This window comes from Neodiprion lecontei, chromosome 1 (assembly GCF_021901455.1).
Source record: "Neodiprion lecontei isolate iyNeoLeco1 chromosome 1, iyNeoLeco1.1, whole genome shotgun sequence".
In the NCBI taxonomy this organism is placed as follows: Eukaryota; Metazoa; Arthropoda; class Insecta; order Hymenoptera; family Diprionidae; genus Neodiprion; species Neodiprion lecontei.
The window spans coordinates 36,506,651-36,650,829 of record NC_060260.1 but is presented as its reverse complement, the minus strand read 5'-3'; the positions used below and the strand labels follow the sequence as shown (position 1 = coordinate 36,650,829).

Here is a 144,179-nt window from a genome sequence, read left to right as displayed (position 1 = left end):
TTATCTATGTTTTCTGTAACTGATATTGAAATAAATAAAACATCAAATTCTTCCATATTACCTTTGTATTCATTCAGCTGTTGATCGTTTGTTGTTCGAAGTCTCTTTTTCGCACTTCTGTGCGTTGAATCAGTCGACAAACGGTCGTACAACTCGATTCTGAGATAACAAATCTTTTGCGGAAAAAAGTATTCGAACTCTTGGTGCAATTTTCTACATTTACGAAAAATGCTGAAATCATGTCTTCGATGTACTCTGTCGACGTAATTTTAGACGAGAACCAAAAATTACATTCGAAAAATGAAAGATTTCCTTTGTCACTCCTCTGCCGTTGGTCCTACGCTGTTTTTGATGTGTTTTTGTGATTTTTGAGGGTCCAATTAGTGGAAAAATAGTTCTACGAAACGATTCTGAGACAAAAAGTTTCCGAGCTCTGAATATCACAAAAAAGCAAGGCAAATCCTTCCCGTTTTCTCCGAAAGATTTCAGTCGATTTCGAAAAACACTTGAACCAATTCGTTCGGTCGCTATAGTAAAATCTACTATTATATCAAATGTGCGAATGAAATCTAAACCTATTATACAATCAAAGCTAAGGGAAGGTATAACGCGAACTTGAATATCGCAGATAGTCCCTTCTAATTCTATTGGTACGATTACTTCACCCGTGAACCTGTTTTAAACATTACCCTAATATATACGTGAAATTGTTTCTGAACCGGATGTGTTTAACAATAGTAGAAATACATCCCGCAAAAAATCTATGTCACTGTACATACATACAATTACCGCATACAATGGTTCAAGATTCGTTGCAAATATTTTACAGGGCCGATCCTTGTTAAAACTCTGATGAAGATTTGCTTGCCAATTTTTTCTGTTTTTAATTCTCAACAAATAAGGATTTCATACTAAAATTTGCTTCATTTCATTGGTCAGTTACGCCTAGTTCTGAATGATGCTACCAAATTTTTTTTTTTTACATTAGACGAATTACCTGAAAGTTACTCATTTGGTAGAAATCGTTATAAAACTACATACCGTGACTTCTCGTAGATGGTATACGCTACGGATACGCTAGTGAGTTTTGGGTTGGTTTCCGCATCGTATACGACCTACGAAAAGTCAGGGTATGTGTTACTGCTGTACATCAAAGTCCGGCACGATCAATCATGCGCCCAACTGAAAATTGTTACGAAAAACCATAAAAAATCATTCGAAGACGTTACAATTTTCTACGAATTCACTCCAATCCTATAAGATTTCACAGAAATTTGGAACTCTCGAAGGAATCAACTTCTTCGGATTCCAAGTACTATTCCTTCTTTTTTGAAATTCAATACCACTCGTTTATATTATAATCCTCCCTCTATTTTATTGAATGTTAAACAATAACAGTTTTCCGTGAATTTCTATCAAATGAGGAACTTTCATGAAGCAATTTTTCTAATGACGAAATAACTTATGTAACATCTATGATGTCTGGCGAAATTGCCAAACAATACACAAATAAAACATTTATCAATAAGTAAAATTGATTCCCTCAACCATCGCACGAGAGATTTTGTCATAAATATATGACTTTTTACGTGTGTATCAATAAGTGCTATGAATGAAAAATTCCTAATATTTTAAACATTATTACCTGCATTTCTTCTCTGCCAGATATTTATTCTCCATCAGATTGACGCGGACGGGTAAAGTACAATATGAAAAAAACATTTGCGTTTTATTGTATCGGTATAGGGAATACGTGTTACGAGTGCTGACTTCAACCCTGATTTTCTAGTAAATGCATGAAACAATTGCGTTAAAAATTTGTAAAGATATTAATCGTTATCCAAATGAAAAGTTTTAAAAAAATCGAGCTCGATTACACTCCACAGAGCTTACCGTAGTAATACCTTAATTTTATTTCGCAGTAAACAGATAATTCGGGCATGAATCCAAACTAATTCAAATCAGCTTCACTTCATTTTCCAGAATTCATTTATTTTTCAGTTAATTCTCATTATTTCAGTTAGAACTTTTAGTAGTTCAGTTAATGCTTATTAATTCAGTTATTTCGTATTAATTCAATTAATTTTCATTAATTCAGGTGCATTATAATGAATTCACAAACCTATCGACACGACAATTCACCGAGTTATTTCCCTCTCGGGCTGCACGGTAGGGTTTTCTTCAACGTGATTCGTAAATAGGAGGATTATGGGAAGTTGTGGGATGAATAGTACTGACCAGATCAAGGAGAGTATTTTGAAAAATTATATTTTATTACAAAAAAAAATATTTAATAGAAATGAAATGTAGGTTGGTTCCCCCCCCCCCCCCTCCCCCTCTCCGGCCCCTGCGGTTTCCCCGACCACCTCCTCGACGGCTGCGGTGTCGGTTTCGACGGCTGCCTTCCCCTCGAGGAACGGGACCGCCGGTGGCCATAGCGGCTGCCACCGTCACCCGGACGGCCTCCGTGATCCGTTCCTATCAACAACCAAATAATTGTGATCCAATGTCACGAGCATATTTGACCGATGAGCAGCTATTCTATATGAAATTATAAAATACGAAGCCAGTGAAAAGTAAAACTGTTTCGCCACGGCAATGACAGTATACAGCGGTTCACACGCGGCGAGGGTATAACATCCCAACTCCTTGGTCAATAAAAATGTGTCAGAAAAATATGGTATGCTTCGCGAAGATATCTACTGACGGACATCGTTACATTATACCGGCTAGTGCATAGTTTTTGAAAATTACACAATTAAACCACTTTTTAATTCTTAGACAGACTCTTTCAATAACTGCAAAAAAAAAAAAAATTTGAAACAATCAAACATGTAGCTGGGGACGTACCTCTAGCGTCGGGCTAGCCGCGCGATCAGGCCTCGCCGCCGAGGAGGCAGCAGGTGAGGGGGGCGGAACCACCATCGTCGGGGACTGGAGTGGCGGCGGTGACGGCGGTGGCGGCTGTACAGGGGCCGCCATCAACAGCCCCTGTCACTCGCCGTACAGTTCCGGAATCTAGGCAAAGAAAATGCATAAGCACACGCGTAATTCTGTACGAAAACACAAGATTACTTACCGGCGTTAGGGGCTGTTGAGGCGCCTGCCGCCATCCATACCACTGGGGCGGCGCGTAGCCCCAGTAGTATTCCGGAGGTGGGGGATTCCGGGTGACCCCCCACGCCACCCCCGGCTGTCGTAGCGGGACCGGGGGCCTCAGCCGCACATTCACACGTCCGGGCCATTGAGGTTGCGCCTCAACGACCGGAGGTGCTGGCTGGTTGGGATCCACCCGAATCCCCGCTGGATTTACAATCCCTTCTTGATTGTTATTTGCTAAAAAATAAAGTTCGCAAAATTAGTCCCATGCCAAATCAACGATTTATCAAAATCAACGCGAGCGACCTTCCCTACATCTGCTTTGCTAGTGCGGCAGTTGCCAGGTGTTTAGGTATACATACGGTACTTGGAAATACAGAAAAATATATCGCTCACGAATAATATAATTCATTCAAAATCTTGGTTCCGAATTCACAGTCTATATACCGGATCGCGATGCCCACTCAGCTAAAAATAATCGATGCATCGGTTAATCGAGTAGAAAAAAATGATGGAATAAGACTCGATTGAATCGGTAATAATTTATCGATTCATCGATCATTTGATATTTTATTGAAATTGTGCATTCGAATCCCTAATTTGGTGCGGTTTATAAATATTCTGGAGCTGCTGAAGCTGAATAGAGGGTGGCTCAAAAAAACAAACAGAAAAATTAACGCCCCAATTCAAAACCTGAATAAACTAAGATCGCGTTTCTCTATTCGCAAGATCTTTTTGAAGCGAAGCTTTCCAAATCAAAGCTCTTACGCACGTTTGTAATGGGGATCTAACTCAAGAAAAGTGAAACGTCAGAAAGGGAAGTTGCAACGCGTATTGCTGCTGTGAGTAAGGCGAACCAGAGTACTAGAGAAGGCAACTGCGAAAGTTTCAGTGTAATCGGGTTATAAATATTATAACTATGAATGATTTTATAAAAAAACGCTCGGTGCGCGAGCGGCTTGTACAGCGTTCGTGCGCTGCGGTAACGGAATATTACGCGTTATTCGCAAATTTTGTTAACACTGCGATGGTACATTGCAAAGTTTATTGTCATTTAATTATTTACAATGTTTATGTGTATCGTTGATCGTACCCACGTACCATTCGTCTCGCCGTTAATTATTTTCAGACATGTGTGAAAATCAACATTTGTCATATGTTAATAAATATTTAACAACAGAGAGCGTAGAATAGGTATGCGAAAAAAATGATTAACGAGTACAAAATTTTTGATTTCGATAATTTCGCCGTGGATTTCGACGTAAAAAATGTTGAATTTCACAATGAAAACAGTGGGACGTATTTTCATAATAAAAAACATAGTTAACAATTCCCGGAGTTTCCGAAAAAAAATCCACGACATTTCCATGACTATTCCAGAATTTCCGAATTCACAGGCCTTTACAGGTTTTCCAGAATTCCCTGACCAGTAGCCACCCTGTTATTTATAGCTCAAATGATGTACATACATTACATAAAAAAAAACAACTAAAAAGATGTAGGATCAACATTTTTTACGTATTATGTGAGGATTAACATAATTTTGATTATTACGGAATTTGGCTTTTTGCGAATGGTATTGGATTGGACCTACTACCTTAAAATATTTTGTACGCTACAGATGTTTTTCGATAACACCAATAATGCGAAAGAATGCATTTTCTGCGTGCAAAAAAGTATTTACGCGCCAAATATTATGATTGGTAACAAATTACTTACGGCACATCGTTGCCGGTGGTTCGTCAACGACTGACTCTCTTCGGTGTGCTTTGGCGGCGACGCTTGCGCTTCACACACGCCACTGTGTGATAAAAAAATAATTAACCTCAACGTCATATAATAAATTCCAATAATCCGTAAGCAATGGATACCTTTTAAAACTAAAAACAGAACGAATAAACTTTCGAGAGACGACAGTTTTTTTGCTCGATTACGAATAATTAAGAATTTAATAATCACACGAGTTTTATATTCTTATAAATTTCTAAACTTCGGATTATTACTATTTACTTTCAGGAACAAATAAAAGAAGAAAGGAATTCGGATGTATTCCGTTTAAATTAAATGAAGAAGAAATAATAGAATTTAATTACCGTAAGAATCAATAACAACGAAGCGAAAAAAAAAAATGATAATTCAAATTGTTTAGAACAAAATCCTCTATAAAAAAAGGATGGATGCATTTTTATTGTCAGATTTCAAATTAATTAATAATCTTGCCTCAAAGTTTTCTATTCCCTAATTTTTCATCGTTTTTGGTTTATAATTTTTTTATTATTAACATTAGTGCAAAAAGTTATGGGAAAAAGTTATGGGTAATTGTATCAACTACAAAAAAGGTCTCGAGAACATTTTTGTCAGCCTCACGGTTACGGAGGTAAATAACAAAAACCAATCACACCCTTGATTTCAAGATGGCGGCCGTTCGCTAACCCTTTCGGACCCGGAAACTGAGTTTCACACTCATGGCCGACCCCCCAGAGAATTAAAAAAAAAATAGCGTTCAACCCAAAATTCTCAGCGAAATCACGCTTTGCCTGGACTAATAAAGATGACCGCGACACGCGCTCGTAGAAAAATTAACAATGCTCCAGAACAATAAGAGGTAGGAAGCCGAAAACTTTCACAAAACTTCTTCGAAGCATTGTTAAAATGTTGGTGTGATTGAAAAATGAAAACTTCAAATTTCGTCGTACAACTTTTTCATTGTATAGTACAATAAGGAATCCTGCATGAAATCTTTGGAAAAAATCGCAATTTTGTTTATTTTCTATATTCAGGATTGTAATTGGGCTTCAAAGTCGCGGGATACATTCAGGTTTGTCGTGTTAAATTTTCAAAAATAAATATCAATACTGAATAAAGTTGCGCCGATTTGAAGTGAAAGAAAAAATATCTTTTGCTTTCACAAAAATGACCTCTTGTATTTCAGAAAGTATAAAAATTATCAGTAAGGTGTATTTGGGATAAAGATGCGTAATGAAACCAAAACAAGTTGTCATAGCGTTAGACAACTGCATGGTGATCGAGTTGTAACACAGTTAGAAAAGTATGGTGACGCGACATACAATAATTAAAATGTTCCAACATGTTGTTTACAACAATTTGCTTATTTGCTTATTAAGAGACCGCCAACTCTTCGGCTACGATAGCTGCTGCTACGCACGCCGAGACCCCGCCTGCGCAGGCAGGTGAACCACTCGAGGTCGTATCGAACCTCGACGAACCGAGCACGTCTAGAGGTACTCGCCGACGCATGTCGACTCCCGAAGTGTTACGCATCTTGCAATCAGAAGATGATGATAGCGACGCAGAAGAACTTGGGGACCACGATAACGTTCGCGACAACGATTGCGACATAGAGAGAGCCGCTGCAGTATCCGACTTTGAATGGCCTGTCCGATTACGAGTTGGTTGTATCTGACTCTGAACCCGACTCGTACCGTTTAGAAGAAGCGCACATCGATGGCCGCCGTATTGTAAACTTGGAGCATCTTTTCACTGATTTCATCCGGAAATTCGGGAATCACGCACCGGCCCTAAATTGTCCGATGCGTTCCCTGGTAATCGTGGATTCGCGCCGGCAAGGCTTGAAGACACAAGTATTTTTTCAATGCCAAATGTGCCTTTACAAAGACAGCGGCTGGACTGAACCGGAAAATCTCCAATCCATGGACATACATCATAGCGCGGTGGCCGGATGCATAACGAGCGGAATAGGGTATTCACTATTGGAACAACTCCTTGCAGCGGTTGATATCCCAAACATCTCGCAGCGGACCTATCTGAGGTACGAGAACGACATAACGGTCCAGTTCATGAATGCCGCCCACGATGAAATGCGAGCTGCTGGAGAACTTGAGAAGGAATTAGCTCTCAAGCGAGGTGACGTCGTTGATGGCATCCCTCATATTCCCGTCGTAGCGGATGGTAGCTGGATGAAACGATCTTACCGAACCGGAAAGTACGACTCTCTGTCTGGAGTTGGAGCGATCGTCGGGTATCATACGCAGAAGGTCCTCTTCATCGGAGTGCGTAATAAAGTGACGTTATCGTCGACGGATTCACGTCCAGCATTGATACGCATGGACTTATCTACTCCACTTTGATCGTCGATGGAGACAGTAGCGTGTACAAGAAGATCTTGGACAGCAACCCGTACCCGAATATGATTGTCAAGAAGGTCGAATGCATCAATCATTTGTTGCGTAATCTGGCAACGAAAATAAAAGACACGCTGAAAAATAAAGGTCGCATAGGGAAATTGCGCCAAGTTGTGGAAGGTAGCGTACTCAGGCTGCGAACTGCCGTATCGAAGGCTACAAAGTTCAGATCGACGGAAGACGGTCCCACAAGCCTGAAGGCCCGGAAGCTTTCTGGAGATATTTTGAATATCCCGAGCCACGTGTTTGGTGAGCATAAGAAGTGCGCTGAACTGGGCTACTTTTGAGATGGATCGTTGAAAGAAGGCGAAGAAAACCACGTTCCAGCTCTAAAGGCTTTCGGACTGTACGACAAGATACAGGAAGCCTTTTCTAGTCTGAGTTTCTACTCTGACAGCATAATATTAGGCGTAAACAGCAATAGCGTGGAGAGGTACAATTCCATAATTTGCAAATACATCGGTGGTAAACGAATAAATTACGGGGCCAGAGGTTCGTATACCGGAAGATGTGCCGCGGCTGTCATACAGTTCAATACGAATAAATCTTTGAGCGTATTGAGTGAAGCTGTCAATGAGGAACCAACAGCGACGTTGAGGCACATGGAAGAGCGGCACATTCGGAGGAACGAGAATAAAGCAGCAAGCAGAGACAGGTGTCGGCGGAAGAAAACGCAATAAAAACGCAGCATCACTACGATCAGCTGCTCGAATGGTGAGCGAACCGCGATGAAATTGAACGGACAACAAGGCAGCAAGGACAAAGCGAGCGTTGGCTGTCAATACGGAAAAAGATATCGACTGCATCGAATTTTGGACGCGTGTGTCGCGTGCGAAGTGATACATCGTGTAAAAACACCGTCAAATCGCTGCTGTTTCCGACACCGTTGCGGCTTCCTGCTATTGAATATGGCCGGGAATGCGAAGAACAGGCGCGAACACAATTGGCCACCGAGCGCAATATCAACATCACGGAGTGTGGGTTGTTCATCGATGAGGAGCTACCGTACATCGGCGCGGCGCCAGACGGTGTAATCGGCGACGATGGGATTGTGGAAATCAGGTGCCCGTTTTCCATAAAGAACTTCGCCCCGGAAGAAGCGATCGCACAAAAAAAAGGAAATGTGCATCGTATTTTTGACAGCCGAGGCGAGAACATGAACGAGAGTCACGAGTACTTCTACCAAGTGCAAGGTCAGCTGCACGTCACCCGTAGAAAGTACCGCATCTTTGCTGTTTGGACACCACGAGGTATGAAAAGTATAGTCGTTGAGAGCAACGCCGACTTCTGGTCTAAAAAAATGCAACCCTTCTTGACGAGATTCTATAAATGTTGTATGGTGCCTGAGATCATTGACAGCCGCCTGCTAAGAAATATGGAGATCAGAGAACCACAGTACATTTTAGACGCTCGTCAGGAAAAAGAAAACAGGGCTGCAAGTAAGGCAAAGGACCAAGCCAAATAAATAATATTACAGTTTTGTTTCCTTGTACCACGTTTCTCATGAATGTACAAATCACGGTTACTCACAGTTGTCCCTAATTTCAATCGAGAGATAGGGTTATATCGTTCTAGCGGGCAGTCGTGTGACGGATAAAAATTCTTCGCGACGAATCTCCTGTGACGTAATTTGTGTTGTACATTTATCGTGGTGCAGGTAATCGTTAGAATACAAAATTCCATACTAATATAATTTTGAGTTTTTCATACAATCAAGCTTTCGAATATATCTATCATATGTATTTAGTTGTGAGGTATTTAAAATATTTCAGCCGCCTATGTTGCTGAATTTGTAGTACTGTGCGTGATATTCGTTTGTGAAATATTGGAGATGATCAGAATATTATTTAAATTAGAACCATTTTATGTTATTTAAGTACGTAGCCATTACACATTCCTGTGAGCATGCCGCGACGCGTTACAAGAATTCCAGGAAATGATTACATGAATAATGGCATAAAGACATTAGAATCTCTAAACATCCTGATGGGTAATATGTTTATCGAGCCTGTCATACGACTGTCAGCTAGAACGACACCCGCTCTCGATTGAAATTACGACCTACGGAGATTCAGATCGATTACTGGCGCATTAGCGCTTTGCCGGTAATCTATTATGAATGTTCAAATGATTTGTTATACATTTTTCAAAATATTCAGTAACCAAATTGTATACGTGTTGCAAATTTTTTTTTCTCTGTTTTCTTGATATATAATCATTTTGATTTTTCGTTAGAAGTGTGCAGAACAAAAATTTTATCGGAGCCTAGATTCGAATGCTCGGAGGGTTCAATTATTATAATCGTACGGTAATTTTTTTTATCCGATAATTGGTGAAATTTACACGTGTTGACATATACCCTAAGTACGATGCAAATATGCGAGAAATTTCAAAACTTGAGGAAAATAAATAATACGACTGTTATTATTTCATCATATAAACCATAAAACGTCAGTTGGGACGAAATTTAGGTTCTTGAGTCAGAAATATCATCCTAACAAAAAATGACCGCGTATTTTCCAAAACAATGAAAGCTTTTTCGAAGTGATATATGAGCATAAAAAGTCAAAACCTATTTCTACGATTTTTTTTCCGGAAGCGCCGAGTCATTTAATTTTGTTGCAAAATGAGCGCGCAGTAAACTTGAAGAATCAATATCTCATCTCCGGTTCTATTTGACGTAGAAAAATGATTCACAGCACATTCGCGAGCAGAGAGGATAAGCTTTCGTAGAAAACTTTGGTTTATCCGGAAACATTGAACATTGTAATTGTTATTAACGAACGAATTGTTTAATGGTACCATTTTTTGGCGAGGCTTCTACCATTTTATACATTCTGTAAAAAATCTTTCCGATTACAAATAATCCGTCGGGTTTGACGAGGAATTTCCCATTCATATTCATTCCGAATGACCATATGTTAGATATCTGCTACCGGTAGTAAAATTCCATTTCACACGGTGAAATTTAGAGTGATTCGTAAAAAATGAATATCTTAATTTCAAAGGATTATCTCAACTTTTCGGATTATTCAAGACGATGAAAATTTTTAATCACATTATTCCATTTCATCAGATTCGACCATTCGCTTTCAACATTTTTGGGTATAGTGAGATGGCGCCGACACATGGCTGTAAGAGAACAGAAGAGGACCCATGTATTTGAATGTGTCCTTATATGATAAGGAGGGGAGGGCACGAATTCTCTGCCAAAGTATATTTTTATCGACAAGTACTAATCATGTTATGGATTCTGCATTGAAAAAGCGAAACAATCAAATGAACACGCTTATATTTTACAGGATAATCCGTCGTAACCGTTGGACGGACGCAATGTCACATGCCGCGAGGATATCTTCGTGGAGTGGTGAACTATGTTCAAATTACATTACTTCGCAAAGGATGTTAGAAACTCCCATCAACCGGGAGAAGGAACTGTTTCGCACAACCCGCAGCTTCATAGTTACCTCGAATCTCAGATACTATTTCCTTGCATTTAATATCTCAGAAGGTATAATCCTCAACGTCGATGTCAACAATTGTTTCATATATCCATAGTAACATGAATAAAGTGTTCCAATATTATATATAATCATTTTTCGAAACCCTTTTCACTAGTAAAATAGCTTCGAACATAAAATTATTTCATTATTGTCAGTATAGTTGTGTGTAACAAGCGATGTACAATTTCAGAATGATTCCGAAACAGTAATACCCCGAAGTTACGCTATGGGTCGTTCCGGCATTGACGGCGTAAGTCGAAAAAAACGTAAGTCGGGGTGCACGTTTTATACGACTGTATAATGTATCGTATCTACGTCATCGTATTCTACGTCAAATTTTTTATCCATAACATATTTTGAATTGATGGAGAATACGATGGTCGTGCTGAGAACTCGCTACGAAGTGAAGGCAATTGCTAAAAATCGATTTAAACATATTAATTATTTATAACAATATAAATTTCGGAATAATCGTAAATGAAACAATTGTTGCATTAAAATTTAATTTATTAGCTTTGGATTGAAAAAACGAACTTTTCAGCTCAAACAGAGCCGGCGTTATGAATTTTTGAAAATGAGTTCTCCGTGCCAGAAAACACCAAATTATCAAATTTTCGATCCCCTCTATGTTACGAAATATGTAAAATAAAAAAATCTGAGAGGACTTTACTGCAATCGGTAGAAAACAACGTAACGATAATTCGGTAGGTAATACGACGAATTTACCATAGATTATAACCAGTACGAGAGATTGACATTCATTAACAATTTACAAAGTCGGCAAACGATCGACTAGATAGCATTCGGTAGAATTATTCATAAACGATAGAATCAATAATTTATAATTATTACGGACCTGAGGAATTAAACAATGAATTCCTAAACACAACTTTTGAGATAATACAAAATACAAAATTATGAGAGAGTGAGAATTTCGGAGAGTTTACAAGATAAAGAAATACACTAAATACACCGCAGTACCAAAGAATAATTTGCAGAACTTAATTTAACAAGGTACAGGGAAATGAATAACATGCAAAAATAATATAAAATTGCCAATAGCAATAAAAAAGGTGCGGTAATATCTAGGGGCTGATTCTACGCTCGGTTGTACTCCAAGGAACTCGATATATGATACAATAAGCACAAAAATAAATAAAAATATAATAAGCAATGACAAAAATAAAATATAAAGCACACTACTATTACAAAAGAGTATGGAATGAAACGTAAAGCCGATAGGGCTCAAAATACGATAGAAAGTACAGAAGCAGGCTAATAGTAATTCACAAATAATCAGAAAAATCATAAATACAAAATAAATAATTATTCGGCAGTTACGAGGTCGCTCAGACACAAAAATAATTAATTACTGAAATCATGCAATCGCACGGCGGCTTACCGCAACTCTAAGCCGTGGACCATGATTCACACAAAGTCGATGAATACCATAGGAAAGAATAGAAATTATGAGCAACTTCGTAACGATACAGTACAGAGGCAGAAGCCTTACCTTAGTCGGTGACTTCAGGCACACGAACTGACTCTATTTTTAATTATAGTTAATATTAGCAAAACTGAGAAGGAAGGGAAAAAGGATGAAACGATTTTATAGGATAAATTTTACGGTAGAACAAACGATAGAACGGTAGCGGGACGATCAACGGTAGAAAAACGATAGCGGTAGAAGGAAAGGTATCGATAGCTTGGATCGGGAGGATGGAGGAATAAATACTATGCTGTCACCCAGCAGGTCAAGCGTAGCATAGAAGGAGGTCGGAGTTCGGCTCGCCGATCTCACGGTTGTCGTGAGGTGATTCTTCTTCCCTTTGAATGGTTGGTTGACCCTCACCGCAAATAGGCCATCCCCCTGTGGCGAATATTGGTTACGGCGTGGTCATGCGTTTTCCAAAATTACCACTAGATGTGGCGTAATGTGCGGCTCGCGATTTCGTCATTGACACCAACTCGTACGATTTTGTAGCTGCTTCGATTTACGGTCCAGGTTGCCTATCATCGGGGACTTCTTTGACAGAGGCATACACAGGGTGCCTCTCGGCCAAAGTTACCGAGTGGAGAGTGACGCCTCATTGTTCACTTCCACCGGCTTTTGTACAGGCAGTAGCTGGCTGCCTGTACTCGAGGTCGTGCAGTTACACGGCTAGCTAAACCGTCGACCACGACCCACACAATTAGTCCTTGCTGACAGGAAGGCTGCGTCGATCCTCGGAACGATGGCTTTATCAACCTGGACGTAGTGGTTTGGGGTCGGTCCGGCACCAGGCCGGTAAGTCGGAAGATGGCAGGCTACGGTCTGGCTTTCACGCCATCCTTACGGCATCCGATAGAGCGGGCGGCTGGTTCCTCTTCGAGGAACGGTGCCCTCGGCCGCCGGGAGGATTTTTATCTCCCTGTTCACCGGCAGTCGAGGCGATACGGAAGGTTCCGGTGGATGCTACCCCAGGTGTATATAAAGGTGCTTCAAGGTAGCCAGTATAGTCTGATTAGACCGTCGGTAGGCGAAGTCGTCGAGAGCTGCAAACGGTAGCTAGTGGTCCCTCGTTGGTCGGGATCGTTGTCGTCCAAGTACCTTATTAGCTTGCGCCGAAGCGCGAAATAAAGAATTTACAAAGAAAGAATTAGTTAAGAGTAGTTATTGCCTATTTTGTATCGAGTTCGGTTGGAGTACCCTGCTGAGGACGCGTAAACTAGAAATAATAACGGTTGTGTGCCCTTGTGACGGGCGTTTTTGAAAAGCCACGTTACAATATATACATATAGGCATATATATATATATATATATATATATATATATATATATATATATATATATATATATATATATATGTATATTCTTATTAAGAATTATAGGTGTACGTGCAGAATGTAATGGGTAAAAAATATGTGAGAATTACTATGAAGATATGAAGCTCTTATTGTTTAATCATGTGCTCAACAAATCTGACAAGACTTGAGAATGCTTTTTACATTCGAGCGTATTCCTTACTGTTAGTTGTGATTGGCTGGCGTTGTTGGTTCGTCTGACTTCAGTAATAGATCACGTGTTGAACGTTGAATTGATGTAAAAATTAATAAAAAAGTGAATTTGGACGTCCCGGAAGTCACCGCATCTTATTGTGTAACTCCCTCCAAGAATTGCAATTTCGAATTCAACCGAATCTTATTTGCGTCAATGTGGGAAAAGTGTTTGATCCTGAATGTGTATCGTAAAACGCAGTATCTGTAATGAACTAGATATTCGTATATCAATCTTACCTGATAGATCACGATCGTCGGTTTACAATCGACGTGTTGATTTGAACTACTCGTCGTACTGAATGGTAAATAAATTATCGTCTGAGAAAACGATTTCCAAAAACTGGGTGGCTGTCTCGAGCGGAAGCTCGCCGATGGTGATGGATACTGAGCTGCGAGTCCTACTCCATCCCTCATTTATACGAGATTCTCAGAGGATGGAAGAGTTATGTTTCAGCGTTGTTAAAGCCCGTTCTACGTAATATACGTATCTCGTGGAAATGACTGTCTCATATTTTGACGCACTTGCAAATTTCTAGAAATACCATCTGATACGGTATTGAATTCGTATTTGCATAATCCAGGCTCGCCCAGACCGAGGCTGCGGCTAACAAAAGGAATTATCGCTCGTAATGCTGGAACTCGATGGTTTGAATGTATTTGAATGGCCCTTTCTAGCAATAATAGTTCCTTGGCATCCAGTGGGTGTCGAATTTAAAGGCTACTGGCACTGAGAATCATGATGGAAAATAATTTAATTCGCATTCAGGAAAAATGAAAAAAAAAAAAAATTGCTTGCGACGAGTCCGATCAATTTTTTACGATGGGAATGGTTGAAGAAATGGAGCCCAAATATTTTGTAATCTGGCTGGCGTTTTGAATCAGCTGAATCGATTTAGGTCTTAAGGTGCACGCAGAAACTTTTCGTATCAAAAATTCACGCACCGACTACAGGTAATTTTTGGGCACCTTGTATATTACGATAATATTTCTTGGTACGAAGAATAGAAAAATCTGATGTTCTTATAGTAAATAATATTATTAAAAGACTATCTTTTTATATTCTTCGTACTGAGAAATATCGCCAAGATGTACAAATTGTCTACGAATCACCAGTCAGTAAGGAAATTCTTCTTGCGAAAGGTTTCTCTGTGAATTATTGAACCCTTGATAACCAGTTTATTGGAAAACGGATGCTAGAAATCGATTCAAAAACGCAGAGTGATTGAACCCATGAAATACGAAAACAGTAAAGCAATCCCGTTAAATCTTTGGGCTTAATATGACGATTAGTTAGAATGCTGAAAAAATGTAGGTACACGCTATGCTGACGTAAATGAGGGCCGCGCGATCCTTCTGATAAAATGAAATTACGTAATTTTCAACGGGAGAAGCTCGGATATCCGTCGCTTTATCTGTTTCTTGGTGAGTGCGAATGAAAGGGATATATTACTTTCAATAAAATACCATAGATTAATGGAACATGGGTAGAATATCAACGAGATATTGCTGATTCGACCATTGCATAACAAGCAATTATGAGTGAACGTTGGAACTAATGGCTTTTACGAAAGCTTATCGACAATTGTACTCGATCCGAAGGAAAGCTCTGTTATATATTCGAAGAATAAAAACAAGGGCGTCCGCTGATGACGATCAATAACAGAGTTCAGAAGGATTTTAAGAACTATGACGCGGTTGAGAGGGTAAGCGTGAGTTTATAGTGGTCCAATGAGTCATGAAAGGGTCATACAAATCGGATCTAAGACCTAAAATTTTTTGGCCGAAAAAAAGGTAAGGCTAACCCCTTTGTATTTTTGGCGAAAATTTTCGCGATGCTGAAAAGTGCTTGAACAAAATCTTTCGTGTACTATTCCTACGTAATTTTGCGAGAGAAATCGATTGGGCGTAGTCCGAATGCGGTGCGAGCAGCGAATCAAAAGTTACAGCCAAAAAACCAAAACGTGTGTTTTTGACATTTTTCGGCTGGTGCTCTTTTCTTCGTAATTTCTCTCCTGTTGATCTCACCCTCTTTTCGCTGCGTCTTCTGAGTTCCTGGTGGTCCAATTGGTCATGAAAGGGTCGTACAAATCGAATCAGAGACCTAAAATTTTTTGGCCGAAAAAAAGGTAAGGCTAACCCCTTTGTATTTTTGGCGAAAATTTTCGCGATTTTGGAAAAAGCTGGAATAAATTCTTTGATGCACTATTTCGACGTAATTTGCGAGAGAAAACGATTGGGCACAGTCCCGATATGCTGCGAGCAACGTATGAAGAGTTGGAGCCAAAAAACCAAAACGTGTGTTTTTGACATTTTTCGGCTGGTGCTCTTTTCTTCGTAATCTCTCTCCTGTTGATCTCACGCTCTTTTCGCTGCGTTTTCTGAGTTCCTGGTGGTCCAATTGGTCATGAAAGGGTCGTACAAATCGGATCTGAGACCTTAAATTTTTTGGCCGAAAAAAAGGTAACCCCTTTGTATTTTTGACGAAAATTTTCGCGATTTTGAAAAAAGCTGGAATAACTTCTTTGATGCACTATTCCGACGTAATTTTGCGAGAGAAAACGATTGGGCACAGTCCCAATATTCTGCGAGCATCGTATGAAGAGTTGGAGCCAAAAAACCAAAACATGCGTTTTTGACATTTTTCGGCTGGTGCGTTTTCCTTCGTAATTTCTCTGCTGTTGATCTCACGCTCTTTTCGCTGCGTTTTCTGAGTTCCTGGTGGTCCAATTGGTCATGAAAGGGTCGTACAAATCGAATCTGAGACCTAAAATTTTTTGGCCGAAAAAAAGGTAAGGCTAACCCCTTTGTATTTTTGGCGAAAATTTTCGCGATTTTGAAAAAAGCTGGAATAAATTCTTTGATGCACTATTCCGACGTAATTTTGCGAGAGAAAACGATTGGGCACAGTCCCAATATGCTGCGAGCAACGTATGAAGAGTTGGAGCCAAAAAACCAAAAAGAGTGTTTTTGACATTTTTCGGCTGGTGCTCTTTTCTTCGTAATCTCTCTCCTGTTGATCTCACGCTCTTTTCGCTGCGTTTTTTGAGTTCCTGGTGGTCCAATTGGTCATGAAAGGGTCGTACAAATCGAATCTGAGACCTAAAATTTTTTGGCCGAAAAAAAGGTAAGGCTAACCCCTTTGTATTTTTGACGAAAATTTTCGCGATTTTGAAAACAGCTGGAATAAATTCTTTGATGCACTATTCCGACGTAATTTTGCGAGAGAAAACGATTGGGCACAGTCCCAATATTCTGCGAGCATCGTATGAAGAGTTGGAGCCAAAAAACCAAAACATGCGTTTTTGACATTTTTCGGCTGGTGCGTTTTCCTTCGTAATTTCTCTGCTGTTGATCTCACGCTCTTTTCGCTGCGTTTTCTGAGTTCCTGGTGGTCCAATTGGTCATGAAAGGGTCGTACAAATCGAATCTGAGACCTAAAATTTTTTGGCCGAAAAAAAGGTAAGGCTAACCCCTTTGTATTTTTGGCGAAAATTTTCGCGATTTTGAAAAAAGCTGGAATAAATTCTTTGATGCACTATTCCGACGTAATTTTGCGAGAGAAAACGATTGGGCACAGTCCCAATATGCTGCGAGCAACGTATGAAGAGTTGGAGCCAAAAAACCAAAAAGAGCGTTTTTGACATTTTTCGGCTGGTGCTCTTTTCTTCGTAATCTCTCTCCTGTTGATCTCACGCTCTTTTCGCTGCGTTTTTTGAGTTCCTGGTGGTCCAATTGGTCATGAAAGGGTCGTACAAATCGAATCTGAGACCTAAAATTTTTTGGCCGAAAAAAAGGTAAGGCTAACCCCTTTGTATTTTTGGCGAAAATTTTCGCGATTTTGAAAAAAGCTGGAATAAATTCTTTGATGCACTATTCCGACGTAATTTTGCGAGAGAAATCGATTGGGCGTAGTCCGAATGCGGTGCGAGCAGCGAATCAAAAGTTACAGCCAAAAAACCAAAACGTGTGTTTTTGACATTTTTCGGCTGGTTCGTTTTCCTTCGTAATTTCTCTCCTGTTGATCTCACGCTCTTTTCGCTGCGTTTTCTGAGTTCCTGGTGGTCCAATTGGTCATGAAAGGGTCGTACAAATCGAATCTGAGACCTAAAATTTTTTGGCCGAAAAAAAGGTAAGGCTAACCCCTTTGTATTTTTGGCGAAAATTTTCGCGATTTTGAAAAAAGCTGGAATAAATTCTTTGATGCACTATTTCGACGTAATTTTGAGAGAGAAAACGATTGGGCACAGTTCCAATATGCTGCGAGCAACGTATGAAGAGTTGGAGCCAAAAAACCAAAAAGAGCGTTTTTGACATTTTTCGGCTGGTGCTCTTTTCTTCGTAATCTCTCTCCTGTTGATCTCACGCTCTTTTCGCTGCGTTTTCTGAGTTCCTGGTGGTCCAATTGGTCATGAAAGGGTCGTACAAATCGGATCTGAGACCTTAAATTTTTTGGCCGAAAAAAAGGTAACCCCTTTGTATTTTTGACGAAAATTTTCGCGATTTTGAAAAAAGCTGGAATAACTTCTTTGATGCACTATTCCGACGTAATTTTGCGAGAGAAAACGATTGGGTACAGTCCCAATATTCTGCGAGCATCGTATGAAGAGTTGGAGCCAAAAAACCAAAACATGCGTTTTTGACATTTTTCGGCTGGTGCGTTTTCCTTCGTAATTTCTCTGCTGTTGATCTCACGCTCTTTTCGCTGCGTTTTCTGAGTTCCTGGTGGTCCAATTGGTCATGAAAGGGTCGTACAAATCGAATCTGAGACCTAAAATTTTTTGGCCGAAAAAAAGGTAAGGCTAACCCCTTTGTATTTTTGACGAAAATTTTCGCGATTTTGAAAACAGCTGGAATAAATTCTTTGATGCACTATTCCGACGTAATTTTGCGAGAGAAAACGATTGGGCACAGTCCCAATATGCTGCGAGCAGCGAATCAAAAGTTACAGCCAAAAAACCAAAACGTGTGTTTTTGACATTTTTCGGCTGGTTCGTTTTCCTTCGTAATTTCTCTCCTGTTGATCTCACGCTCTTTTCGCTGCGTTTCCTGAGTTCCTGGTGGTCCAATTGGTCATGAAAGGGTCGTACAAATCGAATCTGAGACCTAAAATTTTTTGGCCGAAAAAAAGGTAAGGCTAACCCCTTTGTATTTTTGACGAAAATTTTCGCGATTTTGAAAACAGCTGGAATAAATTCTTTGATGCACTATTCCGACGTAATTTTGCGAGAGAAAACGATTGGGCACAGTCCCAATATGCTGCGAGCAGCGAATCAAAAGTTACAGCCAAAAAACCAAAACGTGTGTTTTTGACATTTTTCGGCTGGTTCGTTTTCCTTCGTAATTTCTCTCCTGTTGATCTCTCGCTCTTTTCGCTGCGTTTTCTGAGTTCCTGGTGGTCCAATTGGTCGTGAAAGGGTCGTACAAATCGAATCTGAGACCTAAAATTTTTTGGCCGAAAAAAAGGTAAGGCTAACCCCTTTGTATTTTTGGCGAAAATTTTCGCGATTTTTAAAAGCGCTTAAATAAATTCTTTCAAGTACTATTCCGACGTAATTTTGCGAGAGAAATCGATTGGGCGCAGTACGAATACGCTCCGCTCAACCGATTAAGAGTTATAGCCATAACACGAGCAACTTCTAAATCTTTTCAGCCCTTGGTTCTCCGTTATTTCACGTATTCATGTTGCATTTTTCAGGGTCTGATCAGTCTCGAAAAATTGCAAATGCAGCTGGGCTTACCCTATGAACAATGAACGAAAACTTGCATGCGGAAAAAATTAAATTTGCGACTGGGTCTCGAAAAGGTGGAAAATAAAAATGACAAATTCCTAGCTCAGAGTTTCAGTTTATTCGATATGCCTTAATACTAGTACAAGTGTTCAGGTGTCAGTGTGTCGTAATATAGCAAGTTGACAAGTATACTTAAAGTGAAATACAAAGATGAATACCAAAATATGATTAAAAAGTAGATGAGATATCTGAGTATTTTCACATGGAAGTTGGTACGCAGCTTACATTGTCTCAAGCAGAATATGAAAAATACCATATTAGCTACTTATTGTCATAGTTTCAACATACAGCTCAAGTTGTGACCTTTGTACTGGTACAACTCACTTCTGCAGGATACGATGTGTGATGTATGATGTTGTATTATCTATGTTTTCTGTAACTGATATTGAAATAAAGCAAACATCAAATTCTTCTATATTACCTTTGTATTTATTCAGCTGCTGATCGTTTGTTGTTCGAAGTCTCTTTTTCGCACTTCTGTGCGTTGATCCAGTCGAGAAACGGTCATACAACTCGATTCTGAGATAACAAATATTTTGCGGAAAAAAAGTATTCGGATTCTTGGTGCAATTTTCTACATTTACGAAAAATGCTGAAATCATGTCTTCGATGTACTCTATCGACGTAATTTTAGACGAGAGGAATCGATTGCATGCAGTCTGAACACGCTATGAGCAACGGACCAAAAATCACATTCGAACAATGACAGATTTCCTTTGTCACTCCTCTGCCGTCGGTCCTACGCTGTTTTTGATGTGTTTTTGTGATTTTTGAGGGTCCAATTACTGGAAAAATAGTTCTACGAAACGATTCTGAGACAAAAAGTTTCCGAGCTCTGAATATCACAAAAAAGCAAGGCTAATCCTTCCCGTTTTCTCCGAAAGATTTCAGTCGATTTCGAAAAACACTTGAACCAATTCGTTCGGTCGCTATAGCAACGTAAACTTTCGAAAGAAAACGTACACGCACAGTCTAAATTGGCTGCGATCAGAGGATCAAAAGTTACGGACAAACGACCGAATATTTCGACATACCTATGTCCTCTATATTTCTGAGCTGTTGACGCCACGATGCTCGGAATGTGTTTTCTCTCGATTCCCGAGCGCCCAGTTCGTCGGCAGTAACTTCTCTACATTTTATCTCGCCCTAAATATTTCCAGCTCGGCAAAAACCTCAAAAATATGACGAACGTTGCAAAACGCGAGGATTGATTGTTTCAAACACAACATTGACCTACAATTTCGTCACAGGAATCGATTGCAATTACAGTTTTGAATGGCCGCCATTAATAGCTAGACGGGATAGGTACTAGCCTATGAAAGTAGACATATAATTTTTTTTCTAATTATTCTAGTAGTTTTTGTGTTTCTGGGGCTCATTAAGTGGCAAATAAATTTGTTCAGAACACTTGTTTATTCATCCCAAAAAAAAAGGAATATGTATATGTACATATCTATATATATGTATATATATATACGGTTTACTACATTGTAACTGACGACTCTAAATCATCCCACGGTTTAGCGGCGTCCAGGCTGGTTCTAGCCCTGCTGGTATCCAGGAAGGTTATAGAAGTTGGGTTGCCTGCCGAAGGGGTTCGGGCTGGGGTAGACGGTGGAGGAAGGGTAGAAAGGTCTGGCTGTGGTCGACGGCTGGTAGATGGTCTGCGGGGGCCTGTATTCCGGTACTTCCTTGCGTTCGTTAGCCCTGTTGAACTCAATGGAGCGGAGGATAGCCTCGGGTACTGGTGGGCCGACCGGAAGATGGGCTCCCTCGGGAACGAAGCCGTTGGGACCGGCGACGTACCTGACGGAGATTAACTGGCCGTCGGGAGCCGTGTACTGGTATCCACCCTCTTCCTGGATTACGAGTTCACCGTTGGGCCCCGAGCCGACAGGACCGCCTTTCGCAGCAGCGGAAATTCCGTTTTCAGTTTCGTATGTAAAATCGTAGGTTCCATCAGGGTTCACTTCCTGATCCTGGCGCAAGATCTTGGCGTAGTTCTGATTGAGGGGTTCCTTGTACTGGGCGGAGGCGACCACCGCCAGGCTGAGAGATACGATCTGAAAATGTGTACGAAAGCAGAGACGGTGATTAGGGTATTCGGATTTTGGGTCAGGGCGAAGAGGCCCCGGCTCCGTCGGGAGGAGAACACACTGAGGATGATAACGATGACGGTGAGGATGGCGTGAGAGAGGTAACAATAATTCATTGTTGGAACGACAACGCGGCAAATTCGCGACGATAATCAAGGCGCGGATTCCTCGTGCCGTTTTATACGAAGTTTGACGCGTCAAGTTGTCGTATTTTACGAGGACAATGGAAGCCGCGCTCACTGAACGATCACAATTGAGAATTATTATCCTTGCTGCAAGTTGATCCATTACGAGATTATAACGATTTCACTGTGATCCATGATGTCGTGAGTTTCGTGAGAATTCAATGCAATGCGTACGGCAGATCGTGGGACGCGATATCTTACCAAAAACTTCATGTTGATCCAAGTCGAGATTGGTTCACAATGTACCTACTGCAGCTCATCTGCCGCTATTTATACAAAAACTTTCTACACGTGATTACGTCTATGATGTGTAAAATGACCGAGGATATAGTAAAGACGCTGCAGTGGTAATGAACATCTGAATGGGTGCCTGTGTATCATGAAATCGTTTTCGTGCACGACATCGTTCCCCGATGACATTAAAGAAGTTCGCAGATTGCGTGAAACCAACCCGCGAGCCAATACCGGTTTCTTGCGATTAAGTATTCCTAGCGTCGTTTTTTTTCGGCTCCTCTGCCTCTTTTTTTTTTGTTTTGTTTGTTTCACGTTGTTTTTTTTTTCTTCTCTTCCTTTGCTCCTCTCTTATTTTATGGTCCCGGGTGTGTCTCGGCCCGGGAGTTAACAAATCAAGAGACCTCGAGATCCTCTCATAAATCGGCTGTGTCTTTCCTTTTCGGTGTCACGAGGACCGGCCTTTGAGGACATCGAGAATCCCCGCCGTAATACGCACGATGGGCGGTATTACGCTGACCATGCGTTCGCCACGTTCGCCGGCATGGGTTATACAATCGATCGAATTAGTCGGCGAGAAAGGTCAAAGACGACAAATAATTTCGGCAGCAGAAGATCCTCAGCTCCGTAATAGCCGGTGGATCGACCGGCCCAAATCGTCAGATGCAGAGCGTCGGAGTAGGGGAGTTTCACTTTTACTGTATAAATATGCGGATCGTTCGTTGATCAGTCAATCACAGTTCGATCTTCCTCCTGCGCATCTACCAAGAACAGCAATCCAAAATGAAATTCTTCGTAAGTTTACTCTATCGTTACGAATATTTCTAATTGTGAGACGAGAATTCATCTCTGAATCCGATCTTCAAAGACTTCATTCGGTCTTGCCAAATTACCCTCCAAGTCGATCGCACTCTATTTCGCTACACGTCTTATTGCGATTCGTAATCTTGCAGTAAATCGGTCAACCGCACACTATCGCCAATCTATCGTAACTAATCGACACCCTTTTACCAATTATCAACAGATCTGTGCTCTCGCCCTCGTGGCTTCCGCATACGCAGCGCCTCAGGCTTACACCAACCAGGCCCAGTACGTCTCCAAGGAAGGATCGGCGAGGATCGTGAGCCTGGACTCCGAGCAGAACCCGGACGGTTCCTACAGCTATAAATACGAAACCGAAAACGGAATCGCGGCCGCTGAGACCAGCGTCCCCAAGCCCGCAGGACCCAACGGTGAGCCCGCACCAAGCGTACAGGGTGTATACCGGTACACGGCTCCGGATGGAACACCGGTAGAGATCACATACGTCGCCGACGAAAACGGATACAACGCACGAGGTAACGCCATCCCTGTCGCCCCGGAAATCCCAGAAGCAATCCTCAAGAGTTTGGCCTGGAACGAGGCTCACCCCGCAGAGGACGAAACCTACAAACCAAACCCGGTTTACGGACGTCAGTGAGCAGCTTCGAGCATCGCTGCAGTCTCCGTCCGGTTGATACGTGACTATCATCGACGCGCACACGGACGACGAGCATCACGACTGAAAATTATAACAACGCTGCAACCACGATCGTATATAGGAAAACAAAAAAAAGGAAAAAAAAAAACCATAAAAAATTATTATTCAATACGTGAATGAATACAATCAAAAGAAAAGCTGAGACCACGCTGGAGAACTTTTGTACGGTACGGATTAAATCCACGCCACGTGCACGTAACGTGCCGGTGCGGAATGGATGGCTGTTCGTGCAAATGACATTTCAATCCGTAATACAACCACTCTGTTTATTCTTCTTATTTTTCTGATTGTATTTAAATATCTCAAAGTTAGCCGATAAAAATGTAAAAAAAAAACAGAAATAAAAATTTTGTACAACATAAGGTAAAACTTTTTATTGTAGTATTCGAAATACCCTATTTCGTATCAATTTGGTACATCCACCTCTCTTCGATAGGTGCCAGTGTTGTTTTCATACGAGATAAAATTGAATGAAAGCGTTTTTCATCCGTTGCAACTCGTAATGGGATTTGTATTTTTATAACAGGATATGCCGGTAGTGCCCGCAGCGTGTCGTGTTCCATACGATTACGAGTGGGTTGAAAGGTGGATGATAAATGGATGCTGCGGTGAATAAACGTGAATTAGACACGTTAAATGGCCAGTTTGCAAAATTTGTTTCCCAATTCATTGCGGTGGATTGCAGAAAGATCCACCTTCAGGATATACAAACACATTTTAATTTACTCGTGTACATATATATGCACGAGTCAAGTATATAATTTTTATTGCGCAGTCTGACGACGAATAATTAGCTTAGCAGGTTGGCCGTCGTGTAGAAATGTTAATTTATCAGTTAAACACGAAATCTCTCGGCGGATGAACCGACCACTGTTTAAAAGCCAAGAAGGTCGCGGATATGTAAGATGTTCTAAAACGGTTCCCTGCTGTCAGAGGCGGGCTGAATATTTATGAGGAAAAGACAGCCAAGGAGGTTTGGTACTCCGTTAGTTACGATTCGAGAAAATACTAGATAAGCGATAGTTGTTTCAAGAATTCCATCGCTGGCCATCCTCGTTCTTTTTTTGCTGGTGTGGGAAGATTTATAAAGCTGCTAATTTGGACATCGCCGCGTGAAGATCTCGTTGATACTTAGACACGGATACAGGGTGTTTAATTTTTGAGTGCCTTCACCGGCTGAAAATCACGGCGATTTTATCGCCGGTTTGGAAGAATTTATTACACCTATAATTTCGTACAAGCGGAATTTATTTCACTTTCATTTTTATTCCCGGAGAATGCTGTTCCTGATATGTTATACACCGAAGAAAAAATTCAGCACAGATGTTTTACCGAATTTGTTAAGTTTAAGAAAACAAAATGGGATTTTCGAAAAATAAAAATAGGGAGGAAAAGAACTTTCGAAGGTGTTACAGGCGTGAAATAGCAGCCGCTATTCGTAACCGAAAGTGCGGCGTGACTCGTACCTACAGTAGAGCGTCGCCAAAAATATGGTAATTTCGACATTTTGCAAACATCCGTTGAAAAATTTATGCCAAGACAACCCACGCGCGGCGTGTCGAACGAAATTTATCGAACTGATTGCCAAATTCAATATTTCAGCTTTTTAAAATCATAACATAGGTTTTGCTAAGTAGTCTGACATTTCCTTAACTTAAACAAAAAGAATAAGTCAACAAGTTGGATGATGTCTACACATGGAAAAGATTTTTTGAATCAAACTAAATATGTATGCTGTTAAAAAAAATCGTTTACCTTGTCAGGAGTTTCTCAGGTTTATCAAGTAAATGGTGTTCAACTTGACAGCGCAAATCGTTCAACTGATGATAGTCGTTTTTTTCTCTCTGTTTTGGCTTCTAATGATATTTTCTTATGTGACTCGTTTTCTAATTATATTTGACTGCCGTATTTGACTTTGTCAAATAAATATCACTTGCCGAAATCTCTCTCTCTCTCTCTCTCTCTCTCTCTCTCTCTCTGTATATTGTATATTTTCTGAACTCTCTACTAACAACGGCATCGGTTCCTTTGTTGTGGAAATCCTCAATTGTCGTGCCTATAGCGAAGGTCCCCGATCCCACTGGCCCGTCAGATTTTAGGCCAATATCTCTTCTCTGCTCGCTGTCTAAAGTGCTTGAACGGATAGTATACGATCAACTCACGGTGCATCTTGCTCGTGGTAATTATCTCGATCCACGTCAGACTGGATTTCGTGAGGGTATGGGAACGCAATCAGCCGTCTTGCGTTTGGTGGATGACTGTAGGATTGCGATTGATGATCGCATGGTTACTTTGGTGGTGTTTTTAGACTTCTCCAAAGCATTTGACATGGTAAACCATGCGCTGCTTCTGTCGAAGCTGCGAACTTTCGGACTATCTGACAATGTACTTGAGTGGTTCAACTCATACCTATCTGACCGTATGCAAGTGGTTCGCGATTCTAGTGGTACGACCTCGCGGGTACGTCCTCTCCTGACAGGTGTACCGCAAGGCAGTGTTCTCGGACCGTTACTATTTTCACTTTTCATAAACGATCTCCCCCATTGCCTCTCGCGATGTCGCCATCTACTTTACGCAGATGATCTTGTGATATATCTTAGTTGCTTGCCGTCTAAAATGAGCGAAACATTAGCCTTGGTTAATGCTGATATTGAGAGTATCTGGTTATGGAGTGTAGAGAACCGTCTTAGACTGAATGTAGATAAAACTAAAGCCATGGTTATTGGCAGCTCTAAATATGTAAACGTGGTCTGTGCAACGCAGCTTCCTTCTCTCAGTCTGGGGGGTCATCCTATCGATTTTGTAACCAGTTTTAGGTATCTTGGGGTTATAATAGATAGAACGCTGTCATGGACGGAACACATTACTGAAGTGTGTAAACGTAGCGCGTCTACTCTGTATCGGTTGAGGATGACAACCTACGACGTGGATGTTGCGCTTAAGAGGCGCCTGGTCGCGTCTCTTGTCCTACCGATAAGTGACTACTGTGCAGGAGTGTTCACTAACCTTTCCGAAGGCTTAGATAGAAAAATTTCTGTTGCGCTCAACAATTGTGTGCGCTATGTTTTTCGTCAAACGCGGTTTGTGCACATATCTGACTTTCGACGAAGGCTCGGCTGGCTCACCATGCGCGATCGCCGATTGTACATCATTGGTTGCATTTTCTATAAGGCCATACATGAAGGGCTTCCTGGCCTATTCGACTGTTTTCAGCCAAGTCAGTATGCATCACGTCGTCGTGACCCGTCGCGAACTGACACTCTTGTCCTACCATCGGCTCGTACGGTGACGTATCAAAAGTCTTTTGCGTATGTTGGCGTTAACCTTTGGAACTCTTTGCCTCCGTCAATCACATCAGCGTCCACTTTGCCGGTGTTTCGTATTGGCCTGCTAGAATATCTGCGAGCGGAAGAGGCTGAGCGTGTGCAGCGAGGGTGACGCGTGTGAAATTATTGAAATCGACAGATGTATTGTATGATGTATGCTGTATGATGTATGATGAATGCTGTACGATGTGTTATGCGCGCAGAATGTGGCTGCCCTCTCTGTATGTACGCTTTTTCATTCGGCTTGTGTCTATTTCTATTTCTATTTTTATTTATTTATTTTTTTTTTTTTTTTTTTTTTTTCTTTTTTATTTTATTTTATTTTATTTTTGTATTATTTTATATTATATTATTTCGGTACTGTTCACCAACCGCCATATTATGTATATTATATATAATGTATATTATGCCTATGGTTGCTAGGGGGTATTACCCCGCGATCAAATAAATACTCTCTCTCTCTCTCTCTCTCTCTCTCTCTCTCCGTCTCTCCGTCTGTCTTTCGGGCTGTATACATAAATTGATCAAGTGTTTGACTATGGGTCTTATATTTTATCATCATATCGATTTTCAACCAATTTCAAACAAGTCCAACTCCTCGTCAATGACCAAACTTTTTTGGTATCGAATATACAAATAAAAATACGAAAAACTAGTCATATTTTGTGATGTTTCAGCTGGAGCGACCCAACATCGAGCGTTCATTATAATTCGTAAAAGTTTGCTGGCACTTTAATTGTGTTCGACTGTACGAACTTATTTGTTAAATATATAAATGTTTGAAGAATAATTGGCAGGGATAGAAAATTAAAATTCAATATTATAAGAAAAATCGTCAGTTTCATCAGGCGGGAAGTTTAACATTTAAGCAAGTTATATTCCTAGCCATGTTATTTCATCGTTACGTGTCGAAAGCCAGTTATTTAAGAGCGATGCATACCAACGATCTCGATGATCACGATTTATTTTTCGTCTCGAGGAAATTCAAGAAACTGTTGCATGTTGGCACTATAAATTGAAAAGATGCAGACAACGCGCATCTCTGCTAATGAGAAATTATGAAAAATCACTTTTTCTCTCTACTCTCTACGTATCGCGTGCAAAGATATTTCCAAATTCATTCAACCTTTACTATGAAAATTGCACAAATTTTCCGGGGTTTTCGAGAAGTATTGAATGACAAAGCAAACGAATGCCACCGTACGAACATGTGATTTTATTTCGTATTCACCTGTTGAGTATCGCATTTTTATACACACTGTGTGTATCCAACCTGGGCTGATTCGTTGCGTAATAAGATGAATATATGAACCGAGCACGTGCCGGCAGAAATCCAGCGAGTGACCGGGAGGAGCATCGTTCATGCAAGATGCCTGTCCGCTTTTCACATGCAAAAATATCCGGCGTTAATTTATATCTTAGAAGGGTATAAACTTTTGCCGAGTGTGCTCATCCTCGGCTCATCTAGGCTAATCAAAGTGTAACAGTGTACGTATTCACACCTGCGTTTAATTCTTACGTCTATGTAGGTCGGAATTACCCGATCATTTTTCACGTTGTGGTAGTTTGTAATGGTATCTGAATATCTAAATGTCGGGTATACCCAGGAATTATTGATGTTATTGCAATAATCGCATCCTACGCGGCTTGGGAGGTGATTAAAAAAATTTTAGCAAGAGATGCATCCGCGTTATAATCTATATCACCTATAACCCAGCGCTAGCCTGTCTCTATAGATGTAACAGTAATTTCAAGTCAATTTTTCAAAATGCAAGGCAAACTTCTTCGCAATATAATCATAGTGTAGTTACGCAGCAAGGATACATAGGTATAATAATGACCCGTGGTCTAAACTGCGCCAAAATTAATTGATCGAAACGAAACGATGGGAGATTATTTTTTGCCGTGTTTGTTCGTTGCTTCTTTTTTCTTCTTTTTTTTTTTATTAATTACACTCAGTGCCAATCGGGTCCAGACATCGCGTTGAAAAACGTTTAGTGTGCGTTTTGGCCCGGATTCATTATTCAAATGACGATGGTAATAACGATGCGAATAAAGAAGGAACATAGGAATGACAAAAAAAAAAGTATTCGTCCTTCGTATCTTCTCGAGAGTTTATTAGCTGTGTGAGAAATTAAGCATATAAGTATAGTTCTAAAGGTATGCTAAATACGTACTTTAATAAACGTAATTAAAACACTCGACGGATTCGGTTTATTTGTTTTAATATCCAAAGTATCGACTTGCGGATATATCGGACGCGATGGGCATGCGTTCATAAGTAAAAATTTTCTAATTTCGCAAATCAGCTGCGCATAGTGTACGACTTGTAACGACGCAAATTCGCACTTCTTGGAAACCACGCAACGCGGCATATTAAGATACAGGAATGGACGAACGTAACGCAATTGACTTTTGCAGTTACGTCGAACTGGTCAGGAGAATATAGTTTAGTTGACAGCTGATGCCAATTTATGTATAACTGTACAGCAAAGCTAGAAATAAGTGGAAACACTTCTGCCTTGTAAGGCTCAGGCGTAAAGTTTACGCATTTCCACACATGCAGATCCACGTTGGTTTCCTCGCTAGGGCTGCAAGCTATCTAATTATCACACATTATCGTAAATGCATCACGCTGTATGCCTAATTATATCCCAATTAACGTACAGGCAACAGCATCGCTCGACCATCTTCGACGAATTTGACGAGCGAGATAATCGCCACTACCCTCGGGCATTTGGATCTTTGACTGCGTCGGCTCTTCTTTTGCAAAATTAAAAAGTCTCATAATACAGGCATAATATGAACCTCGAGTCACGACAAGGACTACGAAATTGCAAGGATTCTCGCACACGCCCGTTCCACGTATTTTCAAAGTCTGCAATTTATCCCCGACGTTAAGGTCATGTGGTAAGTCTCAAATTAAATTGGCGCTTACATTAATGCTGCCGAATCGAGTTTTGGTATTTCTATTGCGGATCAGGAGGCTCTAAAAAGAACGTTATTTGTATGCCGCATTCAATTAGTTTGAGAAATGATGCGTCCTTGGTATCTATTTTTTTTTTTTACCTGATTTTGGAGAGTACATTTTTTAGTGTGTGCATAAGCTGATTTCTCGAAAGAATGAATAGTTCAAAGCAACATACGTATGCATATTCATGCTGTCATTTTTTTTCTGTTGCCGAACGTTTGGTTGTCACATTCGTTATTATCTGACTCCGACTTTTAAAATCGTTCTCGAAACACTCGATAAAGTTATACATATAGCTATAGATGTCAAGCATTAGGAATCGGTGAGGACGAGGTGATTTGGTTTGAAATGGTCGTTGATTTTTACGATTAAATTATACCGTACTTGTAAGTTAATTCTTACGAAATAAGCTAATTTGAATAATCCGTGGTTTCCTGTCGATTTCAAATTTAGCGACAAATATGTAATAGAATTAGATTTTACTTCATATTACATTTTTTTCAAAATTCTTCACTCCACGATAATACTAGTCAAGTCAACAAGTCAAATAAGTTCGTGAAAATTACATCCACTTCGTCAATAAAGAGATTATACGGCAATTTCTTTTTTTATTTCTTCACCTTTCCCGTCGCATTAAATAGATCGAACAGAGTGATTCTTCGTGCAACCTTTAAGCATCCGTGGAAGATGAACAAAATCACATGCGTCCAAATTATTTATAATCAGCATCGTTGTGCTGTAGGCAATGAAAAAAACCACTGACCTTTGAACCAGAATAAGAACGCTGCCTTGAATATTCACAAAGGCGTTTCATCAAGCTCAGTGAACTCTCTTATGGCCACGTAGATATGATGTATTGTCCTTACCGCCCGTATGCATGCGTGTAATGTCTGTTCAGAATATAACCACTCATGAATAGCGGCAATTCCTACGTTACGTTATTACAAGCGAGTACAACAACGGATTTACCCCACGAATATACGTGCTTGCACACACTTTGCAGGTGTGCGATACTTTTCAGTTTTGGTCTTGGATGTTATTGATGGACGCTTCAAGGATGCAATAAAAATTCATAACGTTTCATAATTTGTTGTAACGTTATTACAAGTTTTTTTCATAATGTAATTTCGAATCTTCATCACATGATACGAGCCGATTAAACAGCGGCATTAAGCTGTTCTTACTATACATACAGATATGTTAATTCAGAATATTTTATACTGTAATTGTTCAAACTTCACGAGATATATTTGCAAGGACACGAGAAAAATCATTATGTACATGTACGGTAAACTCTTTGATCGTCAGATCTCGCGTGTACAATGACGATTCCGATCGATTAAAAATTCTTTTCAAACGTATTATCGCGTTAGTTTTTAAACGTGAAATACACGAATTGGCGTTACGTACACAGAAATCGTGGTCACCAATCAAGGTGTCCTTGAAGTATTGTGAATCAATTTTTAAAAGTAGACTTTGATATAAAGCGTACAAAATTAGGATCGTACAGGCAGAATTGTAATATGAGAAGATCGCGTATGAATACACAGACATAAATCACAGATGTTACTGCCGCAAGATTTTTTATTCCGCATTCGTTGTATTTTATATCATCTCTGTTTAGTCGGAATAATGAGACCTCGATGTGTTTTTTTTTTTTTTTGTTTTTTTCTTTGTGCGTAATTACATAATGTAAATGATTTCCTGTAAGTCAAGACCGAAGTCTTACGAATAATGCCTAAGGTATCTAGGCCCGTTAGAACGAAAGAGACACTAGGATACATACCTAACATAACGCACTCATCTCGGTAAAATTGGCGGGGGCGAAGCTTCTCGGTGCCGCAAACAGTTACAATGCACAATCATATTTCCTTGCGAAACTTGAGCCGATTGTCAGCTGAAGGTTTCACGCTTATTATCATAGGTGTTAAAAGTCGGTGAGGATGTGTAAGAGTTTTACGAAACGTAACTATGTCACGCGCGGAATAGATGGAATTTTCAAATGCAAACAGCTGCTAAGTGCAGTAATAAGTTATATGATTAATAGATATCAATATATTACACGAAGAAGTGGAATGCCGGGCTGGACGTAAAGTGCGAATAATAGATAATACTAGAAATGTCGACAACTTCCTACACTCGAGAAGATCATTCGCTCAGGCTGCATCATAACTCGCATGACATGATCCATCCCGGACCCATCCCAGCATATTCTTCGCGTAAATGTATATGCCGCATGGCACGCCAGAGAATGCGGTGTTCGCTCAAAAGCCATGCCCTTATTTCAGTGACATTTTTCTTCAACCGCACCTGTAATTTAAAATGACGTTTCCGCGGTGCTCTGCAAGCCTGCGAAGAAGAAACCTTGACATTTTCACGGTAAATTTAGCTTGCGGCACTTATGATCAATAATATCGATGTTACATGTCAGCACGATCAAATGTCTAGTTACTACCTGTCGCGTTACAAGAGGATCTAATCACACTTATTCATTTCGGTGAAAGGGCGACACATTAACGATGGGGCGATCAGTATGTTTTCGTAGATATACTGCTCAAATAATGTGATCATAAATAGGCCGAATCAGTTCTTAGTCCACAATAGGGCGTTCAAGAGTTTATATTTTTTTATTTTTCTTATACATATTCTGACCGTATAAATTTCTTGTAAATCTTTGCGGCACTCTATGTAATGTGATTTTAAAGAATTCCAGATTTTTTTTTCCACGAATTTAGTTATTTATTCTTCACCGAAGCTGAATTTGTGTAGTTTTTTTTTTGCCGAATAATAATGCTGGCATTACTTAAACATATTTGAATCCTAAGCTACGAAAATTGAATAAGAACAAACCATGAATAAGATTTTACTACAGATTTTGTAGAGGAAAATTCCTGCCCATTGAAAATATTTATATTCATCCGGACAATATGGTTTACCCGATGAAAAGTTTGTGTAATTAAAAGTTTTTCAATGGAAAGAAATAATCGTTATCGCTGGTAATATCAGAACAGTGCTGGTTTCTGCAAGAAAGAGTTTTAATAATCATAAATAAACTCCATGCGTGTTAATAATGTCTAACAATAAAATCTTGCGTTTGGGACAAGATAAAAACAAGCAGGTTACTCCATGCGCTAGTCTTACGGCGATACTTACATGAATTTTTGTTGCATATAGCGCAGGCGTTTGCTGTACACATCACAGTTACCGTTGACCGAAAAATATATCCTCAGTCAACGCAGTTACCATCAAAAGAATCAGCAGTGTTTTTTCGCATTCGTACCCTTCCAGACGGTATAAAAAGTTGCCATTTGATGCCACCAGACGATGGAATTCCTCGGAATGACTATAATTATAGTTAGACACTGGGATTTAAAAAAAATCGCGGACCGCGCAGCTTGTCGGACGCGCAAAAACAGCTGTCAATTGCTGCAGAGCGGAGTCCCTTTCACGCCTTCGCAATCATGAGTTTATGACTGCCACAAGCCTGAATTTCTGGTGGGGAAGAAGTCGAAAGTTAAAAACATAACCATAAAGAAATAAAATAAATAAATACGCAAAAAGTCTGATGCGTACCTTTGCCGGATATCAGGCATCGAAAATGCCTCCAACGTATAATGTCAACTAATTAATTACTGAAAACGCCGTTATGCTCGGTAGCTGCAGCAATTAAGGTGGCATGGCATCTAAATATAGCATTTATTTATAGGTTGGAGCCTTCGGCAGTTTGAATCGGGCTTTTCTTCGAGATCCCGGGGCTGTTATCAGGTTTGATTAATTTATAGATTATCTATCCGACAACGAGATGTCCCCAAGTCTTTTCGATGTGTCTCTAATCGCACTTGATTTCGATAAAAACTTATGCAGCTGCTCCCCGTTTCTACACCGTATAAACCGACATAACCCTCAAGTAATTTTAGCTGATATCTCCAAATCGTCGATTCGTAATTCAAGTAAAAGGTACGGACACCGAAATTGCTTGCAATATTCTGATGCCCACATACTTTCAATGCGAACTAAGTATAGTTTTCGCACCCACCGCTGTCATGCAAAGTTCCCGAACCCCAATCTGACAAAATTAATCAAAACTTTTCTTACACCTTCACAAAATGTTCACGAATTATGGGTACTCATATATATCAACATAAGTTGGCCTGAGAATCTGAAAGACTTGTCTTTTTTTTTATCGATAAAGTATGTGGAACATGTTACAGAATCCTTTTGTCAGGTGTGTCATATTTGATAAACATGATCGTAATCATCGAGCAGTATGAAACAGTGTGCGAAGCCTTGAGTATGAGAATATTGCAATAAGGCTTATGGATTTGTTGTATAATAATAACCATCTAATTAATTTGTTACAGCATATAAAAATGGCTGAAGATTTGACTCGAAGATGTCGAGATCGGTTGCAGGATATCAGCATCAAGCTTGAACAAAGCCATCTTGTTTACCTGCAAACAGACGATAGCCCCTTAAAGTTGCAGCAGCGGCAAAAGCTTGAAGGTATAGCAGACAGTTCAATGCTGAATTCAACTAAACGGGAATAGTTTAATATAGGGAGTACATACTTGTTACAAACCAAGAGAGCTGGGAAAATCTAGGGAATTTGATTTACAACCTGGAATTCAGATGGACTATTTACAGAATCATGCATCATCTCTCATCCATTCTGCAAACTAGATTTTTTTTCATTTAAAATCTATGAAATAGCCGTTTTTCATCTGTAACACTCAGAATATTCCCCGATTATTTCAAAACTTTTCAAACAAATGTCAACCCATTATAACGCTATTCTTTTACCAGGTTTCATCAAAGAATTTTTATGCCTTGTACCGAACGACAACAAATACGAATTTCAAGAGACAGCTGATATATTAAACAGATCTGCTGCAACCGTGCAAGATTTTAGTGGGTACAGGGCCTGCAATGCTTGGAATGCGATTGCCTTGTATGCTGCTAACTTGCTTGCTCAACCTTGGAGAAAGGAGTATAAGAATTTAAAGGTCAGTTTCAAACTGCAGGAGCGAAATTTGAAGTCTGAGTCTGAATTAACTTGCACAGCGTTTTTGTGCACTTTTAATGGAAAGTAGAAATTTATTTTCTCAGACTTACAGTGGATATTACAAACACGAGGTTGATGTTAATCTGATTGGAGCGGAACTCATGTTCGAGTTGATGGGTTATAGACACACAGCTCTGGGGGAATTGATTCTGGAAGGTCCAATTGATCCAGACAAAGTCTCCAATGTTAGTCGAGACGCAATTGTGGCCTTTGTTGAGTGCCAGGTAATACCAATTGTCAATTGTACAAAAGTGAAATGGAATAATGAAGACGATTTATCTTGACCTTGGATATTTGTTGATTAATGTTATTCTTGGATATGAAGGTCACAACTCAAAACACTTTTTTATCGTGTTAACGTTTCGGCCCTGGTGGGGGCCCTCCTCAGAACATTTTATTTAAATATCTGTCTGGAATAATAATTCAATTTCTTATCAATGTGTTGACATTTCAGTTTACCTAAATATAAATCAATTACTTTTATTTGCAGATACTAAAACAGATCTGGGAGAGTGTATCTCAAAATTTTACCATTTCATGGCTCGAAGTGTTGGAATTTAGAGAAAACCATGTCGGGACACCTGAGCAAGCAATACGTGCATTGAATTACAGGTTTCTTGAGAAAATGCACCACAATCGTGTAAAGACTGCAAATTACAGGGACTACAGGCAGATACCGTCAAATACCATCGATTTGATAGCTGCCACTCCTTACAATTTTCCTGTAAATAATTACAATACTTATACAGCTCCTTATCAGACTGGATACAAATATTTGGAGGATAATAATGTGCCGCAGATGAACTTACAGTATTTTCAACCGATCGATTATAACTCTGGTAACAGATTCAATATTTACGGGCATCATAAAGCTGACAGCAAGTATTTCGGCGGTATTAACGCGAACGAATATTGCTCGCCTATACCCAACCATCCTGCCGGGGTACCGACAGGCCAATTGATAGAGCTGGATCCACCGACGCCAGTTATCAATTACCAGAAGAAGGATAACAGAAAAATAGCAAACACGATTCCACATTATACGCCTGATTTCGATGAGGCAGATTCAGGCCAAGGGCAAATTGGGGATGGGAATAATTACGAATATGCTAAAGTCGAGAAGAAAACATTGAAATCACCCGTCGGAGGTACTGAAAAAGATTCGTTCAGTAGCTGGGATTTTGTCTATAGAAATTTAGAAAGTCTTGGCTATTCGAAGGATCTGGGAGACAGGGAAGATGTTTTGCATAAGCGAGAATCAGATTTATATAGGATTCGGCAGAAGCCGTTCAAAGACTCGTCGAATTATCAGGAGGAGAAATATGCTCTGAATCATTTGGATAAACGAAAGGTTCGCTCGAATTTTGAGGGACTCGACAGATTGACTACTAACGGCAGAGCCGGAAATGAAGAAGTATCATTTCTACCTAAAAAAAAATCCTCGTTTGACGACTTGAACAAGGAGCTCAGAGACCGAACATATCAAGAACGATACAACTCTACTGACAGGGATAAAATGTATAGCCAAACATTGCCCAATCAGCACAAAAAACGGTCCACCGAAATCGATTGCGTTGTGAAGGTAAGCGATTCTATGCGAAACCTTGACATAAACCAGCAGGATATTGAAAATCAGAAAGAGACCAAGTGGCAGTGTTCTACGTGCACTTATTTGAACACCTTTGGCAAGGACATTTGTGAGATGTGCGGAAAGTCAAAGCGAAAGGGTAACGAAGATAAGCCACTTGCCAGTGGAGGCAAAGAATGCCCGCAATGTACTCTAGTAAATGAGAAAAATGTTTCTAACTGTGATGCGTGTGGAGCTAGTTTAAAAGATTCTCCAACATATATATAAGAGAATATAAGATTATTATATAGCATCCTCCGAGAGGACAAATTTATAGATAATATATAGGCTAGTCGATGTTTGCAGGATCACTTTGGGCCAAGTATCAATTGCAACATAATTAGTTGTGTACAAGTTGTAGTCAAAAATCAGAAATCTGAAATAATTTCTTAGACTCGCTACAATCTTCGATATAGATACCGGGACAAAGTGCAAAACGATAAGATTAAGGACTTGTTTGTTTTTTTCTGGAATTTTTTTACGGGTGCCAAAATAGTCCGAAAGTAAGCAATGTATTTCCTCGTTTAATTTTCAACTGTCATGTTTGGGCGATCTGGTAAAAACAAAAAAAAAAAATTCTATCGTAAGAGAAGGTTTATCAAATCTTATTTAACAAGATCATTATTTTTTACCTGTTTACTTGAAAATTATTTCCGTAGGCTTTTATTAACTATTCGTATTAACGTATGATTATAGTTTAAATCAGTTTTTAGGATTAAGTTGATGAGACCTTTCAATTCCATTTCAATCGAATATGTATTTTCATTATATTTGTATGTAATCACCATATGCACACTGCATTATTTATTATATTTATTAACTAATAATCATATTTTTGGCGCATATATGTTGTATTTATAAACTTCATTTCAAAACATAGTCATATAATTCATAAGAAAATTTAACCAAATGTGGATATTAAGCAATCCAAAGCAAGATTTTTGAAAAATAAAACTGAAAACGACACTAGAGTCTGCGATTTCAAAATATTGTATAGGCAAATAGATTGCTTGACGAATTTAAATTTAATCCTTTCGACTAAAAGTAGTCCACTAAGCACAAAATTATTTAAAAATGTACGGATCTTAATAGTAGATTGAAGTCAATGAGAATGGAACTAACTGATCTGTTGCAAAGGTTTCAAATTTTATGTGACGATACGTATGTATACTTTAGCTAAGGCTATACGTTCAATGTTAACAAAAAAATATTTAAAATTTATCACAAGATTTATATCGATTATGAATTCGTTAAATCTTTTTAGGCGATTTTCTGCATTTGCATTAAATAGTGTAACGAATATTTGTGAGTTATGAAACATATGTTGTAATAATAGGACTTGTACAATAATAAAATATGTATTTTTACTAACCAAGTCTTCAAAACTTATTGGAATTTTAATAATATCAGATATTCAGTAAGCACACTGTTTTTATTTTTATTTGTTTAATTATTTTTAATAAGTGTGATCACCTATATAGTATAAGTTCTTACAACCCTTTGGAACAAATGATATCATTAATGAATTTCTTTAATATCTGTTAAACTCGTGATTAAAATCATGAGAAGTACCTTGACATTAAGCATTGGTGGGATGTCCTCAAGTAAGCTCGTAGGGAATATTAAATACAACGCCCATTATTTTTCCTTAGCTATCTCAATAGTTTTGAGCGTTTTACAGTAGCTATTTGAAAATTAGGTTCCAGCTTGAAGCTTCATTTTCCTCTGCAAAGACTTAACTGCGGCCTGGTGTATTTTGCTATCCAATTTGTCTGTGGGCAATATTACAAGTAAAAAACAATAGGGTGATTGGAAGTTCTTTGCGACAATTGTCCCGAGTCCAAAAACTAAATGATTCAGTCTTAGATGACATAAATATAAAATAAGCAATAAGGAATCGTTGTAGAATAGAATGAGGGGCAAATGTAATGCAAGCATTGCTAGGTTTTTTTTCAAAGACACTATAATACTTACATATTTTGTGTTTGCCTTGCATGGGAAATCTTATTGGCAATTCGTGACAGTCTTCACATATGAATATATACGGACTCTCGCTATCACCGTCGGGATATTGTTTACGGTAATCCTCTTCAGAGAGAACATCGACTACTGTGACACAGCCTAGTAAGCATCCAGTTGGATAATTTGTGGGAAACTTGATGTTTTCTGAAACAAATAATTCAAACATTGTAGTTCGAACTATCGTGTAATTGCAAAGATTGATTTTAGATAAAACTGAACAGTAACCGACCATTTTTTAAAACGCGATATCTATTCTCTAGCGTTGTAATTTCTTCTGTCGACGGGACTTTCGAAGCTGCTGCTATCCACAATCTGCCTCTATGTGCTGAATACCATGTTCTGCCTTCGTGACTGAAACCCAAATATATTATAACACAGTGGAATTTTATTTTTTCCTTATAATACCCAAAGAAAATAAACACACGTCTTGATTCCAGAGACAAGAAGAGACGCGTAAGGTTGATGCATGCTCAGACATAAGCCTTCGTCGACCATTTCCAAAAACTCCTTGTCCTGAATTCGATTGTGGCCAAATGAAGTAGAATTTAGGTTCTTTGATCTCTTTGAATCCAATATTCCAACATCTACATACTGGAACATGAGAAAAATACTTCAGAAATTTGAGGCGATAAATTATGATACGTTCCAATCATTTTTATATTCTTTAAAATAAACCTGGAATCTTTGAAGCTAAGAATCACGCTTACCGATGGTTGATTGAATTCTATGGTTGGACATGCGTTACTAGACATAGTAGTACTACCAGGCCTAAATTCAGTGATACTGCGCAAGACTTGATCATTCGCTTCATCTATAAAGGCAGCATCATCGATTACTTCTCTACCAGCAAAGTCAAGAGTGACTTTTCTATTCAAACGTGACCCATACTTTTTAGCCCTTACATCACTTTCGTATTTCTCCAATTTTTCTCGTTCAGAATTTGAAAGCCACACACTATTTGTCTGGTAGTAGTCACATTCATCGTCAATGACTTCTGTTCTCCGCGCACTGTAGAGGTGAGAATAATTGAATTTATTAAAAATATGTGAACACGGTTCTTTTTTGTAATATCTTCTCACACAATTGGACGTACCCACCTGTTACGATCATATTCAAGTAGTTTGTTTCTGTGTTTAAGGGATTCCTCAACATCCTTGGGTGGTTTCCGATCCATCAGTTTGTTGTAAAGATTATCAGCCTGTCTGCTATTACTTGAAATAAGTGCTTGCTGTTCAGGCGAGCAGACAAGATCTCCACAACAGAAACAGGGTCCCGCCCCTTCTTGGATGCAGACTATTCTTCCGCAACTGATGCAGTTATTTATTAAGCTGTGTTTTTTAGCCTCGCAATTACACTTGTGTCTACCTGTCGTGAAAAAGAATATCTCAATCACTAAAAAAATTAGTTTTGCTTTTTACGTTGTCATTCAGTTGAGTTACGACGATTACCTTTTAACATTATCGTTTCTCTATCTCGACCTTCTTGTGAATAGAGATTGACGAATTTTGTTTTTTTCTTCTCAACCCTTTCTGGCTTGATATTCTCCTGCATCTAAACAATGTCGTCATGCATAATTGTAGGAGGAATTTTATTATAGTATATTTAATGGATGAGAGGGTTTTTGCTTCTGACAAGCAAAATTATTGCATGTTTCAGTGAGATAAGTTCATCAGTTGAATCGCTTGAGCTAAGAATAGATTTTCAAGTTTGAAAACAAACCTGTGTCTGTTGATTCGACCCTTTTGATTTTCCTTTCTTCTTCTCATTTTGCTTTTGATTGATTGAAGTTTCTAATATGCTCGATTTCTTATATCCCATAAGATCGTTATTCGCAGCTAGAGGAAAATATTATCATCTTTATTATTACTATTAAACAAAAATCAATACATCTATACTGCAGCAGCAGTAATTACAAAAATTTATAAACGCTTTAAGTTAATGGATTTTCATATTTTGTGGAACCTACCTTGACGTTTTTTCAATTCCGAAACAAACTGCCTGTGCCTTGGGTTATCGTAGTTGAGCAAAGTTTTGAGGTACTCGTCCAAGTCTCTTGCATTTTGCATTTGTAAGATATACCTGAAAGTTAGATAATTTAACAAGTTGTAATTATCCAGCAGGTTTACCGATATCCAGTGACGATATAAATGTTGTTTATCAAAACACTTAATCTAAGTAATGAGGCTACGAGTAGCCGTGTAAGTTGCCGGAACATGTCAAAGTTTCAAAAAAATTATTTCACCATATGAAAAATTTAAGTCATAACCTAAAAACTGATGAAAAATACTGGAATAAACTTGTATTTTATTACTAACGATGTTAAATCAGTTGGGACTGGAAAGTCTAGTAATCCAGATAAATTTTCTTGCAGCCAACTTTCCATTTTCACTCCTAGATACTTCTTTATTGCTGATTATTGTCAAAAGCCCACGCTCAGGTGTGACGTCGGGCGATCAGAATCGTGAATCTCGCAATTTTATGCTGTGAAGATGGTGGAAAAAAAACGGTAAATCGCCTAAGACTAGAGCAACTTAAACTACACGAATGTACGTCAAATCACCGGTTTGCAGGCCAGAATTCACGTTTTTCACCGCGCGAATGCAGAGCTTATTTTTCAAATGGTGAGAGGCTAAGTCTTTTCAATTAAGCTCTCCAAGAAAAAAAACCCATACTTGTAGAACGCAAAGTTTAATTGACGAATGCGAAATAAATATTTCAATTATATCAAATCACCAGAACAAAGACGAAACAATGATATTAATTTCAATTTTAGGAATATTGCGTACACTGTGAAATGGATTTTTATATAAAAAAGCTTCGTAATTTTTCTATAATTATCGAAGATATTAACGCAGAAAGGATGATATCTTGAAAATTTGTAACCATCTACTTTTACTTGATATTACAATGAAGGGCCAAATGATTTTATAAAAATTTGAATTAATAGATGTTGATTGTGAACAAATGAAGAATTGTAGCTGGAGAGTAAGCGAGACCGTAGACATCGTTCACCTAAAACATAGTGTTTATGACATATGATATTATGATATATGATTATTCTAGGAATATAGTAGAATCACATAATAATATTAGCATAACTGTTATCCCCTAATTACCTTAAAGAAAATGGATTTAATGTTGCTCGTACCAACATCTAAGGAGCAGTTAAACTCGGATGCAAATCAGGTGGGTGAACAAATTTTTGGTTATAACTTGAGCTCCAAATCGCAGAGGTGCATGTTTGAATATCTATTCCAACGATTTACGTGTGGATCATCAGTCATTTCCAGCTACCAGACACAAATGTAAAATGCCCCCTGAATGGGACGAGCTAAGGAATGTGATAGTAGGTAACGGACCTTGTGCTGAAATTCGGCGATGGTTTCGTCGTAAGTGTTTAGTATCGCAAAAGCATCCACAAACGCAGTTCTGCTTGCGAAGTAAAGCTGCAATCTCATACGAACATACTAGACACTTGAATTTATATGCCTACATGATACATCCATTCAGCGAATTCAGGTATGTATGCTAGAAACAAACTGCAATCCAAATTTTTTGCAAATTTAAGCGATTAAACGCCAAAATGAACCAAAATCTCACACGAATAAATTTTAATAAGTTTATAAACGTTTTCTTCGTGCATAAGTCGAAAAACAATAGTTTATTGAACTTAAAGCGTCGTATTTATTGCGCAGGATATTCTGGGAATCATCAATGATTTTAGTGGTGATCGCGTCCATACTGTTCCAACCGTTCCACGTTACTTTTCACCGTGATTCAGAAATCGGAGAATGGTTCTTCATCGCGGTGTTCTTAAACAGTATTTTATTGATCGATATTGTGCTGTGGTTTATGACCGGACACCACGACTTCCAGACAAACGTTGTTGTGTTGGAACCAAAAATTGTTGCACGGTACTAATTTACCCACAAATTGAGCTACAAATTTATCACAAGATTATCATACAAGCCATTAAAAAAAATTAATTCATCGGTAAGAAGCACAATAAGTTGATTACATCATGATCATATGCTTCCAGTAAATATATCATGGGCTGGTTCTGGATCGACGCATTGCCAGCCTTACCAATCGAACTGTATTTTATCTTGTCGGGAATGGATCTACATTCCCACCAAGTGTACTTCCACTTTCAAATGCTCAAGCTTTTGAAATTGCGAACTCTCATAGTATACGCACGTCGCATGCGTCGGGTGAGTGCTGTCAATGATAATGACGCAATTGTACCGATGAATAATAAAATTTCACCAAACTTGACGGTGAAAATTTGGAAAACATTTTCATCGCGGTAATTTTTGTCTTTGTGTTATCGAATTTCACTCTAATATTAAAGTTTGTTACAATTTTCAGGTTTATAACGTGTCGTTCCAGATGTACAAATCCTTAGCAATATCAATCTCGATTGTATTAATTCTTCATTGGGCAGCTTGCGCCGAATATTATGTTTCTGCGACTGTCCGGCAATGGTATCTTGAGTCTGGCGTGGATCACGAGTGAGTGCTGCTGTAATTGTAATCTATCGACAAGCTTCACATAATATCTGTGCGAGTTTTAAATTACCAATAGTGGCTTGAAAGAACGATGAAAGTGATGCGCCTGAAATGAATATTTATTTCCCCAAAGTAACTGGACCACTCTCCCACACGTGGCACAAGGCAATACTGGGTACAAGTACAATATGGCTTTGTACAGGGCAGTTGCAGCCATGGTCAGTGCTTTGAAATATGATAGTTTGTCTTCGGTAGAAGATGTTACGTTCGATGTAATCTTCTCCATATGCGGACGAATAGCAAACATCTACTTAATAGGCAGGTGTTTAATAGTTTTTACCTGTTGTTCAATAGTTTTTATTCCAATAAGTTGATCATTTAGATTTATGGTGATACCGCAGACTGACAATACCTTATATGGTTCAACAGCGCAGTGGCTTGAGCTGACAAACGCTTGTCAAGGTACAAATAACAACTATTTACGACTTGTGCCGCAATTGCAGGAATATATGAGACACAAGGAACTGCCTTCTGAAATTCAATACCGTCTCACAACCTACTACGAATATTGTACACAGAGATCTATTGATTTGGAAAAAAGTATCATGAGTGAATTATCAGCGCATTTAAAAGAGGTATACGAGATTTTTTTTTGAGGACAAATTTTTTAAATGACTGCTGCTTCCGTATTTCTCCATTCTTATTGAAGAAAAAATGATCAAAATTGATGTTTCAAACGACAATCACTCAAAAGATGCTGATTTTATCTTTGTAGGAGCTAACGCTGCATAATTCTCGGAAGTTGGTTGAAAAAGTAACATTATTTAAGTGCTTACCAGAAGCCCTCGTATCGCGTATTGCAATGTCTCTGCATACTGAAGTCTTCCTTACAAATGACATAATATTCAAGGCAGGGACAACCGGGGACACGATGTATTTTATCGCTTCCGGAACGGTTGCCATATACACAAGTTTAGGAAAAGAGGTGAGTAATTTTTACATCTGTAGAAAATTTTTAATTCACTTCAACTGTTACTTGTTAGGTCTGCCACCTGAGGGATGGAGCGCACTTTGGTGAAATAGCCTTGATAATGGAGAACGATCAGCGGCTGGCGAGCGTTGTGGCGGTCGAGATATGCGAGCTTTACGTTTTATCCCGCGAAGATTTTCAGCAAGTCATCGAACCGTTTCCAAACCTTATGAATATCCTGCAGAAATTAGTTCTGGAAAGATTGGAGAAGACTGTATTTTTAGGCGACCTGTATCGTCTCGAGGGAAACATACCCGCGGATGTTTTTAATAACGATAATCAGCGTTCTAACTCTGTGCGGATAGAGAATGATAAAACATGATACTACCTCTCCTCTCGAGTGCATTCTTCCTCTCCTTTTTCCGATCTGTCAAAATTTTTTACCGTCCTATCACATTTATTCAAATTGGTACGCCTTTTCGTAGTGCCAAGATTTAGGAGCAGCATACCTGGAGTTTTCAGTGAAATTCGCTGATCAACGCCAGCAGATAGGCAACCGAAGGACGCTATATTTTGAAGATGCAGTAACACAAACGCCAGCAGATAGGCAACTAAGGGTACTTTTTGTATCCCTACATGTTAAAAATGTAGCTTTAGTTGCCTATTGTCTGGCGTTAAGCGGTAAGTTTTAAAAGCACTGATTTTTACGATATCATGATATTCGTTTCTTGGCATCGTTGTCTGTTGAAAAAGGTGAATTATTTTAATTACCTCTGCATCCCATCGCTTTCCTCGATTACATATGGAATATATACTTACGATATTTCTTGGTACGTTACAAACCGAGATTCTGATTTACTATACCCTATTCTGCCAGTATTATAACGAATCGTCATCGACTATGACGAGTACGAAAAAACAGAAACCTGATACGAGCAACGATGCCGCATTATCTTTTCATCCGACATGGAAGGGTGGTTTTGTGATTTCGAGGTAGCCTGTAAGATTGCTGATAGACGGTGGTGAGGCGCCAATGTTCGGGATAATCGGTGTCTCGACATCCCTTGACGACGCTGAAGGGTGGAGTGAGAGTGTCAATGCAAAAGGACCTCCTGGCGAAGGGGGTTCTAGGTCTAGGCACGTTGAGGCTCGTAGGAAGGCCGTTCCTCTGGGGATCATCACCGGGCCCCATCCTGGGTCCAGCAAGCTGCAGAGCCTGTAGTCGCTGTTGTCGCCTGTGCAGCTCCTTCTCTTCGTCTTTGGTCCTTTGTTCGCAAGCGGAGCAGTTCCGGAGGTAACCGGCGTGCTTCCGTTTGTCACGTCTCGGAGCTTGAGGCGAGCTGGTGTAGCGTTTCGCGAGGTCAAGTTCGGCCTCGGACAGTCGGATGTCACCGAACCCCTTGCAGAGGTGGCACTTGCTCGATCCCTCCAGAAGTTTCCTGGCACGTCCCTCGTCGTCCTCTTCTTCGGCTTCCGTTTTGTATCTCGTGAGGACGCTGATCCTGCTCCTGGCGACGGAGTCGTCGTCGACGCACGGCGAGTGTCGTGGAGAGCCACATCGCGATCCTTGATCCTTGGAGATCGCGGTTCTGCACCGTTTTTCCGGATGATGAGGCGGCGCTTTGACGAGGCGTTCAAATTTCCCAGGATCAGCGGACGCCGCCCTGGGCCGCGAGAAATCTGGGGAGTAGATTTCCGGGTTAAAATTTTCGGCCGGGTGCTGGACCAGCGTGAAGATCCCAGGAGCCGGACCGCCGTCGGATCCGTCGATGTGAACCGGCCTTCTAGGCTCGTAGATCGGATCGATCGGCGCGTCCCAGCAAATCGCAAGGTCCATTCTAGTTTCGGGTACCTTGCAGCCGAGGAGAGGACCGGGCAACTGGTTGAGACCCTGGTTTCGCGGTCGCCGTTGGAACACCTTGGGGGTCACTTCCTGGTACTTTTTGTGAGCCTTGTAGGAGTTCAACGAGCCGCAGGATCTCGCTCGGCCGAAATTCATGTTGGCAAAGACTCGGTCGTCGACCCGATCCGGGAGCGGTTGGTGCTCCAAATTTTCGGTGTGGAATTTTTTCGCTATCGCGAAGTTGTCCCGGCACGTTGGCATTTCCATTGGACGATGAGTGTGCTGAATTTTTGGTGGACGCAAGACTCGAGGTCCTGACGTGCTTCTCTGCAGCGACGAGCGCACCTTTAAATTACCCGCCACGTACTTGGGGATGTTAAAACCTTCCGGAGGACGAAATTCCGGCTTTGTGTAACTTCCCGGACAGTACAAGCCGCACTCCCTTCGGTCCTCCTCAATCATTTCTAATCTGGTATCGTTTTAATTTTTTTCATTGCCACTATGCCTCTTGGCACAATTCATCTTGTTCTGAAATTATAATAATTGACAATTTTTAGACGTTATAATCATTATTCATGGTCTTTATCGATAATGAGAAAGCGTAATGCCAATGAATTTTTATTCCCTCATCCATTTGCGCGATTTTCTTGTCATCGTGCATTGAGAAGGATTGTAAAAAACATTCTATACCAAACAGCTGAGTCATTAATTAAGCTTTTATTACAGCGTTACTAGATTGAATAATCAATTAAAGTAATTAATAATCGAACAATCTACAATACACGATTTACTCACCACGATCATTGGAATAAATTTATTTTATAAATCCACTCATTTCCAGATTACGAATAGTTAGGCGAAATCCCCATCAAAATTGATTATCATATATTTCTGTGAATTCATAGATTCACATAAACACTTGGACTTCGTTCCGACCAGATGTAAGGTGGCTTTATAAGCGTGACTAAATTGTATCATCATCTTTCGGACGGTTTTGTGGTACTGCGGTATCGGTTCAACGCAAAGAGAAACCGTCCGGTTGAATGTTATACCTCGAGAATCGAGTTACGTACACTGAAGCGTGTTGGACAAGGTCTTTCCAGCGAGTCTGTCGAGGAACGCCGAGTTACGGAATGTTTACTTGCTTGACAACGGAATAGTTCAATAAGCGGATATACATCTGCAGGTATACCGCGTACTTTCAGATACCACTGCTAAAAATAATTTCGGGGCTGGAGATGGCGTGATAAACATAACATGCAGAGCTGGATGGCACATTATACTCTTTGCTTCGTGAAAGCTAAGTTCATACCATGTAATTTGTCATATCAAGTTGGAGTCATTCCGTTTTACACCAAAAAAAAAAAAAAAACACCCTCTTCAAAAGCATCTTCCGCATGTAACGTAAATCCGCACAGGCTGCAGCCAAATACAAATAAAACGATCACGTTTAAAGTAATGCTGTTTCTCAAAGGTATATGATTGGATGATTGATCGACAATTGCTCATTTTCTTGGAGGGTAAATCTTTAGTATTCCGACTGTTGTCAGTTAACGGGATTTTCATCAATTGGTGGGCTGCAGGTGCAACGTGCATAAAAAATTCTTGCACAATATCATCGCACTTGGACTAAGGTTGGCAGGCAGGCTAATCTTTCTAAAGTATACGTGAATACGATTTGGAGTGGTAAGTTGCAAATAGCATTTGGATGTGTCGTTGACTGGATTACATCATGCGCAGGATTGGGTTATGATGCAATTTTGTGAAGTGATTCACGAACCTGGAGGACGTTCGTTTCCTTTTCAGTCGAATTCAAATAAGAAATTACAAAGGCAATGTGGAATAAAAATTTTATCGGATAGGCAAAGTGGGTTAATGATCGCATTCGGATGCGTGCTGCATCGCTTGTATTAGGGCACCTATTGATTTCCTGTGCCTTCCAAGAATAAATTACAACAGTTTCAAATATAGGTCGTATTATTCAGTGGCTGGTGGCATTAAATTAAACACGAGTGGCTACCTGTTTAGAATCGCTCATCGCGAGAGAAGACGAAGCATCTATCAACAGAATCTTATCACCACAGCTCTTGTTCATCATGAGGATTTCTGATAAGAGTTAATTGTGATTTCTTGGATTTCATCGTTGTGGATGAAAATTCGGAAGAATTCAACAAGATTTAACACGTTGCAGCTCTAATGCCAGTAAGGTGCATCTCGTTTATTTCATCAGGTTTGGAATTGGAAGACTTTATTGGGTAATTCATCTCATCGTTAGTTGAAAAGCTTTTTAACGCTTCGCTTTGCACTTCACATTTTGTGCGTTCTATTGTTATAATTTTTTTTACAATCCGTAAGTGTTGCACGCTGCTTGCCCGAACTACTGCAATATTTGCAAATTGCAAATTTTTATACATCGTACGGATATTTTATCCATAGAAATGAAGAATCGATTTTTGCCACGAATGAGCGTGTACAAGCTGAAAGTATGATTACACTACTCAAAATGCCAAAGCAATCGATGTGGACTGTTAAATTTTAACTTTCATGAAATCTGATATTTACTCGAAAATTGTTTTCATACAAATAACAATACTACATCGTTTATCTTTTTCTTGTTTTATGTGAGAATTATTTAAGTAACGTCAGATACCCATCTTAACAGTGAACGCCTTCACCTGATTATAGGGCAAAAATTGGTATTTGAATTTCGCGCAGGTTCGACCAACAATGTCGAACAATGAACTTCAAATCACTGGCACCGCCCCTCGACGTGGAAAAAGTAAATAAAAAGAAGCTGGTAACTAGTCATTATGAACTCAGTAGATTTGAGAACACCGGAATCGAAACGATGAAATGTCCGGAGGAGAAAATAGGAGATACCAACACAACAGATTAGATATTAAGTACAGAGAACGCAAAGGTGTCCGAGATCCAGTCAATAACGCGTTGGATGACCGTTACAATCACGTAAAGTTTCGGTATTTAAAAATTGTGCGTGCCGCAGTACACGAAATTAGCAAAACCGTTTTGCGGTCCGTGTAGTCATAGTTTATTCGGCGCCAGTGCATACGCCCCGCTTATATGTGTTTATCTTGTAGTAATTGGGTTTCCAGCATTTTTAACAGCCTGCACTTGACGCAGGGTGCATTAGAATACTATTTTCCTATATACATGCTTTTTTGGCTAAGTGCATAATTTCTATTTAAATCCGCAGTTGTGTCTTTCACAGGCGTGTCGCGATACGCCGTATTTCTGGGAAAAAACTACGCGGCTCTTAGTCGTCGCGGTTATCATGATTGAACTGAGGATGCCAGCTGCAATTATCGCTGTTGTGTAAGTTGCTCTTCTCGTCTACTCCTCTCCCAATATTACTCCCAGCAATTTCAGCTGTGATCTTCACCTGAAAAGATGCTGGAATTGAACGATTCTTCGGTCGATTGACGGCACTTCAAAAAGTTAGGTTAGGTTAGGTTAGGTTAGGCTGCTTGTAACATTTCTTACAGGTTTGTGGTGTAACGCGATATAAAAAAAATTCAGGGTCGGGGTATAAATATTTCCCCTACCTTTTTATTTCTATACGCTATACAAGTCCTCAAACATTTATAATTCGATTGTAAGAAGATGCGATTCTTTTATCCTCGAAAAAACTCAGGAATAATATACTCGTTTTTCAGCATGTGAAATATTCCTTCCAATGGCTAATAAGATGCGGTAAACTCGTCTGTGCTTCGCGCTCCTTAAATAAAAACTTTTGCGGAGCCACCCAAGAGTAGCATTGCTGGAATCAAAAAGGTGAGAATCAGCGTTTGATGCAATCTGAAGAATTCAATTGCTTTGGAATATATTAAAATGATGTGCGGATAACTTTTCTGCAATTATATGCTGCTGGTCATTAAATCACCGTATTATTATTTGCAGATTTACGACTATCTCCCCATGACATGGTACTGTGAGTGAACTTATACCGAATGATCTTGATACTACAGAGACAGAGTTTGCTTTTGAATTTATCACCTGCTGAAATCACCAGCCATTATGTTTCTGTTCGACTACTTCAAGAAGCTCTTCGGTTATGCTGATGAAATTAGCCGGAAAAGAAAGATACCCGATTCGCCAAGTTCGAGCGAAATATTTATTCCAGTTAAAAAGCAGTGTCGTGATCTCGAAATGGGTAATCTTAAAACTAAACTCAGAGACTATCGATATAGTATCGAGGATGACGACAGTATAAAAATATCAACAAAATCACTTTATCAAGCAAAATATACCAAAAACTTATCAAACGGAATCAACAGCGAAAATTGCGAAGGCTTCAGTTCTGCAAAATTGGGGAGCACCATGAAGCCATCCAAGAAAGGTACTCACACTCCCCGTTCCTCAAAATGTGATGGTTCTGGGTTTGACTGGCCTGCAAAGAATAGCAATCTAAATGCTAACAAATCTACAGACAGTGGGATGTCTACTTTGGCAAAGACATCTTTGTTACGAGAGAAAATGCAGTATGGGGAAATACTGCAGAATTATATTCCAGCTAGGATACAGGAAATCAATGCAATTAAATTTACCAAGGCAAAAGGATGTGCAAAAGGTCCTACAGAATTAATCCATTCAGAGAAATACAAGCCTTGCCAAAGGCAGCCTTTAGGCAAATCAACCAATATTCTTTTTCCTACCTCAAGTTCTTCGTGGTATCGGCACAATGATTTCACGGATAGAAATACCGTCCCAGAGATAAAGATTGGCGAACATGATCCAAATCGTAGAAAATCCACACCAGTGGGTGATGTCACCAGACATGAAACTTCTCTTCCTCTTCGTAATTCAAATGTTGCGCGACAGTCCTTTGGTCATAAAAACACCACTGCGAACTCGCTGCGAGACCTACTTGCGTCGAAAGCAGTTCTTAAAAACGATTATATCTCAGAAGTTTCTAAACGCTATGATGCACGCATTGAAGAATGTCAGAAGCAGGCCGAAGAGCTGAAGAGAGAGAAAGACCTTCTTGCCAAACATAACCGACTGACCAGAGAAGCCGTACTTGAAGAACAGTTTCACCGTTCATTGAGGCTATGCGAACCAGTTCTAGACGATACAGAAGAACCGGAGGATGAACCACTTCCAAGTCTTACGAATGAAATGCTCCAAGAAATCAAGCATGCTCTCATTCCTCACCCGCCAAATCAGGTTCTGGTCGAAGGCTTTGGACTTCAGATTACGAGGAAAGACATTCACACTTTATCTGGCTTGAACTGGCTGAACGACGAAGTAATTAACTTTTACATGAATTTATTGATCGTTCGGGGAAACAGTGGCGGGAATTTTCCAAAAGTTCACGCGTTGAATACATTTTTCTACCCAAAACTACTTTCCGGCGGTCACTCGTCGCTGAAACGTTGGACGAGGAAGGTCGACATATTTTCAAAAGAAATGCTCGTCGTCCCCATACATCTCGGAATGCATTGGTGCATGTCAATCGTCGATTTTAGGGACAAAACTATTCGTTACTTTGACAGTATGGGCGGAAGTAATCCTAAGTGCCTCAATGCTTTGAAACAGTATCTCCAAGACGAGAGTTTGGACAAAAAGAAGCAGCCTTACGACATGACGGGCTGGAAATTAGAAAATGTCAAAGATATACCCCAGCAGATGAACGGTAGCGATTGTGGAGTATTTTCATGCATGTTTGCCGAGTACTTGTGTGCCAACAAGAGACTGACTTTCAGTCAGGAGGATATGCCGTATTTCCGCAACAAAATGGTATACGAAATACTTAAATCTAAACTTTTATAACTAAAGTATCTATTTTGAGGAACTGCTGTGAACTGAAAAAACTCCCGAATCTGCGATACTAAGGTGAATAAATGAAGGATGAATTGTTTCCGCGTGTTTTTATCCACAAACTTTTACTGTAATGGAGACTGGGTAAACGTATTACGTGGCAAGATATTCTCAATCACCTCAACATGCTGGATACAGTTTATTCTGAAAATTTACGGACAGTGAAGCTTAGATTAGGGATCTGTTAATTGACAATGTTAATCATTGCGTAACAATGTGATGAATGTGAGAACTTCAACACTGTCTGGTACTCTACCGACTACGAAAACCTGGTGATTAATAAAGTTGCTTTCAATTGTAATGCTAAGCATTCAACTTTGTTATCTATGCAAACAATAACTTTCAAGTGAATCATCAATACATTTAAAGACAAACGTTCAACAAATTTTTTCCCCAGCGCGCTAAAGAAAGAGAGAAAAAAAAGGAAAGCAGACTTTTACACTGACGACTGAAGTGAAAATTCATTTAGATTTGCTACGAATCTTTATTATTATTATTTAATCCGCGAATCAGCTGCGAGGAAAGATCCTACCCCTCGTAAATCGAATAACATTTAATGTTTTGTAATCATCTTACGAGATTTAAAACGTCATTAATTTTGTAATAAACTTTGAATCCAACCAAGCAATGTTTCTTTATTATTGTCAATATTTATCAAGTTATAATTTACTCTGCTTTTACCACAGAATTTTAATCTTCTGTTTATTGCATTGGTGGTTACTAGTCATTTGTTTTTCAATTGTAATTTAAACACTCAATAATTAATTGTTGGTTGTTTGGGTCTTCTAAGAATTCATTCATATTCATAGAGTTGGTCGCGTCATCCATCTGCGACAAGTCATCATTTTCTAAACACTATTTAGTTATCGTTGCTAACATACCTTCATTTGTACAAATAGTTTAACTCTTGAATCATTATTGCCCCCTCCTACAAGCAGCTCTCAACTTCAGTTTTAACAAATGGTATGGCATTTACGTATGATGACAGTTTGATCCAACGTGCAGACAATCCTGTTATGGTGCATTGAAAAATGTTCATCCTGTTGAAGAACGAAACGAGTATCCCAACGAAAAAGTAATAAAAGAGTAACTTGATCGTTTTATTATACTTTTCTTCACGTACCAGTGTAACGATTCATCTGGTTCATTCTGAACTGTGTGCATTTATGCATTCGTTTATCGTTTACTGGTGAATCAAGCTGGTACGTGAAAGTTGCAAATATAATCGTATAATTTTTTTATTGTTGGTACTTACAGTTCACACGTATGCATACCTATAGAATTGGAGAATTCCGCGTACGCGTTTGATTTTAGTTGTGTAAAATATACGGTGTACTCAGTGTCGGCACCGATGCTATGTTTCGACGCGATATCTGTTTAATACTAATGCAGGTACATACATTTCAGATTTAGGCTTTAACATAATTACACATTATCATGTCATTAAAAACGGTTACACTCTCTGCACGGTTTGATAGAATTGCAATTCTAGCAATAAATGTCATAGGTGATAACCGGACAGTATTACAATAAGGTTAATAACGATGGAAAACGAATTGTGAATAAAAAAATTTCAGTACAAAACAAGTCGGCATTTTTTCTCTTGCACGAATTACATGAAGTTCAATTTGAGATAAAAATATTCAAGATACGACTAGAAAAAAACTAGCATTTATTAAGGACAAATTGTAGGCAACATGTGACCACGCACGTATGAGTAAATTTCACGAGTTGAAATCTCAATTGTTAGGCTATCCTTAAAGTTAAAATTACAACTAAACTATCTTTGCCGTCATTTTCTTTCGCCTTGAATATTTCTCCGTTACCGTTGACTGCTGAAATCGATCGTACACTCGGAATAAAATCGCAAGTGTGTAAACGGCGGCCATGTTGTTTTTTGTACCGCCGTTAGTACTCGACTAAAATACGAAATACATCGACTGATAATGTTTTCCACAACTTGAGTAGAGATTGCAACCGATACGCAGAATCGATCACTCGTACGTGCGTGTTCCTGCGTTCGTGACAAAATTTCCCGCATGAGTTTGATTTTTGGCAATGATGAAAAGGTCTAGAAGATTCTCTTCTCGTGCGAGAAGAGACCGTGAACATTTCCCTCAAGCTGTGCCGACTGGGTTCTCCTTTCGAACCTGATCTCCCCGTTGTACACCATCGATCTCAAAGCGGAAACGGACCTAGCACCAATATCCTGGCAGCCGTGTTTGATTCCGCATTGCAGGTAGGGCAAAAACTTAAGGATAGAACCCTTGTCGACGATGGACCCACTGACACCCTGCGCGACCTTCAGCTTGTCCATCTCGTTGTGGTAGTACCTGTCCATCGCAGAACCCTTGGTGTCCCGGCGTTCCATGGCTTCCAGCGAGCCCATTCCGCGGTACTTCTTCAGCCTGACTCCATCGCTGAAGAAGTATTCCCCAGGTGCCTCGGAGGTTCCGGCAAGCAGGGATCCCATCATCACTGTGCTCGCGCCGAGACAAAGGCCCTTGATGATGTGCCCGATGGACTGGATCCCTCCGTCGGCGATAACCGGGACCCCGAACCTCTTCGCGTACTCCGAAACCTTGTAAACGGCGGTCGCCTGCGGCCTGCCGACGGCCATCACCTCCTGGGTGATGCAGATCGAACCCGAGCCCATCCCTACTCTCAGTCCGTCGGCTCCAGCCTCGATCAGGTTCTTCGCCTGGGCGCAGGTGACGACGTTCCCAGCGATGACCTCGAGCTCGGGATACGCGGACTTTACGTACCTCAGCATTTCGATTTGGAATTTCGAGTTCCCCTGGGAAGAGTCAAGGACGATAACGTCCACCCCTGCCGAGGCGAGGCACTTGAGTCTCTCTTTGTCTTCGTCTCTCGATCCGATCGCGGCGCCGACAAGCAGCTGCTTGTTCTCGTCCTTACTGGCGTTCGGGTGACTCCTGTTCTTTTTGAGGTCAGTCCGTGCCATCAGGGACACGAGCTCGCCGCTCTCGTTTACTATCGGGAGTTTCCCCTTCTTCGACATCTCCAGGATGGAATTGGCCTCCTGAAGAGCGACTCCGGCGGGCGCGGTGATCAGGTCCTTCAGCCTGGTCATCACGCCCTCCAGTCTCTCGCCCTGCTGGGTCGCAACGTTCTCGATAAAGTCGATATCCTTAGAGGTGACGATGCCGACCAGCCGGCTCCCGAGCTTACCACTCTCCGTAATCGGCACCCCGGAAAACCCGTGCATCGCTTTGACCCTCAGCACGTCGGCCATCGTGTGATCGGGCGACAACACTACCGGATCCCATATGAAGCCGTGCTTGTACTTCTTCACCTTCTGCACCTCGGTCGCTTGGTACTCGGGCGAACAGTTGTGGTGTATGATCCCGATGCCGCCCGATAGCGCCATGGCTATGGCCATGTCCGACTCCGTCACCGTGTCCATGGGCGTTGATACCAACGGAGCCTTAAGGGTGATCCTCCTGGTCAGCGGGGAAGAGAGGTCGACCTGGTCCGCTGTGAAGTCGATGTACCCGGGGAGGATGATAAAGTCGTTGTAGGTGAGGCCGTCACCGGCGGCGAAGAGTTGGTCGGCGGTCAGTCCATCTTCGGGGACGTCGTCCCGGGTGGCGTCGAACACATAGTCGGCCATTTCTCTCGCGTTTTATCCAGATCAGAGGTCGCGACTGGAAAACGGCTGGAAAGCGGAATTTTTACGGACCGTTCCCGTATTGATTAACCGCACACTCGACGGACAAATCGCCCCGTAGAAGCGACTGCTGTCGATGATACTCGCGACACTTCTAGAGCTTCTCCTCAATCCTCACCCGGCATAACTCGACCCTCGAATGCCGCCTCGCCGGCTTTCTCCCGCTCCGAATGTTCGCCGCTTTGCCCACGCTATTTTACCCTCCGCCAATCACCGGCCAATGGCCAGCTACCGTTGGCTCGGAAAATTCCTCCCCCAACTTTCGACCGGACCTAGGCAACGCTCGACGCTTCTTCGCTCTTGGTTATCATGTAACGATTATCGAAGCCCGCAATTACCGCTCGTTTGTGCATCTGCACCTCCTCGTTTTTTTCTCTTTTCGGCTTTTGAATAAAGTAGCCCACAGTTGTTCTTATTCTGATGGAATCAGCTCGCGCGACAAAATTTCCACTGACAGGGTGTCTAAGACCTGAAAAAAACTTGAAAATTCTTACATGTCACGAAATTTTACTAATGAAACTGAAAATTTTACTCTTTGGTTAATTACTAACTCAGATTCCAGCAATATACGGAATATTGATACTCGTTTATATTTTTTTTTTTTTAATTTCGAGTCTCTTGTATTGACAGATCGATCAAAAGAAAATGTCATTCCTTCTCTTTCTATGCATGGAACATATTTTTATACTTATTGCGCGTATTGATAAGGTTTGTAACGCATAGCTGTGGATCGTCAATAAGGTAATGAAGAAATCCTTATTTTGTTTCTAAAAAAACCTTAAAAGCTATGATTTCCTGGACCCCGAAAAAAGTAGACACCCTGACTGACGTTTTAAACCAAAAAAAAATCTCATGATGTTTATTATGTGATACGGTTATCTTTTTTTCTCATTTCTTTCGTTTTGCGTTTAACCAGCTCCAATCCGGATTTTCACTGCGACCATTTCCAACTCAAACACTGTATGGTAATGCGCTCTAAATCAAATATTTGACATTTCTGCTGCGCTATTTAATTTCACCGTTTTATTTATGCATTCACTGCACACACCGTCGACTACGAACGAATGTTTCCGTTGTTAAAACCATTCTGGACGTTATTTCGCAATTTTGGAACTGTTTGAAATTCGGTAAACCGTAATGAAACGAAATATATTCATATTTTGCAATCCTAGTGCCGTCAAAATCGTTGTAAAAATGAGAAAATAGTGATTTTTTTCTCAACGTTTCGCTACGATAACGTTACTCACTTCAACCTCGTGTTTAAATACTATTATGCAGTAGGCACCTACGATATTCTCGGCTCTCATCGATTTCCAATCGAAGAAGGAACTTTGAATAAATAAGATTTACTTAACTTACATGGTAAGAATTTCGACGTTCCGTAAAGCGGTTTGCTGCGAAAATTTAGCTCCGCGAACACTAATTTGTCCATTTAAATTCTATGCCGCGGTCAGATATCTGGTAAAACGCCCCGATTCCAGTTGCTTGACTGTTGTGAATATGTAAGAGGGTCCATTATGAAAATCATTCTCCCTTACGTGACCACCGATTACGAAGGCAGGTTACTTCACTCACTTACAGTCATCCATTATAGCCTCACTGTCTTTAAATAACTGTTACCTAAGTCGAGAAAAATTCGCTTTTTCAAACCGGAAGGTTATTCAATCGTAACCTGTCTCCTTCCGGAGTTGTCCGCCACCAACGTCCGGCAATTTTATAGATCTATAAATTACCAGCAGGATACCGGCTGACATTTAAATTCTCATTTCAGCCAGGCGTGGTTAACTAATGCTTACGAAATGGGGATAAACTGCTGACTTTAATTAATTCTCACTGATACGGGCTGCGGGTTAAACCGTATTGAAGGTACCGTTGTTTACAGCTTTGCAGTCCTCGTTAAATATCCAACGAACATCGGTCTGATTGGGCATTTACATGACAAGGGACCATGTCCGACAATGAATTAGCAATGGCAGGAATCCCAAGTCGCGGATAATTTCCAGCATTGGTTGTAGGTAATTGAGTGACAGGCTGAATGTGTAATGCAAATGCGTCGTAGGACGGAATCCTTAGGAAGGTTTTGCGGATCAATGTAATCCGACGTGACGCCTGTCCGTATCGTATTATATACACCTACTTCTCAGATTAACCCAGATTTCTCATTCCGAGATTGGGGCGTTGGAATTTCGTCCGGTATTTCCCGCACATGAATATCCAAGAACCTAATTCAAACTTCGTTGGAAGGACTCGACTCCGGTTTGCTTTCCATATACCGAGTCAAATTGACACAGGCAAACTCCTCGCTGCCGTCGAGTTTCTCTGTCGCCTTCTATGCGGCCGAGATTTGACTTGTGCCAAATTGTGTCGGCGAGTGGAAATCCGAAAGTACACACGGCTATCAATGTGCCGGCTCGTGAGTGAGTTTGAATGCAAAGGCTCCCGAAACAACTCTGATTTGGTATTTGATATTAAACAAGAAATCGTGCGAATACGCCTAGCTTTGGCGTAATTGGAGTTTTATGCGCTGTCGTTATTATAATATATACATTGTTAAGGATGTTTAAAAAAAAAAAAAACAATTTGCGATATTCCATCGTGACACCCCCAAAAGAGTTTGTTTAAGTCTAAAGAAAGATTCTGCAAAAAGATCACGCTCATTTGATTTTTCACTTTTTTCACATTTTTTTGTATTAGTGAAGAAACACGTTGCGGCATTTCAATTATTACATCTCTCCTGACATTTATATTTCACCTAAAGATCATGATCCATAATACAACGATATATCATCCGGGAATCCAAGGTTCGCAATAAATTTCAACTATTTTATGAGATTGAATTAATAACGAAAAGATCTTTAGATATACTTTTCAAACATTAACCGGAGACTTGATGTTAAGCAATAAAAAAATTTTTATTCACAATTAGTCATAAATATAAAAAAAATGTATAAAAGTGAAAAATCAAGTGAGCGTGATCTTCCACGTAACGTGGAACGCTAATGTTTTTTGTAACTTAAACAAACTTTTTAGGGGGTGCAATGGTGGAAAATCGCAAGTTATTTTTTTCTCAAACATTCTAATATATCTATACATATATATACCTCTCATCTGCTCTGCAACTTGCCAAAGTATTCCGAGGACGAAAGACGGCGTAGAATTTGCAGGGCGGTTTACCTCACCCTAACATTATATACGACAGTCAATTTGACTCCCTTTGTGATGGAAGGAATATTGGTGGAACAAGCTGTGCAATTTTCAGCCTCTACCGCACAATGTAATTTACCACGTTCGAGTTCCCGCAGCGGAATCGCTCGCTCAATAACAAACGTGCGTGAAGTCGTCTCTTCGAAAATTATTTACTTGCTCAAACGCATAACATCGATTTTTCTTTCCTATCTTCTCTCGTTTCCTCACTGGCTGACAATAATTATTCTTCTTCCCAGGGGTGGAAATTTAGGAGTGGTAATTTCAGTACGGATCAATAAATTCTGCGGAAATTTAAACGCTGTAACTGATTTTCAGAAAATGACGATTTAAATATAGGAAAAAGACGAATAAATTACAAATAATACAATGTAATTTTAAATGCACCCTGATTTTCCATTTGAATTTTCAATAAAGTTACACGTAATGCTGGTATACATAAGATAAACGTAATTACCTTTATACGTTGAATGAGAGCCTTTGATCCATCCCTTGGAATATAAGAAGGTTTCTTTGAGCGGTATGAATAAATCTGGTGTAGCTACGAAATGAGAGAAAAATACGTGTCATTATACATGTTTAAAATTGTATTTACATCTGAATTTATAACGAACACGAAATATAGTACAAAGTATACAGTATTTTAGATTACAGAAGGCACTCAACCTTTAAACCTAATATTATTAGTTTTTATTATAATTATAATGTAATAATAATAATGGAAAAATCCTTCATACAAAAGTGAAATAATATCTATTTTTTTTTTAATATATAATACATGTAATATATATATATATATATGTGTGTGTATGCGTCTGTGTGTACATGTAATATTAATAATATATTAATTTATCTGTATAATAATTGCATGTGTGAATTAATGAATGAGGGAATGAGCATTTCGGCGGGCTAATAGAATTACGGAGAAGCTACAACGGCTGTAGAATTTTAGTATACATAAAGTATGTGTGTATGAAGTAGAGTTAAGAACGTGTGAAAATTCTCACTTTTACCAATAATTGATGAAAATAGTTCGGACCCGGACAATATTAGCTATTAGATATTAAAAAGAATCGCGAGGATTCCAAGAGTGAAATAGAATAATCTAAATGCAAGAAGCAGTTTCTAATCAGCTGATGGCGATTGTAACATTTAATACAACAGATGTAACACTATTGATTGCAAATATGATTGGCGATGGAAAAAACGTTGAGAAAATATTATACGAATTGGGAAAGATTCGAATCTAAAATACGATTGCTGATATAAGCGCGAAAGCAAACTGATGATTGTCATTGGTAAAAATGTCGTGAAAACCTAGAGGGAACGGTGCAAGAATCGATCGGCGTTCGGATAGTTGGCGAGTTGATTTTTTTGTAAACCGAGTGGTAATTACAAACGATTCTTACGTGCATTAAAATTGAGTCGCAAACATTGCAAGCGGTCGCTCGATACTTTCACAAGTCTGCAGACTCGATATTTAATGGATCAACATATCAGAAAAGGAAATGAAATCCAGGTTTAAGACGTATAAATACTATATTCGTATCGTTTCCGCAAACGAGTTTAATGAAATATCTTATCGTGAATAAACGGTACGAAATGCTGTTATATTCTAGACCCTGCAATTGGTCGTATAATAAGTAGGATTATAACAATGAGCAAAACACTTTTAGACTTTAGGATTTATAGAGTAACAATAAAGATTACCGTGCGGAGGAAGTGTGAAAAATTCGAGAAAAATTGAACGGTGCAATGATTGTTTGTGTGACGTTTTACAGTTATTTTTCATTTAGTTTTTTCTTTTTTCTTCTTTTTCATTTTGTTTTTTTTTTTTTTTTTCTTCTCCATCTTTCAACAATGACAATTCGTGAAATGCGTTTACCTATCTTTGGAAATTTCACGCCAAGTGACGAATCGCTTTGTCACGTGAGTCAGAAAAGTAAATGTCAAAAGAGAAACGAAAATACAAATTTCGACGATATTTTGAATCGGCCAACATTGTACCACCGGTTCTTAGCTTTATTTCACAAAGCGAACGTACTTTTTTGACTTTTCAGACGTCATAGATTCAATTTAAAATAAACCGATTTTTTGCTTCTCGTGTAAGTAATTTTTCATCAACTCGACGGATCAAACTTATACAGTCATATGTGTAATTATAGTACCAGTGGAATTGCAACGTCTGCGTACAGTTTTACATAGAATATTGAATAGATACTATCATTTTATGTATTCATATATACATACATATATACCTAGATAGACATTTTATGCATATATGTATATTTATACATATATGTGTACATTTTTCATTCCTTCCTAAAATTTAAATAATTATTATCATGCCGCGATAGCTATAGCTTATTTTAGAACAACGATCTAGTTTGTGAACACTCATTCCTCGGAGATATTATAACTCTTTTAACTTTTATATATATATATATGTATAAGTATATCATATATATTATTTAGATTTATACCTTTTGACTCTATATATATATATAAATTATATTCCTTGATAAAAACTGTATTATTATTGTTGTTGTTGTTATGATTATTATTACAATATTTATTATTATTATTGTAGATGCGATTAATAATTATAATTGTGGTTGTTGTTGTTGTTATTATTATTATTATTATTACTTATTTATTTATCTATATTCGTCATTATTATGTACGGTTTAAATAGTTACGGTCTCGTAGTAATATATATTTATCATGTAATATATATTACATATATATATATATATATATATATATATATATATATATATATATATATATATATATGTGTGTAATATTAATAATAATTATATTATACCTTGGCACAGCATATGAAAAATAACTATTGTATGAATTATTATTATTATTATTATTATTATTATTTTTCTCACCTTTCTCTGTTAATCTTCTTTTTTTCCTTCTTTTCTCTTTAGCATAGGCAAAATTGTATTTTATTGAAACTTTTTGAGCACAGTTATTATTATTATTATTATTATTATTATTATTGTTGTTGTTACTATTAATTTCTCTCCCTCTATGTTACACAATACTCTTCGCTCTCTTTTTATCCTCATCATTTACCTATAGTATATACGTACAATGTAATGTAATAATTATGTATTGTACGTTATTTGAAAACCGCTGTTGAAAATTAAACTTTACTTTATACTTACGTCCGACTCGTCGCCTAACACGTTGTTTAATATAACTATAACTTGACGGGAGTCTTTTTCTATTTGTTATAATATTATATACGTACATGAATATTTTATATATATATATATATACCATTATACCTATGCCTTATACACGTATGTATGAACCAACTATAATGTCAGACAAATTACCAAATCTTTTTATCATTTGTCCTAGCGTAAAAACCTTCCGTGTACCCCTAAACTTATATTATACCTATACGTACTATATTATATATTTCTCCTTTTTTTAAACTTCTCTTCGGTCTTTATTCAGTTTATTTCTCAAGGCAGTCGACCCAGTTTCGCCTTTTCTCCCATTGTCAATCATTGTTATTATTATGATTACTATTATTATTATTATTATCATTATTATTATTGTTAACTTTATCCCTTCCCTTTTGTCAGCTACGCTTTTATCCCGCACACCGTTCGTAAAGAAACACAATTTTTCATCTCCTCCGACTTTACACCTTAAACCTACACCCTGATTATCTCATACAAACACTGCATTATTGTTAAACATTATTTTTAATTTTAATCTTTTTTACCGTTTTTGTCTTTCCCCTACTTATTTTTATCAATCCTATACAGCGAAAAACTGACACTGCACTGCACATGACGTGTATTATCGTCCATCTGCGATTATTATACAGGGCTGATAAAAATCAGGTGAACAAACCGTAACGTAGGTACGCAAATATTGTGCCTGTATCGTTATTTCGCCGGGTTACAGACGAGAGACGGAATTTTATTTCAGCCCAAAGTCATCGGGGTTGAGCAGCTTGATTAACATCCGCATGTGTACTCAAACGGATCAAGTAAACCGAATTACTTAGGGTCCGGAGAATATCTTCGTCACATTTTTGGTTTCGAGTTTACAGCTGGTGGTCTACGGCTTTAATGTCACAACATATCCTGTTATTCGTTTCAAGAATTCCGGGCCCCTTTACGGTCCGAAGCCAATTGCAGTCCCGTGGAAAATACTGCGAAAAAATAATACGAAATCGTCGACGATGACCGATGCATTTCTATGGATTACAGATTTCTTTTTAAACCGTCAACGAGTCTTCGATGCTCTCTTGAAATTTTTCCGCTGTCCAGTGTCGTATGGTGCGGAAGACAAGGATCGTCCAAGAGTCGATAGAGATGAAGGGGGTGAAAAATCATCCTCTGCAAAGTGGAATCGAAAGGGAAAAGGCTGAAGGCTGTCGACCGGGTAAAAGCCACTTATACCTATATCGAGCTCTCGATATGAGTAGAATTTATCGATTCTCGGATAGTCGGTGAGACGGGAAAGAAATTCGGTTGTTCCTTACGGCGAAGATCCTTCTTTTATTTACCGGGCGCCGCTCGAGTTTCATGTTACACTCGTTTCACCCTCTCTTGTCGTCGAACTCGTCACGTTTCCGCGTTCCGGGGGATCCCCTTCGCTTGAGTTTTGTATCCTATTTCCTCGTTCGCTTTTCCTTTTTCACATTCATGAAAATATTACCGCGAGGTTCGGCAGATTTTTCGGGACGGTTGATCCGTTACATTCGGACAAATTTCTCACCGTTGTACAATATTTAACGTAATCATTGCCGCTCACATCCGCGTCCGCAGCTACATTACTATGATGATTGCCTCGCGACAGACCCGATTTTCGATTTATTAATTTACAGCTCCGTCTTATAGAGTCACGTGGCCGGCGCCATTGATGTTGGTGGTGTGGCCGAACGCCATAACGAATTCGCTGATTCTGTGATCGTTGTTATCTGCACATGTATAATAGTGATATTCGATTAAAGATCGTCGGCAGTGTTGCACGATTGAAATTTCCAAAATCTCACACCGTCGCAATAGGGACAAATCAGGCAATTCTGAGACCATTTTTTATCAGTACGGAATCTCTGACTTCTTTTTTCAATTTTTGTCAAACCTTTGGATAGGAAAATATTACCAGAATATGCACTTTGAACTAACTTCTCTAACGACTGTCCCGTATTTTCTGAAAAATCATTTTCCCAATAAAAGAAAAGCAAAAAAAAAATAAAAAAATAAATACACATTCGTATAAAATAACCTGTAATTTTCAAGCAGATTACAGATTTTTTAGAGCATTGAGTGCTCTACGCGGTAAAAAATATGATGTGAAATAACATGGGCGGAACAGCGTAATAAATAGTTTCTATTGTTCAGGCAGTGTATTTTTCTCAATATTCCATGGAAACTCTGTAGTTTTGAAATTCAAATTTCACCATTAATTTTTCTGTCTCATAACACATTACACGTCAAAGAAATTGTCTATTCATTTCGAGCCCGTTGAAATAGACATGTCCAGATGTAGAGATGAATTGATGCAAAGTATACGAGCAGACAGTAATTTTTTTCCATAATCGACCGTCTACATATTTCAATTCTCAATATTTGAATCGCGTCACTTTTTTCGGTATTTCAACGTTTGAGGATAAATCGGTTTGTATAAAAAGTTAAGAAAAATAGAAAAGGTAAAAACTATTTCAAATATTTTGTAATTTTATACATGTGACAATGATAGTGAATACGAATAAAAAAAACATTCTTACCATGTGATAGAATTGAATCTGAGTAAATTTAAATTATTCAAGCTAAAACATCAAGAAATTGAGAGAAGGTTTTTAACATTATTTAATGTTCGACTTAATTGAATTCCGGTGTTTTTGATTCGATTTTTACGTTTTTGGACTCATTTCACATGCTAACGAGATTTAAACAATTTAGCCGAAAAACATTTCACAAAACATTTACTCCGACAAACCTATTTTAACCCAATCGAAGCTAGCCGTTTTTAATATTTTATCAAGCCGCTTCTTGGAAAACAGAAATTCTCTTAATAGCCTTGAAATCGGAATAAAATAGAAAAAAAAAATAAAAAACAAATAAATAAAGAAAAGACACCGGAGTTTCACAATTCCGTACATTCGGATTACAGAAAATCTTTTCTCGAACGGTTTTATATCTTAGCAATTGCGTTCTTCGAATTGCCTTGGATTCATCTCTGTTACAGAGTAGAGTTTCCGTCTCATACCGTATTCACCATAATAATTAGTTCGACTAAAATGACCGGAGATTTTTCTAACGGTTTCGTCCTCTTCTCCCAATTTTCGATCTAGATCGATTCGTCCTTAAAAAAATATAATTGAAATTTAGGGATGGGCGACACTTTCCGATTAATCAAAAACACCGACGTTATCTTCCAATTAATCGATTATCTTCTGCCGACATTTTTACTATTCGATTAATCGATGATCGATTCTATTTTCTCAACGTCGGATATATCAATTTTTTTTTTTTTCTGTTTCCGATGATTCACTAATGGAAGAAAAAAAATAATGAATCTACAGAATGATCAGAAACCTTTTCTCGCAAGTATGTAAAATTTGTCGTTTTTCTCGCCGACTTTTGTTTTTTTTTTGAACATCATCGATTCGTGCGATTGACTTTTTTATTTTCTCAACGTTCGCCCGTCCCTAATTGAAACTCGACGGGGTTTCGATCCGAGCGGACAAAGCCTGACCGCGTTTTCGGGTTATCTCGAGGATGGGCGCGTACCTTGTTCTCACGACCGATAAGAGGAGTTTCCGCCGTGGTCTCGTCGACGCCCCTGGTCAGATAGGGATGAGGTGGCGGAATGTAAACAGACTTCCCGGTCGCAACCTGTGCGTAAATCGTCGGATCCTGGGGCTGCTGGCGACGCGTCAATGTGGACATAGGCAGAAGCTGAGGACGCTGAACACCCGCGACAGGAACCGGCTGGTAGCAATTTGGGGGAACCCGTCTGCCGCCCCTCTGGAGCGACAACTCGGCGTAGGTGAGCTCGATACTCTGCGGCATCAAGGGCGTCGAAGCGTTCGTTAGGCATTTTTTAACATCTTTCTGCCGCACCCGAGCTGGGGATGCGCGGGTAATATCGCGGTAACAACTTACGTTGTTCCCATTCGGGCCGAAGGACGACTGATCCTGAAGCTGGCGAGACTGCGGCAGGATAAAACGGGGCGACGCGCCCTTGCAGAGCTCGGCGTACGAGTTTTCTGACCGGAAACAGAGGTAACGAGGGTTTAAAACAAGGTTCGTGCGTTTAGAGAGAAACAACGATATAAATTGTCGATAAGAATATCATTTGGACTCATAGAGAGGATTATTTTTTCCTTTTTTTTTTTTCTCTCTCTTCCTGTATCTCGATGATTTGTACAACCTGACCAAAAAAAAGCGGAGTATCTATTTGCTATCTAGCGTATCTACGTGTAAAAAAAAAAAAAAAAAAAAGAAATGTGTCGTAGATTTTACATCTTTTTTGTGGCGAACGTGCGGACAGCACTTCTCCTGGAGTCAAATCTACATCGATTTTGTGTAAATCTACCTGAGCGTATCGTTAACTCTTGCTATTGGTTTCGAAACTCTTACTATCGGATTTGTAAATCTTGCCACAAATGATGTAGATTCAACTCGAAAATAGTGCTGTCCATATATTCAGCACAGGGGATGTAGAGTATACAATATTTTACTTTCCATGACGGGAAGCGTATTATTGATCGAATAAGTGCACGGATATCACTGGCAGAAAAATTGAACCAAGCGTAATGTCCATTTTACGTTTAACTTACTTTTGACATTTCTGTTAATAAATATGATACAAATTATTGTAATTTTGACGTTTAAATTGTCATATCATCGTATTAATTTGTACTTTGTAATTTTTTTTTTCACTTCGTAGTACATTAAAATCTGGTTAAGGGGGGGGTAAGGTCAAATCATACGAAAAAAGCCATGTTTTCGTGATTTTTTTTCTGACGACGTAGTTAAAATTTCTTTACTCAACCAATGGTACATTGAAGTATGACATTCGAAGAATATTTCATCAAATTTTTACAAAGAAATATTAAAAAATACGGCAATGGCAGCAATTGTTCGGACGTGTCTCGAAAAAGAGTTGAATTGCGGTGCCCCTCATAACTTGGTGCTGGATCATCGAAAATCAAAAAATCAAAGTTCATTCGTTAGATAATAGTTTTTCCCAGGTAACGCTGTCGAGTTTTTTTTTTTTTTCCAATTTTTTTCATTTTTTCGAACACTTTGAAGTGAAAAATACAATTTTTTGGGAAAAAATCGCCTAATTTGTTATTGCGAAATCAAAATTATGAACAAAAAAAAAAAAAACTCGACAGCGTTACCTGGGAAAAACTATTATCTAACGAATGAACTTTGATTTTTTGATTTTCGATGATCCAGCACCAAGTTATGAGGGGCACCGCAATTCAACTCTTTTTCGAGACACGTCCGAACAATTGCTGCCATTGCCGTATTTTTTAATATTTCTTTGTAAAAATTTGATGAAATATTCTTCGAATGTCATACTTCAATGTACCATTGGTTGAGTAAAGAAATTTTAACTACGTCGTCAGAAAAAAAATCACGAAAACATGGCTTTTTTCGTATGATTTGACCTTACCCCCCCCCTTAAATCGAGCCAAAAAAAAATTTAGTGGAACTGCTGGAACATTTTTTTTTTCAAACCGTGTATCAATCCGCACGTAAAAATTAAAAACGTGTATAAATTTCTGGAGGATGCGTACGTGTGTACGTACATACGTATACTTTATAGACACAGAGGCATGGAACAGGGTAATATTTTTCTGTCACACCGCATAACCGGCAGGTACCTTACACACGCAAACGCAGACCGGAAACTTATACGCGTCCATCCATAGATCAGCGACCTCGTAGATTTTTCACCCCGCGTTACGGTATCGGGGTGCAAATATACACATACAAGGAGGGTAAACCGCTTTCAACGAGCATTATATTCCAAGTACCAATTTGCAATTAATTAGCCTTTATCTGTAAGAGCGTTTGCGCATAATACTGCCAGGTATAGGTATAGGACTGCAGGCGGCGACCCTCCCCATGGATATACGGGGTCGGTGCCTCCATGGTATATCATCGTTAGGGTCCTAAGCCGCGATACTCTCTGAAATTAAATCGATTCCTCGGATCCGAGGCGCGGAATTCCGCCATGACTCGAATCGGAGTAAAACGGCCGACAAATCCCAACTCTCGTAGGTCCGACTTACCGTTGGCGTGGGGTATGATGTCGGGGTTCTTCTCGAAGCTCTCTATGCTGTCCGCGTTGGCCGGCAGGCTCGACGTCTTCTCGTTCGGAGCGGCAAGGTTCGCCATCCCTCCGTCGTCGTGCGAGTCCTTGTCGTCCTGGGGGCGGGGGCGGTACCGCAAACGGACGGCAAGGACTATCACGAAGATGACCAGGAGCAGACCGGCAGCTGCGCCAACGACGGCACCCAGCAGCGGACCCGACAGAGACAGCATCACGGGCGTCAGAGCTGTCGACGTAAACTTTCGCTTTAATATTCCACCCCGGGACTCCCGGCAATCCCTTGCCCACTTAACAAACAATCCGAGTACACCGGTGCTCTCTATTTCGACCCCCGCTGCGGAGGAGGATCGTTATATGTATGATGTAATGGGAACGAGACGCTCAATCTTATCGCGGAACGGATCTCCCCGGCTTTTATCAAGCCCAGGTATTGCGGTATTATTCCAGTCGGCCAATGATTATGCTTCGTGGTTTGCGCGAGTCGAAATGAGATATGCGGGATGTTGGATCAACGAGTTCGAGTTGGCCGAATTTCTTCCGGTGTACCGTCACAGCTCTCGTCCAGCGAAATTTTTCGTTCTTTCATGCTGTTTTCCGGTTTCTCGACAAAGTGACGCGATTTTTTGTTAATTAATTGATAATTCTAAATGACGGTCCGTTGAACACCCGAAACATTGATGTAACCGCCAGGTTTCAGGCTGAGGGAGTTGAGATTAAGCGATATTTACTCGACATTCGATTTTGAACTATAATCGAAAGGAATCTACTATACCAGAAGCTTTAAAGTAATAGTCTGATTTTATTCTTTGGTACGAATACTTCGTCGGTAACTCCCAAAACATCTTTTCGTAACTTGTACTCAAATTGTACGAGAATTCTAAGAATAAAAATTAATTATCCTTGAAATCGGAGGGTTGATTGAATTTTCACAACTTCCCAAAAGCTAAACTCGGAATGCGCAGCGTGTAAATTACCACCTCGACAAGTGTACCTACTTTCGGCCCGCGAGTATAAACGCGCACTCAATCGATCGTCACTAGCAAGTGTAATTGAATGGGTATTGTTTGATTTGGTGTGAAAGGAACAAGTAAAAAGTAAAAAATCGAACAAAAATAGCTGAACGTGGATAAATATCAACTAAAAACGATCGAACTTACGAAGGGCTTGCAACAGAGTTAATTTGCACCCGAGGCTACAGGGTGCCGTCTATACACAGTCCGGATTGTGTAAGCTTGCTAAAACACTTTGACGTGACGTCGTGGAGAGTCTCGAAGCAATTAGCTAATTGTGACGTTGGACGTTTCATAATTACGAAGCCTCGTAGCGATCCTCGCGCTTATACATATATATGAACCAATCGCTGATAACTAGCCGAGTAATTAACTCGGTAATTGAAAAGAGTCGGTGCTGAGCTGGGTCGGCTGGCTTCAACCCTTTCAGTCGGGCATTTTTCAACTTCAACTGAATTTCGTTACTCGGGGATTTTTGGAGCGGCTGATTACGAATCTGAAGTCGGAGTTTGATGATTTCTAAATTAAAAATCGCGGATCCAACATGGCGGATGTAAAATCGAAAAAACTATCAAAATTCGATGATTCTCGCTGAAACTCGTTACTCGGAAGTATTCGGGGCTGCACGAAGTAACAGGGATGGTTCGAATTTGTAAGTAAACTGCGATAAGGCTAGGACATGGAAATTTTTGAGGTAGAACGCCGAGCATCCCACTGTGACTGAAAGGGTTAAAACCCGCGTCTTTTTCACGCTGCAGGCTTCAGCGATCTCCGGGACATTGCACCTGCGTGCATGCCGCTTTTGATGCATAATATGCTTATGCAGGTATATGGGTACACGTATGCACGTAAAATACGTTGGTACAGCGGAAACTCGTCGCTCTTCAAAGTTGAGTCGTCGAATTATCCAAGCATTGTTCTCACAGAGGTTTCTTTGACCCGGCCTACGTCTATGCTGGTCATTGTCAAAGGAACAATGCCCACCCTTGTTCCTTACTACCGAATCAGCGTGAGTCGAGGTACTGTCCTATGGTGGGAAGACGAAATCCTCCGCACGGGAACCTTTTAGGTGAGCTAGACTCGAGCAGCCTCGCTACACACCGAGTGCAAGGAAGCTTCCAGAAGTTGGAAGCTCTAACGAACCATGAAACTAACGATGCTCGTTTTGGGTTTTTATCTGGTATCATATATGTAATTGGCAAGAGGGTGCGGACTGCGTTGCTGGAATACGAACGCGTGGAATTTGGCCGCGACAAAAATTGAGATGCTTGCGGATTGCGTGATCGCAAATTCGATACGATTGCCGCTGATAAGGGCGAGCTGTGGTTAACCCTGACACTGCACACCGAGGTCAAAAGGACTCCACGGCATCTTCACCGTAAATTTCATATGAAAAGCATCAAGAGTAGTCTGATTTGATCAAAGATAAATAATGAATTATCGTGAAAATCGGTAATTCATTCTTTGTCCAAAAATTCAACCTCACTCGCGCAAATAAATACTTTTCTTTCATCGCACGGTATCTTAAAATTTTTTTCACCTCAAAATATGAAAAATTCTACTCTGTGAATGATCTATTTTCCGGTATTTTGTTGGTTTAGGAATTTTTTTTACCACATTCAACATTTATTCATTTTTATATTTGCAGAAGGCGTGCAGTGTTAGGTCACTCAAAAATTTGTAAAAATGTTGCATTAATCGTGAAAGATTGACGATGAGATGATTTTGGTACTTACAGGCGTGTTCAAAATTCAAGACTCAACAATCTTTCGGATATAACTCGGCTGTAACACGGTGTAAAGAGACGTGCAAACTCAGGGTGCTGCTGCATAATACATTTTCATCTTTTATGCAGCGACAACTTTTCGCGGGTGGTAAAAGTCAAAAAGTAAAAAATTTAGTTTACTTTACATTTTTTTGGAGTATATATTTTTAGCCTTACACATATACCGAAGTCATGAATACACGGGTGCTTCGCTTGCATACTTTTTTGTTTTAGTCAACACTGAATTTTTGTTCCACATTATATTGAAAACTGCGATATTTGACAACGATCGTACGATCAGTTTTTATGAGTATTTTGAGGCTTCGCTGTCCGAGAATAAAATGCGATGCAATGAAATTCCTCCAATTTGTTTGAAAAGTTCTCGGGATGACAGAGATTTTTCAATATCTAATCTCACTCGTCAAACTTGTTTTCTTGTCAGCTTTCTAATTGTCCGTCGCAACGACGGCGTGAAATCGTGCAGCGCGATTGTTCGAGATTATCAAAAAGCACGTGACGAATGTGAACACATGTCAAGTATATTATATAATTTTTACTCATATCATTACATCTATAGAAGTTGAGGGGACCCAATGTACCAGTCAATTACCGTTACAAACGAGGACCAAAACTCTGATTCAGCCACGTTGCGATTATTCGTTGAAAAGCGCTGATAATGATTTATTATACAAGCTTAAACTCGATTCTTTGTTTATTTTACCGACTTGACTCAATGGTATAAAAAATTGCGATTTTCATTGAATAATTACATCACGTGTGACTGAATGGATCGAGAATTTTCCTACCTTGAGAAAATTGACTCGAGTACTGGTAGCTTCAATTTAAAACGTGTAACATCTACGTGTCAGTTGCATGCAGCTATAATGTTATACAAGTCTAAAAATTCCACTGAAAGGATGAATAAATCGTGTAGTTATAATAAAAAGCGAAGCGCATAGTGAGCAGGCATAAAAAATCCCCCTTAAATAATAGAGTAAGTGAAAGAAAGAGGGTATAAATTGTATATGTATACATATACGTGTACGGGTCGGGATGAAACATTCCCGATGCTTTCAAAACATCGGTTCAAAATTGCAGTTCTACTTCCCTTGAATATGATTTACTAAATTTTGTGTTCGTCTTTTTCTTTCCTCCAACTTTAACTCCCATATTGAAATTGAAAGACCGTGAAGCTCGGACAAAAAAAAAAAAAAAACTTGGCAGCAGGTCGATGTGCGAAATGTCGATTTGCCGACTACGCGACGATACATATTTTGAGGAGCGCGAGTAACGAAGGAGTTGTAGAATTTGTCGCGTGGGGTGCAGGGTGAATAAAGATAGATCATACAGAGGGTTGTAAAAATTGCTTGAATGCACAGAGAAGAAGCACGCGACGTTGCCAGGGCAGCTGCGTAGACTGAACTCGCGATATCGGTTGAAATCTCAGATCATGTCAATGAGGCGGGGTTCAAGTTCCGGATTAAAAAAGTTCCGAAATCGCCTAATCCCGTATTGTTTCGTGGCGAAACTTCAAGCAATGAAATCAAACGTTTAAGAAACAACAGAGGTTCCGAATGGTCCGAAATCCGACTGGTCCTCAAAGTTCCGAAAATTCAAGTTTCTATGGAGTAAAATTCTGAAAATCCAAACATACACGGTGTATTTTACTCAACGAGTGGTTGTGAAAAATCAGAAAGACCAGAATTGCCGAAGTAAAAGTATCGAAAATCCAAAACAAAGAAAGATGAAATTGGTGAAATTCGAACGGCACTGAAAATCTTTGATCATTCAGAATTTCGGATTTTTTAATGTTCCCTTTTCGGAACTTTGATCATCGGGTTTCGGACCATTCGGAACATTAACGTTTCGTTAAAGTTCGACTTCCTAACTTCAAAAGTTTCGCCGCGAAGAATTCGGAATCCGTCGCTCGGAGAACATTTCGAATTCGGAATTTCAACCCCGCCCGACGTCAATGTGATCCCTACCTGGGTATCGCTGGTGCTCCAGGGTCTCGCCCTCCTGGACGAAGTGCTGGCTGTGGAGAACGGTTGCGTCGCTGGTCGCGTGGGCCGTCATGATCCTTAGGGAGAGGACGAGGCCCAATTGGCTTCGTTCCGCCGGGAGATCCGTCACCTCGAGGATGCTGGGGGTCAGACTCGTCGCCGATGCCAGGAGTCGTCGCGAACCGGCGTCGAAGACCTGGAGAACGTACGTCGCCGTGTTCGGGTCGAAGTACTCGCTCTCTGCGCAGCTCACCCTCACCATCGTTCGACTCTCTTCCCGGATCGTGCAGTTCTCCGGAGACGGGGGACGCGTTAGCCGTTCACCTGCTGGTACGGGGATAATCTGCCCTGAACGTTCATCGTCTATAGGATCCCACCGTTGTCGGTGCCGCGGTTTCTTTTCTTTTCTTTTTCTTTTTTTCTTTTCAAATTTTTACACTCTCCTTTCAGCCCGACTTTGCCGAGTAGATATCCGTCTGTTCCCTCGCCTCCGCACTTCGAGGCTTGCGCAAATTTTTCCACGCATTTTACATGGTTATCTATGTGTGCTATCTTTTTTGTTTCATATTTCTTTTATTTTTATGCCTTGGCAACGAATTTTCCACTGTCAAATTTTTTTTTTGCTATTCTTCAGCGAAATATACGATTTATAGTATTATCCTTGTGCGCAAAAAATTGATTCAGGATTTATGAGGCCAGATCAATTGCGTCAAAAGTTAGGAAAAGCGGGAGATGAAACGTTCGAAAAGATCTCCGCCAATTTTATTTGCGCCAGTAATGGTGAACACGGATTAAACAACGTCTCTATTGCCTTATAGAAACGACTCGTTGAGTAAATTCGAATAATAAAAACTATGAGCGCGTCAAAAATTCGAGAAAAGTCTTTTAAAATTGAAACGTTTAAAATTATTAAACTCTACAAGTGTTTCTCATACGATTCTAATCTTTTTAGGCTTTGTCATTCGTGTTCACTTATCATTGGCGAAAAGAGAACTGTTCAAGTTTTTTAAAACGTTCATTTTTTTTTTTTGCTTCCTTTTCCTCTCCTATTTTTTAATTCCGACGGTAGTACTCATTAATCCTGAAGTGTTTACGGTAATCCTACGGTAAATTTTCCTTCAATTAAAAGCATAAATGTCGACAAAAAAATATAGCTAAGCATCGAAAAGTCCCGAGTAATTCCATACACTTCGTTTATTTTCTATTTCTATAACATAAAAAGCTCGTTGATATGACGTCAGTGATCCTCGTTCACGCATAACCGCTGCGCTGTATGGTAAATTTTTAATTTTTTTTTTTCTCCTCTACATCCGGTTTAAAATCCCGCATCACGTATCCGCGTAACATATACGTTTCGGGGTAATGGAGTCAGGCTCCGGGCAGCCAGCTCGTCGGCACAGTTCCATGTACGTGAAAATGTTTACTTTGAATCGAATTTCAATACAGGTCTAATGATGTTTTTTTTTCTCTCCTCTTTTTTTCTCTCCTCTCCACCCTGACGTTATAAAAGCACGCAAAGATCGTGCAACCTTTCAACATTTACATTACGCATTACCGATCCGCGATATCGGGTCCGAGAAGAGTGAGGAATATGAAGAAAAAAAAAAAAAAAAAAAGGTGACGAAAATTTTGCTCGAATAAGATTCCCTGAATTTTCTCATAAAAAAATTCAGAATTCCCTGACGTTTTCCCACGAAACTTAGCTAATGTTGGCCAGCTTTTATGACCAAAAGCATCAGAAGTTACGCACATTGAATTTATAAATTTGTATCTAAAAAACACATAGCATTGCTTCGATTCACACAAACGATTAGAAATTGAACAATAAAATGTCCGAAAGTTAGCTGTTAAACAAAATTTACGAAGCATGGCTGAAGTTTGAAAACGATTTATAAGAAAAGTAAGTTTTTCCCTATCGTCCGTCATGATTCCCTGACTTTTGTCATCTGCAAGCGAAAATTTCGCGACACGTGACGAGGCCGGAATTGCGTTTGTAATACGAATAAGCCTAACCGCATGCCAAAGCTCCAAGGTACGGTAGGTATACCTGGCACGTGATCAGATATCGCATGTTGTGCCGAAGCCCCGATGATGTATAACATAATATGAGAAAGTCCCGCTTTCACGGATGACCGACAAAAGGCCAACAAGTTATCGTGCAAGCTTCGCCTTGACCCCTGACCCCCGTTTCTCGCGGCGAATTTCAAACGCTTATTCGCTTATTTGCACCCCCGTTTCCCGCTCGTTTATCGATTTCCGTCCGCATATCGTTGCATACGCAGGTCCGTGAATTTTCGGTGTGCGTGTGTGTGTGTGTGTGGATTTTAGTTCGTATTCCATCCCGGTCGAAATCTTTATATTCCGCACCCCCTGCGGATAAAATGTGATACAGCTTATATTGCGTTATGCCTTCATCTCGGTCGACGCGAATCTTTCGAGGGGGACACAGAGGTCAACGAGCTCCATAGTTTTTGTCCTGTGCTTTATACGCGAAATGTCGCGAAACAGTGTATGAAAAGTTGGTAAAGTGAGAGGAAAAAAAAGACATACCAATAAAATTACTCCGCCACAGTGGGAATTTTCAAAACAGATTTCTTAACCTTATTTTCATTTTTCTTTTTTTCGATTAGACTAATTTTCTTTTGCACAAAATAATTTGGCGTCTGTACCGGTCTCCGTGGATAATTGCGTAAAGATTTTTTGGTTTTTTTTTTTTCTTCTTTTGTTAATTTCTTTTCCGAAACTACGATGCGCGACTTCACTCAAAACGACCGTAGCTTCACTTTGCAGGTCGTTCGTCATTTATCACACTTACCGAATGTCAATCCGGTTTCTTATTTTTTCATATAATGAATGCTCAGGGAATATTGAAAGTTTTATTTTCCTTGTGTGATACGGATACGTAAGAGGCACGGTTCGTAAAATTTTTAGTCACTTATAGTCGAATCCGTTGTTTCACAGCAATGAAAAAATTCTTTTCGAACTTCCTTTTGAAAAATTGGACGGACGATTAAAAAAAAAAAAAAAAATAGAGAAGACACATTCGCAAAAGCTGGTAGATATACGCTAAAAATGCTCTTTTTTGACGGCACTTTCAATGTTACGCTCAGTGGAAACATTCGACCGCAGCCCACTGGACTCAAATTCCATTTCCTGTGACAAGAAGTACATTTTCACTGTCCACACACACGATGCTACGAATATTCGTTCATAATTAACTGGAAAGAGAAAGAAGAGAAAAAATAACCCATAACCACTTTTGCAAAGTTCGTTTAAGCGATAAAGACTGATAAGGTTTTCGGCAAATGTTCAAGCGTGGAAAAACAATAAAAATTGTTAGCCAAAAATTTGGCGAACCGAAGATTCGAATCGTATAAGCTCTACGGTAACCGTACCTATTTCACGGGCATTGATAGCATTGCGGGTTCATAAACTGACGCTTAAATTCGGCGAGCTTACGGCTGGAGCGATAAAAGATCGATAGACACGAACGCGGATCGCGGGGCGAATGGATCTATCGGCAAATCGGAGCGCCGAGTGACCGGAGCAATGAATTGAGCTACGGACGTTTTGAGTGACGAGCGAATGAGGGAAGGAGACAGTCTTCTCTACTGGAATTATATGCGAATATAATACGTAGGTGTATTATACGTGCATATACATATGTGTATTGTATATTCATACGGTGTATAGTATGGTATAACATACGTAAGTATACAGCTAGGTATACGGACCCATTTTACTTCTACGATGCAAGGCCGTGCAGCGTAGCAAACAGTGCTCAAAATTAAACGTAATATATCAACGCATACTTATGCATTATGGGTATTAGGTGTATAATTGATAATATACGTGGTATACAGATACGTATTGCAGGGTGTAATAGTTTGGAAAATAATAAGTGAACGTTTTGGATTCTACAAGAGTTGCAGAAAAAAAAAAACATTTCACCGCATGTATCGAAGCTATTTTTTTCTTTAGAGAAATTTATGTTAGCTGTTCGTAATGTTTTTTTTTTTAATTATTTTCTTGCCTCACGTTTTTATATTTATCACATCACACCGCAGACATCGAGACGAATCCAACGAGCTACGACAACAATTATTTAATTCTTAACATTGACAAGATACAGCTAATTTTAAGTCTTTGTCTTTTTTTAGATAATCTCTTTTTTGTTTGGAATATTCAAAAACCGCTAATAGAATTTGTTAGCCAAAAGAAAATTCAGACCGATCTTAAATAATATCGGGGTAGTCTTGAAGTTTGTTTTTGGTCGAAAAAAAAACTTAAAAATACAGCATTCGGTTTGAAAAACTGGTCTTAAACAAATATATATGTATAGTCCGGTTAGATGATTCGAACGACAGTGTTGCATAAGTGGTAAAATATTTCTCCTTCTTCAAAATTGACGAATTTTAGGTGAAAATAACACAATTAGTTTTCGTTTTTACTGCAACTACATTGCAATTTCTAAAGTACTCACCTACAGTTTCCTCGTACTAATCCACCCCGCGCAGGTATACACAGGTATAATTATAAACTCGAGTATGTAACGCAACGTACAAATTCGTGTAAGTGAAACGCTAACGCGGCTGCTAACGACGGCCAAGACTTTTCTTATCTTTGTCTGACAGCAAACTTACCAGTCCGACGTTCGGGGAGGTTCAGGGTCGTCGTCTTCAAACGGACGGGCTCACTGCGTCCCTTGGAGTTGCTCGCGAACACGGTGACGTGGTAGGTCGTTCCGGGGTCGAGACCATTGACGGAGAACATCGGCACCTTGCTCGTCGAGTTGTAGACGAGGGATCCGGCCTTGGCCAGTTCGTTGCCTGTCTCGATGTCTATTTCGAGGGTGAACTCCTGGGGAAGACCCCCGTCAAATCCCTCGGTACACTCGACGTGAAGGGAGTCGGTGGTCTGATTGAGGACCGAACAGTTGTGCGGATTGTCCGGATGACCTGCAACCAGATTTATGCCAAGCCTTGGGTCACCGTGGGCGTAAAAACATATCCGGAGAAACGCAGGGGCGGCACCTGATGTGCCTGAAAAATTGCATCACAACTTTTTCTTTTTCTTCTTCTTCTTCTTCTTCTTCTTCTTCTTCTGGTTCTTCCGCTCTGCCAAGCTTTTGCGGCCGCTGCGAACGTGCCGTGAAAACCAAGCGTCACGATTTTCTACTTTACAGGGTGCAGCGAGTCGGGAATATTTATAGCAAAGCTGCACTATTTGCTGAAAGTCCAGACGATATTCCATCGTCGAAAGACCAATCGGTTCGACTGTTTTTTCAACGGTCACTGATTTCCCCGATTGTGCTGCATCGAACAGGGTCTGTGCAAAAGTTCGAACGTATCATTATCCGGAATTCGATTAGTCCAAACGGTTGAAATTCTCACCAACTCCGACTCATCGAGGGGTTGAAATTCCTGACGGTTGAAATTACCGAAAGGTCAGAATTCCGCGAACGATTCTAACTGGCTGTAGCGAAAAAATTTTCCCGAAGTATTAATTACGACCCTTTGGAAATTCATGCCATTCCAATATTTACCCAGACTGTCAGGATTCGAAACAATTATTGTCATTCCTAATATCGTGCGTCAAAACAGCTGTTGCATACAATTTCCAGACTATTGGACTAGGGCTTATTTCCCGCTGTTCGACGATTTCTATACATCCCGCAAATAAAATTATACAGTAGTCGCCGGAAGAGTATGAAGAAGAATTCAGTCCCATCATGCTAACGCTGGGAACTCTGTTACAAGTGCCAGGTTGTTGAGGAGGGTCGGGTAAATACTACAGAGGTACTATAATATAATCGTTCGATCCATAATGAACAGTGAGCTACGCTCGTCACTCTACGTTCCCATCGGGTAAGGGGTTCCGGAACTTCCGGTCAGCCGGAGACTCGAGTCAAGGATCCAAGATCGGAACGGCGGGAGTTAAGTGACCACGAAACGCGATCCGCGTTGCGGAGTAGATGCAACGCCGCTTCGTCCAATTCATGCCCAGCTGAAAGCCACACACCTACTCACGTCGGATTTCAGGACGTCAAAGAGCTCGTTAGAGATTGACGAGAGAGAGAGGGAGATAGAGAGAGAATGGCACCAGACGATGGAAACCGGAGAATCTTATCTCCGAAATGGCGGCACCAAAGGCGGTCACAAATCGCTATGGATCGGGCCATCCAGGCCAACCTTCACACCCCGTTGGTCTCGAGGCAATATACTCCCGAATATCCGCCCTTGAACGAAACGCCCCTGTGTAGAGTCCGGTTATTTTTTCACCCCAACTGTATACGGATAGTGTTCCAACAGAAATCGTCGCCCTTGGGTGTTTTTCCGCAGCGTTCGCCGAGTCACGTCCCTGATCATTCGGGTAAAGGCCAGGACCATTTGCCAAACGAATGGCTAAACGAAAAACGTCGGTGGATATAATCCTTACCGGATTAACCGTCTCATGGTGAAAAGAAACGTGAAGCCCGTGAACGCGACAGTACGACGTAGACACCGAGTAACGAGTTAAAAATGGTACTTGTGCAAAATTTGGCGTTCATTTGATCGGCATGAAAGAGGAGATGGAACCACGAAAGACCGACGGTGCATAATTCACTTCCGGTACTCGAAACACGTGGATATGGACCAGGCAAGAAAGGGTCATTCAAAGCTTTTTTTTTTAGTAGTCGTGGTCACTCACCGGCAGGAACGATGGTGTATACGCATGGCTCCAATTGGGCCCCCTGATCGTTTACACCCAAGCAAACGAGGCTTCCGTAATCGGACTCGGTCATCGGGGTGTAGGAAACTACCGATTGGGCCCGATCCGAGGTTACGTGAGCCTGGGCGATGTCGACGGCTTCGGCGCTGCTGTTGAACCTCCACGTGAACGAGACGTTGGCGGGGTTCGCCTCGAGTTCGCAGCGTATCCTGACGGTCTCCTGACGCGCGACTCCGTAGACCTTCGTTTGACCAGGTCTGCATACCGGAGCGACTGGAAAATCGGAAGGAAAATTTGTCAAGTTGTTTGGTTACCGATATCCGGTCGATATTTCACTCACACTTTATGTCCAGATTGAGGGCGTTGCTCTCCCCGTCACCCTCGCGATTGCTACCGACGCACGTGTATATTCCGGTTCGGCTCCGCGTCACACTTTGAAGCACCAAGCTCTGGTTGCTAACGATTGTACCAGCGGCCGCGTTGTGGTACAACGGATTACCCTGGACACAGATTTGGCAGGTACGTTATAGGTATAAATCAAGATCCGTGTAGATTTACCCGCGCATTGGTAGCGGGGATTTTTAATCGATTAGTGACTAATCGACTGCGCTTCTCCCGCCCACCCTTACGCGTACATACGCTCTGGAAATTCAATCACAATATGGAAGAGAGAAACGTCACGAGCTTCGATAAATCTCGTGCGGTATATACAACAGATTTCTAATTCAAAAACCAGTTTTTTTACCGACCCCGATATCTCGTTACCCGAATTGCTTCGGACCCTTTGAAAAAGTATTTTAACCTCGAGCCGCTGTACAGTACTCATCGTTTAATTTGATAAAGAAACAAAAAATGTCTTTCACATTGCGCAGAAACTCACGTTGTGTCGCCAGGATACCTTGTAGACCCATGGATTCGACTTGATGTTGCACTCGAAGTAGACGTCGATGCCTTCGCGGATCGGACTTCCGTTAAGGTTGCTACCAAGCTCCAAGGTTACCACGGGTGTGTCTGCGGAACGTGGTGAAAATGTGTAAAACATAGGCGACGGCTGTGAGACCGAAATAGGAATGATTTTGAGTGGCGTAAAGCATGACGTCACAATTGTTATTAGGCGGTGAGAATAAATAAACAAGGCACAAACAACATCTGCGATGATATACTACGGTACGGCACTAGGCTGGTCTACGCGGAGCGTGAGAAAAAGCAGACCTCATCGCTTCGCGAGATTAAGGTCACAACGTGGCGAACAAGAACAAAAGAGAAAAAAAAAACGTAACAACGACGAAAAGTTAAACAAATTTCACTCTCACGGTGTATATCGAGCTTCCAGCCATCTTCTATCGTCGAGTGCGGAATCGAGGGTACGCTTCCTTTGCAGGACAAGAACTTCCCGGCGTCCTCTATGCTCGGTACGAAAGTCAGGGTGCTCGTCGTCGTGTTGCCGTCCGGACTGACCTGCTCGACCGGGCGTGAAACGAAAAAGTGTATAAAACAAGACAATCGTCGACGACGTCGTGGACTGAGTACGGAAAACGGGGTAATTGCCAAGGGGACGAAAAACCCCGCGGCAAATGCGGCTAGGTACGGAACAAAAACACGAGACTCAGTTTTCCTAATTTGCGAGGAGAAGGCGCTGCGCATCGGCCTTTGTCTTGCCTACGGTATTAAATTTTTTCCGTTCCCATTTGTCGGGAACTTCACTGTTTTTTACTTTTCGGAGCTGAATTAAAACTCGATCATCTGACGTCAGGGCTTCGGTACATATACACACTCATACACTGAGCCAATCGTCCGGTAGTTTGCTTCGAGTACCTACCTTTGATCTACGAGAATAAGAAGAAGAAAAAAAAAAAAAACCACACACACACACGCGACACCTAAGCCTCACCGTCAGCCTGGTGTTCTTCAGCGGTATGTTTCCCTTCGACCATATGACGTCGGGTGTCGGTCTGGCTCCGACAACTTCGCACTCAATTTCGTAAGTGGTACCGGCACTGAGCGGTCGGTTTTCACCCTGGAGTCGCACCCACAATGGTTTAACTGAAATGCAAAGGTAGAATGAAGTCGCGATGATCGTTCGAACGCGACGCGACGCCGATGTTAATATACGCTTACGATTCATGTTCAAAGTTACAGTCCCAACGATCGGTGTGACCATGTTATTGTTGGAAGCCTGACAAGTGAGCGTTGTGGAAAGGTGTTTCCGTTCCAACTTCTCCAATCGCAGCACATTCCGCACACTCCGGTTTCCCACAGCTTCGAAACTCTCGTCCAGCAGAACGCTCTCGTCCCACCAAGTTACTCGGGGTTGGGGTCGCCCTGCAATATCGCATGCCGATTCGTTACCCTGGCTACTACGACTTGGAATTACACCGGCGAAAAGACAAGTTTGACAGATGGAGAAAACACTGGCTGCAGAGGCATCGAGGAGGAACGTTCTGACCTTACGGAATATTGTTTCAGCCTGTTCGTTACCGTCTTAATTACAATCTGCCATTTAACAGTGTAGTTTATCTTTTTCCCCATCTGTCGAATCGAACGACTGTCTTCAACTTGCGCAATGTTCAGATCGTTTTCACGAGAGATACGACATTGCAAATAGAAAAGTGCCGTGTTCGCGCATAATGTTGCATAAGGATAAACTGTGGCGATAATAAAAAGGCGAAGAAAGGTATAATAGAGAAATTCTCACCCCCTGTCGCGACGCATGTAATGTTGACGGAGGCACCCTCGCTGTAGGGACCCAGAATGTAATTCTGGATGTGAGCGATCCCGTCTTCGTCCAGTATGCTCAGCCTTTCGGGGGGAACTGTAACCGAAATTCATCGATAAATTTGGCTCCTGTGTATAAATCCTCTCCGGACCGTAATATATTCCGCTGTTGCCAAAGGGGGTTTTTCGCTATATTACGGTTTTGCTCAGAAAGTGGCGGGGCTCGTTCCCAGGCTCTGCCGCGTTATACATACAGCCCACACCGGCGAATCCATACATATATAAATAAAACACGTGGTAACAAAAACTAAACAAAAGCGAATAAAACGGCGATAAAAAACGGGAAAAAGAAGAAAAAAAGACGAGAGAAAAGAAAAAACAATTCAATTCCTCTTCCGTAATGACTTTGAAACCTAATTGTGAACTGGTACACGAGTCGTTTAAAAACAGGCTTTTACATCCGGGGGTTGAGAACAAAGTCCAGATGCGTAAGGGTGGTTTTCTTTTTTTGTAATTTTTTTTATTTATTTTTTTTATTTTCTCTCTCTCCAAATATCAACAAACATGTTGAGTGACGAAAAAGGTGCGTGTTAAAATTTAGCCCAGTTAATTGATTGATGGGAAAAAAACGGAAAAAACGCCAGTTTCTGACAAAATCCGAATTCACAGCATTTCACTGTTCTTGCACCGCGGCGATAATAAATCCTTTGACGGGGCGAACCGGGGAACGATTTTCTTGTAAAAAGGTAACGCCAACCACCCGCCGGATTTCCAAACCAAAGTGAAACGTTAACGGGGGCTCGGGCGAATCCCCGAATAGCGGAAGACAGACCGCGGCGCCATGGTGCCAGGGTGCCGGGGTGATCGAAGAGGAATCCAACTCCTGGCATTCAAATAAATTCTGGCTTTGTTCGTGGCCTCGATAGACACGTGACTCCGGATCAACTTGGGATGCAAAACCGGAATCCGAGTCGATCCGCTCGGCTACAGCAATGAAAAATTGAGCGCAAAAGCGACTGATTCAAGGGCTAAAGAAAACAAACAAATAAAGAATTGCAACCCTTTTCTCTGAAAATTAACAGGCACATTGCCTTAAATTTTTTGCCCACGATTTTTGTACTTTCGAATTCAAAAATTAATGTGTTCCACTTACTGATGACGGTCAAGTTGACCTTGCTGTTTCTGGTCGGCGACTGCTTGAAGTCAACCCTGCATCTGTAGAGTCCATTATCCTTCTCGGTTACGGATTCGAGGTTCAGTTTAGCGGGCTTGTCGGACTGCTTGAAGAAGGCTCTGTTTCCGATACTGGAATCAGACCAGTGCGTGGCGTGCTGCACGTTGCCGTGACCCCGACAATCGAAGCTGCGAAATCGACGCAAGAAAGACAATGTAACGTTGAACAGTGCAAATTTTCCTTTCGCTTTTACTCGTCCGGATAAAAAACATCTCTCGCATTCACTACCCGAGAATAAAAGGGGATCAGGGTTTGACTTTTCGCAAGAAACATGAAAGACGTTTGAAAAGGTAAGAAAAAAGCGTGAAAATTCGCTAGGCTTGTTTCTGTGATCAACGAAATAACGCGAATTGGCGCAAAACTGGCCACCTTATTTCCGTTTCGCCATTTTTCCATCGTGTATATTTCGCAGACTATTTTCAGATAAGAAACACGGTTGCACTACCACGTAGAGAAGAGACGAGAAGAAGACGGTGCAAAAAGGACGCCGCCGGGAAATTCTGCGAGCTTTCGCAGTTTCCCCGTGGGATATTTTTCTCCGCACACGGTCACGCCAGTGCAATATTCACGCGTGCCACGGGACTCGCTTGCTTGCCTTCGAAATAACGCCATGCGTGCGAGTTCCATTGAGAGAAGAGGACGACGTGTCCCCCTCGTGTGAGCCCTTTGAATCGGCCTGAGATTAGTGTCGTCGTCCTTTATTGTCCTCGCGAGTGCGAGTGTTGTAATTAATCCGAGCGTGAACACTGCAAGCTCTTTTGGCTTCGATCGTGATCGTCACCATCATCGACGACTTCTACTCCACGTTTACAAACCTGTATATCGGATTGTTGGATTCTTCTTTGTACCAGATGACCAGATAGAGTCTGTCACCGTTGATCGGAGGCTCGACGTCACACGGCAGCTGCGCTACTCCTCCAGCTACGGCCTGAGCTTCGCTCATCGCAACTGAAAATAAAAATGAAAAGAGCTTTCGGTTAACTTTGCAATCAAAAGAACCTCGGAATCAGACACGACTTTAATTAAGAGAAATTAGCGTATGTCGATGATTCTTTCAACAAGGCACCATTCTAGAATAAAATTTCATCCCGACCAAGTTCGAGCATTTTTTCACCCAACGTTTATTATTATATTTGACAAAAGATCTGTAAAGTCATGTACAAAGATTGACCTTTTTCAACCCTTCGTTACAACTCGCTTCCATTCGCGTAGAATACCTATTCACTTCCGGTTTCGAAGAGCTTCCAGTACCGTGGATGGTTTCGAGGATGGTGATGAGAGATCCGTGCGCAAGTGACCTAGGCGGGACAGGTTGTCGTAGACACGAGTAGTGCGGTTCGTTGCTGAGAGGATTTGAGTCGAGTCGAGTCGAGGCCGAGGCGGGTTTTCTCCGGAGCGTATGGAATGGCTAATTACGCCTACGTGTTTACCGGTGAATTAATTACATCGACGGCAACGCTACTTGACTACCGGGCATTGTGGTTATAGTGCGCAAACAACCCGAGGCCGCGACACATCTGGGGCGAAATTTATGAACGGGCGAATTACCCGTTGGCATATGGATCACGAAGCAACGGGGCAGCTCTTGACGTAGAAATCCATCGGCGATGGTACTTTTTGCGCCATGGTTAACCGCCATATGGGCGAGTGGCCACGCGACTCCGCGTCACCATCCATTATGGTTAATTCAACCCCGGATACAATGCCGCGACCCGGGGCACAAAGCGCCTGCGGTGTTTTGTTCCTGGTTCCGCAGGCGTGCTCCTGGAGTCCAGGCATCTTCCTCCGTTTCGCCGGCGACGATCCCCTTCCTCGCTCTATCAAATCTGTTCCGAATTTCATCCTAATCGGATCGGCGAGGGTCGTTTAACTCGAGCGAAGATAGTTTCGACAGGCTTCACTCCCAACCGCGTTTAGAAGCATTCGAGAAACCCTTTTGTTCTCTATTTTGTTTTTTGATCCTTTATACGGAAGAAAAGGTGTTGACGAAACCAGCAGTGACACGGACAGTGGTCTCTGGGCTGCGCCATTCCCATCTCGTCGCAAAAATCTTGTTTTTGAATATTCAAGCTTACCGACAACGGCGTCTTCGCTCTTCTCGAACGCTGATCTCATCCGACGGATATTAATGCCAAGCTCGCGGTCGAGATACTTTTTTCCGTCATACTTAGCGTCACGGATTTTTATTAAATTCGGAAAAGAGCCGGGAAAAGGTCGTATATTGACTTGCTGTGCGGGGTCGAAGGATCAACTAGCGGATTTTTAAAGGAAAGAATTTAGTTGTTTACTGCAATAATTCCAACCGAATCGTAGAGGGGGAAGAATTTTCAAAGTTTCGTTCTCGGTTTGTCTTCCAAGAAGCTTATGGTAACTTTTCTAATTGTAAAGTTTGATACCGCGAGGGGATCAAAGTTTGGCATCTACTTTGTGGATGCGGATCCTGAAAAACGTGATACTTTAAAACGGTTCTCACCCCTTTAATCAGTTTCTGAAAAAATTACCCTCAGGCAAAATCCTTCTCTTATTCAGTTTTACGAAAAAAAAAACACTGCTCATCCTTGTTACGTCGTACAAATACACGAACCTTTTATATTTGTTGTCAAAATATCTCATCTTACGGTACGCGTTTCTCGTGATCAAAGCCAGCGGTTTGGTCCCACAACCGCACGTGGAATTGACAAGAAAACGTCCTTGCAGAGTAGATCTGTTCGGTAATCTTATAAGCTTCTCAACTGGCTCGCGAGTTCCATGAAAATCCCGAATCGCAGAACTCGGCATAAAGCGACGTACTCTGATTTATGTGGAAAGCTTCATGCACCAACAATTAATGTCTGCGAACAATTTTCGTCAAAGAGGATATTCCCTTGAAAAAAAGAGAGCAAGACACGGTCTGCAAGCTCTCGAAAATCTTGGACGCTAATTATTCCGAGAAAGACTGTGCATATTGTCGCGGGTGTACAATCCCAGTAAGAACCCGAAAAGTCAGATTCATAATCACGTCGAATTTTCGAAACACGGAAACTTAATTCATTCACCATTTTACGCGAATCCTGCATTCTCACTCCTCAGCTTTAAAAGCGATTCGAGGGTATTTGGTATCTATGTCTGGAGGTTCCGTTCATGGTTCCAAGTTTCGACATAACGCGGACCTCAGTAATTCGAACTATGGATGTACAGAACATTCCGTTACTACTTGCAGTAATATTCGCAATGAATTTTGTCTGCGTACTAACGATCGAATGAACCGTTCGCCGATTCATACGAGAGATGAAGTAAGTCGATCTTCCGGGAAGGATCAAGGCACCTTAACGAAGCTTGAAGTAAACTACAGCAATTCCATAATGAAACGAACCAGCGCGCTTTCCGTCAAAAGCTCCGCTTCAAAAGTTGCTCCGAATGTATCATTCACCAGTACACCACCGTGGTCGGATTCGGTACATGCGAAGATGGACCGAGGAGGATATGCGGTGGACCCGGTGGATGGCGAACTTGAGTTCCTAAGCCGCACGGAGTATATTTACGAGGGTAGCCTCGGCGCCGGTGGCGGCCTCCCCGAGGACCGAAGGTTCCAAAGTTCCTCGGAGATGGTTAAAGCTCTCGATGGAAGCACACACGGGGACCGCCGGCCGGTCGCCCGTGCGGTATGTAAATCGCTGGGGACGTGTGGAGCCCGGACGGCGTTTATCCACCCTGTTTATATACCGCGGTGGAGAGTAATGTATGCGCACACATGCGCATAATACCGGGTGATTCATATTTTGCAGCGAAGATACAGGAAAGTTTGAGAATACGGTGGCGACCGTGAGGTGCGAGATTCCTGCGACTGAAAGCTCCCCTTTCGTACGTTTGATAAGATGAGCGCCTGCAGGATCGAATTGTTTTTTTCATTGGTTCAAACCTTTTGCAAAACTGACTGAAGAACGATATTGGAATTTCGTTTAGCATAGTCGAGCGCATACCACTCGCGTACGTTTATTCTCTTCGAATCGTTTTTCTTATCCTTCGGCGATGTCTTTACATGTTTTCATCGTACAAAGAACACTCGAGAACTGCATCGCGACTTTCTCCGTGTGTTTGACGTGTGCCAGGTCCTTTTATCACAAGAACTGTAACCCTCTCTTCTTCGCGAATACTCCACAATTTTTTTGGTGCCAGCGGTGGGATGGATTCGCTCCTTGAAGAACTGACTCACTTCATCTGCTCGCGTGTATTTAAACCCTGAATCAGTTGGCTGTACAGGTAACGACAAGTACAGGGAACCCGGCAATCTCCGGTACTCCCAGAGCTCAAAGCAGAATCGCGAGTGGATTTCCGGTGCACACCGTGTCTTAATTACCCCCGTGTATAAGTACCGAGTAAAACGTGGTCGGGAAGAACGGGGTTTGTTTCGAAGTCTGGGGTAAGAGATTGCGGAGAAAGAAAGTGGAGGCAAAGTGCGAAGAGCGAAACAGAGAGAGAGAGAGAGAGAGAGAGAGAGAGGAATCGCACGGGGTGTGGGTACAGACGAGAGATGATGAGTGACACTACACTCGGTTTAATTGGAATGCGTCGCCATGACGCCAACGCGCGATTCCCCGAGGATTTCACAGGGGTGAAATTTTTCCTCCCGCCTACGACGAGGACCAGAGTTACACGAAGGTTGTACACGCGCGCGTTCTTACACTCGAAAAACTACGAGTCCCCTTCTAGCTTAACAAGGAACCGGGCGGCACTCTCCGCATCCTTTTCCAAGTGACAAAGCCCTCCTGCATGCCGTTCGTCCTGACAACTCGTCGTGTATGTAGTATGTACCACCTTACATAGCGGGGAGGACTACCGTACCGTATTCAAATTCTCCTCCCAAAGGTCGTTGGCATTCCCTTGGATGCGCTAGCTATACCAGCGGTATAAGGTACCCACCCCTCTAGGTACCCACTGCAATCATTTCTCCCACGCGAACATCACGGAATAGTGTTATGTGCTGTCTGAGGACAAACCGGTTCAGGGACTGCGACACCTTATTATACTCTTTTCGCTCGGCACTTACGAGGGTTTCGAACAAATTCATGAGAATTCTTGGAAAATCTACCTTTTCTTTTATAACGGATGCTGAAAGTTTCGACTATAAATCACTGCTGATAATTTTCTTAGCAGCCCTTCCTGAAGTATCACCACAGCGTTGATCTTTTCTGAATATGGAGGTCGCATGACCCTTAACCTAATTCACCAAGTCCTGGTGAACATCAGAGGCATAGGAATGACTGTACTATAACTTGACTCGAGTATTCTTGTTGTTGGGCAGTCTAATCGTACCTTGACACTCCAATCGTTAATCTCAGAGTGCCGAAAGACCACATTGACAACGTTGACAGCTGTCACTTTCGACGTTGTGCCACCATGATTACCAACGAGTGTAAGAACGGGTTGTCAATGATTTCGGACAGGCGTGCAATCGCGAAAGACCAAGTAATTCAGAATGTGGAACAGTGTGAGCAAGGCCAGGACGCGTGTGGACATTGGGATTGTTAATAAGAGTAGTGAGCACGCAGTTAAGGGGGCTCGACCTTTTGTTTCCTGGAACACGAATTGCTGTTCAAGAGCGATAAAGCCTTCGAAGCGTCAGAGTTTGCGGTTAGGCGTGGTAAAAGGGGGTAGAAGGTACTCGGTTTGTAGAATGCTCGCACCGTGGTGCAAGGGTGGACCTTTTCTTGGCTGTGGTAACCGCGTGCACGTGGCTCCCGTATGAAAGGAGACCCGCACATAATTATTCCATCGGGCCAGTCCGGCCGGGGCGCAACTTGATACCACCCTTTGAACACAGGCGTATAAACACACACACGCACAGGCAAAGACTCGCGTACCCTGATTCGCGGCCTTTGTTAGCCATGGTGTAAACGGCCGGCTCCGATTCTTGCAAGATCCATTCACCGTTCGCTCGCTTACTCCTCTCATTCGTCGGGCCCTTCGGCGAGGTACGACGAAATTACACCCCTCTTACACTTCTCGCCAATTGAATTCAGAACCGGAATGTTATTTCCAGTCTCTCTATGTTTGTTCGAGATTGATGAATAACTCGGTCACGTTGTACCCTAAAACGATCTTTCCTGGGTATTTCATTGCAGTCTTTCCTTCGTTTTTTTATATTCCGGACACACTAATCTCGGGGCCCGTTACTCGGAGCAGGGAACCTCCTTCGGCGGTTCGAGCTTAACTTGATGAAACGGGATGAAGGACATCTGAAACGCACTTCACCTCCTCGTTTTCCGCAACTTTTTCTACGTCTGTCTAGGCCGCATGGTTTGAGAGAGATTAATTTCACCCTAAGGATCGATCCGGAGAGTGCTCGAGCAATTAATACGGACATTGTATCGAGGTGGAGGAGTCTGCGATAAGGAGAGACGAGAAAAGCTCGCGAAGAGTGGTGTAAGGTGAACACTCTGGTTTATCGGCAGAGAAAATACATATATATATATATATATATATATACACACATCTATTGTTACATTCTTCGGTAAGAAAAATACCGACGAAAAAATGTTTCCGCACAACAGGGAGTATATATATATATTGCCTATATGTACCTTCACAGTCCGGGAAAAGCGTAAATAGGAATCCATCAAATCGGAGGCAACGGAAGACGGGGGTGGAATTCTATTGCCGAAGGGGGAGGAGGCACGAGATATGGGAGAGTGTGGAGGAGACAGAAAGCGGGCAAAAACAATCAAGAGATCTTCCGACTGGAGATCAGCAGCCACCCTCACCCTACAGTTCGGTTCAGCGTTGATACCGCGGTACACAGCGCCGGGGGATGCCGGAAGAAGTGTGGATAACTCCTTCGCTCCTTCCCCTAATGATCCTTTACGTCTTTCGCTTTCTGTCCGAGCCGCGCTACGAGGCGCTGATTTATATCCGGTCCGATCCCCGTTCGGCGTTAGGTATATATGTATACGTATGTATGTACCATATACCTATACCATATACCTCCATCCATAATGTGCAGCGAGTATTTTTTATTTATTTATTTACTTCTTCTAAATTTGAGACCCCTGTTTTTCTCCCGATGTACGCGTTCACCTCCGAGTCACTCATTTTTCCAAACTCACGTACATTATTCAATTCAATTCAACCCTCTTCGGGGGTGAAAATTAACGGAAAATCAACGAGGCGTCATTCGTTACGCGCGTGAGTCATTAAGCCGCCGTATGCGCGGCTTCAACCCGCGGTAAAAAAGGTTTTCAATAACAGTCATTGCGACCAGGGAGCGACAATGGTCATTGTCGGATCGAGGCAACACCTGGTCCCACCCCTGCATTCGCGATTCCCCATCGCATCGGCACGATTGTCGCATTAAGCGTCTACGTGCAGTGGAGCTTTTTTCTTCTTCGTTTCGCTCGTAACTCGTCTGCAGCGTTTCGAACTAAATTAAAAATTGGGTTTATTGAACAGAGTTGGTGCAAAATAAAAAAAAAAAAAGAAAAAAAAAGAAAGAAAGAAAGAAAGAAAAAATCAAGGGTGCTCGCGTTTTTACAGCGTTTTTAAATTGAAAATACACGACTGTTAACGTTTTTATTACTGTACTGATAAATAATGCAAACATTGACTGTAGCGTTTATATGGTACATCCCTTTCTGGTTTACGATATTCCTGTATACACGTACATATATTTATAACTGTAAAAAAGAATCGATTTAGCCCCTGGTTCATCGATATGCGCTCACGTTTTTTACACCCTGTTTTATTCCCGTATTTCACGTTTGTTGATGCTTGTAATGGACGGGTTTTACGATTTTTATCATTTTCATAACTCGGCTATCTCTTTTTTCTTCATGTCTCTGTAGCGGTGCGCGATTTTTTTTCCGCTTTGATTCCGTTTTACAACAAGGTATCTGACAATGTCCATTCGTGCTATATCGTACAATTTTTAACAACGTTTCGTTTCGTTTAGGACGCAGGCGTGTTTCGTGCGGTGAAAAATTTTATTCAAAACATAAACTAATGCATTTTACGTGCGTGATTTCGTCCTTGTCATATCTGCGGAAATATAACCATATGATGCGAATTCGGAGCGCGCCCAACTTTACCTAGAAGCGGCTAATTGATAACCAGGGAACTTCGTCAACTTAAATAGATTACCGAATTCAATTGACCTGATCATAAAGTTGCTCCAACTATAAGTACCTACACGTGTATGCATAACGTACTTGTAGGAATACGTTATACAATTTGCAAATTGCTACTGATTTTGGAAATCTAGCTCTTATTCAAGATTAATTTAGGAGTGTGATTAAATTGAAAATGAAATTAAGTGTATGGTATTAACTCTATAATAATGTTGGAATGAACTACATTCATCGCAAAATTTGCTTCAATCGTCTCTACTTTCCCATACACATTTGTTACGTGTTGTATTCAAACTGTAATGAATTAAAGAATCTTAACGTGAAAAGCTTGATCATGTCATCTAAATTATTTTCCATTCTCACAAGGGAAAAATCAAGAACTAACGACACCCTCTTAAGAACGGTTGACGTAATCATATATTTCAAGCCATGGCGATATCTCGTGTTACGTATAAAAGTGAGGGGTGAAATTTCATCTCGAGATGGAAAAAGGAAAATGGGAAAGAAGCTTTTGAGTATCCTTAATATATTACGAATAGCGATATGCTTTCCATACCTGAATAAGAAATTAGCACAAGGCAATTTTAATTATTTGCATCAATGAGATCCAACACTCTTCGAAACGATCAACCTGCATTGTATCTACATTCATTCATACCATGAGTTTTCGGTGAAACTCACCACTGAATACCAAAAACACGATCTCTTTTACATGATCCGTGATTTTTCATACTCGCGTTGTTCATATAAGTTCAATTCTCCAATACGATTAAAAATAGTTTCGAAAAATTCTGAAAAAAATTCTTTAAAAATTCTACGTTACGTAGAAAAATTGTCAAGCAGCATTCCACGGCAAAGGCTGATTATTGCTTCTGATTCGTATCAACTTTTGTTCAAGATAAAGTTTAAAAAAATGATTCCATACCTTTTCTAGACCAAATCCAAGAGGTCGAGGATCAGACCCTGGTCAATTTGTCGTGTAAGTCCCCACATACGTATACACACATACCCAAACGGGAATGCCTCGAGACCAAATTGAAACTCTTACAACCCGTTGTATTAATCCGCGAAGAATGTTTTTCACCTTCGTCATTCGTATCGCTTCGGCGGCGTGAGAGGAAGGGTGGATCAGAGGGACCAAAGAGATAGAGAGACCTAGAGAGAGAATTGGGATGCTGGAAGTGCGTTGTAACGCAACGAGCGTACGCGCGGAGTGGGCGGGAGATTGATGGGGGACGGTGGGGGGTTGTGATGGGGGTGGAGTACCGGTACCACCATCGTGCAGGCGTCGCATTTATGCCCGGAGTGCAAGCGCGCGTGTCAGCATTGTACGGGGTAAACTCGCAGTGACAGAGGGGCGAGCCGTTGTCACACCCTCGCTCTCGGTATTATTCCTTCCCCCGCCCTTGCCGCCTTCCGTCCTTCCATCGTTCCGCCGTTTCACCCCCTTCCACCCCCATTCGGCTCGTCAGCATCGTCGCCCCCTCGTTCCTCTCTGCTCGCCCTTCTTTACCTCTCCGCCCTACCTTTCGCCGGGCGAAGAACCGTTCTTCCTCAAAATATTCCCCCACCCCCACCCCCGGTGTAATATACGAATGCACGTTTTGACGTATGGATATGACAGTATATCGACTCCCAGAAGTTCGGAGAAGATATTGCCTCGAAGCCGTCTTCGAATTTCATTCACCCTTCCGTGTCTCTTTTTCTCTCTATCTCTCTCTCTTTGGTTATTATTATTATTGTTATTATTTATTCTCTTTTTACGTTTCTTTATATTATATCATACCTTATATACAAAACGTCAAGCTAGGCGCGTATCATACGACGTTTTTCCGTCGTTCTGACGTATTAGAAAATGTGTTTTATTTTTTCTTTTTTTTTTTCGAGGCTGATTTTTTCAACCGCGGCGTTAAATATCTCCGCAGGCTATCTTAATTCTAAAAGGTTCACAAAGCGAAAACTCTCCCGACATTTACTTTCTTCCCATCCAGGTTTGTGAAAAATATACGCAAATACATTCTACTTCCTCCGTTTCGTTTCTGTTTTTTTTTTTTTTCATATTTGTTGCACTTCTTATTTCGACATTTCTTTCTTTCTCCTCGTCGCGGTTCCGTGACGTAGCTACGTAACGCTTTTATACGGTTGGGCCCGATTGTTCTGCACGAGGGGCGCCGGCGCCTGGGCGACACTTGATCTTCTTCACCGAGAGACGTCTCAAGTCCGAGGCTTGTGTTCTTCGCACTTCAATCCGCGAGACACCGCACTTCGCAAACTAATTACCACCTGGTCCGACTAATTCAATTGCAGACCAACCTCGAGAGCCTCAAGCGGGTTTTCTTCACCTCGTTTGCAGATAGAGAAAGAGAGAGGGAGAGAGAGAAGAGAGAGAGGAAGAGGGTAAATGATAGGAAGGAGATATTCGAAGAGGAAGTCTTCCTCGCTAACAAGAGTGCACGGACCTCTATCACTGTTGGGGATCGATTTTCGTACTCGAAAGCAGACGTTCGCTGCTGGAGAGAATCGGCAACAAATAATCTGCGCAACAATATATATATAAATATGAAGATCTGTACGACGAACAATGTCTTTGCTTTCGCCTCTAACTGAGATTTTGTTTGTACCTCGATCTTCCAGCAGGAATCCCCTTTAACGCGGTCTAGACGGGAAGTTTTCCTCTTTGAATTCCGATGGATCGCGTACCCGGCTTAATTATCTATACGCCATAGCGAGCGCGGGCTGTATTATCCCACTTGACCCAATGATAAGAGTATACATTATGGGATCAGTGCGTGACAACAAGCACTAACGAGAAATCTAGTATATAGCTTACGTGCCGCGACGCGGCGTTATCTGACAAAACCATTCCGACGATTACGTTATGTCTACAAGACAATTATTATTACTCTCCGCTGTAGGTGCGGTATGCAAAAATATTTATTCACTTTTAAAATGTACGACGTGTATAAATAATTGAGTTTGGATTTAGCCATCATCGTTTCAAACCCCGTCGATCATCGATTTCGAAAATTGATAAACAGATCAGAGAGATGAGGAAGAAAAAAATATCACAAATAGAAAAAAATTCACGGTTGATCGGGTTTCTGTACAGTCAGCGATTCGTTGCAAGTTTCCAACCCTTAGAATCCGCGGTATATTCAAGCGATCGAGGTGAAAGAAGTTCGACAGGCATAAAACGTCGTCGAGACTCTCAATGCTCGAGTCCCTCGGTACGGAATTTTTCAAAAGTCCTTGCACTCCTTACACCGTTGGCTCGACGACGTGTGGTTATTGGAAAATCGTCGTGTGGAATTGTGTCTCCATCTGCAATTTCCGGCTCTCGGAATATAACACACGCCGAGAAGGGGTGTACACAGTGGCCAATATAAATATGTACCTACAACGTTAACTCAGATTTGTTGTTAACGCATCCGGTTGATACTTGAATTCGCGGAGCGTAAATGGAAAGACGATTGTCGGAAACACGGTCATCGAACCGGGTCTCTGTTGCATTTATGAATAAGATGGATAATAATGAGGAAAGTTCCGATTTAATCAGGCATTACGAATTACGATCGTCCAAAGTCCGAGCTGAACAGGGAAAAGTTTACCGCATTTACTGCCTCGTAGTACAGAATAATGCTCCTGTAAATTGTTATTTTATCCAAGATAAATATTATGCAGTTTGGAGTTGGAGCAATTTCCATAACCGTTCGATCTCGGAGAATTTCTTTTATTTTTTTTTTCTACTCGTGCTTGCGGGTGACGGAGGGATTACAACTTGCGTATTGTGTAAATTTTTATTACACATAAATATGGAAGACTATAACACCGCGAGATGTAGGTTCGTTGAGGAATTAATCATATAATCCGGTAAAAATTTATTAACATCACAAGGCAGGCGTTGAATGATCGACCGAACGAACGAGCGAACGCCTTTCAGGATATTCGCTCTCGCTCTCTTTTTCTCTCAAGTTTTTTTAGATTAATATTATAATGAATATGCAAATTTAATTTTTCGTCACTGGCCAACTGATCCGCGAATTCTATGTGCATTATACGTATATATATATGTATATTTCATGTACGCGGAATAGGTTAAAAAATAATGAATAAATCATGCTGTATATGCAGAAAAATATTTGCATATTAATTCATAAACGTTATACGGTAGGTATATATTATAAAAAATTTATAGGTAGAAGATCAGAAAATCCATCGCAAGGGATTTCATTACGCCAATATATGTATATATATATAAGCTCCGGCAAGAAATTTCATTTGCCCGTGATTTAATTTTTTTCATTTTTCACCTTTTTCTGAAAAACTACAAACAAACGAAATTCGCGATAAATAAATTCCATGCAGCTAGGTATTATACGTATACGAAGTTTATTCTTTCTCTCCGGATCTTTCTAATTCCGACACTGAACTTTTCGCATTAAACAGTAGCTCGGTGACAGTTTGTAAGATTTATTTTCAATTAAAATTTGCCTCTTTCTTCTTTGTAATATGCACCCCACGTTTCACAGGTTTCATTCGAATTTGCTCGCTCGAATCGTTCGCTTTTATTGCCTGTGTTACGACAGCCTCGTTGCAGCGTTAACTATTTGTAAAGTTGGCAAACCGATAATACTTCCTACTTTGCGTTAGAATGAAACCGCGCATAAATACCTCGGGCCGTAAAAACACCGTTTATACGTTTTTAACTTACAGTCAGAATCTCCGGAGCTTTGCTCTCGTAATCGATATTCGCATCCAATATCTATACACGACGATTTAATTTCCCTCCGACGTTAATCGACGAATCGCGAACTCATCGATACTCATGCGACTGAAAGTTGGTAATGTTACCGTGACGATCCATGTTCGGAAAAATTTTTTACTACGCGTCATTATTAATTGTCTGAAACGAAGCAAATCATACCGAACGAAACATATCCATACGCTGAGAGAAATTTTTAGTTCCGATTACCGCTCAGTCCTTAACTATTTTTATTTTTTACCACAATCGAAAAATATAGTTCTAGGTAATAAGTGAAAATTAGTTTTGTAGCCGTTACTATTCTTCATCATTACGATCACTGTTGCTATATTTTCTTGCAACTGTTGCGAAAATTTAATGCTTGTGCAACGATAAATTGACGTTCAAGCCTTATTTAACTAAAAACATCGAGTAAACCGAACAAATCGATTTTGCGTTGCAGCTACCAAAAAATGATCGACAATGGCGCAAAATGGTCAGTTGCACCTCGTTTTTCGTAATCCCAACAATATTGAAACATTTTTTTCAACGTAACCTGTTTTACTAAACATTTCTAGTTACTGTAACAAATAAAATTTTTCTCAGTGTATTTATGAAAAACCGACTCCTTAAAAGTTATTCTATAACTGTGAAATAACGAATGTCTTCCCGATGTTTCGTGACGTTAACTTTACAATCACTTCAACCTCGTCGATACTTGGATAATAATTGTGCGAAAAAGAAAAAGATAACACTTGACTCCCTTCTCGCAGCTGCAGCATTGCATCGTTTTATTCAACGGGATTGATTCTTACACGTGACTGTACGCCGTGCATCTTTATTGTCACGCATCGTCCGCGTGCGTTTTTTCATCTCTCTCTCTCTCTTTCTCTCCCTCCCCTTTTCTCTCTTATCAAGTAGCATACTATCCACTTGTTTCTTTTGTCGTCGTTGAGTGTAATATATGTGAATAGCGGCATTGCACGGTTCTCTTAATTGGCTTCAATTTGCCCGCGAAAGAAACTCGTCGCAACGTGACGTCATCCGCCACCACCGCTCGGAGATCGCTGACAAATCTGACATCCTATACACGACAGCCTACCTCTGATAATACATATACACGCATATTGCACTATAGGTATCGAGTTACACGCGATTGTTTAAACAAAGCTGTCACGCCGACACGGATAGTTTGAAATTTGATTCACAACGAACTAGAGTTATACAAAGCCTGCTTCAAAACATTGGAAACAATGCATTGATGCCGCTTTGCCGTTACTCATATTCCTCGATTTTGCCAGACGTAATTATAGCCTTGTGTTCAACGAGCTTATATTCACAAAACCGTCGCTTCGTTTATCGGACGGAACGTGTTCACTGAATCGAATGACGGTTTTGTCCAAACTTGAACGAGTCATACTCGATGATCGATCGAGTGACGACGTCTTTATCTGTGAAACAGTTGGTCGTCTTTTTGACGAGGCTGAACTAAGTGACATTAACTTAACGAAACATCCGCAGTTTTAGAATTACTTTCAAGTAGCTGGCTTATTTTTTTTTATCATGGTTCGCTAAATCTCAGACTTTTCCAAAGGCGTTAAGTAACGATTTTTTCCTCAACGTGTATTCTTGCAGTGGCGTTACTAAGCTCATTCTTATACTTTTCGAGGCTGCAGGAAAATATTGAAGAAGATGTTGAGGCTGATTTTCTCGCATTATATTTCCCGGGAAAAAATAGCGGCACTTCATAGCGAAATTTCTCTCCAACTTGTCCAATTAAATTCCAACTTTCGGTTATCATCGTCTGCATTAATTCTCGTTCCACATGAAACGACTTTCGTCGAGATAAACGGAGGTCACGGATCGTCATTCCATTAGCTCGGTAATCCGGCAGATCATGAATTCGACCCTGAGTGTCGAAGATTGAATACAAATGGGTTTGGGAACGGTTTTCAATGGATTTTCACCGCGCTTCATCGAGTCGCGGCGGTGTTGAAGAAGAGTTGGATTTCGTCGAATGACACTGAGGACTGTTTGAAAAATGAATCGAGGGGTTATTGTTTGCCCATTGATCTCTCGTAAAGAAACACTTCTCTCGCCGAGCTTAGAACACGCTTTCCGAAGCACTGCTGCAAATCATCTAACGATGCTCGACTTACTTCCTGGCTAAATTTTGCAGGTAACCGCATCAGGAAGGCGCTGATTTCCGGCTGTTTTGAAGCGAGAAATTCACCGGAAGTGTCGGATATGTGAACCATGTTCGGAAGCTCGACTCGGTATTTCGAAACAAGTTTAGCGATCGGTTCTTCAAGTATCCACGTATCGTCTATTCAAAGTCTACATCCAGTCACGATAACGATAAATTGTTTTCAAAAAATTCATTCTCTCATCGTGCCGCTCAGATTATTTTGACCGATCAGTGATCGACGGATCGTTTTTGCTCAAACAGGTAAATCGGAATTTCCTTGACGTAATTTTTTGCTCGGTGAGATAATTTCTATCGTATTTTTGTGTAGGCACTGAAACCGCGAAAGAACGATAAGAACTGCTTATATATTTTATCGCTCCATCCATCTAGTTGGCAATTCATAAGCCTTGAAAATGTGGCGATTCTTTCCTTGAACGGTAGGAAAAGTTACACGACGTTGTGATAAGTTGTTCGAAAATGAACTAATCAAGACATTAATCTCTGACACGTGAGTGCTTAAATGTAAATAAGTCCAATTCCCATTCTTATTTCCTGGATGTGTAATAAGAATGCCAGGATGAGGGGGACGATGGTCGGTGGAGGATGGGGCAGAAAATGAAGCCGTCGTAAAAATGTAAATTTCATTTTGAATAATATTCCTCTTTGGTCGGCACAGCGAAGAGCCGCCAGGTCTTAAACTCGACCGTTCTCGCGTACCGCCTCGCATCCTTTCGTACACCTTATACGCCTAGACTGGTTATATCAAGGGCTTAGAGCAAGCGTTGGAGGAAAGCTAGGCATAAACTACCCTCAACTCCGTGCATCGCAACCCTAGGGAGCCTAAATGCCCGATGGCTTGGAAGTTTGCTGGCGAAACGTGAAAACAATACGGTTATCACCTCAATTATATCTCCTCAATCTGTCGTCCGGTAATTTCTGTCTGCAATGTCGAGAAAAACATTCTGCAATTGCCGATAATTCGTGGTTGATTTGGGGTTAAGGTATAGAATGGTCGAAAAATAGGAGGACCGCGGTATTGAATTTCTCAAGAAGCGGAAACTTAATTTATAGAATTTTAATATTTATAAGTGAGCCGAAATATGGAGGAGTAAAAAAATAAAAAGGTCAGAATATAGAATGCCAAAGTATGGAATCGTGGGAATTCGTCTCGTTAATGGAAAACCCCTTACAGATTCTGAATTTTATAGTTTTACTTTCCCTTTTCTGTACTTCGATTTTCCACATCGACTTTCGAAATTTTAATAACTCAACGAATCAATTTTTCACACCTTTGAAAACTCGATATTTTGGTTCTCAATCAATCCATCATTCTATTTTCTCACCCCCATCCTTCGTAGTTAGTTTAAATTCATGAATTTTAAGACACTGTATCCCATAATTCTTTTGCCTGAATTCCGAATGAAAAAAAAAACCTGTGGAAATCATTTATTTCTTTTTCTTGCTCATTAAATATGTAGGTGTAATATCTTTGCTTCAGAGATATGAATTGACTTTTACTCGGTTTCTTTTTCCCTATTTTCTTTGAATCAGATTTGTCAATGCTTCACATGTGGAAAAGTATACTAACATCACGCATGTTTAAACGGACACAAACACGGTTATCAAACGGCGTGTTCAACCGGTTACCCAAGCTTGAGGATTTATCTGTTCCGAGCTTCTCCCTCTCGGCTTAATCGCCCTCCACAAAGGATTAGTGCTGCTGCAGGTGAACTTCAAGGTAGTTTAGGAAATGTCGTAATATGTTTATGGAGCATTATGAATGGTCATGAGGACTCGGTCCCTTCGTTAAGGAAGCCAATTCTCAAACAGCTGACCCTCCACCATTTGTTCCCATATTTATTTATTTATTTTTTTTTTTTTTTTCAAACATCTCAGTAAATCCATTTGAGGAAAGCTGCTGATCGTAAATTTCATCAAATTTTTTACGATTTCTTCCATCTCACCGGTTTTTAAAATTTAAAATCCTTTTATAAAAAATAGAAAACTGCAGACGAGAATGAAAGAATAAAGGCTCTTATATCGTATCAAAATCTTTCTCCTCGTTACAACGTCGGTGGAACTCGTTAAACAATTCCTTTCGTTTACATAAAAATTTTATTAAGTAGATCTTGCCGATAACTTTCTAGCCCCGAGACACGCATCAAAAAGCTTCAAGCAGAACGTGAAAATAATTACAAAACTTGAGGGCGTTGTTTGCTTACAAAGGTACACAAGCTCCTTGAAATGGATTTCGATAACAACATGAACCATGTTGTACCGGAGTAAAGAGAGGGAAAGAGAATGGAGTGAGAGAGAGAGAGAGAGGGGGGGGGGGGAAGTTTTGTAAAAATCTCTACACCGCTTCGTTTCAACGGTAGGCATAAAGTAGCGAACCTCGCGGCGCAACCCACAATTTCACAAACGGTCGATTATTACATTAAAAACTTTCGTCAAAAGTTATAAATTTTCGTCATTTTCATTACTATGAGTATATATATATACAGACATATATATATATATATATATATTTATATATATATTGACGGAGTTTTATTTATATACCGTTGCTGCAGGGTTTCGCAATATCAATCAGAGATGAATATATACGAAAATTTTTGAATGAAAGTTCTTCAGTGTTGGCTGAAAGGGAAAACAAGACGAAGAAGATGAGAACAATTAGCGTGTGCCTTTGAATCTTCAAAATTAAAATCTTAAAGAGACTTAAATTATCTCGTCCGCCTAGCCACCGTATTTTTACTATTACTTACGTAATATTTCAGCATAAGTAGTGCTAAAAACTTGTTGAATTTGGTATTCATTAAAATATCGTAAAGAAAACAATGAAAAAAAATTAAGAGGAAATCGTTGCGCGGAAATTTTATTCAATTTTATTTATATAATTCCACGGAGATTAACCTCTATACAGAGAAAACAAAGAATCATGAAAACATAACATAATATAAAAAAAAAAAAAATAAATATAAAAATAACAAGAAATGCAAGTAAAGCATAACATTAATTTATTAAAAGATAGAAAATGATAAAGTGGAAAAAGGTGAGTTAAACATACGCAAGCAGCATATTACGAGCTTTGAAAGATGAGAAAAAAAATCTTTCTCTTCCGTTACTTGTGACGAAAAGGTTTAAAATTCTTGTAGAGAGTTTGCGATAAGTGCGGCACTCGACGGGATGCGAAATCAATCATCATAAAATTGTGTGTGATATCAGCCGGCTGATCGATGAGAGGAGAAAATTAACAGCATTATGAAATTTTTCAGCGACTCCAAAGTATTGACGGGGGTTAGGGTAATAAATAACAAACGAGCAATACGTCTTTTGAGATGAAACTTTCGACAGACGTGAGAGAGTGAGAGAGAGAGAGAGAGAGAGAGAGAGAGAGAGAGAGAGAGAGAGAGAGAGAGAGAGAGAGAGAGTCGCCATAGGCGTCGCGTGTCTTGCAGGAGTTTATCGATCAACTGCGGTGAAACTAACGGGGGGCAAGAAAACGGGGATGTTTCCTCTCGAAGCGCGGGCAGTTTTCCAGTTTATGAAGCCTTCGCTGCCGCTGCCTCTCTCAGGAAATATTAAAGCCCATAGAGCCGACCAGCCGGCGAGCCAATAAACGCGACAAGAAGCTTCCGGAGAAAAAGTAGCTCCTCCTTAAATTCGATCTTGTCCCGATTCGAGCCTCGCGATGTTCGCTCTTTTCGTATCAATGTTTGCTTCATTGCTTATCCGTTATTACAATCGAGTGTAATGTATTTTCGCACGAATTATTACAATCCTGACGAACGAGAGTTGGCACTGGAGGGTTAGAAACGGTATTGTTGAATGTTGGAAAATTGGGAGATTGAAAAAGTGACAGGGATAAACAATGAGCTTTAGTTGTTTTAAATAACATAACTTGTAAGTGACGCACGAAACTTCAACGCTCGCATCAGGAACGCTTATTGATTTAAATGAACTTATACCTTCTGCAAATATGCTAATTTGTGTTAATCGAGTCCATTAAAAAACTTATTACATGTATAATGATTTGCATATACGAGTTGTGATTCTTTTAATGTAAGAGTCTAATAATACTCTTAAGAGTCATTTGAAAGAAAATGTTGACTCTGAATTTTCAGAGTCACTATGCGAGTTCTAGTAACTCTAACTTGATCATTCCTAAATCCTGATATTTTACTGTCATTATGAATAAGTAACGAGGCTAAATGAAGATTGATACTAATAGTTTGTTCTACAGAGAAAATGTTTTACAGAATATGTTCTACAGACTTGTTTCTACAGAATTGAGTTTCAGATTAACGTCAGGAACAATCCAGCATGAATTATTCTGCAGGCGAATTGTTTTACAGAATATTCGTCTACAAAGTAGTTTTCGATTGTCCTGTAGAATAATTCATGCTTGATTATTTTTTATGCAAGTCTCGAATTCTTTTCTGTGGGAAAATATTGTGTAAAAAAATATTTCTGTATAACATTTTCCCTGTAGAACCGATTTCTGTAGAACCCCCGTCTTTTCGTATGTATAATTGCGGTTCTCGATCGTACGGGTTGTTCGAAACTTTGAGCTATGACTGCAAAAAATGATACCCGTTGAATTTGCACTGAGTTCGAAAGTTCCGGCTGCAAGTAAGAATCTCGCATCGCGTTCAGTTTATACGCGCTTCTTTGAAGTCGAGCGTTAACTTCACCCTGACTTTTAAACTTTCTTGGTATCCACTATCTCTCTGCATCTTTTGCGGGGCGATTGGAGCGAGGAGACAGAGTTAACCGGAAGTAACGATTCAGCTTTCCGGTTAAAGTTGCATTTTTTTTTCTATCCTAGCTCCGCTGAGAAAGATCTGGGTAAAAATGTGGAAGGATTGGAAAATAGAAGGGCGACGTTGTAAAATTTTCAAACTGGGTGGGTGTAAATATGTAAAAAGATGAGAAAATACGACGAAGTTTCAACAAGGCGAAATGCTTATTGAGTTTGAAAAATTATAAAAATCGAAACATGTGTGCAAGAAAGTCAGAATTCCTTGACCTTTGTCGCATTTTAATTATTCTGCACTTCTACTATACGGAATCTGAATTTCCACGACATAGATTTTCGCAAATTTGAAAATTCGACATCGTGATCCTTCTATTTTCCGATCCTTCAACATTTTCACCACCACCGTTATCAGTTGTAAAATTTTCCATCCAAACCAACGCATTCTTGGGAATTAGAATTTTACTCGGACAGACGTTGTGAGACGTCGCAGTGAAATGTGAAATCCGGAACAGGGTATCAAGTGGCTAAGGAATCGCTCGTATAATACGTAAGAATACGTTGCAGCAGTTGGCGAGTCTGCCCGAATCGGTACATAAAGTACATTCGTCGAATAATCCTCCCTTAGCCTCCCTCTAATTTATATCCCCCTTTAACAATGCCGAAGTTACTCTGTCCGTGAAATAAACAGGAAGAGAATCACGTTCCGTTGAAATTTCATGGTCTGCATATTTTATGTTCAGCACGAGTGCGGCCCTCGGTGTTCCGAGGCGATATCAAAATATATATTCACCCCGTGCGTCTCCAGATTTTCCGAGCAGATAATATAGGTGCGAATATTTTCGATTAGAACGCGTGCTGCTGGGGGCTGGTAGGGAGAAATTCAGCGGGTAAGTTTAATCAGAAATCGCAGGGAAAAATCCGCGTGACAATATGAAGGAGGCGACGACGGCAGAAACGGAAGAAGGGAGAGGAAAAAAGGCCGGCGAAATGGAAAGAGCTTCGGAGCCCCGGCGTCTTGACAGTTCAATGCGAACACCCTCGTTCAAAAATACTCGTCGACTCGGCGCCACGCGAAACGCGCGTTCATTTTTCGCAAAAAAACAAACCAAAAAAGACGAAGAAAAAAAAAGAAAGAAAGAAAAATTCACCCACTCAAAGCCGCGCGATCTGCGGGTCCGCATTCCGGATTCCGCGGTGCTTATTCTTCCGCAAAATCTGCTGATCCGTCAAAATATACTCCGGGCTAATTTCGAGATTCGCAAAGCGAATGAGAGAAAAGAGCGTTTACGAGTCGAGGTGAAATTTTGCGTGGTATGAGAAACGAAGAAAATGTCTGCTCGATTCACGATTCATTCGTCATTCGAAACTCGATTTATTGTGGATCGTAATTACGTAATAATGTGAACTGTGCGTGTCGGGGTAAAAGTTCGTTTCGTTGCCGTGACCGGAAGAGAACGACTTTTTAATTATTTCTCCAACCGCCTGCGGTACGAGCTGCGTGCGTGGCGGTAATTTTTTTCATCACCCAACACAGATCCGCGGCGTGTGATTAAGCGCATAGGAATATCACCGGCGACACAAGTCTATCGCGTTATATGCACAGCCGGTAAATTCATGACTCAAACTCGGGCTTTCTTCTTATATACTCGAGATACGGCACGAATTGCATATTATGGGAGACGAAGCGGCGAGATGATCGAGGTGCGGAGAAAACGAGGATCCCACAGGAAATTCGCGCGAGTTTGGAAACGATACGTCGTATTGAAGTTTGTAACGTTATCGTAACGATTCATGTCGAAGAGAAAACGTTTTACGCGATCTTGGAATTGCCTGAAATTCAATCAGCCGTATAAAATACAACAGACTTTTGTTATGAAATCTCGGTTCGTTTAAAGACGCCTATAAAAAAAAAAAAAAAAAAAAAAAGAGACGAAATATACGTAGTTTCATTTTGAATTGACTAAAATATGAGGAGAGGGCTAATAATTATTTTCATCGATAAAACTTTCGTGACTAATATCCATTCACTGCGATTAGAAGAGAATCTTTTTGTCCGATTAGCTTCAAGATGATCCTCGGAAGCGGATTTCAAAAATTATACAAGCCGAACCCTATTTCACGGAGGGTAAACCGGAGAACTGGCTCTCCTATAAAGATCTGGCAACTTCGAACGTGCGCCAAGGCGTGAAAAGACGTGAAATTTCTTAACAGAGATGAGAAAATCTTCGCAGACGAAACAAAACGAAAATAGTGATCAAAAAAACAACAATACTCGAGGTGTGGATTTCTCGATGGTAACCACAAACGACCCTGATCTCTCTCTACGAATCTAGGAGGTGGCCACACTGCCTACATATACACGTGGGATAAGAATCCTATTCATCATCTCTCATTGTTCATCGATTCACCTGTCAAACATTGTCAACGGTGACAACAAGGACACAAAGAAGAAGAAGAAGAAGGAAGAGGAGGAGGAGGAGGAGGAGGAGGAGGAGGAGGAGGAGGAGGAGGAGGAGGAGGAGGAGGAGGAGGACTCAACATCGCGTTCGCGTGAGAGTACGGAAGTCTGTCAAAAGAGACGCGGCGATCTCGTCTTGTAGGCGAGATCTTCTGCCGGTGCGATGCCGGGAGAAAAGAAGAAGGTGGACAAAAAAGGGTCCTAACCCTGTTGATCGAAATCGTACCCGACTGAAGGGCTACAGCCAGACCTACGTGTAGGTATATCGATTCGGACTGCCAACTCTCTCGCCACGCGTGATATATCAAAGATTCATCTTGCGATGCTGCATGGCAAAAAAACGAGGATAAAGAAAAAAAGGAACACATCGGCACCGCGGTGGGTATAAAAATTCAGCTATACATCAAGTTGTCCTATATACCATCGCATTTGTACCTATCCCAGTGATATTTCCGACGCTCAACCAACGTCCACGAGGGCTTATCCCCCCCTCACCGCCAAAACTCCAACCCCGTATTTTCTCCGCTTGTGGAATTTTTATTCCCACTGCAAGGTCTCCCTTGTCTCTGGGGCCTCCTGTCCTCCCGTACTTGATATTTATGATTTTCAACCCTCGATAACCGGTCGACATGGAAATTCGTAAGACTGAAAGGTGGTATCGGCTGTTTGTCCCCCCAGATTCGGCTTCCCTCATCACCCTCTCCTCGGGGTTTCTCACAGTTTTTCTTTGCCCGTCACTCCATTCACCTTTCCTTTGGATCCCTTTTTCCACCCTCTCAGCCACCGCCTACATTTGCAATCTTTTCTGCAGATTTCTCTTCTTCTTCGCGATCCGCTCGTATTGTCGCAGGTCCTATCCTGTAGCAGGAACCAAAAATTTTCTGTTTTTCTTACCGCGTCAGTGAAAGTTACAACCATGGACGAGTTTCGTTTTCGATACATGAATACGATTCAAACTGACCTATATTTTTATTGTCGAGAGCAGGAAGATCAACGTCCTGAAAAAAGTTTTTCAGCCCGCTTATCGATGATGTAACCTCACTTTTTTTACCGACCCTCACTTTGCTGTCTGTCAATTTTTTATTTTGATTGTTTTTTACGCCTGCGAGTTCTCTTCATCCAAGTTTCACGTTTCTCGACGCATTTTTTTCCTCCCCATGACTGGATCCTGTCGTATAAAATATATTGTATACGTATACATATCTACGTCAGTTCTATCGTTCGGTCATTCGGTATCCTCCTCGTCGAATTCTAGGTTGCAGTCCATTTCTCGAACGTGTCGCGAATCGACGTGAATCGTCCGGCTCAGTTTTTCACCCGTAAGGATAAAAGGAGACGACGACGGCGATATGACAAGGACGAATCCGAGGCGATTGTCCTCGTGTTGAAGAAATCGCCGATAGCTGCCTTGGGCCTGATGTATAAGCTAAATGAAAAATCTGCGGAGGGATGGAAAAATCGAGGCGCGATCAGTGATTCCAACTTCTCTAGAAATTGAAACGAAAAAAAATGAATAAAAAAAAAAAAAAAAGATAAAGGATAACCTTCGAGGACAATGATTACCGGACGGTTGAAAAAATTTATCCATCTGAGGCTTCTTGTCTTATCATCCTCGTGAGGAGATACAAAGGAATCGGTTACGTTGACGAAGATGAATCACTCCTCGCGATATTTAAGAATTGAAATTTACAGGCATGCACTTTTCCTCATCGAGAATTCCCCGGAAGTTTTCCGTTATTATCAAACGAGAATCAGGTGGCAGCGAGCCTTGGCCTCGCAAGTCGATCACGACCAGCTCGTGATTTACGAGGAGTAACTAACGATGTCCTGTTGAGGATAACGCGTCGCGGATACATAATATCGTGTAACCAAGAAGGTTCGAGGAAAGTTACACCGGCGGTAGATTGAATGGCAGGTTCAAAAGGTTGCAAGTGGCGAGGGTGTCAGTGACGTCGATAAATCTGTCAATTGCCGATTGTGCAGCAGCGTTAACCCGTCAGCCGCTGGTTACCTTCCTACACCTTCATCAACGGTTTCCTAAGTGCAAAGATGGGTCGAACGCCGCTCAAGAGCGGGGCAACGAGGTCATCGGGTCACGCCAAAGGGAGCCGCGGGGCCTAATCGAGTTCCGAGCGGTTAATTCGGTGCCGGCCCTTATTCCGCATTAGCCGATCGTTCCTCGGCACCTTCGCTCTACGTCAATGGGTCTCGCGTTTCCGGTTTATGGTGTCATTAACGCATTGCGGCCTTCGGCGAATCGAACGTAACCACGGTGGCCGAGGATAGGGAAATTCGAGGAGTGCCTTGTCATGCAGCAACTCTGTTCATCCCCTCGTCCAGAGCCTCGCTACGCCTTTGGTGTCATCGAGACAACATCAAAGGAGAAAACTGATATTGCTTGGATATTTGGTAGAAACGAACGGCATGGATAACCAAGCGGTGATAGTTGGTTCCAGGGTTCGATTCGCGAACCATGACGAGATCAACCCTTTCCATTTTGAATGGTTGAGTTGGGCGGGGGTCAAATTTCGGAAGGGTCAATGTGTAGAAATTTCAAACGTCCGAAAATAAAATGCGGTAAGATGAATTTTTGAAAGGGACATTGATTAGAACGACTCGTGATCAGTTTAAAATTTCGACATATTGGCCATTCCAAATACCGATCCTTCCAAGTTTTTACCCCAGCCGTTAGTCTTGCACATTTTCATTTCCAACGGATCACGATCAATGAGCAGACCTGCTTCCGGATCGGACCGCGGGACGACAGGATCGGAAAGACGAGGATTCAACGGAGTGTTATCCACATCATCTCGATGCACCCTCGCAGTGAACCCTGCCGAACTCATTGATCAACGGTTTGATTATCCCCGGTATATATAAGGAGAAGGATGAGAGGAAGGCGTAGCGGAATCGTCGATGGACAGCTCGGGTCAAACTTATCGGGTACCTGACTACCTACCCATCGGCTCTGGGGTTGAGACCGTTAATCACGCGGTGTCAGGGGCCGAGAATCAGTTGAAGAAATCTTCGGGGATGTGGGTGAGAGCCCCTCCGATCACTCAGAGTAATTAGTCAGGAACGGGGTGTGGTTAACGAGCGAGAAGCCAACGGCGCATTATGAAAAGGCTCTCAAAACTGCAGCCGTCAGCTGCAGCCAAGTTTAGTTTTTCGACAGGGACAATTGCCGCTTTCGAGTCAATTTCGAGTAGTCGACCGGTCGATCAATTGTCTCTGATCGTTGAGCTCGGTGACCTCGGGGTCATCTTCCGATGCACTAGCCGCCAAACGGGTAGCCTGTCACTGCCAATTAGCCGACACACACACACGCACGCCTTGCGGGAGATAATTAATGAATTGAAGTTGGTAGTAATTAGCCCACAGTTGGTTCAATTATGCGGTATACGTATAATAGTTCGAGTCCACTCGCCGATCGATAAACGGAGAATTCCAAACCCGGTCCTTCTCTAATTTCATTCAACGAACCGCGGTCCATGAGAACTTGCGACATCCACCAATTCACAGGTATAAAAAGTCGACGAGCTTTAAGGGGGATCAGAATTTCAAGTGACGTTGACACCATGCGGGAGGAGACAAGCTGGAAGGTAAACCGTCCGTTCGTTTAAAACTCGAGGGTGAAGGCTAACACACAAGTCTGGGAAACGCGGAAGATCATTGAAAGAGACGTTCACTTTCATCGTCGGACGTATCGGGTTCATGGGCGGGGGGTCAATGGATCGGACTGCGATTAATGAGCTATGGTGGTACGGTTAACGTTTCCCATTGTTTTTCCCTCTGGCATTTAATCAACCCAATTGATGATGCAAGATACCCGTTTTCTTATTCCACCAACTATAGACGTTGTCCCAGAAGAGTAAAAAAATCGGTTGAACGGTTAATGGATATCGTCTTACTTCGAACCTTGGACCGATATCACAGAGTCCATTATTATGATCAAGTTAATGTGACGTTGTTCAAAGATCGTCTTTGTCAAAAGTTAGGCTCGAATTATCGATGATTCGTACAGTTTCACGTTGATCGAAAATACGAATTCAGGACTGCAAACTACTTGACGTGACTTGTGGCGAGCACAGTTGTCGTCCTTGTCAGTGAACGGCGGACTTCGGGACTACTAAACCGTTGGCTGATAAACAGAGCACGTTTTCTCTCACAAGGGTTGAAAAATTTTCCCTCTACGGGTGGGTTGATTTATACCGTTGTGAAAAAAAAAAAAAAAAATTAAAGGGAGTGAAAAAAAAAGGAAGAAAAAAAAACATACTATCCTCCATCGGTAGTAGTTTGTCGTGTCGGAAGTGGGCTCAGCTGTTGAACGAAGTGGAGACTTTTATATTTTTCGTGCGAGGGTTTGTAGAACTCTGGTACGCGATTCGACGACGGTCACGCGGCGGTGACTGCCAATTTACGACGCAAGGTGCGATTCGCAATGGTTGACAGGTGATTCGTAATGCGAAACCGAGGCTCGAACCACGTGGAGGAGGTTCTCTTTCACGTATAGATTGAACGTTGTAGAAATGCGCGTTACGGACTTCTTTGACTTACTTTTCCAAGTACCTCCGCAGAATCGACTCACGATTTTTTACCGTCACTCTTTACAACCCGAAAAGCTCCTTTCGCTTTAGCCCCCGTCACGTCGACGCGGTAAAAGAGACACCGTCGAGCGACGCTAGAAGCCGGAGAAATAGCTGAGAGAAAACGAGAACGAAATGCAGAAAATTGAAGTAAGAGAATCGACTAGCTAAGCGCAAGCGTAGCTGAGGGAAATAAGCGAGCTCCACGCAGTTCTAGGGTGCATAAAATAACTGCGTCAAGGGTAAAAGTGGAAATGCAGTCGCATACGAGAATGAAGTTGGTAACGCGTTGACGTAACGAAACTTTGAAATAAAAATTCTCATCCTGAAACTTTGAAATAAAAATTCTCATCCCGAAACTTTGGAATAACTTTCAAGAGTTCAACTTTAAAAATAACTTCTCTCCTGATTCTGACTTGAGATTTACTGAGAGCAGAAAATTTCGAAATTGCGAGGCAAGGAGTTTTTCTGAAAAATGCATCGTTGGAATATAACGATACAAACTTCAACCCTATCTACATGTCGCAAGCACTACTCCACCCAGTGTCTAGATTCTGTTGAACTGGAACGATTGCATCAGTTTCTAAATCGAAATCACCTGTTTCACGTGTGAAAATGCGGGAAATTTGTTTATTTCCGTAAAGTAAATCCTCTCTGTCCATTCTTATTCCATCCAGGCGCAAGGTCTGCTCAGCGAACGAGGAAAAATAAATTGAGATTAGTGGGACGACGGGTTGGTTACGGAATCCCTACGCGAGGATATCGCGAGGTGCAAGGGGCAGGATAATTATAAGTTAAAATTACGCGTGGGAGCAAGTTAGGTGGGTGTGTCTTCGCTGTTTTCCCTTTTGTTTTGATTTTTTGTTTTTTTTCAAACAAATTTATTCCTCGATGTTGATGTTTTTTTTTCCTCTGCTCGTACGGTGAGTGTTGCTGATCAAACCACCGTCCGCGGTACTTCTGCGGGTAGATTTCCCTGCGGAAATCCTGACCCGGCGAAAAGAGCGGACGTTATTCGTTGCGGAAGTTATTCGTGTCTCGGAGCGAGAGAAGAAGATAGGTAAAAGGAAATTTCGGGGATTACCGGAAGTGGCGACGGACCAGAAGCCCCGCGACCGTATAAATTTCTGTGAAACGCAATCCGCGCGCGGGAAGCGAGACGCGGCAAAGCGACGATCTTGGGTTTTAACCCCGGTTCAAACGGACGCGGGGGTCAAGCTTGTCGGCTGTTTTTCAGGGGTGAATTTTTGCCGCACGCAATGTGAAAAGAAGAAGGAAAAAAGCAACAACGCAGGAAGCAAGTTACGAGCGTAAACGCGATTTTCGGCTCATTACCGGAAGCTATGACGGTTCCCTGACCGGATGTTCACCTTTTAGATACACCGCGTGTACATTCTCTGTAAGGTCAAAGGGGTCGTTTGTTCGTCCCGAATCATCCCGCCGGAAAAGTGAAGAAGAAAGTGGAAAAAATGGGGTTACGGGTGCTCGGATTAACTGGTCGGGATACGACTTTATAATTGCCTGCACAATCCATCAAATGACGATTATACTTAGCCGCGAAATGACCTGGGGAACGGATTTCTTTTTTTTTTTTTTCTTTTTTATACACGGTTCCCAACAGACTTGATTTGAATTTTAGAGACCCGGAGGAGAGCCGGGGATGTTTTTATTTCGGGGTGACACTCCTGGCCATAATCGCCGGATTAGCGAACGTGAAATTTCGGGACTAGGTGCGTGTCGGCTTCACGTGTTTCGTCAAATTGTATCAGTTATGACGGGGTTACATCAAACCTTGACGAAATTTAATTTATCACACTGTGACGTGCTTTTCATTTTCATTAAGTTTCGTAGGATTTAATTATACGTTCCAACATGGAATTTAATCACTTTCACACCGTGAACAGACATTTGTCGTATATCGTTCAAAATCTCGTCGGATTTCGTGAAATTTTATCGGAATTGAATTTTCGACTATTGGCCTGTTTCTTTCAAGATTTCTTCAATTTTTGCACGCGGTTAAAATTTCCTTAAACTTAACAACGAGTAATCCGAATTCCGAACAAGGTGTAAATAATTCGCCTACAGATTTCTCTCAGGGTCAGGAAAATTGGAAACCGATAATTTTCAAGGTTTCGCCAGTTTCGAATTAGAAAAAGATAAATATTATCCGATACAACTAGTAAAGTAGGGTAAGTATACAAACGTGTAATTAATAAATCTAGATGCGAACAACGATTAGTCTTGTATGTAAATTATACTCAAATTTCCTTCCCAATTCTACTCATACAAATTACTATATACATACACGTATATGCGGTGGTTAATTAATCCGGATAGGTATCGCTTTCGGGTCTTGAATGAAAAAGAAGTGCGGCGACATGAAAGTGACGAGGGGCGTCCGAAAATTGTGAACGGGTCGTTGGATAAGCTCGTCGCGACGAAAAAGAAACGTCGGGCGTGGGTGAGAAGTTGGGGGTGGTGAGGGAGGTCGGAGATTCCGGTAATTGGTATAAATTCAGTGACCCCCGCTCGAGTCATAACCGGGGCTTGAAAAAGCTGCTCCTTCACGAACATCTTGTTATTTCCCATTCGAAGTAATTGCACGCAATTAAGAACAATCAACGGTACGTAAGTCGTACGCCTCCATCCCCCGGCGGAAAGCGAGTCTCTCCTTCCTCTCTCTCTCTCTCCTGAAACTCCCTCTCACTCTCTCGCTTAGAATTAAACCGAACTTCTCCTCGCTACGCGACACTAAATCGGCGGACAAATCTCCACCGCGTCTTCGTCTTCTTCTTCTTCTTCTTCTTCTTCTTCTTCGTCTCTCCTGGACTCCGGTATGTATTCCCTGACTAGCCTGCAGTAAGTTGGAGTTGAGGAGATTCCGAGCTAATCCCGTCAGCGCGAATGAGCTCGAGACGTAAAACGCGACGTTTCCACAGCGAAAATGATTCCGCCCTCAGGGATTTTCCAACGGCTATGCACGTTAGAATCTTTCAGGCTGCGAGTCGGTGCGAGGAATACAACGCGTTGTTTCAATAATTGTAAACCGGGCAACGTGGCTTTGTCATTCGTTCGAGGAACTCGGGATGAATGAAGTTTTATTGGTTGATGAGTTGCGGGTAAAAGGCTGCTGCACGGGAGGTACGAGATACTCAATTACGAGACACACGCTCACTTCGTACAAATGGTCAATTTTGTTAACAGTGGAATTACAGCGTGACCTTTGACTCGAGTGGTATCTTAAAGAAATTAATTTCACCGAATTTACAGAACTTGATTGCTGGTTAAATTTCAATGGAAGATGCAAAGAGATATATTCGTTACTTATTTCGCTCGAAAGCTTTCGCAGAGGGAGAGGAAGAGGGATAAATCTTTACGACGAATATCTAAACCTGCGTGACGATGATCATCGTACCTGCACCTAGCCTTGAGCTAAATTGATTGCTGTCTTGATACTTGATAATAAGTTAGCTCAATTGGCCGAGGGTTAAATACCCCGCATTACTCCGGCATTCATGTTGTTCCATAACTCGTCAGTGAGCTTAATTAATCATACCAATTAATTTCCCCCATAACCGAACCGACGATAAGGTCGGTGAACCAGAATCAAATCACTCGGGAAGCGTGTTGTAGCATCGTTTCGGGAAAATTGAACGTCCGCGATTGCTAGAGAAACCAGAGAAAAAGCTAGTAGCGGGAAGAAAAGTGAAGAGAAAACAAAATCGAGTTACGAATCAATAAAATACAATCATCGATTACACGTTTTCATTTTCTTTCCAATTTGAGTTTCAAAACAAAATATAGACATGTAAATATATTTGGTGTTTAGGATTAAAAAAACAAACAATTCTGATTGCTCTTTTGTCTTTTATTTAATAATTAGTAAAAGCTTTAAGACAAAACAATAAATTATTACAGCGATCGTTACTTGTCTCGACCTGCGGCAATAAAATTTTCGCGTAGATATTGCGTTAGCGAAAAATATGCAAAAACGGTTAGATCCCCGAAAACATTATAGAGTACCATGTCCATCGAGATCCTCTGGCACACGGCTCGAGTCGTCGAGTATTTCGAGTGCTTAGCTGTGAACAAGTGTCACCCCTACAGACTGCGAAGAGCGACAGATAGGTGATCCCTGACCCTCGTCACGCGAATTTAGGGATAAAGCAGGTGGATGTAGTCGAGAAAATGGGGGGGGGATCGGGCTAAACGAGGGGGAGAAAATGCGGGGTGAAAGTGGCGGGGGAAAAATTGATCCAAGTATCGTAGTGCTAATAGCGACAGCGATGGATCCGAATTTTCACCCCCCTTCTGGAGAGCTTGCGAGGACTTTTCTTATTTTTCTTTCATCGAACGAATTCGCGCGAGCAAAGCGGCTCGAATTCCGGGATAATATCAATTTCCCGGGAAGACCGGCTGGGCCATTAATTATTCTAAAAAGGAATGAAAGCTCAACCCCCTCCCCCTTCTTCGCTTCGAGGCCAGGAGCCCTGAATCGACCGTTATTAAAAACAGCTTTCCGTCCCGAAGTTGTGTTATGCTATCTGCCCGCCCCCTCGTAATGCGGTTATAACAAACAGCCCCGAAGTTTTGCACGCGGGGAAGAATAAATCCGAAGCAAAACTACCGTCTGGGTATATTATTATTTTATGTACAACATAAGCTTCTCCGATTGCCCGGAAATCGATAATATTACCTATTGCGGAGGCAATTCTGGGGTGTTTATTTTTCGTAACGGTGGGTGAAATTTGTAAACGTTATTATACTTTTGAATCGATTCAATTTTTCTGCAGTAACGTACCTTACAGGCCTAAAAATTTTGGCGAACACGTTTCCTGTAAAAAAAACGTAGTTGACGAGACGAAAACAAGAAATTTCAGAAATCGCGTGTAGAGATTTTTGGTGAATTTTTGCATTTGTTTTATAATTAGAAATCGCAAACACGTTTGTTTTTGTTTCGAGATATTTTCAATTTGGTATTATTTTTTTTTTTTTTTTACGTCTGTGTTGATCCTCGCAGCGAGTAGAATTTTACACAGCCTAAATGCGTTTTCCGCTTTAAAATATGAAATCATTTGTGAATCAAAACCCGCGGGCACAGAATGGTCAAACAAAATGTGTGGAGAGGAGAAAATATTTTTTGCTCAATGATACGGTCGTTTTTTCGCCCCCAAATAAAATTCACCGATCCCATCAGCTTTCAAATATCCGTTTATTATTTTTCCCGCGTTTTTATTGATGATAATTTGTAATTACTCCGTCGGTAACGCAGCGTAGAAATCAATGGTGACGTCCAACGACTCGCAGTGCATGCTCTCAACACCTAGTCATTAAACCGTTGTTAATATAACGACATCTCTTCAAAGTTCTCAATAAGCTTCTGCTGCAGTTATTATTAATTGGAATTTGTAGACGCGCAGCAGGAAAATTGAAATTAATGAATTTGCTCGAATCGTTGCTGAATCATTCCGCGACTTTGGAAAAATTTAAATAACAATAATTACAATGCAATTACAAAAATCAAATCATCCCTAATAATTCTTTCTCTCTCTAGAACATTTCAACCAAATAATTCTCAAATTTTTATTGCATCTGTTAATTGGAATTTTGCGGAATTTCGCTACGAAGATTTCGGAAAGATTTCGAGTTCCCTGATTTCATTCTCACTTAAACTTATTGTTAAATAAAAAACGTGCTTTTTCAATATCGGAAGAAAAGAAACTTCCAGGGTGTAAAATAAATGCATAGAGATTTTTTTCTCTTCGCGCAAGCATCGTTACAAAAAGTATTTTCATCGTACATGGGAATGATCAGAAACGATTAGGCATAAAATTCTACTTGGAAAAAAAATTTATTCCTCTTCAACTTATCAAGTAAATTAAATTACCAAATCACACGCTCTACTTAATAAAAATATAGTCATTTATAAAAACTTGTAGGAAGTCTCACGGCCTCCGAGTTACCGTCGCAAACTAATAAAACTGCGTTATGCAATTCCTGGAGTCGCATCTTGGATCAGTTTCCTCAATTACGGATTTCCGAGAAGCGTGTAATTGCGTATTTTTCAACCATCCCTTCTCTCTCTCTCGCTCTCTATCTTACATAACCGTCCCGAAAAAATCCGTAGCAATTTAATCAACTCCACGTATCTGCAGGTCAGCGACACGTTGCGAGCCTTTTCTTAATTCCACGGCGTTAGAGGCCGGGTCGCATGTTGATTGCTCGCTATTCCGGGTAACAAGATTCTGCAGACTAACGTAAGCTGCACGCCTTGCCGGGGCGAAAAGCTCCGGTCTATTCGTTAATAATGAAACAGTTCGCTTCTACCGAACTTCCAACTCAACTGCGACTTCCAGCCGTGTAGCTAAATTTTCAGTTTACATTAAATGCAGCTCTCCGCTGATCCTTGCAAGCGAAATCCTGCAGCGCCGTTCCAGGAGTCGTCATGTCCTCTAGGAGCTCATTCTTTCCTATCAAGAGGTGCGAAATTACATCGCACTTGTACGCGTACTGCACGAAAGATTAAGAAATTGCACAAGCATCGAGAATTTATCACAATCGGTCGTTCGTTTCCTCGATCGTTACGATTCTCTTCGGAATCCTGCAGACTCCTACAGCGGGATATAATTTACATACAATTATAATAATTTTATTCACCGATAAGAATCGGGATGGAACTACCAGAGATTGATTGATCGATACTTTATTACGTCCCAGAGAACTTCGGGGCAAAAATAACAATGTTTCCAACAAGTGCAGTAACTTGTAAAATAAACTGGATAACGTCAGTCGCGGCTGCAGAACTCGTCACAGTAATATAATAACAAAGTAACAAAAATAACAGAGAGAAGTAGAAAGATACTAAAAGTTCAGACAAGTTCACAATATTGTACAGTAATGCAAATAATAAAATGAAATAAAAATAAAATAAAATAAATCAAAGCGAAGACGAAATACGTAAAATAAAAGAGAGAGAGAGAGAGCGAGAGAGAATCTTCGGTTTTTACGTAGGTGTAAAAGAATACAAATCGAGATCTGTAGACGTTATACAATGCAGGGACAGAACTTGGCGGGTATACTCAGGGAAATGGATGAGGGAAATTGTTCAGGGAAGACGGGTTAGTGACCGGGCCTGGTGAGAGTATATATACACAGAGTGCAGGACAATATTGTCCGAACGCGACATCTTCTTCCACTTCAGTTGGAAATATTTGCGGTTATATATATTCCGGCCGCTATCGCGAAAAGAAGAAGCTTTTTCCTTCTTCCTTCGATTTCCGCTTACCATTCTCCCACTTATTTATTTTCCCCCTCTCTTCCCTGACCGCCAATTTCCGCTGATATATCAAAAGTCGTGGTAGTTTGTGTGTTTTTTTTTTTTTTTTTTTGTTTTTTTATAATACACATCGTTTTCGTTTTTTTTTTCTTCGTCGAGAATCCGATGTCTGTATGTAAAAAGAGAGAGAAAAAATCAAATACAATGAAACGAAAAAGATGGGAAATAGATGGGAAAACGGAGCTTGCCGAAAAATTTCACTCTTTTTGGTTAGTCTCGGTTTTTTTTTTTTTTTCTTTTTTTTTTTTCTAGAGTATTAATTAACATGTAGGAATTTCGAAATTGTCCAGAGTAAACTGTGTCGCACAGTTTCGATTAAGTATACATCGGATTTTATATTCAGTCAACATAAAATACGCATATACATGTGTAATAAAAGGGTTTCGGAGCTGGAGACTATAATAATCCCGCGACTTTATACGAAGATACGTGTATGTATCACCCCGTCGATGATAAATCGGCCCGTATCTAAATCGTACTATTTTCAATTTTGACGTTCAGATTTCTCATATATACGCCAAGGCGGCACCGTCCGTAGTTCGGGTACCAATCTGTTGTATACGGCTATTCATCCATCTTTCAATGTGGGAACGAAGAAATAGAGAAACGGTAGAGTATAAGGAGCAAAAGGGGAAGGATAAAGTAAAAAGTATAAAAAACAAATAAAAAAACATAAAAAATAAAAAAATAAAAAAATAAAAAAGTAACCCTACAAGAAGTGAAAAAATAGGGGAGAGGGAAAGGCGAAATTCCCGTTTTCCTCTCTCAGCGATCTTCGGTCCTGCCTGCCCACGGACGTTTCGACGGGAATACGGATACATAGGTATACAAGTATTACGTGACTCACCTCTCTATGTGTTTATGTATATATGCGCGTGTGTGTGTGAGTGAAGGATATTTCGCAATGTCTCCTCCCCCTCCTCCATTCAACGTCTTAAAAGGAAATATATGAAATACTCCCGTGACGCGACAGGTGTCAAAGGAAAATTCTTCCTCCGGGAGGAAGAAGGTATTCCTGGGTTACGGAACTCGTTTCCGTTTCCTCTTTCTTCTTTCGCGCGTTCTTAATGTTCCCACGCGGTTTCCGCCCTCGGTTATACGTCAAGTTGAGAAAACGCGTGTCAGGTATTGCTTGTAACTCGTGTCTTCGAATCAACGGGGTAAAAGTCACGCGGATCAATTTTCTTAAAGATACCTTAAAACTCGAGGAATACACGCGGGACAAATATACGAAATGAAATGTTGAAAAAACCGATTTACAAATCCGTTTATCAACAATTGTCTTTATTCGTTCCAGCAGACTGCGAGAATCGGTCTGAAAAATTTCTACCTAAATTTCAGACTCGAAGCATCTTCGGCTCGTATTTTCGTACGGTACGATATAAATGATTGATTGTTCTCGATACGCGGCAGGTGTATTCACTCGATACGTATTACGGGCAACGTATTGAACCTCCGTATATCGGGTGGAATTATATACTTTAACGTGCATAATTGAAGACCTCCTCCTCTCCCACTCCCAACAGTTATTCATCAACTCGTGAACAACCTTCGGTGTATTACCGGGATAATTATGTCAGGAATTAACACCTCGGGCGACGTTAACACCCTCGAAAGAGGATGATACACCTCCTCCTCTTATCCCTCTCGTCTTACTTCGTTAATCGAATCATTCGATACACGGTGTTTGGCCAAAAGAGTGCTCGACGGTATGATATTTTTCTCTTATTATTCTTACTACGTAATGCGATTAAAATTTTTTTTGAAATCCTTTGAAACACTTTTACATTGATTAAACAAATTTTTTGGACTTGTTATCAAGATTCGAGATCCAATCGAGTTTGTGGAAACGTTTCATGGATTGTATAATATACGTGTGAGATTCTTGTTACACGGTACGGAGGTTACGTGATTATAAATAATACGTTTATAAATAATAAAGCTATAAATTAAGGATTCTGTCTAAGGGCTCGCTTTTTCATAAGGTCTTTGTTATACGATGCAGTGCGGGTACTCCTTCGTAAATCTATTTAACGACTCTGTGGCCCAGGCAGCAGCAGAGAAAAGTAGCGGCAGCGCGGCATTGGAGAATTTAACGACGGTGAACTGCCGTGAATAACACGTTATCCTTATAGGTTATTTCGAGGAAATCTGTACGCCGGTCGCGTATCACGCGACAAAGTTATCAGCGCGACAGGCTTTTTAGGAAAAAAAAAAAAAATAAAATAAAATAAAATAAAAAACATGCGAAAAGAAAAAGATTAAGAATGGAGAAGAATTTGTGAAAAAGATTTTCGCGCAAATAACATCGACTGTACAAGATATTTATAAGGCGAGAAATTTCTCGGCCAGATGGCCGCTCGTTTGGTAAATTTCCAAAGTCTTTTCTTGGCAAATTAGTCACCGAGGTATATTATTTTTCTCGGCTTAAACGAAAGATTCGGGGGGCTGGATATATCGAGTCATGTTCGTCGAGGAGGTCCTGGAGGATCGAGGATCAGGTGCTGGCCGAAGGACGAGGATGTCGCGGCGAAGAAGCTTGCGTAGAGCAAATTTAATCAAGAAGTGAAACACGAGCCCTCTTCACCGGATGATAGGGATGATTAAAAGAAAATAGAATTTAAAAAACCAAAAAGTGTGGGGAAAGAGGAAAGAAAAATTAAAAGGAATCTCGAGGATGGAGAAAGAAAAAGAAAAAAAAAAGAAAAAAAAAAACTCTGCTCGTTAATCCTGATTGAAATAAAATATTGACGCTGTTGTATCGCTGTTATATTTCATATTTTTTAACACGTATCGTAAGCTGCATAAACCAACGCCGGGCTGTAAGAGAAATGAAAAGAGATCCACATTCCTTCCCGGCATAAAATAACACATTTTCAAGCTCTTCATTTTTATTCACGTTCCCTTTTTTCCCTCCCTCACCTTTATTTCCGATCATTTTTCTCTCTACCCTTGTTTCATGGGCAAAACTTGTTCCGCCCGTAATTTTCATACATTTGTATAAAACTCGCACGGCTTACCAGACATATACATACAACTCTCAGGGTTAGAAATTGTCAAGGATCAGTTTTTCAACCGATTGTACCGATGCCAATGAAATTATTCTACTAGTTTAAAAAAAGGCAGAGCAGAAGGTGTAGAAAAAGAAATTGACGAACGTGGACTGAAAGTTCATTGAATTTGAAAGAAAGAGAAAATAAGAAGAATTGTGTCTTTCGTGCGAGGAAAAAATAAGTGAAAAAAAAAAAAAAAAACCACGAAGTGAAACAACGACAAGGAACTGCGAAAAAGTGGGTGGCAGGAAAAGCGTGCAATTTTAAAGTCTTTACGAGATCCACTATCACGTGTCCGCCTTTTATATACCCAACCTGGTTCGCAACAGGGTCGATACCTACATCCTCGCTTGTATGAGCTTGCAGAGTCATGCGAGATATCCCTGGAGAAACGAGACCCCGATTATCCACAGCGGTAACACGAGTTTGTTCAACGCGTATGGCCGCCTCGAACGAGTGTAAAGTAAAGTGACGTAGTTTAAAAGTGCACGAAACGTGTAACGGAGCGAAGTACAGAATGACGGTGAAGTTACGATTTTTATTTCAGACGAAGGGAAAAAGAATTTTAATATTTTGTCTTTGTCCCCATTTTTTTTTTCTTTTTTTCTTTATCCTCTTTTGTTTTCTGATAAATTGAATATTACGCATGACTATAAACGATATAAGTAAGCTCGAAGCAGATGTACGTGGTATAATTTTCTCCAAGAACCAGCAAAGTTCACACTTCGTGTCTAATTGTACAAAAATCTCTTAAACATTGTATTTTTACAAGTTTTGAGTCCCGTACTTATTTATCCGAGTCTGTAGCTCTTTTCTTTGTAATTACGTCGTACATGTAAAGTATCGCATGCGTATAGGCGTCCAGCGTAAAAGTTAGAATTTAAATAATTAGCAAGAGGAGAACTAGCTGCCTAAGTAGTTGAGTACTCGACGGGAGCGTTAATCGGCTGAAATTTTCAGTAGCTGGTTTCCTTAACGCCGCGTAGTTCCTATCGTAAACAGAGTTTACCTTGCGCGTCTCGGAAGCAAATTTGGTAGCTCTTAATGTGGGGAGAAAACCAAAGTTTCAAGGGTCTCCCCTTCGACGGCTTATGAAATTTGTTTTCTTCGTTTTAATTATACAACCCGCGCTGCACGTATGCACACTTTATTGAAAATGTGGAAAAATCGCCAAGTGAATTGATTTAATAAATTTCATAGTCGATTTAAAATATCCTGATAACAAGCCTTGGATCTCATTAATCAATTCTCATATGCAGCAGTGTACTGATGGTGTAAATTGTAAGAAAAAAAAAACAGAAGACGGTGGATTCGATCTGTAAAAAATTATCTATGGGCTAATTTAAAAATGTGTATATAAAAATATTGTAAAAGGTTCAAATTGAAAATGAATTTCTTGAAACCTTTTCAAGGCAAATGAATTTTAGTTGTATAAGGTGCATTAATCCAGCAGCAATGCGTAAATGTTTACATGAATCAATCGAGTTTTTATTTTCTTTGTTTTTCCGAAGTTATACAAATTTATGTTTACAGTTTACGAAAGGTTGGTCTGACACAAGTCCGATGTGAAAAATTTCGTTAAATTGCATCTAATTGATTCGCTGTCACTGAAATTTCATTAGGCTTGTACACAATACGCCAAAAAAATCTGGTCGCCTTTAGCGCTGGATTTTTACAGGCACCCGAATACGGCGATTGAATAATAATTAAACTCCCGTTGAAAAAGGGGGTTAAAAAGAAGACAACGCGGGTATGAGGAAAAGAGTTTTAATGTGATTCCATAAATATACCGGTTATAAATATATATTGGCGTTATTGAAATTGTTGATCCGAGATCTCGGTTATCAAAGGGATTGGTACAGTCTCTGATATATATATATATATACACATCCTAGAATGTTTCAGGAAAAAATTGTTTACGATTTTTCCCCACGGTACCCCTTGAAAAGTTTGTTCAGATTAAAGTAAATATTCTGTCAACAGACGAGCTTTCCACGTTACGTGGAAAATCGCGCTCCATTTATTTTTCACTATTTTCCACATTTTTTAAATTTGTGAAGAAACACATCGCAGCATTTCAATTACTATATCTTTCCTGACATTCGTATTGATCCCAAAAATGACGATCCATAACACAACGATTTTTCACCCGGGAATCTTATTCTTCTAAATTAAACATTCATACCGAATTATAACTGTTTTATGAGATTGAATTAATAATGAAAAAATCGTCGGATAGACTTCTCAAACATCAACCGTATACTTGATATTACAAGAGACGTAAATTGATATTATAATTGATATAATCAATGAAAAAAGTTACATTCGCGATGCTTCGTAAATTTAAAGAAAAAAATTTTAAACGTGAAAAATCAACCGAACGCGATCTTCCACACAACGTAGAACGCTCATATTCCGACAGAACCTTTCTTTCAACTTTATTTCACTTTTTAGGCGATACCGCGGTAAAAAATCACAAATTATTTTTTTCCCAAACACCCCGACACACGTACGTATAAACGTCGAAGCGCGGCCGGGGGTGGAAGGATCAGAAATCTCAAGGAAAAAATCTCTGCTGGGTGATCGTGCGAGAAGCCTCTTTTCTTCTCATCGCTCTCCCCCGTCCCCCTCATCCCGATGCATGCAGACTCCTGTGAACCCGCATTCTCCCCCCTCCTTTCTCTTCCCCATCCCCTTCAATCTTTCCCGGCTCCGATCCTCCCGACGTTCGGATGACTCTTAAATTCTGTTTCTGAATTCAATAGAATGCCGTCCCCTTCGTCCCGCACCGCAGTCGCACCTGCTCAAAGAAGATCCTCATCCTCATCCTCGTCCTCGTCCCCCTCGGACCTTTGCGGGATCCGTGGGGGAGAAAAAGAATAATATTTCATGCAGCGAAACCGCATTGCGGAGGAGCGCGTGTTTTCGGAGTCCTTCCATGTGTCCGCGAGTGTCTGATTGATGCGGATACAATGAAACGGGATATTGTAGGTTACAAGGATGCGATAAGCTCCAGAGTCTATTTAGGAATATGCGAGATTATTTATTGACCCGGAAAATTATTTTTAAGGGTGAACGGTCCCGTCTGCGTGAATTGAAAGATAGCGAAAGAGGATAGATCGTTGAAAATTCGGAGATAACCGAATCGTTGGAAATGGATCTCATCAAATTTTAGATAACGCAAGCTAACGTATCAGTAATTTGACAGGAAAATTATTTATAATCAGAACGTTCAAGTTTGTTAAATTCGATTGAAAAAAAAAATGAAGAATCATATCATGTTCGAACGTCTTTCAATTAACGAGCAAAACGAAGCCAAACATATTAGAATTTATCGAAAAAACCGGAGTTTCAATCGTTTCGAACGTTTTAATAAAAAACGCTTCTAAAACTGTCGATATTTCAGCTCGCGTTGTTCGAATTCACTCAGATTCATTCCTATCACGTAGTATGTTGTTTCATTCGTGTGCGCCATCGTTGAAATTCTTTTAACGGATTTTGCTCTAGTTGTATTATTTGCTTTCAACGATCCGTTCAATTAATTATTAATATTAAAAAATTTCCACTCGAATGTACAACGATGATTTATAAACGTTAGTCAGTTTAATAAAATCCAAACTACCGTATTCAATCTACCTTTATAATCCCCAAAAACTGCAGCAATCATTGCAAGAAAAAAGAAGTTCATCTCGTATTCCGATAATTTTCCGTATTCATTTGAAAGTTCAGTTGACGATGAAAATTTGCGGCTTCGGGGAGAAATTACGATTAATTTCCCTTATAATCGAGATGAAAACTTTTGCAAACAATGCGGTATTGTGCAGTTGCACGTTGCGGCGAGGCGTCGGTTTGCAGCGACTTTGTGTCCGACACACGACTCGACTGTAAATTGAGCCGTGATCGTATAAACTACGTTTCCAATTCGGTGATAAACTCTAATTTTCTCTTTCCACCGCCGTTTGTGTACACAGTTCCACTTTACTTGAAGATAAATTACTTTCAATTAAGAATATAATCGAGAAGAGGCGCGATTATACGGCTAACAATGAAACTCGAATACCGTAAAAAGATTCAACGATCCTTTTGTCGCAAACTTCGATTCGGTTAGATACCGTTTTGCTTCGAATTTTCAATTCCGATCCGTAAAACTCGGCAACTTTGTTACTTCTGTATAGTTTTCTTACCCGCGGTTCTTATCGATTGCGCAATAATCGATCGGTCTGATAAATTAACATGTACGTAGGTACACGTAAAAGTATATACCACGCATGTACGTGGATCCAGAGCTTCGCTCCTTCGTTTAATTGACAACCACGTATACGGCTATACGTACACGTCTATGTAGGAGAGAATTTTCCAATAAAGAATATAATGCGGCTGGTAACCGTCAGTTTGCCGCGTTTATTCGCGGAATAATATAGCGAATGTAAATCAGAGAAGATTGTTACAGCTGATTGTGAGAGAAAAGAATTAGGTATTATATGCAGAGGCGAAATATATAATGGACTTTTATGCAATGTAGGTGGATACTCGAAGCGGAGATGAACCGGCGTCGCTGTATCAATGTATTATTCATACTGAAATAATTATAATATCGATCACCTGTTGTCCTGGCTGTAATTGATTGCCGTAATTATAGCCAGGATTTTGAAACGACGTCGCATGCTCGATTCGCGTATTATAACTCCGAGTACATATACATACGTACACGTGTACCGTAAGCGCGATAATGAATAAATAGCGTGGAACGGAGCAGGTATAATTAATTATCCTTTGTTGACAAAACGTAAATATTCAACTATAACCAAGCTGATAATCATCACTGCGCGGCGCAATTTAGTCAGGAAAATTACAACTGCCGTAATTTGTCCAAGGTATTCAATTTGGATTGTTAATTAGTTTCAGACTCGTGAGTCGGATCGTTGAACCAAGGTAAGAAGCGGGACAAGAAATTGGAATATAATCAAATTATTGTTTGTGAAAATAAAACGTGGCTGAAAATAAGTAAAATGGAAATTAGGGAACTTGCAACGGAATAAAGAACTAACTTACTGAAATCCGCTTCTATGATCTATGATCTAATTCATCCATCAATTCCCAAATTAATTTCCGCGATTTTCTTTAATGACCGAAAAAAACTACACGCCAATCTTTTCGTCTCAGATTTGTTAATTTAATCACAAGTTAGACACGGATTGGGTTATTTATCAAATTGTTACTTTCGTAAACTGCCAAGATTTCTTTAAAAATGAAAAATAAAAAGAATAAAAAATCGAAAACACCAAAATTCTGAATAAAAGCTTACTATATCGATGTTTAATTTCAAGCGACTTAATGATCGTTAAAAATCCAGTAAATTCGTTACAATTCACTCAACGATTCTTCCGAATGAACTAAATCGTCGTTGATCGAAATCTAATTTACCGGTAACTTTTGTTACTATAATAATAATTTTTTTTTCTTTTTACGAATCTTGAAGCGATTTTAAACGAAACATTGACATCCGAGGTTTCTTTTCGACAGTTCAGGTATTCTTTTATTTTCGCATCAACGAACTCGAGTATCTCGTAACAAAATTGGTAAAGAATTAGATGTTTGGCGAACGAAGCTCGTTAAGCATCGGATTCCGTTAGTCAGACGAAGGCGCCGGGCTTCCAGAGGCTTTCAAGATCAAGCTTAGAGAGACGTGTTTCGGATCAGGGTTGCAGAAATTGAATGGCGAGAGAGGCGGAAACAGTCAAGGGGTGGTTGGGTATAAACCAGGGAGCGAATAAGTCACTCTAATTCCACTAATCGCCGAGCGATTGGCTGGGTCGAGAACACGTCTAATTTAACTCAAGCTGTACTAACGATCCGTAACACGTGTTTCTCGCCATCCATATTCCTCGGTGCTGCTGCTGCTGTTGCTGTTGCTGTTTCTGTTGCTACAGGCCAAACCGCCAACGGCAGCGAAGCCTAGCCGCCATTATCGGCCACCGGCGGTAAATTTGCATAATGATACCTCATCGCCTGGAAGATGGGTTTCTGGCCGAAATATTTCAGCTGGAGACAAAGCCGGTGTCCAAATCGTTGCCCTAGACGTTATTCTGCTCGGCGAATTTCCCGACGGTTCGAGCAGATATTTTTCCTAACAGAAGCCGCGAAATTACACACCGAGCTGTTTCATTTTACAAGCGATCCGCGTTTGTGTTTACCTGTTCATTTTCTTTTCTTTTTTATTTTTTTCTTACTCTCGAAAAGAAGGAAAATGCCAGAAAACTGTTACACGAGCAGGGGGAAATACGAATATACACGCGATTCTTGTTATTATTCTTCGTTCCGTTTGCTTCTTTTATTAAAGGCTCGATTTTTTTTTTTTTTTTTTTTTTTTTCCAAGCTCGACAAACGTCGCAGAACGTTCTGCAAAACGTCCGTCCCGCGGACCAATTGTCCGGAAGAATTAGGAAAAACAGAACGAAAAGAGAAAGGTATGTATAATACAGCGGGGGAAAATAGTAGGGAAGAAAATCTTTCTCGAAATCGGATCGCATCATTCTCAAAGTTTTTCACCGCCCCATTTCTATCCCCCTGTACTCAACCGGCGATAATCATCATTCTGGAAAACGGACGGGAAGTAATTGCGTAAGCACGGTATATGCGAGTAGGGACGGTATCTGTGTGTGGAAAAATTCCACGTCTGTTCGACCGACGTCAGATTTCGGTGTATTAATCTTTTCAGGACTTGTTTTTTAAAGCCTGGAAAGATAGCCCTTTAAGAAGTTCTTTCGGAGCTAAGAATCCTCAATCAGACAAAGATAATAAATAAACTAATAAACGGTAAACTCGCATAGATATGTAATAATATTATCCGTAAGAAAAGAAATCTTTTTCTGCTTATAGAAATAAAATTTTTTCGTGGTAAATTATTAAGATTAATCGTGAATTAAATTCCTCGAAATTTGTTGCCTAAAAGAATTTAATCATTTCAGTTTCAGGGCCTTTTTTACAGCGATAAGAAGAAGCTTCTTCCGTATTGTTTCCCGACAGAAATCGAAAAATGACGAAGGTAATGGAGAGTGAAAAACGCGGAGCTAATCTACCCGAATATTTTATACGTAACGTTCCATCTTTCGAATCAAATTAGTGCGTGGAGTGAATTCTGCGGGCGGAATTCATGCCAATTGTTACGGTAGGTGGGTATTTCCAGACGAAACGGTTTCGCATGGATTGGTCCGATGCGTCCGGTTCATTAGCCGAATATCACGAATCATCACAGATATACGTATAGCTGGAGTACGAAGCAAGCATCGAACTTTCGAGCTACTCGCGAGGATGCTGATGCCGGCAATCTCTGAAACGAGATTTCTCCCCTCTTGCGCGCCCTGCGATTTTTCCACCGCGGTTTTGCCGGAAGCTTTTATGTTCCCAGCCGCGGGGAGAGAGGAAAAGCCCCGCGATTTTCAATGTCTGAATTATCATTTACCAGGCCTTGATATAAACGCGGACGCGGAAAGCTCCCGACATCCTGGACCCTCACGCAGGATCAAACGGACGGCTTAATTGCACAGAAAATTTTCAGATACATCAAGGAAGTTTCGATTATACACGTACAGTCGAAATATTCACGAGGAAGTTATTTACCGCGACGGTAAGATTGCAGAAAAATATTTCTTCGCGCCGATACGGAAAATAAACTTGGATTCCTTAACGAAATTTAAACAAAAATTCGACGAAACGATTCGACGGAGAACCAGAAGCGAATATTGTGTTGTAAGAAACAAAATTTCCGCATGACTCTGTATTTTTTAAGAAATATTTAGACCAAAATTTTTTTCCACCGAATATCGAACAAGTAAATTTCTTCATCTTCAAATCGAGTCGTTGAGAGGTTTTTTCTTCGTGAAAATGGTGTCCTTAAATTAGCAACGTGACTGCGCGGAGGATAAAAACTGGGTATATCGAGAGGGTGAAAAAGTGTATAGACATTGAAAACGGCCGGTTAATCCGCTTTATAGGTAAATCTGTATAAGCCTGCCCCCCGAATTTGTGTATTATCAGCCTGACGCGAAATATTATAATATTAAGGATATCACATTACACGAGGTGAATAATACCGGACAGAGTGATTATTATAATTTCGTGCTAAACCTGCGGGAACTCTCGGTGCGGGAACACCGGCACGGAACATTGCGCTCCGGATTCCGAGGGTTTTAAAAAAAGCGCGTAGAACTCTTCTCATCGTCATTCTCTCTCAAGTTATTTCCACGATTAAAAGCTTCCGGGGCTAATGAAATATCCTCATTTCACTCCGCCGGGGTAATAAATCAGCCGCCGCGATACGTCATCGTCCTCAACGAACGATGAGAAAAAAAAATAAATAAAATCATCAATTTGCATAAGTCAACTTACTCCGTACGAAATTAGAGGTGAAAAACTCTCGGCGAGTTTTAAATTCAGAAGGAAAGATCGAACAATTACCCGAATCAAGTGTAAAGTACTTCCGTGTCTAATTCAACAATTTTTTCAACGAGACCTGTTTTACTCAATTTTTCTAGTTACCGTAAGAAATGAAATTGTTCTCAGTGTCGATAAGTACGCAGGTATGTATGCGACTATATCGTAACAAGCTTAATTAACAATCTCGATTCTCCGTCAGCCAAGTTCTCCTTTGTCCCTGAATTATCCAAACTACAATCATCTCTATCTTTTTCAAAAAAATACCTCATTATTTCGCCCCACCAAGTATTCCTGAAAATATTATTACAAACAAGGGGGGGTTAAAAATTGGTTGAAACCAACTCACCGATTTCCTGATTGGTTATCGTCGCGTGGCAGGGCCGAAGCGCAACGAGGAAGGCGATCGTCGAGACGGCGACAAAAAGCGGCGTCCCGACGCGATCGGCGCCTCTTCCCCCCATCGCTCCTTCCGACGCCTTTTTTCCCTCCCTGGAATGAAGCAACCACTGGATGACACTGCACTTGACTCTCCTATCCTCCTTCCACTTGATCACAATTTGTATTCACGTCGCACAGATCAGTCGGTGAAATCGGTCGATCACTCACTGCACGATCGTCGCTTTTAGAAATCGCAATATCGTCCAAGTTCCTCGAAGCTCTCTCCGAGTCTTCCGATTTTTGTAAAACCCTCTTCCGATCTAACTACGAGGAATCGCCCGACGCGCCGGATCTTATTTGATCATTTCATCATTCTATCAGCGCGACGTCGCCGAGGAAATCGGGCCGCTCGCATCGGTAATAAGGCCGGCTTTAACCGAATTGCCGGGCATTCCCTGGGCTATTTTATTATTGTTTATCGGCTCGTTTTTCCCGACCCCAGCGATTCTCCCGGCAGCTCTCGATCCTCACTGCGGAAAGTTCACGTTCGATACTATTTCGCAAGATATATCAGGTGGTTGGGATCAAGTAAAGGATTCAAAATGTCAGACTCAATTCAATTCAAACAATATCTACTGCCTGTTGCGTGGAAGGAAGATTTTACAAAACCAGCGAGAATAAATTTCATCCAAAAAAAAAGTTGGATCAATTTTCACTCGTGTAATTTTGCCGATGGTCGTGAAATTTATAAAACTACGATTCGATGAAATTTTTCGTTTCCACGATCGAGATCGTGTATTTTTTAAAATCGGATTATCGACGTTTTTTCACCAACGTCGAAACATTCCGCGACACTCGAAGACCGCAATCACGACAACTATTCGCTTCGCCGGCAGATCGAATATCGGTAAGACGGTTCAGCGGTTAATTCCGTGCGGCATAATCCTCGGTATCGGGAAAATCTCGAGGATTTCTGCGGCTGTTTTCACCCTCCGCTTTTCCACCCTTCGACCCTTCCACCCGGCAAAGCACCCAAGCTGTTTTCTCTATACGCGAATTTGATGCAGAGTCGATCGATAGTCGGTCTTAACGTCTCTCTCTCTCTTTCTCTCTTTCTCTCTTTCTCTCTTTCTCCGTCTCTCCCTCCCTTCCCACCCGTCGTCTCTAGGATCCTGCAGCGAGAGTAGCTTTACGAGCTTATCATCCGCCTTGATATTGGATACACGAACCGGCGGCTGTGAACCGCGTTCGGATTACACACACAAGACACAATCCGAGCCGCCTGCATCAAGCGCGAGAAATACAACCTTCCCCCTCCCCCCTCCCTCCCCCTCCCCCTCACCCCGTATATACCCGTATCGATATAATTATCGGGCGGCAGCTGCGCCGCGAAGTGCGAACCCTAATTAATATCCAGTTTAAATTCTCGCGACCCTGCGATCCTGCAATCCCGCAAATTTCTGATTTTAATTCTTTGACGCGTCGATGATATCGCGACGAGTGTTCGGTTTCGGCCTTTATTCGGCTAATTGCGAGTCGAAGTTCTCCCGCTGCTTTGAGAACACCCGGGAATCATCCTCGTTCAAGACGGATAAAAGACTAATGGATATCACGTCCGTCGGTCCGACCGACAATGGAAACGCCGAGAGTGAAGATCAGCCCGATTACAGACGCGTTTCAACCCCCTTTCAGACTCCCCGCCCTCCCTTTTCCTCGACCCTTTCGACCCCTTCCACATTCTAGTCCTTACAGTCTCTAATTTTCAGTTTTATCATCGACGCCCTCGGGACTCGCCGATTTTTAACCGATTGAACCAACCTTCGTGACGAGTCGGATATACTTCGAAATACGGTAATTTTTTCACCGCAGTCTCGTCTTAATCTTCGTTTAATTTCCTATCGTATTTACACCAAGTTTTCTTTTCTAGATTAATTCTTTACGAAGATATATTTGCGGTCCGATTTCTGGGGGAGATCTGAACTTTCAACCCCGACGATCGCACGACGCTTTACATACTTTGAATTCTTTTCTCTTCCTATTTTCTCAAAAATCCTGTATTATTAATTCCCCAAATAATTGATTGATTGCAAGAGAGAGAGAGAGAGAGAGAGAGAAAGATTTTGGAAGAGCAGATGAAAAAGAGTCAAGAGTCAAGATCGGCGATGAGATTTTCCGGTTCTATAATTACGCGAGCGAATGTTTGGGGTGTAAAGGAGTCTCGGTCTCTTGTTTGTTATTACGAGCAACCCCCGAAGATATCGCCATATCCTCGCCCCCGGTATACGAACGGCGTTTAATCTGCTTTCAAAGAATCCCAGTCGCGCCTTTTTCCCATTCTTCCTCTTTTTCGCCTTCATTCCAAGCCAGGAATAATACCGGCTTTATACACGCTCGTCTACGTACGTAACGCGTTTATCCGGTAGGTCGGTGACGTATTTATTTGAACCTCATAAATCTTGCGCGGGTAGAAACGAGAAATAAAAAAACGAAAACTACCCCGCATGTGCTGCAAGTTTGACGCATGGCGTTTTGCCGATACACGTAACTGATCCGCATTGTAAAATATATATATACATATACATATATCGCTAACGAACGATCGTTGTAGCAGGATTTATGCGATTTTATCAGTATTATACTGGTTTAGGATGAACACAAATTTCACAAGTAGAACAACGATCCGTTGGTTTGTATAAAGTAATGAATCGATAAACCAGTTTGATGACGAAAATTTTTGTGCATCTAATAACGACAAAACAAGTTTAAACGTATTTATATATGAATATATGAATAAGTATTGTTGAGTAAAATTTTTTGAAATATATTGTTGTTATTATTATTGTAAATTGTAATAATTGCAAGTGATACGAGGGTGAGTAAAAGCTGCGGAAAAAGCTTCAATATGAGGCCATGAATAGAGTCGTTATAATATTACGTAGTATTATACGCGGGGAAAAAAAGCTCAGCGCCGCTTGTTCGCGGGACTAAATAATCGCAGAATAAAATTTCACCGACCCTACCGCTCTCTTTCATTTCTTTTTACCACATTTTTCTTGCTTTCATTTTCTTTTTCTAAATCCTTCACCTTTTACCCTGGTAAGAGAACCGGAATTCACACCGATCTCCGCGTTTTTAAGTTCGTCGATTTACAATTACTTGCGTGAAAAATTCACGACGCTTCCTGCGATACAATTCTCAGGTCAGTTGGTTTTTCCATAAAAGAGAAAACGGAAAATCAAAAATAAAACGACGCGATCCTCCTTTTTTTCCCTTCATTGTCGGTGTTTGAAAATTATGGTTTAAGCATACGGTATCTTCTTTCTGAGGTAGAAGGTCGGAGCTTTATCCATGTTGGATAAAAAAAAAAAAAAAAAAACGAAAAATAAAAACCGAGATTATAAATGGTTGTCCAATTACGCATTGATCGAAACGAAATTGGAATTCATTTTTCTGTGTAAATTTGTTTAAAAACGAACCATTCGATCTCCGCAGTGAGATCACGCGAAAAAGTGAAAAGGGGTGAAAAGCGGATGGTGTAAAAAATTGAAACGGCGTTTCGTCGCGCCCTTTAACCGGCGGTAATGATGCCGTGGCGAATCCGCGATTTTGCACTATTGAGCTCGAGCCATTCAACGTCGTCACGGAGATAATAATTAACTTGATACGTGTAAGAAAAAAAAAAAATCCCCGCATAACATCCGCCGAGAAAAAGGATTCCGCGATAATTGCGGAGGGAATTATTTTCAGCACTCGAATTCCCGCCAATCATGCACCGAGTCTCGATATTTATATTATATCGCGTTTCGATATGTCAATGAAATCGAGACGAGGACCAAGAAGTGGAAGAAAGAATTTATCCAAGGATTGTGAGACGGGTTTCACCGATCTGCATTCGGCAAACCTGCATATTATATATAATATGACGTCGTTTTCACATCATCCTCGTTTCGATCCGCGATCCGCAATTATTTCGCGATGCAAAAAAATCCGACCGCTTTCCTTATCTCGTCTCGCGTAATGACCGATCTCAGGTCAGGCAGAACTTCGTTCGACCAGAATAATAGCGCGAAAAATTTAATTTACAATACTCGAGGGTGATATTGTTCGATTTGAATTGCAACGTATCGTCGTGTCTGTACCTTTTGTTTCACTTGCGTGTACGCACAGGTCGTTAAGACTTGAAAAACTTCAACAACACACTGTACGTCTGATTATCAGACGATTTATACACGTACTGTGTATATTAAATACAATCTGTAGTTAATTGTCCCGTCGACTTGTAGCGAACAGCTTTTTGTCGTTACAATTAATGAAATTTATCGCACTGCGCAGTTGTTGCAGCCAGCAGGTACGCAGCACCGCTTGTGCGTTATATCTGCATATCTACTCCCGTCAAAGTTAATCAAACATTCCGCGTCTCTGTGCCAAACGAATCGTTATAACAAACATTAATCGCTCCCATAATTCCTCCAAACGACGATCAATTGTTCCCGCACGTTGAGATCTCGGAGCGTCAAAAATTCGAAACTCTCCCCGCATGTGTAACGCGTAAGTTTTTCGGTTTGGAAAAAACCGCTCTGCGTTTCGCTCGATTGAAAACTTTTTTCAAGCTTCTAATTTTTCATATCTCATTTCTCATCGTCCAGTGTGTATACATACATACGTACGTACGTATCTGTATACATATATATACACATATTTTTATTTATTTCTTTCTCGGATTTGCTGTCCTCGACGAATCGTAACGTCGTCGGATAAAAATAAAAAAAACGTGCGTAGTTTGCGCAATGCACTCTCGATAAGGGCTCGGATCCGGCCTCTCGGATGTCACCGCGGACAGATCGAAACACGTTAGCTCGTACAGGCTGCACGGCCGAAACTGACGCGATCCGGCGAACGCGAGGCGCGCGCCGCTGTCCAACCAGAAACGCGTCCGACCAATCCCGAAGATGCTCGATCTTTGACGAAACGGCACGAACTTTACCCCTTCCCTCGGGGGAGGAGAATTTTTAATTTTCTACAAAAATCACCGACTTTTGCCTAATTTTTCAGAACTTCTGCCACGACTTGGGAAAATTAGCGAGCCGTTCGCTTAAAAACTGCGAAACCATCTGCCAAGTTTTTACAGCTTGATTTTGAAATGGCAATTTAAAGACTATATTGTGCGAAAAATATTTGTCGGACTCTGATGAAACTCGATTTTGATTAACTTATTTATTCATTTCAACTATTGCATCGCGATTTTTAAAGAAAATGGTTTATTATTAACGTATTCTGGTTGGCTAAAATTTTTGTGTTTCTTTTTCAAGATTCGAAAATTTTTACATCCTCGACAATGAAATAATAAGTGACTTAACGAATGAATGAATTGAAGCGTTTGTTTGTTTGTTCTTTTTTTTTTTTAGGTAAAAATTCATCGATGTATTTGACGATATGGATTTCAGACGATTTCGTATAATACTTCGAATCTTATCAAGTCTTGAGATTTAGAATAACAAATACATCAAGATTTTTTGGGGTGAGTTCTGATACCGCTGTGAATTCCGACGGTTTTGTGAACGATTTCTGTGAGATTAATGCCGAGATTAATACACATCTCGTGGATCTGTCAGACAAAGATCTTAAAAATTTACGCGGAAAGACGTTTCACACGGTTCAGGATCTGCCGTAAAATCTATAAAGTGTACGTATAATAATACTTCTCAGCCCGCATCGCGTCCGACAAAATTTACGCGTCTTTGGGAAAAATATAATTCTGTGTTCTCTTATCTCGAATTCCGACATTTATCTGAAACCGTTTATTATGAGTACCTGCTTGAATCTCTGAATCATTTCAGCAATTTAGCATTAGATAATGGTACGCTGAAATACAACTATTTTTTCTCCATTCAACAACTTCGAAATTATTCTTATTCACAGAAAATCTTATTTCTTTATTCGTTCTATCGACCAATTGTATAAAACGGAAAATGCGTGTCATTACGTTATTTCTGTTGCAAATAAGATGCGCGTTACTTCGACGATAAGAGGTAAAGGAAAAATCAACAAATAATTGAGAAATATAGGATTCAGTTTTATCATCAAACTTATTTCGTTCAAATTATTCAAGCGACTAATTCTTTACAGATACACCGTTTTCTTAAATTGTGGGAAAAAAGTGGCGAGTGAAAAAGTGCTGTAAGTGGCATTAAAATTGAAACGAAAAACAGACAAAAAAGAAATCGGATTCAAGCGATAAATAATTATACGGCAGAAGAAAAAAAAAAAATTTCACCGTTTTTTTTTTTCTTTGTTTTTCAATTCTCCTCTTCAATCGATACCCTCTGCAACATCATGCTAGCGAATTCGTAGTTCTCGCGTATCGAGAAACGAGCACACCTAAATTCCCGCAAAGTCGAACCATCGTCGAGTAAACTGAAATATGAAAACTAGAATAGGAGTATCCGAGGGTCGAAGGAGGGGAGGTTTTCATCGAATCCGAAACCGAGGTTCAAGATTACGCCCTTAGACGTTAACCTGGTGGGTTGGAACGAGCGGTGAACCGGGATGGACGTCATTATCCGGGTTGTACTCGGAGGATTAGAGGATGCTCGAGCTTCGAGCTTCGGGCTTCGAGCTTCCGCGTCCCGAGCAGATCGGTTCGTTACGTTTCTGTAAGACGTCGGGACGACGGAAGATCTCGAATCCCGCGCAGCGGTAACGACATCGTACATCGGATAGATAGGATGGGTAGGAGATACGATACCAAACAGCCAGCCCCGATTGATGGGAACCGATACCGCCGGCTGCGGGCTTAGCGGTCTTTCTGTCGAGACGTTTAATTAACGAATATCTTAAAAGTATCGGCTGATACGCGTCCCTGTCACGTCACTCGGCGTATACGCGCGTAATCTCGTTTCATCCGGTGCGTGCGGAGTCATGATCGCCCCGAAATGCTCGAGTTACTCCGAATGCGTCGTCTGATGCAGCGGGCCGAAGAATTTCAAAAAATTTCACCCGCCTGCCAGACGACGTTTGTCTTCCGAACTCCCTCTCGAAGCTTCTTACGGTAATCCCGATTTATTTCAAGGATTTTCACGCACTCGGATGAAGAAAATGTAGCAGTTTTTTTTTTTTTTTTTTTTTTTTAAACGAAATGATATGATCGTGCAAAGTATTTTTTATTTCTCTTTCAACTATTCAAGCGAATAACAGATTTGAAGCGATGGGAATTGGTTGGGCTGAAATTGAGAAGCTCAATTATATTATTCGGTTTGTCATGTTGCAGTTTTTGCACGTGCAAAATTGTCAAATATCAAAATCAATTCTATCAAATCACTATGTGCGATCAATTATGCATTATTTTTGGGTACATCGTTGTGTATTATCAAATCGAAAAGCGAAATTTCAATCATCGTTCAACACAAAATTCACAGAACAATCGATCGCAACAATCATTCTGATCGAATACGTACCTGATAAAAGCGAAGTATCCGGTCAATTCAACAAAATTTCAGTTTATTTTCTTTCCCCGTGCAAAGATTCTATACCATCAAAATATTCCGTCAAGTTTTCTGAACTTCTCGTTTTGAAACGATGAAGAAAAAAAGACGTTGCAAAACTGTAAAAATTTGTTATCAAATAACAGGATAATCTGTCCTCTAATATCGCAGCCAGCTCTCTTGCCACTGAACGTACGGTGCGATAAAATATTTTTCTCAATTCAAACAAACAAAACGTAATTTTACCGAATGAAAAAAAGAAGAAAAAAAAAAAAAAAAAGCAACGCTACTCCGCAAAACTTTGTCCTCGAATTAATCAGCAATATCCGTCTGATCGTGAATAAAGGAGAAAAAAACCGATACACGTTTCTTTCATTCGACTCAAAGTCGAGAAATATCTTTTCTGCCGTTCCCCCAATTAAGCCTGTACACCTCAGTGCCAACAGACGTGACATAGAAGGCTGAACGTAATACGAACATGGTGAGAGAGAGAGAGAGAGAGAGGGAGAGAGGGAGGGAGAGAGGGAGGGAGATGGAGAGGAAGAAGAAAGCTGCGGCGCACGTTCAGAGGATGCAGCGTGTTGCCCGAAGCAGCTACTCCTTCATAATCTGATTCCGTCCGTTGCAAAGTCATGATCAGACTAGACCGGCGAGTCGGGGGTGAAGGGCCGGGGGCGGGGGTGGAGGAGGTGGCGGGGGCGGGGGAGGGGGCAGCGCGCCTCCGCTGCATTCAAATGTAATTTTCGAACAACACGGGGGTGCTCCTTGCGGGGTGAAAGTGAGGCGGTGGGGCGGGGCGGGGGGGGGGGGGGGAGGGGGGGTTGAAGGGGGTGGAAAGGGTGGCGCAGTGTCCCGTTGCGGTTTCAAATTGAAGTGCTTACAGTTCTCGGGATTCTTCTTGTGGCCCGGCATTGGTACGAGTTGGTAGATATTTCCCAGAGGAAGACTTTGGGAAAGACGAGACGACGGCGATCCGAATCGCGGTCGCTCGATTCTTGCGGGATCAAGAGACGCGGTTCAGAGTCACGCCAAGTACATTTGGAAAGAAATAGAGAAAGAAAAAAAAAAATACCTCCCACTGCCAGCTCGTAAGAATTAGCTCCCCAGATTATTTCGCTCGTACCAATAAAACTCCCGGCTTCTTTCCGAAACCGCCCCGTGAAGACCGAATCCTAGTAAACGTGTCGTTTTGCACAACCGCTATCTGCTACTCGAAATATAATACGGAATTGCCTTTTTTTTTTTTTTTTTGTCTGGCTTGACTTACAGACTACGTTCTTCTTTCGATGGAGATAATTTGAAAACGACTTTTTTGCAATCGCTTTGTTTGGTTTTTCTTTAGCTGTCGTTTGACGGCAAAAAAAATTGAACCAATTATAGATAGCTCCGATTATCTTTCGGGTCATGATGAAAATTTTGAAAAATTTTCTTTGTATCGCAAGAAAAGAGCGATCGGAATTAATAATTTGTATCGCTGAGTGAAAGCACGTTTTTATTCCAACCAAAGAAACTTTTCCTTCGTCACGTTTGATCGTTATGCTTGTTAATTTAAACAAATTCTTTTCTTCGTATACTCTGTTTATAACCGTATAATAATTCGAATCAGTATTGATATCCGTCACTTTTTTGACAGCGACTTAATTCATTCGTCGTAAAATTGTCGTCCTTGTGAATAAATGATTCATTCTGCAGAGCTGACTGTGCGACAGAATTCAATTCAATTTCTCCACGTGTCTAATTCAGTAATATAGACAATAGGGTAATTATCATCCCGCGCTGTATTGGGTGTATAAATTTATACGCGTACGCATTACATATACGTACAGCCGCCGGGTTGTTGAATCGTATCCGCAACGTTTCGCATTTGACGTGGGTGCCTACAACGTGCGTTTAATAATTTTACAGGAATATCGGGAAACGAAATTTGCCCCCGATCCTGCGGTCTATACCCGAATTTCCGCATCCCCGACCGTAATTATACTTCGTAATTTTATAATTGGACCCTTCTGCTGGCAAAGTCTGTGATATATTCGCCGGGAGCTGCCGGAGCGCCAAGTCTTCGATTTTGACTTTTCCTCGTTCGACGGTATTTCTGTACAATAAATACACAGAAAGGAACGATACGAAAGTAATTATGCCTACAGTGTCTTTATCCTGTTGTGAAAAATCCAAGTACAATGAATATCACCCGCAAATTATTTCAATTTCCAAAAGTCCTCTTCAACATCTTTTCGTTCCAGGTTAATAATTTTTATAATTAACGTAATGTTGCAAGCCCTAAAAATTTCACAAACTTCTATACGGATATACTTTGCAATAACAAACAGAAAGGATAGTTTCCTTTTTATTTCGTCCGACACTTGTGCAGATTTTCTTTTTCTACTGCAACTCGGATAGAAGTTGAACAAATTTTCCACACCCAACGCGTCGCACAGAAATAATAATCATATGTACACCCGCCTGTTTGCCAGAGGCTAATTACACCGGTGGTCAGGAAGCCAGATAATACTTCGGTTTCATTCTTTATTCGGTGTGCAGAGACAAAAGGCTCGGGAAAAGTTAAGGAGCCGATTCAACGTTCAGAATTCGGCTTTGCCACAGGTGCCTGACGCCTCTCGATTCTCGACTCGAGACTCGATTGTGCAGGCAGACAGGTACAACTCTCCCTCTCTCTCTCTCTCTCTCTCTCTCTCTTGCCTCGGGAACCCGGTGAATTAATTAGAGATTAATTCAATTCAGAACTGACGCGAATTAATTCAAAGGTCGCGGTAAGCGTCGCGACGATATATATGTATAGTACGTACGTATACAGATTCAGCCTCGCACGATTAGCCCTGAACTTCTGGAAGTCCCGTGATTTGTCAAATTTCAGCTAACCTCGCAGCTTATGCAATTCTAATTAAGAGTAGTCTGATTTGCAGCTCGTCTTTACTCGACCCGGCTTTCTCTCACGATTCAACATCGAAATGATTTACCGCCCGAATTACAGTGATTCCCTTGTCTCGACTGCCGCGAGACGCCAAATATCGTTGAATTTATAAAGAGGTTGGTCCGCCAAAAATCAATAGCTTTTTATAAATTTTATTACCAGATATTACTGCGTTGAGCACGATTTGTCAAGTTGAAATTGTTTTGCGTTCGTAGAATACGAAAACAGAAAATCTACTGGAATCGTACAGGATCGAAGATAATCAAGCCTTTGCTTTATTCCAAATCGCTTGAAAAAAATTTTTACAATTTTGTAGATTCGTCGGATTTCACTCTGCTACGATGGCTCGTCTCATTCGGAAGACGATATTCTCGACAAATCGGGTAAACCATTTATTTCCAAACATGCAACTGCATCGGTTAACGTTTAACTTTATACAATGTATCGCCGATATTGATTACAACGAAAAAATGTCAGTGTCGATTTGACAAGTGATAAAAAAAACGCGAATTTGTATAAGAAAATCGTAAACCGCCCTCTCGTTGATCGGTGAAATACTCAGGCATATAAAATTGCGAAAATTGATCCTGGAAAGGAAGAAAATTAGAACAGCGCACGAAAGCAATCCAAATTTTTGCATATAATTGTAAGAGGATTGGCGTATTTTACGGGGCGTGTCAAACCCCGTGAAGAAAAAGTAGGATCTTCACGAGTATCGGACAATCCGATCCGTCCCTGCCAATCTGCGAAAACGGCGAAATGAAATTTGCTCAACAGTCTTATTGCCAGGCTTGAATCCTCCGCCGCATTTCCCTCCTCGACCGCAGTTTTTCACCCCCATGCCCATTCTTTTTCATTTACTTTACCTCCCCTTTCATCTCTTTTTCAGCCGAATTCATCACACGCCAGCTGGCAGCAGGGGTTGATAATTTTGTATACATATAATACCGGCGTTAAACTTCTTCATTCGCCGCAGGTTTCTTCCTAAAAATACCGGATTGGGTATAATTGATGGATTCGGTCAAAGTCGGCGAGGGGCTGGAGGGGGAGGGAACCGCGTTTCGCCGATTGCCTTCTGCATCCACGATCTCGAGGGACTGGTGGGCGCACCTAATTACAAGCCAGACAGCCAGTCAAATTCGCGTTCGCAAATTTCTTTCGTTTTCTTGTCTCCCCCTCGCGTCGCGGTTGATTGCTCCCCGATCGCCGATCGAGTTCGAATCGATAACGTGACGCGTTGCTCTCTTTCCATTCTCTCTCTCTCTCTCTCTCTCTCTCTCTTCAGAGTTTCGACGCGGTCGATTTTTTCCCTCGTGATATTATTTTAAATTTCTTTTTTTTTTTTTCACCGTCTTTCTTTGGCTTTTTTGCCACACCTTCGCATCTCGATGCACGGCTCGAATTTATACATGCATAATGGAGATAGCGAAGTGAGCCGGATGGCGGGTATCTCGATTTGGTTTATTTGTCCGAGTGCATACAGCGGCCGCTCAATCAGTCCCCGGCTCTCCGGGTCTCGTAGACTCATTAACAACTCTATGCCCATCGATGTATGCAACGGTTTACGGTTTATCTAGCGTGTGACGACACGCTGCTACCCCGTTCCTGTCATCGTATAATTACTTGTCTATTGACCATTCAAAGAGAATCCCATCGCAAACAAGAAACCAATAATACAACCGAACGCACTCTACGGATCGTTATCACGTGTTTCGCTGAGTTCCGTTTGCACGACGCGAATGGAGTAGTCGATACCTGCAGTTATTAAATGGGATATAACCAATCTCGTTAGAAACGTCGTTCAGGAAATCTAGTTCAATTCATCAATTCACAGTGTATTTCTGAGCTGAAATGAAAATCGGTATGAATAATATATGTATATCGGAAAGTCAGGATCGGTGATCCCTAATTCATTGATTCAAAAACAACCCATTGACGTTGAAGAAAAAATTGCCTTGTTGCAAATTTTCATTGCTGCGATAGGTAAGTCACTGATTAACCCTTCACTAATTGATGGATAATTGCGAAATTTAAATCAATCATCAACGTTATCATTTCAGACGACTTTTCTTCTTTTCAGCTACTTATTCAACTATAGGTATGTAGGTACATATTAAAGAATTATATTTCACTCGTTCTTGCTATTATTGGTTCATAAATAATAAAATTGCATTGCTTTGATAAGAAATATTCCGGGTCAGAAGATTTGTGGCGGATTAATCTACGATCGAAATAAACTAAACCACACCTCAACAAGACTTTAGACAAATTGTACACACGTCCGTAACGTGAAAAAACACAAAACTGTGCGATTACAGTCGTACTTAAATATTTCGACGATAAATATGAACTTTGCTGATCGAAAATTTTTATCCGAACATCTTATCATCCCGAACGAGTTGAAAATTCTGTGCAAATACAGGACCTTCCTGACTTTCAATCAACAGAACGCAAACTCTCTGGCGCAGAGTCTTGAAACAGGTTTCCCTCGACACATCGCGCTCTCCGGTCTAATAAAACTTGACGCCGTTATCGAAAGGTCCGGCAATCAGCATAATTATCGGCGGAAGCATTGCCGCGGGGTTACAAGATTTATTCGCGTCGAGTATAATCGGCACTCGAGTGAATCAGGGAGGGATGAGAGCCGAGCCGTCGCCTGGAGGAGGGAAAAAGAGGGACGATAGGAGGGAGGATATGTTTTAGCAACTTCCTCGGCCCGAGGACAGCTGACTACGGACAGAACGGGGATCCTGGAGATGTTTCTATGTGTATTGATCTCCCGTTGTTTGGCAGAAGCCCTGACTTTTCTCGTTCCATTTAACTACGGAGGAACAAACGTCCGGCCGCGGCGTTTCCTTACCCGCCACGCGGAGAAAGAACTATCGGTTTATTGCGGCGGTGGGCGGAATCTCACGCCCCTCGCCCTCCCGAAACCACCCCGAAAACTCGGCTCGCCACATTCGGCGGACACTCTCGTCGGCCAAAAAAGATCCGGAAACACCGGTAAGATTGCGTGTATCCAAGACCTCCGAAGTCGCTAGATTTTTTTGCATTCAGTTCGCTTTTATTTTATTTTATCATTTCGATTTTTTCGTATGTTTCCACTTTTATTATCACACTCTGTTTTTTCGAGGTGGATAAAAAGAAGAAACGCTTCGACTCGAGCGTTACTAATTTCAACGGTATTATCGAAGAGATCAATTTGGAATCGGTTCGATTAAATTTACTATCCATTTTTTTGGAGAGCAGATTGATTAGTCAAAAATCGCACTTTGAGTATCTATCAAATCGGTGCATTCGAAACTAACGAGTGTTTATTTGAAAATAAAAAATATAGAATATACTGAAATTGTAAAGAAAAGCTTGGATGCTTCGGTGCTTTGTTTTGAACCGCTTTAAATTACTGAAAAATCTAGCATACGAGTATATTCGTTAGATTTCACTCTTGTGCGATGGCTCATTTTATTCAGAAAATTCTTCTCCCGAAAGTCGCTGAATTAGATATTTTTTACTTTTCAACACCTTTGGTGATTATAAGAAAAGTGTTGGTTTTGGTCGGAAATCACTTTGTCTAATTTCAACGAATCTTTACGTTTTACGAACCTCTACAATCCGGAAAACAGGTTTTTAGAAAAATGTCGGTTTGTCCGACAAACTCCCGCGATGATCTTGGAAACCATATTTTTCGTTTCGTTTGAACTTCCGGTTCTACCGGAAATACGATACATCGGACTGAATATTTTACGGACAAACAAATAGTTTTGTCTTCCTTTTGACGAGTTCTTCCGTTTTCGTAGTTATGAAAAGTATAGCAAAAAAACTGTTTATTCGGCCTATTTTATCTGCAATAGTTAATTCACCCAAGGTTTTCTTGTATCTCGTATTGCTAGGATATTTTTGAAAAGACTCGCGGATCGGATCGAACCGTTTTTCACCGCTTTCATTACTCTCGATTAATTGTTTTCGCATGTCAGTTGAAAATCAAGAGCTAAAAAGCATCGACGTGATAATTGCGATCGGGTTGATTCAACAGAACAACTCGACAACTGCGAGGAGGGTGAGAATTGGGGAGGAAAGTTTATTATTAGTTGACTTTCATCTCTCGTCAACGATTCGTTTCTTCTGGTGCTGCCACTGCTGGGGCGAATGAAACAATAAATTAATGTTCGTCGAGTCCGAGCGGCGGGCGGGAAATTTAATTATCGGCAAAGTCGCGAAATGTCGAGTGTTTCTGTCCGTAAACTCGATCGAATTACGCCATCTATTCCCTTT

At 40.8% G+C, this 144,179-nt stretch overlaps 9 protein-coding genes across 24 annotated transcripts; 4 read left to right on the top strand and 5 right to left on the bottom strand.

The window, feature by feature from the left end:
* Positions 1 to 20,987: 20,987 nt before the first annotated feature.
* Positions 20,988 to 22,229, bottom strand: LOC107224638 (endocuticle structural glycoprotein SgAbd-2). Its single transcript, XM_015664776.2, has 2 exons — positions 22,076 to 22,229; positions 20,988 to 21,656 (listed from the first exon to the last, which is right to left on the bottom strand). Exons 1-2 carry the CDS (start codon positions 22,085 to 22,087, stop codon positions 21,135 to 21,137), a joined length of 534 nt encoding a protein of 177 aa, XP_015520262.1. The 5' UTR covers positions 22,088 to 22,229; the 3' UTR covers positions 20,988 to 21,134.
* A 517-nt stretch (positions 22,230 to 22,746) lies between these two features.
* LOC107224637 (endocuticle structural glycoprotein SgAbd-1) lies at positions 22,747 to 23,736 on the top strand. The gene is made up of 2 exons (XM_015664775.2): positions 22,747 to 22,900; positions 23,130 to 23,736. Exons 1-2 carry the CDS (start codon positions 22,889 to 22,891, stop codon positions 23,562 to 23,564), a joined length of 447 nt encoding a protein of 148 aa, XP_015520261.1. The 5' UTR covers positions 22,747 to 22,888; the 3' UTR covers positions 23,565 to 23,736.
* Positions 23,737 to 33,357: 9,621 nt separating this feature from the next.
* LOC107224641 lies at positions 33,358 to 37,981 on the top strand. 5 transcript variants are annotated; one of them, XM_046736371.1, is made up of 7 exons: positions 33,358 to 33,530; positions 33,628 to 33,686; positions 33,786 to 33,878; positions 34,283 to 34,424; positions 34,725 to 34,924; positions 35,028 to 35,207; positions 35,474 to 37,981. In XM_046736371.1, the coding sequence occupies exons 4-7, from the start codon at positions 34,292 to 34,294 to the stop codon at positions 36,836 to 36,838; spliced, it is 1,878 nt and encodes a 625-aa protein (XP_046592327.1). In that variant the 5' UTR covers positions 33,358 to 33,530; positions 33,628 to 33,686; positions 33,786 to 33,878; positions 34,283 to 34,291; the 3' UTR covers positions 36,839 to 37,981. The 5 variants fall into 5 exon arrangements, with proteins under 5 accessions (XP_046592327.1, XP_015520266.1, XP_046592317.1 ...); XM_015664780.2 differs by lacking the exon at positions 33,786 to 33,878 and having other exon boundaries at positions 33,359 to 33,530; XM_046736372.1 differs by lacking the exon at positions 33,786 to 33,878 and having other exon boundaries at positions 33,370 to 33,416.
* Positions 37,458 to 41,091, bottom strand: LOC107224636 (activating signal cointegrator 1). The gene is made up of 10 exons (XM_015664774.2): positions 40,948 to 41,091; positions 40,599 to 40,711; positions 40,352 to 40,467; positions 40,081 to 40,183; positions 39,730 to 39,997; positions 39,340 to 39,640; positions 39,057 to 39,223; positions 38,862 to 38,983; positions 38,585 to 38,776; positions 37,458 to 38,382 (listed from the first exon to the last, which is right to left on the bottom strand). The coding sequence occupies exons 1-10, from the start codon at positions 41,013 to 41,015 to the stop codon at positions 38,306 to 38,308; spliced, it is 1,527 nt and encodes a 508-aa protein (XP_015520260.1). The 5' UTR covers positions 41,016 to 41,091; the 3' UTR covers positions 37,458 to 38,305.
* A 667-nt stretch (positions 41,092 to 41,758) lies between these two features.
* LOC107224634 (potassium/sodium hyperpolarization-activated cyclic nucleotide-gated channel 1-like) lies at positions 41,759 to 44,492 on the top strand. Its single transcript, XM_046746681.1, has 9 exons — positions 41,759 to 41,818; positions 41,913 to 42,151; positions 42,328 to 42,546; positions 42,672 to 42,843; positions 43,001 to 43,143; positions 43,274 to 43,462; positions 43,523 to 43,775; positions 43,916 to 44,125; positions 44,184 to 44,492. The coding sequence occupies exons 1-9, from the start codon at positions 41,759 to 41,761 to the stop codon at positions 44,490 to 44,492; spliced, it is 1,794 nt and encodes a 597-aa protein (XP_046602637.1).
* On the bottom strand, positions 43,673 to 57,084 carry LOC124292629. Its single transcript, XM_046729920.1, has 2 exons — positions 56,842 to 57,084; positions 43,673 to 46,481 (listed from the first exon to the last, which is right to left on the bottom strand). The coding sequence occupies exon 2, from the start codon at positions 46,413 to 46,415 to the stop codon at positions 45,060 to 45,062; it is 1,356 nt and encodes a 451-aa protein (XP_046585876.1). The 5' UTR covers positions 46,416 to 46,481; positions 56,842 to 57,084; the 3' UTR covers positions 43,673 to 45,059.
* On the top strand, positions 48,785 to 52,098 carry LOC107224639 (sentrin-specific protease 1). Of its 4 annotated transcripts, none has more exons than XM_015664778.2 (4): positions 48,785 to 48,920; positions 49,183 to 49,286; positions 49,628 to 49,745; positions 49,872 to 52,098. In XM_015664778.2, exon 4 carries the CDS (start codon positions 49,989 to 49,991, stop codon positions 51,741 to 51,743), a length of 1,755 nt encoding a protein of 584 aa, XP_015520264.1. In that variant the 5' UTR covers positions 48,785 to 48,920; positions 49,183 to 49,286; positions 49,628 to 49,745; positions 49,872 to 49,988; the 3' UTR covers positions 51,744 to 52,098. The 4 variants fall into 4 exon arrangements, with proteins under 4 accessions (XP_015520264.1, XP_046585859.1, XP_046585854.1 ...); XM_046729903.1 differs by having other exon boundaries at positions 48,808 to 48,920; positions 49,168 to 49,286; XM_046729898.1 differs by having other exon boundaries at positions 48,810 to 48,944.
* LOC107224640 (inosine-5'-monophosphate dehydrogenase) lies at positions 53,012 to 58,604 on the bottom strand. The gene is made up of 2 exons (XM_015664779.2): positions 58,584 to 58,604; positions 53,012 to 55,951 (listed from the first exon to the last, which is right to left on the bottom strand). Exon 2 carries the CDS (start codon positions 55,423 to 55,425, stop codon positions 53,863 to 53,865), a length of 1,563 nt encoding a protein of 520 aa, XP_015520265.1. The 5' UTR covers positions 55,426 to 55,951; positions 58,584 to 58,604; the 3' UTR covers positions 53,012 to 53,862.
* Positions 58,605 to 58,878: 274 nt separating this feature from the next.
* LOC107224635 (nephrin) lies at positions 58,879 to 134,358 on the bottom strand. Of its 9 annotated transcripts, XM_046729870.1 has the most exons (18): positions 133,637 to 134,358; positions 129,466 to 130,050; positions 84,276 to 84,408; positions 83,380 to 83,588; positions 82,207 to 82,323; positions 81,630 to 81,833; positions 81,403 to 81,554; positions 80,825 to 80,969; positions 80,392 to 80,522; positions 79,852 to 80,011; positions 79,491 to 79,784; positions 77,444 to 77,758; positions 72,783 to 73,127; positions 67,982 to 68,248; positions 65,838 to 65,941; positions 65,463 to 65,735; positions 59,144 to 59,227; positions 58,879 to 58,970 (listed from the first exon to the last, which is right to left on the bottom strand). In XM_046729870.1, exons 2-18 carry the CDS (start codon positions 129,578 to 129,580, stop codon positions 58,893 to 58,895), a joined length of 3,126 nt encoding a protein of 1,041 aa, XP_046585826.1. In that variant the 5' UTR covers positions 129,581 to 130,050; positions 133,637 to 134,358; the 3' UTR covers positions 58,879 to 58,892. The 9 variants fall into 9 exon arrangements, with proteins under 9 accessions (XP_046585826.1, XP_046585811.1, XP_046585820.1 ...); XM_046729855.1 differs by having other exon boundaries at positions 65,463 to 65,941; XM_046729864.1 differs by having other exon boundaries at positions 65,463 to 65,941; positions 72,783 to 73,124.
* Positions 134,359 to 144,179: the final 9,821 nt, after the last annotated feature.

What these genes read in the sequence shown, in the direction of transcription:
- LOC107224639 (XM_015664778.2), top strand. Translation starts at nt 49,989, where the DNA reads ATGTTTCTGTTCGACTACTTCAAGAAGCTCTTCGGTTATGCTGATGAA.
- LOC107224635 (XM_046729855.1), bottom strand. Translation starts at nt 129,580, where the DNA reads ATGGGGGGAAGAGGCGCCGATCGCGTCGGGACGCCGCTTTTTGTCGCC. An exon ending in AGGTATCCTGGCGACACAAC is followed by an intron (nt 80,012 to 80,391) that starts GTGAGTTTCTGC and finishes ATCTGTGTCCAG; the next exon opens with GGTAATCCGTTGTACCACAA. An exon ending in CCTCAATCTGGACATAAAGT is followed by an intron (nt 79,785 to 79,851) that starts GTGAGTGAAATA and finishes CCGATTTTCCAG; the next exon opens with TCGCTCCGGTATGCAGACCT.
- LOC107224636 (XM_015664774.2), bottom strand. Translation starts at nt 41,015, where the DNA reads ATGGAAAGTTGGCTGCAAGAAAATTTATCTGGATTACTAGACTTTCCA. An exon ending in GGAATTGAAAAAACGTCAAG is followed by an intron (nt 40,468 to 40,598) that starts GTAGGTTCCACA and finishes ATTTTCCTCTAG; the next exon opens with CTGCGAATAACGATCTTATG. An exon ending in ATATCGCGTTTTAAAAAATG is followed by an intron (nt 38,777 to 38,861) that starts GTCGGTTACTGT and finishes TATTTGTTTCAG; the next exon opens with AAAACATCAAGTTTCCCACA.
- LOC107224634 (XM_046746681.1), top strand. Translation starts at nt 41,759, where the DNA reads ATGGATTTAATGTTGCTCGTACCAACATCTAAGGAGCAGTTAAACTCG. An exon ending in GAACCAAAAATTGTTGCACG is followed by an intron (nt 42,547 to 42,671) that starts GTACTAATTTAC and finishes ATATGCTTCCAG; the next exon opens with TAAATATATCATGGGCTGGT. An exon ending in ACACAAGTTTAGGAAAAGAG is followed by an intron (nt 44,126 to 44,183) that starts GTGAGTAATTTT and finishes GTTACTTGTTAG; the next exon opens with GTCTGCCACCTGAGGGATGG.
- LOC107224640 (XM_015664779.2), bottom strand. Translation starts at nt 55,425, where the DNA reads ATGGCCGACTATGTGTTCGACGCCACCCGGGACGACGTCCCCGAAGAT.
- LOC107224641 (XM_046736371.1), top strand. Translation starts at nt 34,292, where the DNA reads ATGGCTGAAGATTTGACTCGAAGATGTCGAGATCGGTTGCAGGATATC. An exon ending in AGGAGTATAAGAATTTAAAG is followed by an intron (nt 34,925 to 35,027) that starts GTCAGTTTCAAA and finishes TTATTTTCTCAG; the next exon opens with ACTTACAGTGGATATTACAA. An exon ending in TGGCCTTTGTTGAGTGCCAG is followed by an intron (nt 35,208 to 35,473) that starts GTAATACCAATT and finishes TTTTATTTGCAG; the next exon opens with ATACTAAAACAGATCTGGGA.
- LOC124292629 (XM_046729920.1), bottom strand. Translation starts at nt 46,415, where the DNA reads ATGATTGAGGAGGACCGAAGGGAGTGCGGCTTGTACTGTCCGGGAAGT.